The sequence below is a fragment of the Dromiciops gliroides genome, chromosome 2, assembly GCF_019393635.1.
Source record: "Dromiciops gliroides isolate mDroGli1 chromosome 2, mDroGli1.pri, whole genome shotgun sequence".
Lineage (NCBI taxonomy): Eukaryota > Metazoa > Chordata > Mammalia > Microbiotheria > Microbiotheriidae > Dromiciops > Dromiciops gliroides.
Window position 1 is genome coordinate 49,921,981 of NC_057862.1, and position 144,179 is coordinate 50,066,159.

At 44.4% G+C, this 144,179-nt stretch overlaps 3 protein-coding genes across 6 annotated transcripts; all 3 read right to left on the reverse strand.

Moving 5' to 3' along the window:
• Positions 1 to 3,041: 3,041 nt before the first annotated feature.
• On the reverse strand, positions 3,042 to 77,254 carry PTPN9 (protein tyrosine phosphatase non-receptor type 9). Of its 3 annotated transcripts, none has more exons than XM_043989325.1 (13): positions 77,018 to 77,254; positions 49,934 to 50,077; positions 48,702 to 48,791; positions 47,377 to 47,501; positions 40,695 to 40,800; positions 33,622 to 33,732; positions 31,670 to 31,998; positions 30,965 to 31,058; positions 26,580 to 26,646; positions 13,543 to 13,621; positions 6,747 to 6,897; positions 5,973 to 6,180; positions 3,042 to 4,993 (listed from the first exon to the last, which is right to left on the reverse strand). In XM_043989325.1, exons 2-13 carry the CDS (start codon positions 49,985 to 49,987, stop codon positions 4,782 to 4,784), a joined length of 1,626 nt encoding a protein of 541 aa, XP_043845260.1. In that variant the 5' UTR covers positions 49,988 to 50,077; positions 77,018 to 77,254; the 3' UTR covers positions 3,042 to 4,781. The 3 variants fall into 3 exon arrangements, with proteins under 3 accessions (XP_043845260.1, XP_043845259.1, XP_043845261.1); XM_043989324.1 differs by lacking the exon at positions 77,018 to 77,254 and adding an exon at positions 76,190 to 76,792; XM_043989326.1 differs by lacking the exon at positions 77,018 to 77,254 and adding an exon at positions 61,496 to 61,630.
• A 12,379-nt stretch (positions 77,255 to 89,633) lies between these two features.
• Positions 89,634 to 118,976, reverse strand: SNUPN (snurportin 1). Of its 2 annotated transcripts, none has more exons than XM_043989210.1 (9): positions 118,882 to 118,976; positions 114,471 to 114,633; positions 111,508 to 111,646; positions 100,056 to 100,160; positions 99,792 to 99,888; positions 95,398 to 95,495; positions 94,062 to 94,139; positions 93,134 to 93,214; positions 89,634 to 91,592 (listed from the first exon to the last, which is right to left on the reverse strand). In XM_043989210.1, the coding sequence occupies exons 2-9, from the start codon at positions 114,626 to 114,628 to the stop codon at positions 91,272 to 91,274; spliced, it is 1,077 nt and encodes a 358-aa protein (XP_043845145.1). In that variant the 5' UTR covers positions 114,629 to 114,633; positions 118,882 to 118,976; the 3' UTR covers positions 89,634 to 91,271. The 2 variants fall into 2 exon arrangements, with proteins under 2 accessions (XP_043845145.1, XP_043845144.1); XM_043989209.1 differs by lacking the exon at positions 118,882 to 118,976 and adding an exon at positions 118,668 to 118,855.
• Positions 118,977 to 141,391: 22,415 nt separating this feature from the next.
• IMP3 (IMP U3 small nucleolar ribonucleoprotein 3) lies at positions 141,392 to 142,277 on the reverse strand. The gene has a single exon (XM_043979972.1). It carries the CDS (start codon positions 142,143 to 142,145, stop codon positions 141,591 to 141,593), a length of 555 nt encoding a protein of 184 aa, XP_043835907.1. The 5' UTR covers positions 142,146 to 142,277; the 3' UTR covers positions 141,392 to 141,590.
• Positions 142,278 to 144,179: the final 1,902 nt, after the last annotated feature.

Sequence of the window (144,179 nt, forward strand, 5' to 3'; positions counted from 1 at the left end):
CAGACCTGAACTCAGGTTCTCCTGAATCCAGGGCTAGTGCTTTATCCACTGCGCCACCTAGCTGCCCCCCTGACAGACTCATTTTAAACTTCAAGTCACTATGTAAAAAGTTTAGCAAATTCAGATCTCCTTGTCTGGATTCATGTGGCTACGTTGGGGTATAGGGAAGGGCCACCCCAGCTCTTAGCACAAGTTGGGCTGGAAGGGGCTCAGGTTCATCAGCTGGTGGCTGCCTTTATTGGCCTTCATACTTGATGTCACAGGAATTTGTGACCTGGGATAGATAATTAGACCAAAAAACCAAACCCAAACCAAAACCAAAGCCTTCAGCTTGGCTCAGAAACTAAAGTCTGCAAGCATTTTCAAAATAATTTTTTTCTCCCTTGATTCTGCCATATTTGAATTTGGGCATAAAAGGGGTTTTAGCATATGTGCTTTCAACCCCAAATTCACATACACCAAATTCATTAAGTAACCAAACATTTGAATGTCTCCCAAGTCTTTCAAGTATCCCAGAGGAGCAATTGGGACCAAGTCTTCTAGAAAGACAAGATAAAATAGAGACTACTGAATAGAGACTTAGGTGAAATACGAACTGTGTTCGAAATCTGGGCTCTATTCCTTTCTCCCTATATGAACATAAATGTCTTTCCCTGCCTCAGTTTCCTCATCTATAAAAGGAGAGAGTTGGACTAAATTTAGACTACAGAGATCCCTGGGATCTCTGTAGTCTATGTTCCTATGAATTCTTCCAGATGCTTCAGACCTTAGGGCCCTTCCTCTGCTAAAACTAAGCTCTTTGAGGCTAGGGCTGTGCCTTTAAGTCATGTAACTTCTCCACAGTGGGTGTCCAAAGAAGCTCACTGATTGTCCTTCACAACTATAGGCTTTAAAAGATGCTCTCAGGAGTGTAAGGGTCTGATCTCTTGCTCTCAGGGCTCTTTTTTAAAAGTAGGCCAGTGGGGAGGATGCAGCTTTGTCCTGCAGTAAGAATTACAGCCTGTGGAAAGCCTGTATAAACAAAAGTTGAGAACTATCTTTACATGTAACGGGAAAAAAATAAAATACTTTATTAATTTTAAAAAAATTTTTTAAAAAGAGAGAAAAAAAAAGAATTACAGCCTGAACTTTGGAACCTCCCAAGGGCCCCTCGATGACCCTTTGACCATGAGGAGTTTGAAAACAGAAAAATACAGGGCAGGGAAGGAATGGCTTCTCCAAATACCTAGAAGATGGAGGCCACCTCCTCTGGGTAGCCATTCCTGATTGATTAGTCCCAAGTCCGACATTCTCTAACCAACCAACAAAACTCCCGTCTGCCCCATCGTGACAAATGGTCGTAGAGCTCATGTAGTTATGCAATAGATTCTGTGGCGAACGTGTTTATCCAAGATGTTGCTCCCCTTGGACCCTGTTTCATCAGGACAGTAGATATTAACTCATTTGCCCCTCACGGCAGTGAAGAAATGATTTTGGAGTAACAAGATGGTGGTGGCCTTGGAGTTAGAACTCTTATGCTGGAAAACCCAACTGAAGCTCGGAAGCCAGGGCCACCTTGTGTCCACCTACTGACCCCAAATGCTGAGAACACAAGGCATCAACATCCTGGAGCACTTGCGAGAGGCAGACACAGTAGGGCAGGCCCATGGCTAGGAGAGAATTTGGGGAGTGGCCTTACAAAATGCTTTGGGAATCCCACTCCTCTGAAGACCTAACTTGGTAGGACCACAGTCAGCTGGGAAAGCATGATGGTCAACTAACGGGGCCCAAGGCCACCGCACCTGTAGGACCTGGGGAGTGGGGCTCCGTGCAGAGCCAAAGCATCATGAGAAATTGGATTCCAGAGGATGCATCTGAGGCCGAAGACACTCTTGTCCTCGGGAATTTTTAAAGATGGAGTTAGCATACTTAGTTATGTTGGGTTGGGCCCTGTGGTTGCACTGGTTTGGGGGTCTCCCATTGGGTAAATCGTCTCCATTGTGGCGATTTCCCTGTACCACATCACCAGGCCCTTCAGTTAAGAGAGTGGAGAGCGGTCACATCCTCAGCACTCCTCTAGATGGGAGATGGTCTACTTTTTGGCCATGAAGCAGGGTAGAAACATTCTACGTGTTGCCCGAGAGGCCAGTGCCTCGCCTGTGGTCATGGCCAGCCTTGAATCCAGGTCTTCCCAACCCCAAGGCCTGCATTCCATCCACCAGGCCCCACTACCTCGTTAGCAGATTCTAACTTTGTAGACTGAGAGTCCACACGAGGGAGGTTTGGGGAGAGATACATCTAGCCCTAGAGATAACTCTGTGTATGACTGCCCGTCAGAATGCCTGCAGACACTCAGGGTCAACTGACTATGGATAGACGGGCTTTAAAGAGTGGCAAGGATCTCAGAAGCCCATGCATCCCGATTCCTCTGCTATAGTCAACAACCCACAGAAGACAAACCTGGGCCAGGACCCGAGGTGCCTGCCTTCTTCTGCACCCTCTAACTGGGCCATCAACTGTGCTGTAGCTCCCTGCTATCTTTGTGGGCAATACCAGACCTCCTGCTCTCTGAATCTGACTCCACCTTTATGAAATTTCCTTGATGCTCCCCCCAACCCACAGTGATCTCCTCTGATCCGTACCACCCTTGAACCCATCACAAGCTGGAGTTAGCATGCCACGAGTTAGTCCTGTTTCCCCAGTCAGACTATGAGCAGGGACTGTGTCTTCTCTTTTATGTCCAAGAGTGCCAAGCATGAAATACCACTAAACCTACTGATTGGCCTGCTTAATGATAGATATCCTGCTGGAAGGAACTGTCACCAGGGAGGGAGGAAGGGCGGGTGCCAAAGACCCTGGTTCTTGCCAGCAACCTTATCCCAGCTCCTTTCCAGAGGAGAGCACTGGACCCTCTATGGGAGGATTGGCCTTTGGAACAGGACATGGGGATTCTCTCCCTTCCCCTTGAAACCTCAGAAGAGGGGATTTGCTGCACCCCTTCCATCCTCCCCCCAGTCCATGATACTACATCAAAGAAGCTAAAAGGGTCTGATCATTTGTAGGTATATTTATATGTAAATACAAAATTGTATCACCATAAGGTATTGAATATGAACATTTACAATTATTCTCCAAATCTGACTCAATCCTTGAACGTTAAATACAAAATGAAAAGATTGTAAAAATAAGAATATACACATTCAAAGAGCTCGTTACAGTATAAAATGACTGAGGGGCCACTCAGCCACCGACCTTGTCTTCTGGGGGGAGGGAGGGAGCTTTCTCATTAATGATGGTCTCCACCTCAGCACAGGGTGAGCTGTTGGCGACGTTGAGCTGGGGCAGGACAGGGCATGGCAAGGGAAAGGGACAAACAGCAATTCCAGAGTGTGAGTGAGTGAGTGAGTGAGTGAGAGTGTGTGTGTGTGTGTGTGTGTGTGTGTGTGTGTGTGTGTGTGTGTGTGTGTGTGTGTGTGTGTGTGTGTGCGCGCGCGCGCGCGCGTGCCCAGCCAGGAGCTGCTTTCAGCTCTTTCTTGGCAAAGAACCAGGATGTGGCTGGCAGAGAATGAGCTTCCAGGTGCCAAGGTGGGGATGCTGGGGAGAGAAAGGGGTGAGAAGTGGCAGAGAAGGGAATGCTTCTTGTTTGGTTTTCTGAAAGTAAAGTTCTTTCCGTAGTGTTGAGTGATTCTCCCAGGTCACGTTCCCCCTCCCACACCGTGCCCTTTGAAGACTTCGTACCGATTGCCTTCGGCCTTGGCCCCTCAGAGTTTATCCCCATCATCCCCCGAGGAGGACGAGGGAAAGACAGAGTGTTCCAATGTCACAGTGGAGATCTGCAGCTCCGTATTCAAGGTGGAGGGTTTCCCCCAATTGATAAGGTAAACAGAGAAAAAAATGTTAAGTTGGGAGAATAATGCGCCAGGGTGACCACGTGTATACAGCAGCCCCAGGGCCAAAGGCAGGCCGTGACCAAGAGAGGGCAGGGCGGTGGTCCATGCCCAGGGAGGGGATGGTGATGAGTAGAGTGAAGGACACTGTCACGACGTCCTCCCCGACTAAGAGCATGATGCATAACTGCCCCCTTCCCACCCCCCCTTAGGCAGGAGGGGCCTCACCTCCAGCATGGTGCCCCATGAACTGCGGGAAAGAGGTGTGTACATATGGGTTTCTCTAGTATGGACATATCAACACATACAGTATATATTACACACACACCCACACCCACACACCCCCCCCCCATAATTCCAGACCCCCACATGTGTAACACACACAGGCACACAGAATGGCAGATGAGACTGGAGCACACGCCTTATTTCTTACACCTTCTTGGCACTAGGGTTGATCTCTAGGATATAGAGGTTGGTCAGATTCTCTTGGGATGAACTGGAGGCAGTCTCTCACCTCCTTCCCCATGGAACTGTGGCAGAGTCAAGGTGAGGAAGCTGGGGGCAAGGGGGTTTTGAGAGGGGAAGAGAAGATCCTGTCCTCCTTCCTTTGGGGACCCCTGTCCAAAAATGGTAGCCACAATTTGGTTTGAATAAGGCACAGTTCAATAGCAGGTGCTTGAAATTAAGAACACAAGCTGCTAGCCACTGGCTACTTGTGGAGATTTCGTCAGAGCTAGCTAGCCAAAGGAAAAGACTGCCATGTACCAGGAGACACAAGAAGAGGTGGATCTGTTTCAACATTACTCATGACCACCTAGGGGCTTGGCAGTATCCCAGGAAGAGTGAGGAAGGCTGCCGGAAGGTTACTGATGGGCAGCCAGTGCCTGCCACCAGGCGAGAGGCCCCAGGCGCCAGCTACTGCCTCTCTATGCCCAGATGGTAGCCAGGGGGCACCATGCCCTCCTTCAGGGCATATTCAATGATGGCCTTGTAACAGAAGAAGTACTGCTCTGGAGTCTGGATGCTGAATGCCCTCTGGGTCCTCATGCGGGACACGGTCTGAAACACATTCAGTGTGCCCAGCTCTTCCAGCTGTGCCAGGCAGATGTCCAGTGAGCAGAAGGTACCTGTGGATGGAAGCAGATGGTCAAGCTTGCCTTACAGCCAGTTCCCCCTGACCCAAAGGAACTCAATTTCTGCCTAAAGGAGTGTGAAACAGAGAACGAAGCATCTCCACCATGGAGCCAAGGTACATGGGAACAAGCAAGAGGAGATGGGGAGCTCCTTCCTTCTTCTTGTGGGTGGCACACCGCACATCTGTCAGATGGAACAGATGTGTTGGGAGTGATGTGTCTGCTTCAACAGTGCTCACTGGGGAGGGGAGGAGGGAAGGCTCTTTTTGGAAATGACTTTAAAACAAAGTATCAAGATAAGAAGGGCTGCTTGTCCCAGATGGTAAGGGAACAGTGAGGGAAAAGTGAAATAAGGATCCTCCGATGGGAATAAGAGGTGGGGCTCGATTCCTCTAAGGAGTCGCCTTGCTGGCTGGTGGGGTAAGACACAAGACAAGTACACAGGCCCATCACTCCACCATGCATTATGCAGAATAGGGGGTGGGAGAACTATGGGATGGCTGGTCTGGGACTGATAATGTCACTAAAGTCATAATTCTCTTGGGAAGAAACCTCTTATGGCTATAAAGGGGTTACTGCTCATCATGGGAAGAAGGGGAGGGATGGGGAGAGAAGAAGGGAAAAGGAAAAAGAAAGGGGGGGGAGGAGAGAAGGAAGGAAGGGGAGAAGGAAGAGATGGGAAAGGAAGGGAATCAAGGATGGGAAAACCCAAGGCAGCTTAGCATGCTCTTAGCTTTCCCTAGCCACAGGCCACTCTGCTGGAATGTTCTCGAGGATCTGTTCTGTGGATTTGTCACAGTCAGTGGCTAATGCTAGAGCTGCCAAATTCACACTGAACAGGGCTCCCCAAGGAAATCTGCCCACCACAGATCTAAGGAATCCTTTTCCTGAAAATGGATTCTTGGGCCGCCCCCTCCCCAACCGTTGTGCCTTTAGTCCCCTGGAAGACAGGATCTGGCATGGAAGTCATTACCTGTCCTGCCAATGCCTGCACTGCAGTGGACCACGATGGGCGGCCCTCTGGGATGGCCTTTGAAGCGTTGTCCCAAGTTCCTGACCGCCATCTTCTGCTGCTTTCTAACCACTCTGAGGAAGTCAATTAAGCTATCAGCTGACGAAGGGACCCCGTAATCTGGCCAGCTCAGGAACTGGAAGTGGATCACCTGTCTTTTTTGTCGTTCCTAAGAGCCAAGAGTCACCACCAGTCAGTGCCGGGTGTCCCTTTCTTCCCTCCCACCACTGGTTAAGACAATATTTCTGCCTTTCTAACTCAGCCCCTCATCCTTATTCTATGTAGCCCTCTCGGTCCCCTTCCCATCGGGCATCCACCTTCACCAGCTTTTTCTTCCTCACTAAGCTGGGGCTTTTCCTCCTCCCGGATACCCTTCCCTCCCAACAGTACCTCCCCAGGACGCCAGCTCCAGTCCCAACCACTGGCAAACAAACCACCTCTCTAGCAAGTCTTGGAGTTCCACTTCCCAAGGAGGCAGCCCAGAGCATAGCCCTGGAACCACCCGTGCTGTAGGGCCTGTGTGCGATGCCACCAAGGCATTAGGGCGGCAACAATGCTGGGATGGCAAGGAGGAGATGGGAACCCCCACCCCCCCATTGGATTCTCAGACAACAAGGTGAAGCATCTCCCAATTCTTCTCTTCCCTTAAGCTGAAATCACTGCTAGCTGGAGATGGGAGGACAGGAGTTCTTTCTTCCAAAAAGGAGGCGGAGAGAAGGAATGCAAGAGGCTTACTTCTATGTTGTGAATTTCCAGCGTAGTTTTCTTATAATGGTTCATGTTTTCCACTCCTTGATTGGTCACTGTGAGAAAGTCAAATCGGAGCCGACAGTCTTTTTCCAAAGGCCAGTACTGGCCACATTTTCTTCTGCCTCCTTCCTCAAATCTGGAGACACACAAATGCCCAGAGGCAAAAAGAGCTTTTCAGTTAGCCGTCCACCCTCGCCAGAGCAGCTGAGCCCCCAGCTACCTGTCGACCTGCCTTAGAATGCTTCTGTCATTGGTTTATGGCACAAAAGTAGAAGACCAGCTCCCTCCTAAAGCAGTAATGATGAGAGCCAAAGGGATCCTCACATTGCCACTGCCCCCCAGGGAAAGGCCTCATGGTACCTTGCGTGTCTAGTCCCACACATAGGATGCCCCAAACTAGGGGCAAAGGGACTTGCAGGACATCCTGGTGCTTAGATCAGAGGAAGGGGAACCATGAGCCCTGTCCCAGAACTGGCAAGTAGGCTCCAAACACCCCTTAGCCCGAGCTAAGTGGAAGAAGAGGAGATAAGGTAAAACCCCATCAGCATTTATCAGACATCCACTAGGTACAGAGCACTCTGCTCATCCCTGAGGATGGGACGCCCTTTTCTCAAGGAGACCGATTCTACTAGGCTTGAAGGCATGAAAGCAGAGAGAAAAAACAAAGTCATTTGGGATTATTAGATGAAGAAAGGCCTCCGGTAGGAGAGGGAGGGAGAGACTCCAAGAGACAAAAGGAAAGGAACAGGGAGGGCACACTAGGCAGGGGAAACTGTGGGCAAAGACCCAGAAGCAGGAAACAAGGTCAGGCGTGGGAAAAAGCCAGCAGCCAGCCTGGTTGAAGCAGAGAATGAGCCAGGCTGGAGCCTTGTCAGTTTTGCCCAATAGGAAATAAAAACACCCCGAGTTTCTGATCAGGAAAGTGAGGGGGGTCAAACCTATGTTTCAGGTGTGCTGTTTGGAGGGTAGACGGTTGAGACACTGTGAGGAGAGAGCCCTATTAGGAGGGCCCGAAGGAGGGTCCTGCGAGTGGAGGAGACAAGCGGTGGGGTGTGTGATGCAGGTCAATTCCATAAACCTTGGTAACAGACTGACTGTGGGTGAGGGGAGGGGAGAGGCAGGAGAGAAAAGAGCCAAGGACGACTGTGAGGTGGTGAATCTGGGTCCCAGACGGGGAACTTAGGAGGAGGGACACATCAAAAGGGAAGATAATGAGATCCAACAGGGGACACAGCGAGTTGGAGATAAATGACCACAGAACATTGCAGAAGAGAAAACCCATGGGCATTTGGCCACATGGGCCAGGGGCTCAGGAGAGGGATGTGGGTTGGATATATAGATTAAAGGGATGATAACTTAATCCCAAGATGCTCTGGGATCAAGAGAAAGTGCAGAGAGAGAGAAGAAAATGGCCCAGGGCAGCCCCCTGGAGGACACCTGTGCCTAGAGAACAGGACACCGATGATGAAGCAGGAAAGCAGAGTAAGCTGGAGCCATCACAGAGAGAAGAGGACCAGAATAGCCCAGTTATCACCCAAATCCAGAGAACAGAGCATATCCGTGAGAGTAGGGCACAGGCAAGGGTCAAGAGCCTCAATAAAACATCAAAACAAAAGAAGGGAAACAAGGAGATGGCAGTAGGAAAGCAAGGAGGGGTAGAATAACTGGAGATCACAATGAACGCAGACAGATGGTGGGAAGCATAAAAGGCTGGGGTCCAAGAAGAATGTTGGAGGACTGGACAATGGAGGTTAAAGAATTATGGGTAATGGGGAGATCAAGGAATGACCATCCCTCTGAGTGTATCTCATGTAGAGTGAACATACAGGTCTTGGGAGCTGAGGAAGGTGATGAACTGGGAGGCAAGAATGGGACAGCAGCATGTCTACTGAAATCCCTGCCATACCGCGCCTCCCCCCACCCCCACTGCCGCCAAGTATAAGGGCAAGATGAAGACTGTAAGCCAGGGGCTGAATGGACTCCCTGAGAAAGGAGGGAAGGCAGACAGGGAGCCAGAAGGTAACAGCAACCAGGCACTGGATGGACAGGTGGAGGATACCACACCTTCTCTGACCTCAGAACATTCCCATTTGACACTCCATTCACTGTCTTTTCCATTCTATATAGTTGCTGGGAGGTGCTGGGTATCACATAGGCTGCTGGGAGGGGAAGGGAAGGGAGGAGCAAGGATCAGAGGGAGAGGGGTTAGTGTAGGCATAACTTAGGAAAGAAGGAGACAACAAACCTTCCTCATTCCTCTTTCCTTTTCATCAAGTGCCTGGAATCAGAGAATTTTAGAAAATAGCCCTTAAATGCACCTCAGAAATTACCTAGCCCAGGAAAATGCATTGTAAGCCTTAAAGCATTACATAAAGCTATTACTACAGACAAAGAAACTGAAGTCAAAGTTGAAATCACTTGCTCATGTTTCCCCAGCTTAGAACATAGCAGGGATGGACAGTGTTCCTTTTGGTGATGCTGAAAAATAGGGAAAGTCTGAATCAAGGAAATTTTTTCAAAATCCAAATCCGTGTTTTCATGTACCTTCCCAAACCCTTGATTTCACCAGTGCGGCTAACAAGTTAGCATAACGGCCTTTTCTGAATATTAAGAAGCTTCTAAATGCTTTGTTTTGGCAGGGCAATGAGGGTTAAGTGACTTGCCCAGGGTCACACAGCTAGTAAGTGTTGAGTGTCTGAGGCCGAATGTGAATTCAGATCCTCCTGAATCCAGGAGCAGTGCTTTATCCACTGTGTCACCTAGCTGCCCCCTTTTGTTTTGTAATGGGGAGAGGAGAGGAGGAAGGGGAAGACTAAAGCCTAAAGGACATGGAAAGTTTTATTACTGGCTAATCAGTCTCTGAATTACGAGATTGACTAAGGAGAAAGAGAAGGGTAGAACAGAGTCTGATATACTTTCTAGATTTTAAGAATGCAGATTTCGGGGGCAGCTAGATGGCGCAGTGGATAAGGCACCGGTCCTGGATTCAGGAGTACCAGAGTTCAAATCCGGCCTCAGACACTTAACACTTACTAGCTGTGTGACCCAGGGCAAGTCACTTAACCCCAATTGCCCCACCAAAAAAAAAAAAAAAAGAATGCAGATTTCAAAGGATTCAAAGGAAGAATTGTTGGGATACCATTGACTAAAACTTATAGGGGAAAAATCAGTCCAGGAGGGATGGGAAACTCTCAATGATAAAATTCTGAAAACAATGGAAATAATTCCGACAAGAAAGGAAAATGGGACTTCTGTCAAAAAAACCAACGTAGACACACCCGGAACTCCCCAACCAACTTAGATTTTATTAGGATAATGTGTACAAAAGGCAGAAGTAATTAACCATGTTGAACACCAAAACTGAACCCAGAGCTGAAAAAGCAGTGTCAGGTCCAGCAAGACTTGGGCAGAGACTGGCCAAGAAAGCGAAGGGAAAATGGGTTTTTGTTGGTGTTTTAGGGGGGTTTTGGGGATGGTTTTGTTTTAGTTACATTTAAGAGAAAGAGACCCAAAAAAGGGGGGCAGGACTGACGTTTGCAGTGAATGAGATGGATGATAACTAAGGGAGGACTGATCAGTTTTTATTTTGCTTTTGTAATCTCCACCAAGGAGAACGAAAGAAGAGAAGACAAACTGAAGATAGGGAATAGTTAGGGGAGACAGGAAAAGATGGCTTAGCTGCCCTGGATGAATTCAAGCCCTTGGGGCTCAGGTGAGCTCCATCCTGGCGGCTAGTCAGCCAGTGACAGGGCAAAGATCACGGGGTGGGGAAGGGGGGGGGAAGAGGAGAGGAACACACATCAAAAAAGGGAAGAGGACATGTTTGCAAACTATGGGTCACCGAACCTGGCAAAAATATGGAGAGGATTATTAGAGAAAGGGTGACAATCCAAGAGGGGAAGCAGTGATCCCCAAGTCAGCAAGGCCTCATTAAGAACAGGCCACACCAGACTAACCTTCTTCCCTTTTATCACAGGGTCACTAACCTGGTGGGCCAGGGGAAGGTTCTGTGGGTAGTTCAGTAGGTTTTATCAAAACAATCCATGAAAGTACGTCCTACTGTTTCCATGGAACAGACAGGGAGATGTGGGGTAGACAGTGATACCATTAGACAGTCAGAACTGGTTGGATGGTCAGCTCTGAAGAGTTATATTAAATGCCTGACGTCAACCTGGAAGGAAGTTTTCAGGGGAGAGCCCCAGGGGTCTGTACATGCCCCGGGCTGTTGAACATTTTTGTCAATGAGCACAGATAAAGTGCTCATCAAATTTGTAGAAGACACAAAGCCTGAGGGATCGTTAACACAGTCAGGATTCAGAAAAGATCCTGACATGCTAGAACACAGGCTAATCTACCAAGCAGACACACCTTTTAGTAGATTAATAAAATTAAATTTAACAGGGATAGGGGGCAGCTAGGTGGCGCAGTGGATTGGAGTCAGGAGTACCTGAGTTCAAATCCAGCCTCAGACACTTAACACTTACTAGCTGTGTGACCCTGGGCAAGTCACTTAACCCCAAATGCCTCACTAAAAAACAAAAAAAAGAAAAGAAAAGAAATTTAACACGGATAAATGTGAATTTTCACACTCTGGTCCAAAAGACAGACTTAACAAATACAAGACAGGGGAGAAGACAGACAACAATTCATTCGAAAAAGGTCTGAAGGTCTAGTGGACTACGAACTCAGTAGAAGCCAACCTTGCACTATGGTGGCCAAAAAGCTCATGTGACCTGGGACTGCAGAAAGGCAAGAGGTCCAGCTTCTAGGAAGAAGGAGGTTATCATCGTGTGGTACCCTGTCTGGTTCAGACCATCTCTGCAGCCCTGGGTACCACATTTCAGAAGAGAATACTGGTAAGTCAGAGACATGCAGAGGAAGGAAGCTGGGACTGTGAAAGAGCTTGAGGTTCATGGCATTTAAGTTGAAGGGACTGAAGGTGTTTAGCTTGGGGGAGATTCAGGGGGCTCATCATAGTAGCTGTATCCAAACATGAGAAGATCTGTCAAGTGAAAGTGGGGTTTAGCCTTGCTTAGTTTTGTCCCAGAGGGCAAAGCAGGAGCAACGAGAGGAAGCTGCCAAGAGTCAGATTTAGACCTTGGTTGTTGTTTAGTCATTTTTCATTCGTGTCCAATTCTCTGTGACCCCATTTGGGGTTTTCTTGGGAAAGATACTGGAGTGATTTGCCATTTCCTTCTCTAGCTCATTTTGCAAATGAGGAAACTGAGGTAAACAGGGTGAAGTGCCCAGGGTCACACAGCCAGGAAGTGTCTGAGGCTGGATTTGAATTCAGGTCTTCCTGATTCCAAGCCCAGTGCTCTCTGTACTGCATCCCCTGCCAGACTTAGACCTAGTGTCAGGAAGAACTTCTGAAAAATTATGCCCATCTAAAAGTGGAATAGGTTCCCTTATTTGAGGACCTCAAGCAGAGGTTGGATGATCATTTGGGGGTTATAATATAGAGGGGACTCTTGGTGAGGGATGGGCTGGACCAGATGGATGTGTAGAGCCTTTCCAACTTTAAATTCTGTGATGCTGGCTAACCTCCCATTTTATAGGTAAGGAAACTGAGGCCCCAAGACTTTAGGTAACCTGCTCAAGCTAATGCAGAAAGCCTGTGACAGAACCAGCTAGAATCCAGGCATTCTGAGTCTTATCCAATTGTCTTTTCTCATACATGTATTGCTAAATGATCTCACTAGATTGATGGTGCCTGCCTAACTTTCTGACTGCTCTTAAACAGAGCTTGCAGATAAAGACACAAATTTATAGCCATGTCTGCTGGGCTTCACAAAATCAAAACCTCCTAGGGGGGAAAGAAACCATTTATTGGTATCCCTTCAGAATACATAGACTGGGCTGGGTCACCTCTGACTGAGGGGGGCCAATTAAAAAAGCTGCCAAACTGAATTTAGTTAAGAACTTATTAGGAAATGACAGTGGAGTCGCTTAGTCCTGGGGCATGGCTACCAAATCAGAGATAAAGCACAAGTTATACAGGGTGGGCCAATGTTTTAATAACTTTTTGAAAATGATTTTTCCTTCATTTTTGGCCATTTAAGAGATGTGATTTTTCACATTTAATGTAAATTCATTTCCTATATATGCTGTATATGATGCTATGGTATTGCAAATTAAAAACAAATAATAAAGGAGTTATTAAATACTGAAACATGACTTTTGGCCCACCCTGTATAGCTATGAGAAATCCACAAGATTAAATTCCATTATAATTTGGTTATACTAATTCCTTAGTACCTAAGTAGAGTGACAGATTTACTCTCCCTTCTACCAAGGTTTTCTTTTTCTTTTCCCCCAAGTGAAAAAAATTTTTTTAAAAATTTCTTTCCAATTACATGTAAAAATATTCTAACATTCTTTTAAAAAAATTTTTGAGTTCCAAATTCTTTCCCTCTGCTCTTCCCTCTCTGGGACAACATTGCTGTTACTGTGTATAGTCTTCGGATTCTACTCATGTCACTTTGCATCAGTTCTTGTAAGTCTTTCCAGGTTTTTCTGAAAGCCTTCCTGCCAGGATTTTTCTGACCTTCATTATCAGAAAATCAAAACAAACCCCCAACCTCCCTTCTTCAAACCTTGACATTCAACACCATGATCTTTGAAATTCTAGTCTCTGATCCCTCTTCTCCACCCCCAACCACTCGTAATAATATTTAATTTCCCATCTCAATCCATCTCCCCTCCTCTGGCAGTACTCACCTCTACTCATGATGGGAGGGGGCGGAGTGGGGGCAGTGGTGGTGAAGGAGTGGGTACTCACCGTGTGGTCATGACGATCACCAGAACTTTCTGCTCCCATACCATGAGCCAAAAGTCATGGTAGGTGTTCTCCAAGGGACCTAAAGTGACAGAACAGGAGATGGCATGTGACATAAGAAAATGTTTCTTTCCTTCTCTCCTCTTTTATCCTCCATGCCCTAACTAATTACAGGGTCCACATTCACCTCCTGCTCTGCCGTCCTCAGGTTCTTTCTCCTGAAGAATTCATCCACTGTTATAGTTCCAACAATCACTTCTATGATGAAGACCTTCCAATCTACTTGGCTGGTCCTTCCCTCTTGGCTAACACCCAGACCCACATAACCATCCTGAATGTCTTAGTATCATCTCAAACTCAAAACTGGAACTAATTCTTCTCCCTGCCTCTCTTCCTTCCCTGTCCCTATCACATAGAGATTCTTCTCTAGTTTTTTTTTTTTTTAATAGTAAGGCAATTGGGGTTAAGTGACTTGCCCAGGGTCACACAGCTAGTAAGTGTCAAGTGTCTGAGGCGGGATTTGAACTCAGGTACTCCTGACTCCAGGGCTGGTGCTCTATCCACTGCGCCACCTAGCTGCCCCTCCAGATCTTGTTTTTGTTAGATATACCAGCAATCTCCTCATCACCCTGGCAGAAACATCGATTCCTCCTCCTCCTCCTTTCCTTTTCTTTTCTTTTCACAGGCCAATGGGGGAATAAGTGACTTGCCAAGAGTCACACAGGTAGCCTCCTCCTCCTTTTCATCTTGCCTTCCTTCCAATAGCCACGTAGTTAACACATCCTGCCAACTTTTTCTTTGAAAAGACTAGCTTCTGGGGGCAGCTAGATGGCTCAGTAGATAAAGCACAGCCCTGGATTCAGGAGGACCAGAGTTCAAATCTGGACTCGGACACTTGATACTTACTAGCTGTGTGACCCTGGGCAAGTCACTTAACCCTCATTGCCCTGAAAAAAAAGAAAAGAAAAAAACCCAAGACAACTAGCTTCTCTTCTTCCCTTTGCATTTACTCTGCTGCCTGTCTAACCCAGGTCCTCTTTTCATTTGCCTCCTAGCTTGACCTCTCTTTCTCCAGCCCATCCCACACACCACCTAGAAGTCATAGCAGTGGAAAAGAGGAGGAGATTTAGAGTGAGGGAGCCTGGGCTCAAATCCCTTTCTCCCAAATAATCCTTGTGTGAACACCTTTCTGAGCCTCAGTTTCCACACCGCATAACGTTCCTAAGACAACGCTTCTATCTCGTTATTTCCCTGCTGAAAATCATGAGCGGCCCCTCCGTCCACTGTCAGAAAGGTACTCTTCTGCCCAGCTTCCAGGTCTTCCATCAAAGAATTCTGGCCCCCCAGTCTCAGGTCTTCCCTTCCTCCCTCTACCTGTACATCTCCAGGTCACATTTTCTTCTTGCCTATCAGCCAGTTCGAGAAGCCAGTCCATACGGGCTGATTTTTTGCATCTGAGAAAATGGGATGACGTCTTCTTTTGAAGGCCACAGCATGTTGTGGTCACCTAGTGACCCACAGATGGCCAGCTCAACTCTGTCGTTAGTACCCGATTTGTGGTCCTTATGGTTCTCTCTGTACCCTCTCTGTCAGCTTTAGGACCGGCCCCTCAATACTCCTGTTGATGCTCCTCTGACAGCCTGACTCCATAATCATTTATTCCTTGTTCAACTCCAGTGATGGTCATACCTTAGATTTTAATCTCTACTATTTATGTGCACCTCCAGAAACAAGTGGCCACTCCTAGGATAAGCCAACACTGCAAATCCCATCAACATCCTGCTAACTTAGCCTTGGATACTCACCACCTTCCCACTTCCCTCAGCCTCCTTCTCCTCTCTGACTGGAGGGCTGGATCTGGACTTTCCAGCTGACTCTCCTCTTTCTATCTGCAGCTCTGTTTGGCTTCAACTTTACAGAACAAGATGCCCTCTAACCCCTTTCCTCCTCTTTTCTGTGTTTTTCCACCCACCCCCATCAGATTGTAAGCTCCTGAGGGCAGGGATTCTTTTTCTTATTTGCACCCCAGTGTTTAGTATAGTCCCCCAGTAGGCACTTAATAAATGTTGATTGAACTGAATCCTGTCACAATTGTAAGACATCCAATATCTTGAACATTCTATTCTTTGAACCAAACTACCTGTCCTTCCTCTTCTCTTCCCTGCCTTTCACATTTTCACCCTTTATGTAATAATACATAAGCTACACTTCTCATAATCTCAGTCCATCTCTCCTATTCTGTTGTCACTTGCCTCCACGCCCACATTGGACCTGAAGGTCCGCCACTTTATTAATGCTTCACCAACTATTTCCCTGTAACTCCTTGCCTTCCCACCCCTGGCCCCTGCACTGGCCATTCACTGTTCCCAACCTGGAAGGCTTGTCCTCAGTCCTGGGAGAGCCTTGCTATACCAATTCGATGCCTACCGAGTATCACAAGCCCCAGCAAAGTAACAGGCTGATCTTGCCCAATTCCTTAACCTCAGAGCTGAACCCTACTGACAATCATTCTTTAATAGCTCCCTACCTTACTTCTTACAGCAACTGCCCTAAATCTAAACTGTTGACCTAATTGGAAGGGGAATAGTTAGAGGAAATAATTTAATTGAGGATTTGGTTCTGAAATGGATATTTTCATCCAGAGCACACCAGCATTGAAATTACTGTTTTTTTCTATTTGGTAAATAAACACTAAACTTGAACTATGTCTTTGTTTGACTTTGTTATGTAGTTTATGCATTAATCTGTACATTGTCCCTAACAGAAACTAAGAAAAACAGAGTTTATAGGTTGTTTTCTTCCACACTCTCTAACTGTGCCCCTTTTGTTTCCTTATCTCTTTCCCAGACCCCTTAACGTAGTAGGTGTCCCCAAGGCTCTGCCATTAGCCAGACCCTCGTCACATTTCTCCATAATTCCTCTGCTGGCAATCTCATTCACTCCCATGGCTTCAACTGTCACTTTTTAAAAATTAATTTAATTTAAAAAAAAATTCTGAACTAAACCCATCAAAAAACCCCCTAGCATTTCTACAATACAATAAAAAGAGTGTATAAAAACCCATGAATCTCTTTCTGTTCCATCGTTCTTTTTAAGTATAAGAAATTCTTCATGTTAGCTTTCAAATTCAACCATCAACATCATGCAAATGACTTTCATGTTAGTATGTTTAATCCTGACATCTCTAATTAGCTCCAGCACAGGCCTCTCAAACTCAATATATCCCAAACTGAATTTATTACCTATTTCTTATACCAGCTCCTCTTTGGATTCTCTTAAGTATATCTGTCTGTGACAAGCCCCTCCCCCTCAGTCTGTCTCCTATGTTGGAAGCCTTAGGATCATCTTCATCCCTTCTCTCCCCCTCTGACCTCTCCCAGGTGGTTCCCATTCCACCTCTAGAATGCATATTCAACCTTCACATTCATTCCAACACTTAGTCTTGGCTTCCATGACTACCCACCTAAGCTACTGCAATAGCCTTTACTTGGGTCATCCAAAGCTCGTGGCCCTTTTTGTCCACCTGCCCTCTCTGTAGTTTTTGACTGATGACCCCCTTACAACCATATATTTTATTGACCTTTGGCATCAGAGAATCCCATTTCCTCAGTTCTCCAGGAGTACACAGCACTGAGGCTTGCTGTGTTACAAGAAAGTAAAATATAACAGTATGTCAGTGTCTTATCTCACTTTAACTGAAGAGCTAGACAGTCTCTCTAGAATACAAGACTTAAGCTAGGTTGGAACCAGATCCTGGAGGGCCTTTGAATGTTAGGCTACGGAACTTTTAACCCTTTCCCTTATAGACAACAGAGAGCCATGGGAAGTATCCAAGGAGAGAAGTGATTTATCAGTCTAATGCATCAGGAAGATTTCCTGGGCAACTGCATGAAAGATGAGTTGAAGAAGAAAAGGAACTAGAGTCAAGAAAACCAGTCAGAACACAATTATATTAAACAATGGGCACCTTAATTAGGATGGTGTCACTGGCAGTAGAAAGAAAACCGTTTACATTCTTACATGGGAAGATAATACTTATAACTCATAAGAATTTTCTCAGTATTAGGATGGCTGAAAGGAATACATTTAGACAGAGGACATAGGTCTGAACTGAATATGAAGGGATGATATTTGTAAAGCATTTATTTTTTGTTTATCCTAGTTTTTTGTGGGGTGGCTTATATCTGGGGCCAGATTTGGGCTCAGGGACTCTTGGGTCCAGGACTGGTGCTTTGTCCACTGTGCCACCTAGCTGATCCATGATGACATCTTTAAAATAAAGTTAAGGAGTAAGAGTAGAAAGAAGGGAATGAATGCAACCAGAAAGACAAAATCAATGGAACATGGCAACTGATTAAATACGGGGATTGGAGGAAATAAAGGAAAAAGGTTAAAAGAGTTAAAGATGATACGCTACTCTTGGGGAGAAGATAGAGATGTGGGGCTAGACAAAGGCACAATTAGATAAACACAGAACAGGGTGAATGTCCATACTCAAAGATTAGTCACCAATGATTCTGTTTTAACTCAAAAGGAGCTCCCTAGGAAATGTCCCCCAGGCACTTGTGCTTGGTCCTGTGGTATTCAGTGTTTTTATCAATAACATTGTGGCTGGGGGAGAACATGATAGCTCTCTTCCAATAACTGAACAGCACAGATGGAGAAGGAGATTTGATTAGATCTGTTTTGTTTGACTCTAGGGGGCACAGCTAGGAGTAATGGATGGAAGGCAAAAGAGGCAAATCTAGCTTTGACATTCGGAAAACTTTCTAACAATAAGACCCCCCCACACACAACCATTAGGTAAGTTGCCTCAGGAGGTGGTGGGTTCCCCTCAAGTAAAAGCTAAATGATCATACAGTAGGGAAGTCTTTTTGGATAGGAATCTGTGATAAAATAATGGGATTTAGCAGATACTCAAAGGCCCACCTGGAGATTAATCTAAACTGATTGAATCAAGTGAGAGTGATTGACTGCTGATTAGCCTACTTCAAGTTAACTAGATTGTAATCACACCTGGCTAGGCCTTAAGAAGGTATTGTTCTCAGAAGCTAAAGACTTTGAACTTAACTTAAGACCACCTTCAAGTCCAGTGAACCAATGGATTTGGATGATGCTAACCAATCTGCTTGAAGCAGTGTGTAATGATTGCCTATGTTCTGGACCTATAAAAAGCTTCCACGCTCAGTTTGAGGAGAGTTCATGATTGAAGCAGGCTCATGGCAGAGGACTTGAAGAAGCAAACCAGGCTGGAACTCTAGGCTAGAAAGGCCTTTTCTAAACTTTCTGAACTTCACATGAATACCTGTTATACTTTAATAAATGCTTAATGCCCAAAGACTGGTGCTAAAGCTTCTAATTTAAGGTAACCACACATTAGATTTTTTTAGACATCACAAGTCAGAGGTCTCTTCCAACTCTGAAATTCTGTGATCGATATGACGCTAAGATGACAATGGTGTAATGTCATCAACAGGGGGGAAAAAAGCTGGGGGGGGGTGGCGGCAAATTTAGAGACGAGGAGTTCTGTTCTGGACAGAACATACACCAGCACAGAACTAAAACTCAGGCAAGAGGGGTTAGCAGTAAGGAGCAAAGTCTTCTACAAAGAGCTAACCCTAGAAGCCACAAGAGTAGATATGTCACCAAGGCAAAGATGAAATAAAAACCAAGGATAGAGCTCTGGGAATATCCACACTAAAGGTGGGGAAAGAAGAGCATGAGCCACCGAAGGAGACCAGGAAGGATTGGTAAGACAGACAAGAGTATGACTATGAAAGAACCAGGTCATGGAAGCTAGCAAGAAGCAAGGAGTCATTGCTGATGTCAAAGTGCAGCAGAAAATTCAGGAAGGAGCAAGCCTAAAAACAAGATGGGGGGGGGGGGAGCTAGGTGGTACAGTGGATAAAGCACTGGCCCTGGATTCAGGAGTACCTGAGTTCAAATCCAGCCTCAGACACTTGATACTTACTAGCTGTGTGACCCTGGGCAAGTCACTTAACCCCCATTGCCCCGCCAAAAAAACAAAAAAACCCAAAAAAACCCCACACCAAGATGGCGGCTTGGGAACTCAGAATCCTCTGGAATCATGAGGCTGGAAGGGATATTGGAAAAGATCTAGTCTAAATCCCTCAGTTTAGAGATGAAGAAACTGAGACCTAGAGAGGTAACGTAACACAGGGGCATGCAGATACCAAGGGGCAAAGCCAGGATTCACTGCCTGCAATCTCGATATCCAATGGATCCCATCAATGCCTTGTTTGTATGCGGTTGCTTGCATGTTGTCTCTTCCATCAGACCTCGAGGACAAGGATTCTTTCTTGCCTTTCTTTGTTTCCACAGCCCTTAGCTGGGTGTCTGGCATATGGTAGCTGCTTAGTAAACACTCGCTGACTTGACCCTGCACTGCCTTATTCAGTGATGTTGGGGAGAACAGTTTCAGTTAGGGCAGAAAACAGGTTTTAAGGGGATGAATGTAAGTGGTGAAAAAGTGGAGAGAGTAAATGAAGACTAGCTGGATGTTTGTTTTTAGAAGTATAGCAGTGAATAAGAGAAGAAAAATGGGGCAATGGCTTGAGGTGATAGGAGGGTTAGAAAAAGGTATGATTTGGAGTTATTTTGAATACCTGGATCTGAGTAGTGTGATGAAATAATGGGATTTAGCAGATACTCAAAGACCCACCTGGAGATTAATCAAGACTGATTAAATCAAGTGAGAGTGATTGACTGCTGATTAAGCCTGAATCCAGCTTCCTCCTGATGACATCTTACCACTCCAAGAAGACAAGAGAACTGAGAAAAGACTTCCAAAGACTTAATTATTTTTTACTGTTTCATCAAGGAACACCTGTTCCTAGAAGAAACAAAGGGGGGAATGTGATGAAATAATGGGATTTAGCAGATACTCAAAGACCCACCTGGAGATTAATCAAGACTGATTAAATCAAGTGAGAGTGATTGACTGCTGATTAAGCCTACTTCAAGTTAATTGGATTGTATCAAGTTAATTGGATTGTGATCATACCTGGCTATCCCTTAAGAAGGTATAATTCTCATAAACTAGACTATGAACTCAACTTGAGAACACCTTCAAAGACAATGGATTTGGATGATGCCAACCAATAACCTTGAAGCAGTGTGTAAGGACCGCCTCTGTTCCAGATCTATAAATAAGCTTCCAAAAACAGCTTGCGAAGGAGTAGCTTTTTTTTTACCGGCTTGACGGGACTCCTGGCAGCGCGGCACAGACGGTCTGACTCACTCCAAAGGTGGCCTAAATCGGTTTGGTGAGTTTTTATAAGGAATATAGACTAAGCCTAGATTTAAGACGATTTGTACTGTATTTCTATTTTCCTATCCTTCTAATCAACAACACCTTGTATACAATAAAGGCTCTATCTAGAAAACCAGAAGCTTCTTCCATTTACTAGTCTGGGAGATAAATTAAGGGAAGGGTTAAGTAGGGGAGATTTATGATCTAATATCCAATTTTAAATCTCACAGTAGATTTATAGACAGAGGAAAAAGGGGGGGGAAGAGAGAGAGAGAGAGAGAGAGAGAGAGAGAGAGAGAGAGAAATTGAAGATGAAAGAGGAGGAATGATTAATGCAGCCCCACCCCAGGGGATACCTGAAGGGTAGGACTGAGGTGAGAAGATTTGCCTTGGAAAGGAGGAAGAGGGTATATTCCTCTGGTGACAGAGGAAAGGAGAGACTAGATAAAAGGTTTAAAAGTAATTGAGGAGGGAGTTCCTGATATTGTCAATGGAATATACTTAACACCTGGACAGAAAGAGGAAATAGATGAGGAACTCCGAAATGGATAGCAAGCCTGGCATAGACCCAGGAGAGCCATGATGGGCACCTTCCATTACCTGGACATCTGCTGAAACTCTTTGCCAAAAAAAAAAAAAAAAAAAAAAAAAGAGGCAGCTAAAACTTTGCTGACTTGCCTCTGTGACAGTTCTATCTTTAAAAAGTCAGAAGATTCAACAAAGAGAAATTCTGTTCTGGGCTTGATTCTCACCAACAGGAAATACCACGGTCGGAGCTGTGGTGGAGGTATTAAGAACCTAGGCAGGAAAGTGAGCACGCCATCTTAGGATCTGTGATGGGGGGAAAGTGGTCAGACACAAACCTAAATTACGGGAGGGAAGACTTCAAAAGTTGCAGAGGGTGGCTGGCAAACTCCATTTTGAAAAGGAAGTGGCTTCCCGAAGGACAGCTCCTGCAGAAGTGTCTACATGATGACTCACGTCCCATAAACAAAAACATGAGAAGGCAGGTCAACACTGATGGGCCATAAGGACCAATCTTGGGCTCCAGAAAAGATGAAGCCAATTCCCCAATCATTTCTCCCCTCACCCCCAGGCCCATCCTGTGGCCACAGTGACCAAAGGAAGCTCCACTTTGTCTTCATAAGGGAGGATTCAGTGATGGGGAGCCCAGGAGGCAAAATTACAGTGGCATTAAAAACAAAAGGCAGCAAATAAAACTTTATAAAGTCAACCCTTACTGTCCTCTGTGATGGGCTGACTAGCCTGGTGGATAGGGGGATGCTGAAAGCAGCTCACCTCAATCAGGTGACAGAGCCTCCCATCCTACTCTTGTGAAAGAGACAGTGATGTGAGGCTGGAGGGTTCACCCACAAGGACCAGCACTACAGCATGGGCCTGATTTGGAAGGAGGTCTGTCTCCCTCAGCCCTTGGGATCTCAGAATCCTTCATCAATGATGCAGACTAAAGGCACTTGCTTGTTGGGATGAATAATTAACACCCCAGATGAAGAGTTAGCATCCAAAGAGATCTTGATGGGATTGGATAAATGGGGCAAATTTAACTAAGATAAATCGTAACTCTCATCTATATTTATATGCTTCTTGATACTTATACACTTGATGGTGTGCAAAGCACTGTATGCCCACAATTTCTATCTCACTTGTTACTCACAACCCTAGGAGGCAGTTGTTATCAAGAGTTTCCAAGAGGGTAAAACAAAGTAGTAGTAGGTGTCAGGGGCAGGATTTGAACCTAAGCTCTCCTGACTAAGTCACAAGCTCTGAGGTTACAAAATTTCTCAGGAGATTGAAGCTGAAAATGTAATGGATGAAAGTGTGGAGTTTCACACTCAGGTTGTAAAAAGTGATTTCTTTTTTGTTTGTTTGTTTTGTTTTGTTTTGCAGGGCAATGAGGGTTAAGTGACTTGCCCAGGGTCACACAGCTAGTAAATGCCAAGTGTCTGAGGTCGGATTTGAACTCAGGTCCTCCTGAATCCAGGGACAGTGCTTTATCCACTGCACCACCTAGCTGCCCCCAAGAGTGATTTCTAAAGTACAAGATGGGGGCAACGTGGTCTAGAGGCACCTCATCAGGAAAAGGTCTTTCATAAAATGCAGACTACACCAGAGTCCACAGAGAAGGTGGCCCAGTAGTCCCCAAAGCTCAAGCAGCTGTAGGCTGCATCAAGAGGAGCCATGTGCCCAGGTGAGGGCAAAGCTCACCATCCTGGTCGGGAAGACTGGGCTCAGGGCAGGGAGCTGCCCTTTGAGAAGGGCCCTGATAAAGGGGGTGACACTTAAAGTGGGGAGGGTCTCAAGTTTATCCCATTCACCTGAAGACACTGGGATGTTCTTGTCCCCCAGGATCCCCAAGGGAACTAGCCGTGGTGGGCCTGAGGCCAGAGAACACTTTCTAACAGTAAGAGCTGCCCCAAAATGGCCAGGACAGCTTGGGACAAGCTCCCTTCACATAAAGCCCCCAAGCAAAGTCTGCTGGAGTGTTACTGGGGAGGTTCTTACTGGCAAGGACAGACCTCAGTCTTCTCAGGAAGGCAGGTGGCATTAGGGTTAGAGTGAGCAAGTCAGAACTAGAGGGAGAGTCTTCTGGTGAGAAAGAGTGGGGAGGGGGAAGGAACTGGGGAGCAGAGGAGACAGCAGACACCCCTGTTAGTAGGGCTCTTGGCTCTACCTGGGGTGATGACCCCAAAACCTGTCCTCTCCATTCCCAGGACTTCAATCTCTCATCTACCTATACCACCCATCAGGGCAGTTCTACCTGGGAATTTACTGCCTTTCAAAACCATCCCATCTAAGACCCTAAACTCTGGAATTCCCCTGACCACAAATATCCGGTCTTTCCCACAGCCTTGCTCCTCCTACATCCTCATTATAGCCTCTGGTCCCTCCATCTTTCATGTTTCCTAGAATCGCTCCTCCCCTCACAATCTCAAGCCAGTCATTAGCTGTTTCCATATACAGTTCACTCTTGAATCTTCCAGGCCACTGTTCCACACCTTCCAAATAATCACCAGCCTTCTGTGTATGTGCGATACTGAACATGGCTGGACTAAAGCCCTGAGCTTGGTCACTGGCTCCACCACAAATCCATGGGCCCTCAGAGACACGTACAGCAATTCCTTCACTCATCTCTCATCACTCCCCCAATGTCACAGTGCTTGCAACAACCAAACTGTCCATGGAGAACCACAGATTTAGAGCTAAAAGGGGCTTAGAGGCCATTGAGTCTGACCTCTCATTTTACAAATAAGGAAACTGAGGCCCAGAGAGGGTAAAGTGATTTGTTCAGCATCACAAAGCTGGCAAAGTCAGAAGCAGGGTTCAAAACCAGGTCTTCCTGACCAAGCCTAGTGTGCCATACTATGTGGTTCTGAATGTCAGTTCAACTCAATCTAATAGACATTTAAGTTCCTGTATGTCAGGTGCTGTGCTCATTTCCTCAGTGTGGGGGAAGTCCCGGGGCAGAAACTCCCTTTCCCAAGGTGGATCAGGAGCTCTCTAGTTTGGGACTTAGAAAGGGAGAGAGAGTTTGGGGCCAGAGGCCCTGAGAAGTCACACAGAGCCTGTATATAGGAGGGGCAGTCCCAGAACGCCCATCTCCCTGCCTCCAAAGGCAGCCCTCCATCCGCTGTGCCAAGCCAAGGGGCCCAATGCAGCATGGGAGTAAGTCATACTCTTCTCCTCCAGATCTGCCAGAGGACTCTCAACACAGGCCCAATGCTTGAAGGGACATGTCGACAGAGCGGTACTTGGGCCTACATACAGTGGGTCACATAGATACCACTGAGCATCTGGGCAGGGTTCCTTGGCCTCTATAATGACATGGATTCCCCTGGCACCCTAGTGAAGTCAACAGCATCAAACATTCATTAAATGCTTGGGCAGTGAGAGTGTATGGATGTGTGTGTACACAAGTAACGATTGGAATGGTGCCACCTGCTGGAGACTTACTGTAGGAAAGCTCTGCCATGAGGTGAAGGTCTCTGAGGGCCAGAACATGCGAATGGTGTCAGGAAATGACGTTTGATTGTGGGAGGAAGAAGGGGGAGTCCTGTGGACTCTGGCGGAGAGTGGAGCTAGAAACGCGCTCTCCCTTTAATAGATAGATGAATGTAGGCCTCTCTCTCTTTACCAAATTCTTATTCTCCTTAATAAATGCTTAAAAGCCTAACTCTTGCTAAAGTTTATAATTTATTGGCGACCACTCATTAGATATTTTAGACAGACTAGCTAGAATTTTAGCCTTAACACACACATGTATATACATGCGTCTATAGGTATGCATGTATACATATATGGGTATGTGGACACATTGTGTACATATACATATGGATATATGCACATAGATACAAACATGTGTGTGTGTGTGCACACATAGGAGAGTGTAACTGGGTTTCTACACTGAAAAAACTTACAATGTGTTGGCTCAGAAGGATTTGAAGGCTAGGTGTCTAGCATGAGAAGTCATGTGCTTTTTACACAGAGCTTCTTCTAAGGGTTTGGGCCAGGCTTGGTGGGCCAGAAGCTTATAGACCCCTCCCTGGACTGAACAGGGTATGTTGGCCACTTCCTTTGGCGCTGCCATTAATCAGATAGAGAAATCAAATGCCAAAGTTGTTCATGAGAAAACCATGGATGAAGAATGATCTGAATTTGCCTTTTATAGATTAAAATAACCATTCCAAAATCTGGTCACTTAATTTCTGCTAATGAGGATTTCTCTCAGAATGTTTGTCAATGCAACAATTAAAACACATAGGATTGGGGGCAGCTAGATGGTGCAGTGCATAAAGCACCAGCCCTCGATTCGGGAGGACCTGAGTTCAAATCCGGCCTCAGACACTTGACACTAGCTGTGTGACCCTAAGCAAGTCACTTAACCCTCACTGCCCAGCAAAAAAAAAGAAAAATAAATAAAAATAAAACACATAGGATTACAAAGATAAGCAAGTGTATTTTGTCTGTTGTCTCCTCCCATTAGACTGTCTGGTACAGTAACTGGCATATAGCAGGAGTTAATAAATGTTTACTGACTGACAAATATGATTATCAAGAATATTTTTAAAACAAGTTCACAGACCTCAAGTTAAGAACCCCTGCTCTATGTAACTGGGGGAAAAATAAAATACTTTTTAGGAAAAAAAAAAAGGAAAAAAGAAACCCTGCTCTAGAGGAAGGTAGGATTTCATATCAAGACATGAGTGATATCAGCTGTCACTGCCAGAGACTTGCTGGTCCTATTCTTGGATGGGGACGGAGAGGGTGTCCAAGTTCCCCAGGGTCACTGTGCTCCTTTTGAATTTGTGCACAGGAGCAAGGCCAAGAGGAAGCCACCCCAATGGCTGGGCAGAAAAACTGGTCAGGATCCAGGCTTCAATTCTGCCCTTCCAAGACTGAGGATACTGAGCCTGTCCTGGCTAATTCTGATACCCTGCTGCTGCCGCCAACTTACAACGCAAACCCAAGACGTTCAGGTGGCAGGCTAAGCCAGCTTTAGCAAGTAGTAGCTTCCTAGTTGGATAAAGCACAGAAACCATGACTCTGTCCTTTCTGCCTCCCCCTTGTAGCATTCCCAACAGCACCAAGAAGACATAACATCTCCCACTCCCATCGTGTCATAGGCACAGCTGCCTCCTTCCTTGGAGTTGGTTGCTTTGGATGGTATAAAGCACGTGGCTGTCCAAGAAATCTCAAAGATCTCCCAAAGCTGACTAAGAGCCAGCACACATTACAGACTCCAGCTTACCTTGTGTGCCGATATAAGCGTTCTTCTGCTTATAGCCATCCATGAAACTGGCATTGATGTAGTCTGTCTGGAAAAAAGACAAAGAAAGCTCACTCATTCTTGCTGTTCATAGAAATATATGGGGGTGGGGAGAAGAGAAGAGATGACATTCTGAACAAACAGTGTAGGCTCAATTCATAAAAAGGTAGAAGCTCAGAGCTGGACCTCAGGTCATCTAGTCTGAGCTCAAATGGAATGGAGTCATCTCTCCTCCATGGAGCCACGTCACTTCCCCGAATCCTCTCCACTCAGTGAGTTAAGAGAAAGAGAGAAAAGGGTGACAAACGTAAAGGCATCCAACACTGATGATCTCCAGGATCCACTTCTTTTCTTTTCTTCCAGGGACCTAAGTTCTATTTGGGTCTGAGTAAGGGGAATAGCAGGCCACGGATTCAAGTGGGTGGTTAGCACAATTCTCCATTTTAATATTCATAAATACAGAATGGATGCATGGCAAAGAACACCTATCCACCAACAGACACATCCAACCATGCCAAATGTCCAAAATATCACAACCAGGGAAAGGAAGGGAAAGGAGAAGCAGGAAGAAATTGAAGCAGGGGCTTCAAGTATATTCAGCCACCCAAAAGAAAGCAATGAACAAAGCAAAGAATCCATGACTCTTAATCTGCCTATCACCAGGCAAAATTCTAAGCTGATTCTAACACCCAGATAAAAACACCAACATCCTTACTTCTACATAACTCCTGATTTAACTCCCTTCATGCCTTTCATCCCAAAAGGGAAGGGTCACTAAGGCCACAATGCTTAGGAACTTAGTATCCACCAGTCATATAGGGCAGAAAAAGGAAGAGGATGAAGGATAGCATCATTACATCATTTTGGTAATTCCATTCCAGGAAAAAGCATGACTTCTGCTGCACACTGTGGAGTTTAGGCTGCACCCTAAACTCCACAGGTATCACCACCCTCCAGGGATAGCAAAATGACCAGCCCCACTCGTCCATACCTTCCTTATCAAGCTAATGATAACTCAGAGCCTAAGCAGTTAGTCATCCCCTTGTCAGAACAGCTGCCAGTCTAGTCAAATGGTTCCTACTCATCCCACTCCCCTCAGGACACACCTTCCCTTGACCCATGGTAGTCATGAGCCATCCAAATTCTGCCTGGCCTCGGAGAAGAGAGACCATAAACCTCCCACTCTGCAGCCAGTACAATAAAAGAGGGCAGACATACGCATCACCTTTGCCTCAGCTACCCTCCCTGACACACAACCACATTCTCCTCCCCTGGCAGGCAGATGTTCATTACACCAGCACCAGCCTGCTATTCTTGAAGTAGACATGTCTTTGGGGCACAAGTAAATCATGTGGCACACAGCTGTCAGCTCTACTTTTGTTTTGTTTTTGCAAGGCAATGAAGGTTAAGGGACTTGCCCAGGGTCACACAGCTAGTGTCATGCATCTGAGGCTGGATTTGGACTCAGGTCCTCTTGAATTCAGGGCCGGTGCTTTATCCACTGCTCCACCTAGCTGCCCCTGTCAGCTCTACTTTGCACATGACATTTAAGAAGTGATCTAGAGGCTTTCACACTGTGAGATGAGACTACTTTCCAAGCCTGACTTTTATATTACACCTCTGATCTAAGCAGGCCATGTGTGGGATCTGGTGCCCTTGTGTTCTTTAATATCTCAGAGCCCCTGGGAATCAGAAATTCTAACTAAGGAAGGTTCTAGAATCAGTGTTCATGGAACGCAAAAGTGAGCCAAATACTCTACCCGATACTGGCCAGATTTGACAAATTCTAGGAGCAAAACTTGGGGGTTAGAGGACAATTTCCTGGCAATCGATCTCTTGAGACACAATTAAACTACACCCTCTCCTTGTATTCCTTGCAATCAGAGGGACCAAATCTAGGAAACAATCCTTAGGTTAACAGCTAGAGGATGATAGGAAGGCAAAGAGACAGGAGAGAGCCTTGGAGTGATCCCAAGAAAGCCCAGACGGGCTCCCCACTGACCTGGCTGGACAATAGGCAGGTGGCTGGCTCACAGGGCTTCCCAGCCCCGGTTGTCCCAAGTCACCTAATACCAGAGGAGCTGCTCATTTTAAATCACAGACAAGGGACCAGCGTGGCCCTCCTTTGGAGGAGAAGGCAATGTTGTCAGCTTATCATTTTTCTGAGAGAAGGGATGAATTTGGATGAAGCGAGCCCTGTGCTCACGCAGCCCCTCTGGTGAATAAAAGCATGGGCATGGACGAGTCACATGAACAGAGTCAGGCTGTGGCCTACAGCTCATCAGTCCACACTGGGCTCCAACCTACTGTCTCCTGTAATTACCATGGTGTTCTGGCTATTCTCCAAGCCTGCAGAGTTCTCCTTCCTTTCTGGGAATCTCTGGCTCCCTCCAAAGAAGCCAAGTGTCAGAAGGGGCAAGGGCACTGGACCGGGAGACCCAGACAGTTACCAGCTGTGGGATGGCAGGCTAATTCCTATACCCTCTTATTAGCCTTAGTGTCCTCGCTTATAAAACTGGGACAATAATAGCACCTGTCTCACAGGGTCAGTGTGAGGATCAAATGAGATTACATATGTACTTCTTGTTGTTTGGTCAAGTCCAATACTTCGTAACTCTGTGGACTGTGTCCATGGGGTTTTCTTGGCAGAGATACTGGACTGGTTTGCCATTTCCCTTTCCAGTATGTTCCCATTTTATAGATAAACTGAGATAAATAGGGGGGTTAAGTGACTTGGCCAGGGTCACATAGCTAGTAAGTGTCTGAGGCCTGGTTTTAACTCAGGTCTTCCTGACTGCAGGCCCTGCACTCTATCCACTGAGCCACCTAGTTCCCCCTAACATACGTACAGCACTTTGCAAACTCCACAATGCTTTAAAAACTATTCTTAAATTCGATGAGGCCTTTCCTAACTCCTATTGTCAATGCTCACTGCCCTTCCTTCTCCCATCTTGACTGGGCACCTCTAGATCCAGCTTAGGGGGAACAGTGAATCCCCTGAATGGTATTCAAAGTCACATGATCTGAAGTTATAATTACACAAAATACGGTAAGTGGTTCCAGACCCAATGGAAACAGGCAGCAGGAATCAAAAGACCGAGTCCTTCGGGAAGGCACCAGTAGAGATGTGGCTATCTTTATTTTGCAGACTACTTGTATTTGTTTCACCTCAGCAAACTATAAGCTCCTTGAGGGCAGGACATTTTATTTCCATCTTTGTATTCCTGACATAGAGCACAGCCCTGGCCCAAAGCAGGTGCTGTCTAAAAATGCTTGTTGAAAGAGCTCCCTGCTAACCCCATCAGTCACAAGCATTGCTCCTGCAGGGTAAAAGGAGAATTCAGAGAACCAGGCGTCGTCAATTAATAAGAACATTTATCCAGTACTTTACTGTGCTCTGGGCACTGTGCTGATATCCTCTTGTTTGATCCTCACAACAATCCTGAGAGGTGGGTGTTGCTATGATCTCCATTTTACATTTGGGGACACTGAGGCAGGCAGAGGTTAAATGACATGCCCTAGGTCACACGGCTAATAAGTAAGTGTCTGTAGTCAGACTTCCTGACTCCAGGCTCAGTGGTCTCTCCACTGTGTCCCCTCACTGCTGGCCAAGCTGCAAGGGTCATCTAAGATTTATGATTTGATCCACTTGTAGTTTGTCCGTCTCTGAAGAGGACCAATGACATCACCGCCTCATTTGTGAATTGGATCCGAGTCAAAGATGCACAAAGTTGTCAACTCCACTCTCTCGTCCAGAGTCACTGAGGTCCAGGGGGAGAACCAAAGTCAAGATGACTGGCAATGGCTTGGGATGCCATGGATGACTTCAGCACCTTCGCAGCCCCTGCTTCATCCTCTTTCGTGGCCTCTGGAACAAATTGTTCTCCTCCACCCATTCTGCTGGGCAAAGTCTTCACCTACTTGGGGCAGACATGCCCCTAACTCTCCAATAGGTTTGAGGTCCCTCAGTTACCCTCAACCTTGTTCAGCCTGTCTGCCAACATTACCGGGATGTGGCCACTTCAACACGCTACAGCTTCTTGGAGCCACAGGTGAGAGTTGGGTGAAGGTGGACACCAAAGGTAGATGAGCAGCCCTGAAAAAGGCCCAGAAGACCCTCACACCGGAGGTGCTAGTCTACCTCAACAGGCCAGACACTTTTTTCTGGGTTATGTGATAGATGAAGCAGCTGATGTCCAGAAAAGGAAAGACTTGCTAAAGGTCAAAGAGACAAGAACACAGTCCAGCCTAGCACCCAGGTCTCCTAATTAAGTGCTCCACAAGTGTGCTTTGCTTTGGAGTGACCTGGTCTTTCCCCCCACCGTTTCTCAAAGGGGAGACTTTCTATGTTATGTTATGTTATTTACCTGGGTCGTACTACTCCCTTTGGTCAACTTCACGCGGGTTTGGTCCAGGCACGGCACATCTCCGTATCGGTTTTTCTCCAAGTTACCTGGGGACCTGGAAGAGAGAGGAGACAAACAAAAACCAATGTAAGGGGACTCAGAGATTATAACAAACATTTCTTACTAACAAGACCTCAAGGAGAAATCAGGTTCTTGGTCATTTAGAATTCATCCTCTCACTTATTCCCAGAAGGAATTTTGGGGAGCTTACAAAATTAAACACACATGTGAGATGAGATAATTAAATGCAAAAACTGAAAACCAGTTGAAAGGACCAAATAAAAAGATGTTAGCAGGTACCTCTCACAACTGTACCCAGGCCCCAGGTGAGAATGAAGCCCGACTGCCCATCCCTGAGGCTCCAATGACTGAAAGGTTCTACCTCATAAGGAAACCCCAGGACACCTTCATGTGGGGCAGAGATTGAAGGCTGCAAAGAATCTATGTGGGGGGTCACATGAAAGCTTCACTAATAGAGGAGGCAGAAGGAACGTCCATCAAGTACTAGACAAGTTGTCAGAGCTCTTGGTGTTGGCAAAGGCCACGCGCCCACTTGGCCAGTAGCATCCTTCCCTATCAGCAGGGATGTGGGGGAGTCCCTGACCAAGAACCTGGAGGAGGCGCCCGTTTGGGGGAGGGGGGAGGGTCCGGCCATCTCCCACTCACATGGAGCAATGGAAGGTGCCAACGGGGTTCTCCTGGCGGATGTCCTCATACTCTTCGTAAATGCCCCTCTTCTGCCGGTGGCTAAAGTGCTCCAGCAGCTCCACGATGGTCATGGCATGGGGGCCCGGGACATGCACCGAGTCGCTGTCCCCAGAGGGACCAAGGGACAGTAAGATCATCTCATCCAGGGGGTCCACGTGGCCATTCACTTGAGGGAGAAACTGGAAGTTCCAGCTGGTGGGGTCCAACTTGAGGTACCCTCCCAGGCTCTCAGGAAGGCACTCCCGGGGCAAATGCTGGGTCAGCTCACTCGTCCTCATGATCTGAATCTGGGTGGGCAGAAGCAGGAGTACAGTGAGACGCACAAAACACATAAGGAAGAGCTGGCAAACAAACAGAATTGACTCGGGAACATAGGGAAGAATAGAAAAGGAAATGGGGTTGGGTTTCATGGGTCCTGGGCCAAGGGCCTGCGATGTCTCCAGCCAGGAGATCTGGCATGACACGAGAGGCTCTGTTGTGTAGAAGGGCAGCATTTTGCTTTTTTTTTTTTTTTTTTAGTGAGGCAATTGGGGTTAAGTGACTTGCCCTGGATCACACAGCTAGTGTTAAGTGTCTGAGACTGGATTTGAACTCAGGTCCTCCTGAATCCAGGGCCAGTGCTCTATCCACTGCGCCACCTAGCTGCCCTTAGCATTTTGCTTCTTAAGGACAGGCGAGAAGGGCCCCACGCCTCCCCAGTTTCCTAGGGGACCCTCAATAGCGCCCACCTATCAGCTCCACACAGTTTGCATTGACGTATTTGGCATCTTAAAGTTAAGAAGCACGTTGATCGACATCGTTCTATTTCATCCATCAGTTCTCTAAAGCTGAGTGTTATAGGCCCTATCATCTTCACCTACAGGCAAGTTGGCTCTCTAAGGTTATATGCAGTTAGGAAGTGGTGGGGTCACTTCTGATCCTCAGCCGCCTTTAAAACAAGATTCACCTCTGAGGGGCAAGATGATGCAGAAAGAACACTGGCCTGAGGAGCAGGAGGCTGCGGCTCTTGTCTAAGCTTGGCCAACAACCTATACAACTTGGGTCTTGACCTGTTTTTTCCCCTGTATCTCAGTATGATGGGCTATGAAATGGAAGTGAATGCTGCTGTCTCATGTCTAGTACACCACATCAAAAGTGGAGGAGGAGGGGGCACAGCTAGGTGGCGTAGTAGATAAAGCACCAGCCCTGGATTCAGGGGGACCCGAGTTGAAATCTGACCTCAGACACTTGACACATACTAGTTGTGTGACCCAGGGCAAGTCACTTAACCCTCATTGCTCCGGGGAAAATAAATAAATAAATAAAAGTGGAAGAGGCCAGGTTTCAAAAGCCCTCTGACTCTGGGGGCAGCTAGGTGGCGCAGTGGATAGAGCACCGGCCCTGGAGTCAGGAGTACCTGAGTTCAAATCTGGCCTCAGACACTTAACACTTACTAGCTGTGTGACCCTGGGCAAGTCACTTAACCCCAATTGCCTCACTAAAAAAAAAAAAAATTTAAAAAAATAAATAAAAAAAAAAGCCCTCTGACTCCCTCTCTGGGTTTCAAAGCAGTCTGAGGGAAACCTTTGCCCACTAATCCTGGTGCCCTTAGGGGGTTAAGGTCCAGGCAAAGATCATCTTGTAAGGCAAGTCCACCTCTGTGCAGTCCTGAAGCTTAAAAATAGGATCTTTAGGCCTCAAAAGAAATGAGGAAGAGAGGAAGTGGAGTGTCCGGTATCCATGATCATTTCTGTTCAGTTAAATAGTTTTCATTAGGTCTGACTCAAGCCCCGAGAAGGGCACAGCACTGAGTGATAAGCTGGGGCAGGTGACAAGTCAGCCTTTCTCATCCCCCCACAGCCTTTGCTTTCCTTGGGTCTCCGGCTGAAGGGGCTCCACCCTCCCTTGTTGGTGCAGGCAGTCCTCCTTACCCTTTCTCGGACTTTGTCCTTCAGCAGGATACTGATGATGGAATAGGGCACTCGGAACCACACGGGCGCCCCTACGATCAACACCTTCTTCAACCGAGCTGGGAAGGCTCCCTGCAGGTGGCACACACAGAAAGCACATGGAGATGCCAATCACTCCACCAAACTGGCAGAACAAGACGGAACTTCGAACAACCCAAGCCCAGGAGTCTGGAGTCTAGCTCTCCTCTGGGTTCTTACCAGTAGCAACCAAGAAAGCAAACAAACAAGCATTTATTAAGCGTCTACTGTGTGATGTACACTGTTAGGCACCAGGGGTACAAAGATAAAGGGAAGCAGGCCCTGACTTCAAGGGGCAGACAACACATACATGTACAGGTACACGCTAAACACACTTGTCAGTCCATATAAAGCACGTGTGAAACAGATGCAAAGTGACCTTGGAGAAGAAGGCACGACCAGCTGGGAGATCCCAAGAGGCTGGGGTGAGGAGGCATGAAGAGCAGCCAGATCAGTGGTGAACCACAAATGAAGGAGGCTCAAATGTATGGAAGATGGAAGGGCAGGAGGTGGCCAGGCTGTGAAGAGGAGCCAAACTGGGCATTTTCTATTTGATCCCAAAGGCAACAGGAAAGCAACTGGGGACTTGTGATTTAGAAACATGACGGGCAGTTGTGTGCAGGATGGACTGAAATGTGGAGAACCACGTGAGGCACGGAGAACAGTCGGGAGGCTGTGATCTAGGCCATGGCCATTTAAGGTACAAGAATCAGGTGGGAAAGATGCTGTAGAGGAAGAAAAGAAATAATACTAGAGAGAAAGCACCTGGAAGAGAATTCGAAATCAGAAATTGGCTTATTTTAAAGAAATAACTTGACATTCCTAGTGTCTGGTTTCCTAGTTTCTAGGAACAGAAAGAAAGAATTCAAGGATTCTTAAAGTTTCTAGGTAGTTGATCAAAGCTTGTTCTGATGATCTTCATCAGCAGTTTGCAAACCTACAAAATAAACAAGTTTTGCCTTAGAAGATTTCTCTGCTTGTCAACTGTCTTCTTTCTTCCTAGTATAGTAGGGAGAAAATTGGATTTAGAACCAATATGGCTGACACTGGACACTGAATCTCAAAACATTTTTCCCTTTAAAAACTGCAAGGAAGGGGCAGCTAGGTGGCGCAGTGGATAGAGCACTGACCCTGGAGTAAGGAGGACCAGAGTTCAAATCTGGCCTCAGACACTTAACACTTACTAGCTGTGTGACCCTGGGCAAGTCACTTAACCCTAATTGCCTCACTAAAAAAAAAACAAAACCTGCGAGGGGAAAAAAAACCCCTTTACAATGTTAGATTTTTAATATCTGTAATAATGAACATAACAATGAGCATCCATTTCAACAACTCAAAAAACATGTGCTAGGTTCTGAGGTCACAAAAATGAAAAAAAACAACATGCTCCCTGCCCGGGGAGACTTTAGAATCTACTTGGAGGGTGCTGGAAGGTACCAGAAGGCAGAAAGTGATGAGACATCCTTTAAACTCAACCCAAATACCATTTTCTACCCTAACCCCTGAATCATAAACAATCCTTCATCCTCGGCCTTCACATGCATTTTGTTTTGCAACTCTCTACCCCGTTGACCATGTCTGTTCCCTCTCCTCTCCACACCCTCCCCCATAATATATGCTTTAAAAGTATTTGGCGTTGTTATTGGAGCCAGCCAAGAAAGGGCTTTAAATACCAGACTGGATGCGTATGTGTGTTATAATTTATCCTAGGTCTCAAAAGTCCACAGGTGGCATGACATGACTCCAAGGATGTGTGATCTACCAACTAGAGGGAAGATGGATCCCATCCCATCCCATCCCATTCTCCTTGCAGGAGCCACTCCAGGGTCCAACACAACTGCAGCTGCTCTTCACCCATTCTCCAACACTCCTTCCTCTGCCTCCTCCCACAGCACGTAGCCTCCCCACCGCTCAGTAAATTCCCGATCTCTCCTCCTCTCCAGCCACTAGCCCTCCAAGGCAATTATAACCTAAGGACCTGAACAGGGGCCTATATGGTCCCTTCTCTGCACCCATAAGAGTTTAGACCCTCATGAGTTCTAGCCTAGGCTACCTTAATAGCCTCCGAAGAGGCTGGGAATGAGCAGGGGCGGGAACATCAGGGGAACAACACAGCAAAGGACTCAAGGGCAGAGTTTAAAGAAACTACTCGTTAGCGGGTCAAGAACCTGGATGGAGAGAAACACAGACACAACAAGAATGATGGCCTGGAAGAACCAGGGATTGTTTTAGACAGCAAAGAAGAGGAAGAAAGGCAGCTAGCTGGACAGGGGTCTGGAAGAGAGAGAAGCATTCCAGTGCCCAGGCACACTTCTGAGTTAGTGGACACAAGTATGGAAGAGGTTTGAAGAGAGGCCTCCTGACCTGGAGAACAAGTCACCTCGGTTCAGATCAGTAACAGCCACGCAAGAAGGAGGCTGCTGTGCCGGGACAGAAGTGGAGCCCAACCCCACGGTCACGCTAACACAGATCCAATCCCAAAGCAGGGCGAGCCAGGGAAAGAGACCCCATAGCCTCTGAATCACCTGCAGCACCAGTATCGTCTGGAACTAAGCTCATGGTATGGCGAGAGGGCTGAGCAGTTGGCCACGGGGAGACTACAGGAGTCTCTGCTGGTTCTGAGGGGGAACTTGGGTGTTTCACCCAGCAGGAAGTAGGCTTGAGGGGTGGTAGCACAGGTGGGGTAGGGGGTGCAGGCTCATCAGAGCTAACAATCACAGCACACAAAGTTTTACTGCCTGGTTACTTAGCAAGTTGGCCTGGGGTTATCTATGGACCAGGGAACAGGTCAGGCAAGTGAAGCAATCGCCCCCCCCCCCTTTTTTTTTTTATAGTGAGGCAATTGGGGTTAAGTGACTTGCCCAGGGTCACAGCTAGTAAGTGTTAAGTGTCTGAGGTCGGATTTGAACTCAGGTCCTCCTGAGTCCAAGGCCGGTGCTCTATCCACTGCGCCACCTAGCTGCACCGCAATCTCCCCTTCTTAAGTCGTACCACCTAGGACCCTCTGAAGCTTGGGACAGTACAGCCAGGAAACAGTGCCCCACTTTAATAAGGAGTTAAAAGTCAAGTAAGAACTCTGAGGTACCACCTGACACCTATCAGATTGGCTAAAATGACAAAAAAGGAAAATAATAAATGTTGGAGAAGCTGTGGGAAAATTGGAACACTAATCCATTGTTGGTGGAGCTGTGAACTGATCCAACCATTCTGGAGAGCAATTTGGAATTATGCCCAAAGGGCGATAAAGCTGTGCATACCCTTTGACCCAGCAATACCACTTTTGAGTCTTTTTCCCAAAGAGATCATGGAAGGGGGAAAGGGACCCACATGTACAAAAATATTTATAGCTGCTCTTTACATGGTGGCAAGGAATTGGAAGTTGAGGGGGTGCCCATCAATTGGGGAATGGCTGGACAAGTTGTGGTATATGAATACAATGGAATACTATTGTGCTATAAGAAATGATGAGCAGGAGGAGTTCAGAGAAACCTGGAGGGTCTTGCGTGGGCTGATGATGAGTGAGATGAGCAGAACTAGAAGAATATTGTACACAGTAACATCAACATTGAGTGTTGATCTACTGTGATGGACTATATTCTTCTCACCAATGCAATGGTACAGAAGAGTTCCAGGGAACACGTGATGGAAGAGGATCTCCAAATCCAGGAAAAAAGAAAAAAAAAAGAACTGCGGAGTATAGATGCTAAATGAACCATACTATTTCTTTTGTTTGATGCTGTTGTTTTTTTTCTATTTTGAGGTTTTCCATCATTGCTCTGATTTTTTTCTCTTATAACATGACTAATGCAGAAATAGGATTAATGTTAGTGTGTGTATATATATAACCTATATCAGATTACCTGCTGTCTAGGGGAGGGGGAAGGGAGGGAGAAAAATCTGAAATTGTAAAGCTTGTATAAACAAAGGTTGAGAACTATCTTTACATGTAACAGAAAGAAAATAAAATACTTTATTAATTAAAAAAGTCAAGTAGGACAGGCAACATGAACAGAGAAAGATGTGGACCACAGAAAGTTTCTTTAGTGACAAGGAAGATTGAGGTGCACCCTCAGAGGAGGATAGCAACATCAGGGCTTCTACATTCAAAGCTTCCAAGAAAAATATGAATTGATCTCAGGCCATAGAGGTGCTCAAAAAGGACTTTGAAGATAAAGTAAGAGACAGAGGAAAAAATGGAAAGAGAAATGAGTGATGCAGGAGAGTCATGAAAAAAAAAGTCAACAGCTCAAAAAGCCAAATTGGCCAAATGGAAAAGGAGGTACAAAAGCTCTCTGAAGAAAATCATTGCTTAAAAATTAGGACTGGGGGCGGCTAGGTGGCGCAGTGGATAAAGCACCAGCCTTGGATTCAGGAGTACCTGAGTCCAAATCCGGCCTCAGACACTTGACTTACTAGCTGTGTGACCCTGGGCAAGTCACTTAACCCCCATTGCCCAGAAAAAAAAAAAAATTAGGACTGAAGGGGCAGCTAGGTGGTGCAGTGGATAGAGCACCGGCCCTGGATTCAGGAGTACCTGAGTCCAAATCTGGCCTTAGACCCTTGACACTACCTGTGTGACCTTGGGCAAGTCACTTAACCCCGACTGTCTCACCAAAAAAAAATTAGGATTGAGCAAATAGAAGCTCAGAAACCAGATCAATTACAGCTACTGTCATTTTTGTAGCTGTTATTTTTAATAAAGCACAATGTTGGGGACAGCTAGATGGCACAGTAGATAAAGCACTGGCTCTGGATTCCGGAGGACCTGAGTTCAAATCCAGTCTCAGACACTTGACATTTACTAGCTGTGTGATCCTAGGCAAGTCACTTAACCCCCATTGCCCTGCAAAAAAATAAAAATAAAAATAAAAATAAAAAGCTCTGGGTCACCTCTATGATGATGGCACTGGAGCAGGACTCTAACAAATAAATAAATAAATAATCTGGCCTCAGACATTTGACACTTACTGGCTGAGTGACCCTGGGCAAGTCATTTAACCCCAATTGCCTCACCCCCCCCCAAATTTTTATATATATATATATATATATGTATATCTAGATATATATAGATATAGACTCAGCACTGTACCAATTGAACTAATAAGGAGGTGCTTTATAGAACTAGACAAAGTCATAAAATTTATTTGAAGAAAGAAAAGAATCTCAAGAGAAATTTTAAAAGAATGAAAGGGAGAATTACCAAATTTTAAATGACCCAATAAAACATTAACCATCAAAACAATTTGGTAGCAGTTAAAAAACAGATAAGCAGATTAATAGAACAGACTAAATAAACAAACCCCAGAAACAATCAAATATGGTAGCCCAGTGTTCAATAAAGCCAAGAATGTAAACTACTGGGAGAAGAACTCCCAAATCAACAAAAACCATCAGGAAAAATAGAAAGCAGTTTGAATTGCAAAAGAATATGTAACCTAAATATAAATGTCAGAGCATAAAAACAGAGAACAGAAGGAAGTTATACAAAGCTAGAGAAAACTTCTTAATCCTACAACGGGCAGAAGGAATCACAAAAGAGGTAATTTGGAATGCATAAAATACAATAGCTTTTCTATTAAAAAGGTCAAGAATAGAAACTGTTGGGGGGGGGGGGAGAAGACCTTTGCATCAAATATGTCTGATATTTAACATAAATATGTAAGAACAAGAGTCATCTCCCCAAAAGATAAATGATCAAAGGAGAGGAAGAGTTTTCAAAAGGATAATTAAAAACTATGTGCAACCTTATGGCACTTATGGGAACAAGGCAAATTTTTTTAAAACTCTGAGGTTTTGTCAGTCACCCAACAAATTGACAAAGATGATAAAATAACGGAACGTGTGGAAAAGGCATCAATATTTTCAAAGAAAATAACTTAGCACAGTGCCTGGCTCGTAGTAGGTGTTTAATAAATGCTTGTTTTCTACTTTTCCTTCTTTTCTTCCATCACACCCTATTCAATTTTCTCTTTGCATTTTCCAAAAATTTGTAAATAGTTTATCACGTTTTCCTGGTTGTTATTTAGTTTTCCTCTTCCCTCAAAAATCAACTTCTCTTGGCATTGTTAACTTTGTATTATCTTAAAACTCCCTTGAATCAGCTTCTGCTCTAGGTATAAAAATGCCTAAGAAGTTTTCCATTCTCAAGACCTCTTCAAGAGAGCCCTTCAGAGGAACCTCTAATCTATATATACCCAATTTCTTTATGGCTACCATAACCAAAGCCTTGCCTCAGAAAATACAATTACTTTCTCACTAAGGAGAAATTCAACTTTCTGCTAGGTGGAAAGCCCTGTGCTAGGAGTACGAAAGGAAAGTCGATTTGCCTGTTCTCTTAAAGCAAAGGGCTGCAAAATTATGCTTGGCTCTTTTAAAAGTTATCCATGTAAAAAAGGTCAGCCTATTGGGCCAATTCTAAACGGCTTACTCTTAATAATGCTTAAACTTTACTTCTGTGCAGTAACAATTTTAATAATGAAAGTTAAGCTATGTTTTAGGTAGAAATCTGAGATTCACTACTAAAACTTCAAAAGTTTACCTTTGTTCATTTAGAAATGTGACTTTTAGGATCTTATCCTAAAGTCAGAAACTCCACCTTTATCACATTATGTGTTCAAAGTCAAAATAGTTTAAATTAAACAAATCTGGAGCTAGAGTGTGTGAATGGCCTAGGCATGTAATCTTTTTGTTTCCCAAGAATAGAGGGGTTCCAGTGTTAACATGATGTAAAGTTGAAGGTGGGAAAAACATATTTCAAAACATATCATCTCAGGCTCATGTATTTCAAGTAAATCTAGGTCAAACACTCAACTCTCCTGTTAAATCTTGACTCGCAAATGGCATCTTTTTAGGGGAACAAAAGGGTGGTCACCTAGTTCATTTCTTTACCTTCATTAATCTACTTTGTCCTAAACCCTCTCTAGGAAAGGGAGAGCCACCCCACCCACTCACTCCTTGGTAATCCATAACAAAATGGGGGAGACAAGAGCCCACCTGAATTCCTAGGAGTTCCTTACCTTCAGGAGATTTAGCACTTTCTTGCCAAGGTCTAGCTCGAAGTTGTTATAATTGGAACCCCCCATGTCGTAGATAAACACTAGTCCATTCCTTTGAGTTTCAAAGCTGTAAGCCAACAAACAAAACACTGTTTATAAGTGAGAATATGGATGGGGCAAAAGAGACACACAGAAATGTATGTACAAAGATGGAAGGATAAGGAGCTGTCCCAAAGTGAAATGGGCTGCCCCCCTTCACTCAGGAGTTTTCCCAGGAGTGCTGGATAACCATTCATCAGGGCTATTGTACAAGGGATTCCGGTTCAGGTTCAGCTTGGACCAGACCATAGCATGGGATAGATTTTGAACCAAAACGATCGTTTTCTTATAGAGAGGATCGTCACCAAGATTTACCTTTGGAATGCACTGTAATTGTGAACTCACATCTGCCAAGCTGCCTCTGGACATCACAGAATCACAGCTCTACAATGAGAGGCTAGGGCAGAGGGCACTCAGTCCTCACTTTGCAAATGATAGTGAGAACTAGGGAGGAAGCATCAGAGAAGGGTTCCAGGCCCAGATGTTCCTGTTGAGTCAATGTCCTTGACACTGGACATCCATCACGAGGCATCTACAGAGTGTCACAAATGAAGAGCCCCCCATGCTGGCAGCTGGAGGGCCACCTGAGGGATTTTTCATTCGTATGATGCAGAGGAGGATCCTAATTCTAGTAATCCTGAAACAGAAGATTAGCCTTCCCCCTTATCTCATAGGTTTTTTGGTTTTGTTCTTGTTGTTGTTTTGGGGTTTTTTTGGTTGTTTTTGTTTTTGTTTGGGGCCATGAGGGTTAAGTGACTTGCCCAGGGTCATACAGCTAGTGTCAAGTGTCTGAGGCCAGATTTGAACTCGGGTCCTCCTGAATCCAGGTCCGTTGCTTTATCCATTGCACCACCTAGCTGCCCCATTTCATGGGTTTTTAATCCTCTAATATCTGAATGAAAAGGGGACAAATACCCCAGCTGCCTATAGATGACACACAAGTACACAAAGATACGTAAAGGGATATATATTGTCAGAAAGCAGAAATCTGTTGCTTTTAGCTCTGGGAGAAGGCTAAACAGTATGGTCCTGACTTCAGTCCCTCCCACACAAGCAGCATTGACAGTCCAATCCAAGCAGGTTGCTCACTGGGCTAAATCCACTCTCCTGAACATCTGAGCCAAATCCAGAATTCTACCTCAAAAGGAAGGCCAAAAGAACCCTTTATTGGGAACCAGGAGACTCAGGTTCAAGTCCCATCTTATGTACACTAGCTGTGTGACCTTAAGTCACTTATCCTCTGGGAACCTCAGTTTCCTCATGTACATAATGAGGAGCCAAGGCTAAAGTCTACAATTCTTAAATCTACAATACAAGTTTCTCCAAACCGTTTGGTTTCAAACTTCCCCTCTAGATATGTACTCCATTTAAAACACACACACACACACACACACACACACAGTCACACACACACACAGTCACACACACACACAGTCACACACACACACAGTCACACACACACACAGTCACACACACACACAGTCACACACACACACAGTCACACACACACACAGTCACACACACACACACAGTCCCATAGGCTAAACTGATTCAAGGGGACTTTAGCAGAGTTCTAGGAAGTCTGAGTCTAGGTACTTTCCATCCATCTATAAGCTCTTATATTCCCAAATTCAAAGTAACAGGAGAAACATCCTGGAATACAATATGGGAGGGGCAAAGGGGGTGGAAACACATACAGGACTGGGAGAAAGCAGAAAGTATAAAATCTAGGCAAGGATTTATACTGTTTCAGCTAAACTCCCTAGACCTACCCCAGCTGAGCTCTGCATAGAAACATTAAATAAATAACAATCCAAGAGAATGCTACCCTTTCCATTCCCAATAGCATAAACAATGAACTCCCGACTTCTGGTCCCTTGGTTACAAGGCATGGAATCACTAGTGGAAGGACGACCCTTCTCACTTATCATTCACTTAACCACCCAACACATTGAGCCAGCCCTTCCTATCCTCATGGCCCTAGGTTAGACACTGAGGCAAATACAAAGACCTATAAAACATGGGAGCTTACGACTTAGTTGGGGGAACCAGGGAGACAGAGAAAAGAGATTAAATAACATCACAAAGAAATGCATGGCCAATCAAATGGTATATGGTTGTAGGTATTGTAGGCTTCATGGATGTGGCTAAATTTGAACTAGACCTTGAACTTTAAGTGAAAGCCTGGAAGTAAAAATGTGTATGGCCTATTTTGGGGTGGCAGTGCACAAGCCCCTCAGGTTGGAAGGTGTTAAAGAAAAGTAGGGAGGGGACAGCTAGGTGGCACAGTGGATAAAGCACCAGCTCTGGATTCAGGAGTACCTGAGTTCAAATCTGGCCTCAGATACTTGATACTTACTAGCTGTGTGACCCTGGGCAAGTCACTTAACCCTCATTGCCCAGCAAAAAAAAAAAAAAAAAAAAAGTGGGGCAACTGAAGGCAAATTAACACAGAAGTCCCTGAATTCCAGGCAAAGGAGTAATAACTCAATCCTGTAGGTAATGGGCAGTCATTGAAGGTTTTAAAGCAGAAAAGTGACATAATGATAACAGCATTTTAGAACAATAAACAGGGTACAGGGGGGAAAGCATGGGACTTGAGGGGGTGGGCCTGATTAGCTGGGTGACTTTGGATAAGTCACTCTAACTTCTTTGGACCTCGGTTACCTAGCCAGCCTGTAATTTTCATGATTCCATTCAATCAATGAAATCATGAATACCCATCTGGAAAATGAAGCCCTATGTCATTATACAAAGTACCCAAATGCCCTGGGACAGATGCCAAAAACTCTCCAGTGTGCCTAGGGGAAGGACAAAATGCCACTTCTGTAAGAGAAGTGTGGAGTTGAAGCCCTTCAAAAGAAACACAGACATTTCAAGAGCGTGACTAGAAACAATTCAGGGAGGAAGAGCTGGGAAATTCCAAACCCCTGCTTTGAGAAAGAAAACGAGTCTAGAAGTACCATGCCATCCCACTAGCAACTTTCCAGGGGGAATACTGTACTTGTAGTCCAAACCCCTACCAATTAGACAGGAGCAACACCCTCCAAATGAGCCATGAAAATCACCAACAGGAAGGAAACAAGCCCTTACTAAGCACCTACTGTGTGCCAAGCATTTCACTAAGCACTTTACAAATATGATCTCATTGGCAGTGAAGGAACTCAAGTGTCCCCCTCATGTCGATAAGTAAATCACCCCCACCCCTCTAGTGAAACTGGCCTCTCCGAGGTCACCAGTGCCTTTCTGATGGCCAAAGACAATGGCCACACCCCATCTTCCTCCACTTCAGCAGCATGAGATGCCTTCCTCCCTTGACGTCAGTAACATTACTTTTTTTGGTTCCCTGTAGTTACTTCTCAGTCTCTTCCCATCCTTTCAATGTTTTCTACATGATCCCCCAGATAATTTTATCTACCCCCATGACTTTAACCAGCACCTCTAAGTAGATCTCTACGTGTAGGCCTTCGTTGTCTCTCCTAACTTTCAGATCCTCATTCCAGCTGCCCTTCAAACTCAGAGCATCCCAAACCAAAGTAACCACTTGATGATCCCCCAAACCTATCCCTCCTATGACTTCCCCATTTTTGGCACTGGCAACCATTCTCCAAGTGATCCAGACCCTAGCTCTCAGGATCCTATCCCCCTTCCTATCTCTCTTGCTGCCCTCCCTGTATCTGCTCTCACTAGTGTCCATCAGTCCTGGATACCCACCCTGTCGTTGGCACCCAGTCCCAGTGCCATCACCCCAGGTCAGCCTCTCAATAGTTCTCATCTAGAGCAATAGAACAGCCTCCTAAATGGTTCTTTCAGCTCCCTCCAGTTTTAATGTGTGCCAATCCATATGACCCAATACTACCAGAACTTTCCTAACAGCTCTGACTGTGCTATCCCCCCAAAACTTTCAATGCGGCTCACCATCTTCTAACTAACTTCCTAGACCCTTAGGCTGTCATTCAAGACCCTCCAAGATCTGAGCCTGATGGACTTATGGTCTCATTCCCAATACTTCCCTTCATGAACTTTATACTCCAACCAAAGAGGACCCAAACATGTTGTCCTCTGCTTTGCCACCTTTATCCTTGTTCCTCTCATCTGAAAGATCACACTCTTGTAACCATCAAAATCCAAACCATCCTTCAAGGTCTCACTCAAATAACTCTTCCATCAAACCTTCTTTTATGCCTCCTTCACCCTACTCTAGCATCTGATTTTTCCCTCCTCCGAATTCCCATAGAATTTTATTTGTACCTCTCTAATGGAATTGATTTCATTCTATGCCATGTACCTCTTCTTGACTATATCCCTGAAAGGTCCTTGAAGGCAGGGAACATCTCTTATTCACTTGTGTGCTCCCCCAAGGGCATCATATACAGTGAGAGATAAAGGAAGGAACAGAGAGACTAAACCATGTTCTAAGCCTACTCCATCCTCAGCATCTCTGAGCTTGACTGTGTCTCAGCCCACTTGGCCATTCTGAAGAGAAAGGGCCACCAGATGTTGTTAACAACAGCAATCACACAAATGCACATTGAAGTTTTTGCACGTGCAGGTGCAGACACCTAGCACTTCTGTCTCCTTTCCCCAGCTATGAGGAACTTTTTGGTGGCTTTCTTCATCTTCTACTCCTTGCCCAACACAGTACCCAGCCCCATATGGAGGTCTAATGCTGAAATGAATGGAATTTTTAGAAATAAAACTGTCCTGAGAGACTAGTACCAGAAATGAGAAGACCTGGAATTTGCATCATCATAATTTAATGAACAGGGTGTTGAACTCACTAACCAGGAAAACAGAAAACATGACCTATTTGAAAAAAGAGGCCTGTATCCTCACACCAGCTGAATCACTGATGCATGCTGAATCCTCTGCTAAGTTACCTCACCCCTCTCCGGGCCTCAAAATGTTATTCTGAAGGTCAAGTGAGATGGGAAAGCACTTTGGAAAAAAATGTTAAGTATTGTACAAATGCAAGGTAGTATCCATATTACTCAATCAACGAAGATATTTGACCTTCTGGCTAGTTCTCCAAAAGCAGAGTGTTAACCCAAGGTTAATGTTGCCAATGTGATGACCATCCATGGTAGAGAAAGGGTGACTTGTATGGAGGGCCACCCAAACAAGGTACAGAATCCTCTGTCTAAACACCTCTGAGTAAACAGAGGCAGGAGGATGAGAAACCAACACTTGTGTGTGTGTGTCTACTTCCCCATATTTAGAATCTAAAGAAACTAGGAAATTGTCCAGGGGAAGGGTTCTTAACCTAACGTTTGTGAACTTGGTTTTCTGGGTTTGGTTTTGGGTTTTTTTGTGTTTTTTTTTAAACACCATTCTGATAACTGGGTTTCAACATAATTAGTGTTCCCAGTATTCTTAAATATTTTACTTTGTGGTTTAAAGAACATAATTCTGAGAAGGGGCCCATAGGCTTCCTTCCCCAGGCTGCCACCAAAGGGGCTCATGACACAAGAAAGGTTTTTAAGAACTCCTGACCTAGGACAACTCTCAAATTAAGGAGATGAGGCCCAGGAGACCTAGGCTCAGGTGACCCTGATGGGCAGCAGCCGAGATGGACTAAAACCTAGACTCCTTCAATCTCCATCTAGTGCCCTCCCTACCAAAGACTGCTGTTACAGAACCAGGTGATAATTAGAACCTTTAATAGAACCTGGAGAATAAAGACATAGAATTCCACCCACATCAGTGGGGCTTAAGTTAAGACTTCAAGCAACTGTGAAGGCAGACTGTAGCACATGTCTTACACAGTTCCTAGTACATGACTGGGCAGATAGAATGAAATAATCTCAAGAGTTGGAGGGGACCTCAGGGGCCAACTAGCCCAACCCACATATGAACAGGTAACCCCTCTACAAGAACCTCAAAGACTCCGGTACTGGGAACTCACTACTTCAAACAGGTCTATTCACTTTTGGACAGCTCTAAGCATTGGTAATTTTTTCCTTAAGTTGAGCTAAAATCCACCTCTCTGTATCCTCCATCCATTGCTGAGAGTTCTAATTTGTGCCAACCAACAAATCAAGCCTAGCCTTTTGGATGTTTCACAACAGCTATCGTGGTCCCTTCAAGTTTTCTTTCCTTGGCTCCTCTGATAGCTCCTCACATACGGTGGTGGCGAATAGCCCTCATCATTAATAATGGCCGGCTGCCTAGGTTTTTCCCTAGAATCAAATTCAGGGATCCAAAAGTGCTGTGACAAAGACAGAGTATGGAGGGTCTAGAGCCTCTTTGGCTCTGGACACTACCCTTTTATTATGGTATCAAAGGCAGCTTTAGCTTTTGTAGATATCCCGCCACATTACTGACTCAGGTTTGGTTTTCAGTTCTCTGCCTCACCATGATCTCTTTCACAAGAATTATTGCTTAGTTAAGTCTCCATCTTGTACCTGTACAGGTGATTTTTCTTTAACCCAATTATAGGAGTTTACATTTACCCTTATTAAATAACATCTTAGATTCAAGCCCACTGTTTTATTCTGTTTTATTTACAGTTGCTAGTGATAACTGTTGAAGGGAATTAAATTAAGGACTTGCCAGCAATTAGCAGTAGTCAGTAGATATGGACAGATTTCCCCCAAGGGCTCACCTATCCATTGCTCTATCCAGCAAGTAAAACAGAGCCTGGAGCACCACATGTTGGGAGGACTTGTGGGGATGATGTAACTTGGCCGTGAAAAGAGCGATGGAGGCTCCAGAGGGATCCCGTGTGTTCTGGAAGGAAAAGGGAAGAAATGCTAAGGAGTTCAATTAGGGCACCACAAAAGTCATTATGAGGGTGTGAGAAATAATGATTAATAATCAATACCTTGGGGGATTTTGTGCTCCCCCCTTCTTTCTAAGTCCTTCAGGTTTTTTTCTGAAGGACTTTGCTGATGAGATTTAACCTGCACCAAACCACCCACAGGTGGAAACTATTGTGCTCTGATCAGCTTGGTGTAGTCTGCATTCTCTCTCAGATGTCTCTGAGCAAGATTTGAGTAACCTAAGTCATGTATCCCCAGATTTCATTTTAATCTAACATACCTTCAATCATGCCAACCAATTGGATTTGATTACTCCATGATAGACCTCTTACAGTTAGAAGGGTATATATGCTGTGACCTCACCACCATTAGGGGTCTTTGGCCCAAGAGAGATGGCCACTGACCATCTTTTTATTAATAACCTGACAGCTTATTAACACAAATTATTAAATTACTTAGAAGCTTGTCTCCCATATTTTTAATTGTCACAAGGGCTCATTCTGGAGAGATTCTGGCCAAATGTCCCACCTTGACCTATAGCGACTTCTTCAAAAAGAAGTTAAACTGTTTCCTATAACATCTCTTCAGTGTGGGGCAGGTCTGTCTGTCCTATGCTGCTCACCTGACGGACGCTACACCACCACATTTTTTTTTTGCCAGTTTGCTTCTGCCCTTGACAGGGGTCACAGATCTGCCCTCAATATGTCTCTTCACCGCCCCCCCCAAAGTAGAACAGGAAGGAAAGGGACACTACAGCACAATCACAGAGCAGGACCCCACAGGTTTGTAACAAGTCTGAGACCCCATCTCCCTGAGCCGGAAGATATCTCTGCCCAAAGGGGCAGGGCATAGCTAGCACAATCTGCCTTAGAAATAAGCACCATCTGGCTTCATGGGGAACTAGCGGCCTTAACAAGTGACCACAGCTGGAGGTGGGGTAAGAGAACTGGCACACTTTGCTGGCCACTCCCCCAGCAGGCTGAATGGCTCTACTGTCTTCTCCAGGTCAGGGCACCCTCAATGAATCACCTGTGTCGGACTGTGTGGCAGCTTCTAACTCCACTGCTAACACTAGACTCAGGATAAAAACCCTGGATGCCAAACCAGGAGGGCAGAAGCAGAACCCTGGGGAGCAAGTGAGCCAGACACCAGTGACCCCAACACTCACCAGGATAGTGAACTTCCCACTGAGGATTTCTGAACGGAGAGGATCCTCATGAGGCCTCAGCTTGACGATTCCTTCTTTCCGTCGCATTTCCTAAAGAGGAAGCACAACACACTGAGCACATCTGATAGTTAAATATATTCATAATGATTTCTCTAGTTAGCTGCTTATTAAATTGCCTTCCTGCTAGGCAAGATTGATGAGTGGCCCAATGCCATCTCAGGAAATGAAGTGGCCTTGGCCAAATTAGCAAGAATCCTAGCACTCCATATTCTAAGGGACGTCCAAGGCCACTGGAAGGTTGGCAGAACCTCTTTTGCACTGAGTTTTCCAATGGGCAATGAGGTGCTGTGGCCCTTCCTCACCCTAACCACCATGCCCAGAAAGCCTTGGGGTATCCTACTAGGGCAACAGGCTGACCTATAAGTCTGTATAGGTGTTTCTAAGCCTTGAGCCAATTCTGACAAAGGCAAAAATCCCCCTGAATTCAGCAAACATTTTGGGCACCTTGCCAGAATACTTTTCTAACCCCAGAGTGACAGTCTGTTTCCCTGAAGGGGATTTCCTTTGGAAATTATATTTGGGGGGGGGAAGGGGGAGGGGGAACCAGACCTGGGAAAGGGAGACTCTGAAAGAATGAAGTAAAATTCCTTTTTCTGGGGGTGAGGGATGTGGGGGGATGGGGTAGCTCTACCAGCACCCCAGGGGCAAGGTCAGCATCTTCTAAAAACAGATTCTAGTTACCTAAGACGCTGTTGAAGCAGCAGTCATTTCCAAGGCATGCCCTGGCAGTGCCAAGGCAATGATTTGGACTAGAGCAAGTGTCCTCACCACCTTCTGATTCCCTATTAAGACAGGCATTCACCTGACGGAAGGCAGATTTCCAAAAGGCCCCACTGCTAGAAGAACTCCTAATAAGTCATACAAGCAGAGGGTAGGTGAACCCACCCAAAGATCAGCAGGAAAGGTCAGAGGGTTAGCCATCTACCAGAAGACTGGAGATGGTACCAGTTAACCTCCTTGGTCCAAAAGAGGCTCCATTTTCCTATAGCCTCACTTTCCAAACCAGCCGATCATTTAGGCAAAAAACCAAATAGCACAACCCCCTCCCCATAAAAGATACTCAGCACTGCCCAGGAGGACATGGGGCCAACTTGGCTAAGCTGTATCCACCCCACACCCAGTTCTGCAACAGCTCAGTCCACTAGGTTCAAGTTAAATCCACAAGCACATACCCTGTAGGCATGGAACAATTCAATAGCCCGGAGGACATCAAACTTTCTGGCCATGAGGAACCTGACAGCAAGATTCCAAGAGAGTGGAGACACATTGTACTGAACTGTCCACTTGTTAATCTCCTCCAGAAACTGCTTGGTGGCCTGTTTGACAGAGAAAGAGAACAAGAGACAAGGAGTTTAAAAAAAAAGGGGGGGGGGTATTTGTGTTAAAAAAAAAAAGGAAAAAAAACACCAAACTCTTGTCCTCCTCTGTCCCAATCAGATAAGAAAGTGAGAAAGTCAAGCCCCAAGACCTCCATTAGGAGATGGAGAAATCACATGGATGGGAACTGTCAGCTGCCCGCAAGAAGGCAAAATTCAGGGCTGCTCAGGAGGTCAGAAGCCAGGACCAGGTTCATAGACCAAGGTGGGGCTGATGATGGATGGGGAAAGAACCAAGTGGGAGACCCAGGCTCCCAAAGGAGATGCAAATTAATGGCTCAAAGAAGAACAGAAGAAGAGGGAAAATGAGGGCAGCTGGACCCCGAGGAGCCAGGACAGGGGCACAGTCCAACAGTCTCAGCTTCCCCTTTGGCCCCAGTAGCCAATGAACCAATACGTCAATGAGAGTCATGGAGAACAGTGGGGCCTTTGGGAAGGCCAGAGCAGCGTCAAAGGCCAGTACCTTCCCTTCCCTTTCTAACTGACCCAATGAGACCTTGCTGCTGGGAAATCCACCAGCAGCGTGTCTGTCACTCATTGTCTGTTCGTGCATCTGTATCTCTCACACACTCTCACACACTGAGGTGGGGAGCAAACCACCACCAGCACACTGGCTTGATTTGGGGGGTGGGGGTACAGTCCATCTTGGGGGAGGGTTATAAGGTTGCACATCCAGGGCCCCATTCCAATTCAGCAGTAAATCTCTGAAGTGTCAGTGTATGAGACACTCCGCTTACAGGCATTTAGAACTTTTCCTACAACTCAGTTACAGAGCACTTTCTTCACAGTATCTGGAAGAGGCAGAAAGTACGAGTACCATCCCCACCCCTACCTACTCCCACACACTCGTGTGTGGGTAGGGTGGATGAGTAGGGATGAGGCTGTTTCTCATCTGGAATATTCGGAGGGAAGGGGATCTTGAGGGCAAAACCTGTATTTTCCTGTTAGGATCACAGATTTCCCATTAGGATCACAGATTTAGAGCTCAAAGGAACCTATTCTTTTTAGTCAGAGGAAGAAGCTGAGACAGGCAGAGGGTAAGTGACTTTTCCAGGGTCACATAGCCAGTAGGTCTCTGAGGCAGGATTTGAACTCGGATCTTCGGGACTCTAGGTCCAGCTCTCCAAGCACTGTGGTGCCCACTAATGGCTAGATGTGTGCTTGAGTAGATTCTTGCTTAGGTAAGAGCTGAGTAGATAGCCCCCAAGGGTCTTTCCATTCTGGGATAGTTAATATTTTACAATACTTTCCCCCCATTTTCTGCGTACCATCAATGCCCATTCCCGCTTGGTGATGCCCACCCCACCTCTTCTATCCCACTGTTAGGTTCTGTGCCATTCTCTGTGTTTGCACATCCAGTTCCTAGCACAAGGCCTCACCCATAGGAGAACCTTCCTACACATTTCTTAAACCACATTCCCGATGCTGCCCCTTCTCATCAGAAGGCAGCCTGTTCCCTGTGGGGGCCAGCCAGCAAGCATGTGGGCCCACCAGTGAGTCCAGCCCCCAAGCTCTGGGCACCTCCATGGTTTCATTCCCATCTGGTGGGGATGAGGAAGGCTTCACAAGAAACCTCTTCAGGAATGGGAGCTGAAGCATCATCAGTGAAGGTATCACCACCTATTCCCATCAGACCCCCAGATGAGCTGAGGTTCAGAGACAGCCACAGAGCTGCCAAGTGTTTGCCTGTCTCTCCAAATGATGGAGATAGGGAAGGGAAAGAGGAAAAATGGCAGTGACCTCGAGTGCCGGGAAAACTTCACCCCCAGGGCACCTGAAGGGGTTCCATGATATTAAACGAGAGTAATGAACTTCCGCTGATACCAAGCCTTACAAGATGATTTTGTCCTCACAACCCTGCAGGAGAGGTAGGCTAAGGACTCTTACCCCCACTTGACCGAGGAGAACATTGAGGCAGAGGTGACCCAGGCTTCCACCACACTCTAGCCTACACTCAAAGCCAACCAGAGTCATAGGAGAGCCGGATGTAAAACACTGAGTGTTCCCCACTGCTCTGGGCAAGTGAGAGGTGAGATGGGGGAAGAGGACCTGGCTCCCAGGGTATCCCAAATGAGGCAAACTGCATCCCAGCAGACTTCAGAATGCAAGAGACCAGCACAAAGAACTGGGTCGTAAAGCACTGAGAGAGCTGAGAAAGAGAGGTGCCCAGGAAGAGCTTGTCATTGGCCCGAGGACCAGCTAAGACGAACGAAGAGAAATGGGCCTCGGAAAAGACAGCAGGGCTAAACCTTGGACAGTCCCCAAGAAGATCGTGCCCACATCAGAGTGAGGGCACGTGGTAAGGGGGGGGAAAGCCATGGGTGCAGCAGCTGGGCCAGAAGCCCCGTCCTCGATGGTCTTCACTCATCTAACAGAAACCCCATCCGGGTGGGACCTCTTATTAGAGCCAAGGCAAACCCTTTCAGCAAACCCCAGCAAAAATAATAAATAAATCTACTGATGATATGCAGGAGAGGGTCCTGCCCTTCACTCCTCCTCCAAAGCGAGCTGGGACTTCCATCTTTTCCAATTCAATTTCTCCTAGGGTCACCATGTCCTGCAGCTCCACAGAGCAAGGGCCTCAAGCTGACCTCTGGCCCCTGCTGGCCAGGATGTTATTCTTGGCTTGGAGCACGGGAACAATTCCTTCTGGTTTGGCCTGCCTGCCCAAGCCCCAAGAGTCTGTTCTGTACTGTAAACAGCAGTGGGATATTTACAGACACAACAAGTACACAGACACCACCTGGCCTGATCCAGCCCTGACAGAAGGAACCTCAGGTTCTCCCCCTTCTATATTTTCTTTCCCTTGTGGGGCTTGGGCTCTGGGGAAGAACCAAGGGCCAATTACATCATTATTAGTAGGCCAGGCTTAATGGCATGGTAGAAAGTGTTGGACCCAGAGCCAGAAAGACTTGAGTTCAAATCCACACTTAGCTGTGAGACCCTGGGCAAATCACTTAACGCTCTCAGTCTGTTTCCTCATCTGTAAGACAGAAATAATGATAGCACCTACCTCCCAAGTTTGATGTAAGAATGAAATGAGAAAATATTGGTAAAGTGCTTAGTAAACAGACCTTAAAGTTCTCTAAGAAAGTGCTAGCTACCAACAACCCAGTAAGTTAGGTGCTATTATCCTCATTTTGCAGGTGAGGAAACTGAGGCAAGCAGTTGAAGGGACCTGCCTGGGGTCACACAGCTAGTAAGTGTCTGAAGTGGAATTTGAACTCAGGTTCTTTCTGATTGCCAGTCTAACACTCTATCCACTATACCACCTACCTGTTGTGAGGATCAGATGAGATCATACATATAAACTTTATAAGCCTTAAAGCAATATGCAAATGTGCACTATTAATCCCTGTGCCCTCTCAGCAATGCACCAATCCAATTGAGTACAACTGATTGCCAGCCCTATGGTTTCACTGAGCTACCGGAATGACCCATCCTAGCACTCAGCCACTGACCTCTGAGGACTGCCCAGTTCTCTGGAATGGATCACTGGGATTTTGAAGCTAACGGCTACTGTTTCCCTTAGCAAAAGGCTTTCTCCCCACCCCAAGGACAATGACTTCCATCCAGTCTGGGCTTCTCAGTGATTCATCACCAAATGCTGTCTGGGATACAGTCCTTGTCAGCCACTCTTATAAGTGCAGCAACTATCCAGCCTGAAACACAGATAATCGAGGTGGACTCGGAACGGAAAGGAGGCTTCAGGACATCGAGCCCAACTCCCAAACTTTATAAATAAGGAAACCGAGGCCCCCAAGACAGAAGAGACTTGCCCAAGTTACACCAGCAGTGAGCAGCAGAGCCAAGATTTGAACCTGGCCATTGGACTCTCGAGTGGGCACCATTCTTTACCACATGACTCCATCTGAATGAAATAGAATGACACATCCAAGCTACTTAGAGTAGAAAGAATCTGGGCCCTTACTGTAAGTGGTCTAACTACTACGAGAATTTGATTACTATCCCATGCAAAGGGATCTCATTACTGGAAGTACCAGAGAGGTTTCATAATAGTGTAGTCCCACATCTATGGGCATTCAGTGACTTGCTGGTGGGTCCAGGGGAACTTGGGCTGGTCCTCACTTAGAGGGGCTTCCATTAATTTAGGTCTCCTATCAGTCTTTCCCTGTCAAACACCTAAGTTTTCAACTGCAATCGATTCACACTAAACTCTTCTCTTAAATTGGCACCTTTTTGACTACCTCACAGTTGTCGGTAAAATCTGGCCTTGTTTTACCTGCAGACACTCTGGCCTATTCAGCAACATAGACTTAAATTCTCTAGGTCCCAATCTGCACGTCCTTATTTGTGCAATAAAACGACAAATATCCTTTTCCGCTATTAGTTTGAGAATGGACCAGCAGCTCCAGAAAAGTAACTCTCTCTTCCTGATACCAAGTATTCCCCCAGTAGCATGAAACTAACTAGAGACCACACAGCAGTAAGACTGTATACAACCTCAATTAAAACTCAATATCCTGAATTTATAAAATCAAGGAAGTGACTTGATACATCGGAGCTAAAATTAGCATCTGCAGAATTACCAGGTGGTCTAAGCAGGCTCTGTATTTTGGCAATTATACACTTCCCCACACATTTACTTGTGTGTCTACCCCTTTGTTTCTTAATTTTCAATTTGGTCGAGCTTCTTTTGTCTCTTCATCCCTTTAGTACAGACCAACTTGCTGATTTCTTTCTTTCTTTTTTGTTTTTGTTTTTTTTTTTGGTGAGGCAATTGGGGTTAAGTGACTTGCCCAGGGTCACACAGCTAGTTAAGTGTTAAGTGTCTGAGGCCAGATTTGAACTCAGGTCCTTCTGACTCCAGGGCTGGTGTTCTATCCATTGTGCCACCTGGCTGCCCCTACCTGCTGATTTCTAAAGCCAGCACCAGCCACAGATACTAGGAAGGAGAACCCGAGCAAAGAGAAGTAAAGGAGCCAGCTATAAAGACTGGGAAAGGAGGAGAAGGAAGAGGAAGACTACAAAAGTATAAGAAAGAAGGAAGGAGGTCAAGATTACTTTCTCTTTTTTTTAACCCTCAATTTTTTTTGGTTTTTTTTTTCCAATTACATGTAAAAAAATGTTTTAACACATAAAAAAATTAAAGTTTCGAATTCTCCTTCCCCCTCTTCTTCCTCTTCTCTCTTCCTGAGAAGGCAAAAATTTGATATAGATTATACATGTGGTGTCATGTAAAACATTTCCATATTGGTCGTGTTGCAAAAGAAAAGTCAAAAAAAGCAAAATAAAGCAAGTAAAAAAAAATAAACCATATGCTTTGATAGGCAGACTCCATCAGTTCTTTCTCTGGAGGTGCATAGCATTTTTCAGCATAGGCCCTTCAGAATTGTGTTGGATCATTGTATTGCTAAGAATAGCTAAGTCATTCATAGTTGATCACTGTTACGATATTGTTGTTATTGTGTACAATGTTCTCCTGGCTCTGTTTACTTCACTTTGCATCAGTTCATGTCAGTCTTTTCCAGGTTTTTCTGAAACTGTCCTGCTCATCATTTCTTTTTTTTTTTTTTTTTTGGGGGGGGGTGAGGCAATTGAGGTTAAGTGACTTGCCCAAGGTCACACAGCTAGTATGTGTCAAGTGTCTGAGGCCGTATTTGAACTCAGGTCTTCCTGACTCCAAGGCCGGTGCTCTATCCACTGCGTCACCTGGCTGCCCCCTGATCATCATTTCTTACAGCACAACAGTACTCCATCACAATCCTAAACCACAACTTATTCTGCCATTCCCCAACTGATGGGCATCCCCACAATTTCCAATTCTTTGCTATCACAAAAATCTGCTATAGCTATATAACCTATTATATCTGATTGTTTCCTCCCTCTTCTCCTCCCTCCCTGATGAGTAAAGGAAGGATAGAATTTGGACCTCAAAACTTTAAATGAAAATGTTTATACAAAAAATTTGAATAGTAGGTACATGCCTACTGAAAACACAGTACCTTGAGTTATGACTAAGATGTATCAGAGGAAAAGACTGTTGTGGGCTTAAAATGGAAGTGTGCTTTGTATGAGATTTTGTCAAGTATGTGAATAGGCTATTCCTGGGGTATGGAGATATTGTAAATCTCTAAAGTGAGGAAAGCTAAATAAAAAAATCAGGGTGGGGGGGAAGAACGAGAGCGAGAGCGAGAGCACTGCTATAAATATTTTTGCCATGTGGGTTCTTGTCCTTTTTCTTTGATCTCTTTGTGATACAGAGTATCGGTATTGCTGGGTCAAGGGGTATGCACAGTTTGGTTGTCCTTTGGGCCTAGTTCCAAACTGCTCTCCAGAATGGTTGGATCAGTTCACAACTCCACCAACAGTCAAGCTTGCTTTCTCACAAGTGGGGTGCCAGCATTAGCAAATATAGAAATGTGGAGGAAAGAGTGGGAAGAGTTATCATCAGATGACCCCCTCCCTCTCCTCTGAAAGGGGAAAAGGAGGGTGGAGCACACAAAGGTACATAGAGTCTGGTGTAGAAATGTGCCCATCTAACTAAACAAGGGGGTTATTGGGCTGGGAGGGAGAATACAAGCAAAACAAACGTCCTTATCACAAAGGGTGGGGGGGATAGAAGGAGGAAGAAAAATAGGATCTTGGCCAACAGGCTAAACAAACCATAGTGCATCAATGTGACAAATCTGACAAAAGAAATGATGTCAGAGGTTCCTGGGTAGTAGGAACTGACGCAAAGGAGGGCAGAACCATGAGAACAATTTACACAAGGACAACAATGCTGTAAAGAAAAAACAGCTTTGAGGGGCTTACAGCCTATGATGAAAGCAATCACCAACCACATCCTGCCCTCTCGGAAGGGCCTTTGGTGAAGGATATCACCCATCTCCTAAGAAGCAAGGGATGGAGGCAGCTAGGTGGAGCAATGGACAGAGCACTGGCCCTGGATTTAGGAGGACCTGAGTTCAAATCCAGCCTCGGACACTAAACACTTATTAGCTGTGTGACCCTGGGTCAGTCACTTAACTCCAATTGCCCCACCAAAAAAAAAAAAAAAAAAAAAAGGCAAAGGATGGGCAGAAGGTCCACAAAGAAACACATTCCTTGCTGTGGCTGCTCCATGACTGGTTTTGCTTCGACCATGCTGATCTGCTACAAGGGTTTTGTCTTTCTGTCTTGAAATGAATTGGAGTAAGGGTAGGGGTTAGCAAAAGTGATGCTCCCCTAAAAGGGGACCAATTTTAAGTATGCACAGAACTGTTCAGAAGAAAACAAAGACAAGCAATAGCTTTGGAAGTAAAGCATAGAACAGATTTCTTGCCATCTTGGGAAGGGGATAGGGGAGAAAAATTTGGAACTCAAGATCTTATAAAAAGTCAATATTGGGGCAGCTAGGTGACACAGTGGATAGAGCACCGGCCCTGGAGTCAGGAGGACTGGAGTTCAAATCTGGCCTCAGACATTTGATACTTACTAGCTGTGTGACCCTGGGCAAGTCACTTAACCCTCATTGCCCCACAAACCAACAAAACAAAAGAGTTAATATTGAGACTATCTTTACATGGAATTGGCAAAATAAAATATTACTTATGATTTTGAAAAGCAAAGTGTAGAATCTATTATATATATATATATATATTTAAAGTTTGGAATGAAGACTCAGTTTCACATAGAATCTTCCTTTTGTGTGTTGCCATGTGTATGGAATTGCTTCCTTTTTTCATGTTCAGAATTGTTTAAAATTAAAAAGGGAAACCAAGAGGCTGAATAGTCTTTTCATTTGACTATATGAAGATGTGACATCTTTCTACTGGACCTTTGAACCATTATGGAAAAGATAAAAATAAGCCTCGTTCCTTTGCATTCATATTTGACATTTATTTTTAGTAAGAGTTTATTTAAAAACTTTTTTTTCAGTTATGTGAGATTTTTTTATTTCAAAATTTGCTGGGCCTGTATGTGCTTTCATCATGCCTACAAGCCAAGTTGCTCTCACACACAGACAATGGAAGAAGAGGGGGAAAAATGGGAAAGAACATTCAGTTATACTCTGGAAATAATTTGCTCTCTGGCAATTTGCCATAGTTATTAGCAGTATAAATCCCTTTCAAAGCAACTAAAGAGATGTGTGAGCAGTGTTTAACTCTTCCACTTATTTCCAACATACAGGATTTCATTAAATAGCTCCACTTCTTCAATTGCTCTTACCAAACCTTCAGTGAGAAGGGTTCAAAGACCACTACTGCTGACATTTATAAGCCAACAGGGGAGAAATTGTGGAAGACATTGATATTCCTTTCTAAAGGAGAGAAAAAGAGGTATGTATGGTCCTAGGCTGCAAAGTGTTAAACACGTACAGGGCGCACAACACTCCCGAGTGCTGCCTAGACAACAGAGATGCTTCCCAAATGCAGTTCCTAATGTATCGATGTGCTAATAAGGAAATAAATACAGAAACATGCGTGGTTTTCTAAGTCAATGTATGGCCTCTACAGGAATCCTTCAATACTGTTTGGTGGCACCTGTTTCTCTTTTGAGTTTTGCACCACTGGTCTGATAAGAGAGGACCAGAGTTTGAATCCTCAGACACTTAACAGCTGTGCCACCTTGGGCAAGTCATTTAAATGCTCTATGCCACACTTTCCTCATCTGTAAAATGGGGATGAAAATGATCGCATCTACCTTATGGAGTTGTTGAATCACATGCATTACCACACTGAGTAAACGTTGTACAGATTTCAGCTGGGACAATTTTTTGAGAACTGCTCCCTTTAAAGGGATACACACATACTAATGTTTTTCAGAAATCACAGGGTCCCTCATTACTATTCTATTCACTATCCTCATGCCCCCAAATATTCATTTACTTCTCTGCCTTGAAACTTTATCAGGAACTAGAGAAGTAGAGGAATTAGAAGAAATCCTAATTCTAATTCATTCTGGAAAAAAAAAAAAGCCAAGTCATCCCTGCACCTTACTTTTAAATAAGTCACAGAACACTACCAACCTCTCCATCGCAACATTACCATGGACAGCTATGAATGAGAATGAATTCAGAATCACCAAAACAGTATTAAATCCAGATTCTAAGATTAAAAAGCTAGCCTTTGCCTGATATCACATGCCTGGACACAAAGGATACTTTGGAGCTTCCACAGGAAGAGGAGGAGGAGGAGTTCCCATTTAGCCAGGCTTTACTTAAGGTTTACAAAATATCCCACAGACCTTTTCACCTTTGGTCCCTGCCAACTACCCTAAGAGGAAGGTTCTTCCAGCATTGTTAAGTGACTTGCAATTCAGGTAGTACAAATCCATGTCAAGATTCTCATTCTACAATTTGTGACTCATCTTTGTCACTCTGGCTGCAATGTTAAGTGGAAAACTTTCCAAATCGGAGTTGAAGATTCTGTGATCCAGGGCAGGGCATCGACATCTCTTATCCTGTTTCCACATCTATAAAATGAGGTTATTAATAGCACCGACCTCAGAGTTGTGAGAATCACATATACATTGTTTTGCAAACTGTAATGTGCATAAATTTTAGTTATTGTTTTGTTTGTTTTTTTCTGGGGCAATGAGGGTTAGTGCCCAAGGTCACACAGCTAGTAAGTATCAAAGTGTCTGAGGCGGGATTTGAAATCAGGTCCTCCTGAATCCAGGGCCTTTATCCACTGCCCCCATAAATGTTAGTTATTAACAAACAACAAAAAACATCTGCATTAGTCTCACCCTAAGTGATACTACTATCATAAAACAGAATTTTAAGCAATCTTTTCCCGTCTCTTCCTATTATTTTTCCTACAGAAAGAAAAAACTAGAAAAAGACATACATGTATTTTAAATAAAATAAGAAATTTTTAGTTCTAGCTATACTTTGCATTTATAGAAACTATTATAACTATCATTTTCAGCTACTGTAGCCTTTCAAAAAGCTTTTTAAAAAAAAGAATACTGAGGGTAGCTAGGTGGCACAGTGGATAAAGCACCGGCCCTGGATTCAGGAGGACCTGAATTCAAATCCGACCTCAGACACAACACTAGCTGTGTCACCCTGGGCAAGTCACTTAACCCTCATTGCCCCCAAATAAACCAAAACAAACCAAAAAAAATAGAATACTGAGACTAAGCAAGGACTTTTTCATACTAAAAGGCTAATTTCTGGAAAATGTTGGCCAACTCTATCTGGCCATTTCAAAAGCTAAACCAGATTAGAAAAGTAATCACAGATCCTGACCACCACCACAAAAAAATATATCCGATTTACATTTGGAAAGGTGATAATTCAAACAAAAGTTAGAGAAAGATTTTCTACATTTTCCATAGAACTGCAATAATTCCATAGCTCACCTAAACCATATGGAATAACCTAGATTATCCAAACGATAACTGTTAAAAACCTCAGTGATCTTGTTGTCTATATTCCTAGTTCAACTCCCACTGTGGTCTCTGCATGTCATAACCAAACCCTCTAACTCAAACAAATTTAGAAAGGCTGTGAATATACTTGCAATCAACTTCCTTCTCATCATAAATAAAAGCAAGTATTATACTATCCTACTGAATTAATTTCACTTGGGTCCAGCTGATTCCTATCAAATTTTCCTGTTAGGGGGTATTTCTGTGGGTATGATTTATCTGCCCTATTTATTAAAACAAAGGACAAGCTAGTTTTACTTGACTTGTTTCAGAATTCTATTCCCTTCATTTTTGGTTGTTTCATAAAAAACAAAGGCAATGAAAATATTTTGATTTCTCCTTGGTTCATTTCGGGGACCTCTGGAGCTGTGACAAATATAAATGCAGGGCATTTATTCAACTCATAAATTCACATGGCCAAATCATCAAACATACCCACTTTCTAGTGACCCAGGCATTCAGGATCTTTCTTCCCCTATATGCTAAATGTCTAGGTCAGCCCTTTTCTGGACAATAAACCAACTGAAATTTGTTTTCCAAGTGCCCTATATTAGCCTAAAAATTATGGCAAAGCACTACCAATAGCTGAAAGCTCACCTAGCATAGACCTTTTATGAAATCAGAATTCTATAAATAATTGTTGATTTGAAGAATGATGGCAGGTACACAGTACTAACTACACCTCCATATTTTAGCAAACAAGTGGGGAATGAGGAAGGACAGTGAGAGGAAAACACCCTCTACTCCTCAAACTCTGAGCCTACAGTCCAATTCTTATGAAACCCAATCAGAAGGCAAGAAAACTTTATACCAGGTGCCTTTAAAAATCCCCATCAGGAACCTCCCAGCCAGATAACTTCTAAGAAAAGGTGAATGAATACCCTATAAAACAAAACAGCAACAGTTTTGAAATTAAGGAATTTTTCATCTATTGTATCAAGCATTGGGAAAGCGTTAAAGACAAAAAAAAATGCTAACCTCTAGTAAGGGATTAAAATCCCACTGGGAACCGGAAGAATTGGGAGCACAAAGCAATGGCTACCCAAGCGGCCAGCTCAGCAGAGTCCAAAAGCCTGCGGCGCTAGAGAGGAACCAGAGTTAATTGAGCTATTCAGCCTGGAAAGCTCCTCGGTGTTAATGACTTCCTACAGGAGGAAGTAAAGGACTGGGGTTTATCAGCACTCCACCAGCCATGTGGGACTGGCCCAGCCAGAGAAGAGCATGTCTGCACAACCTGACGTCACTCCTCCATGAGTGACCACCACTGACAAGGGGAAGATGAGGGCAGAAGCTGTTCTCTTCCTGGGACACTCCCTTCCCGAGGGCCAGCCCCACAAACCCAAGTACAGCACAGCAGAGCCACAGACATTTCCACAATGGCTTCGTGCCTAAGGAACGCCTTGCTCTTCAGGATCCCCAGGTACCTCAAAGCACACTGAAGATACAAATGTTTCCCATTTCTATGCTTTTGTAACAGAAGCAATTTAGGGAGATTTCTGAACAATGTCCTACAAATTATCCGAAAGTCAAAAGCTTCTCCCTAATTTTAGCCCTCCTCAATCTCCACCCCCCACTCCCGCCACCAAATTCTGTGACTAGATTCTGTGACTAGAAAGCGGAAAAACGCAGCCCCAGGCTTTTGTCTACGACAGACCAAATGGAAAAGTCTCTACCCCACCTCCGTCACCTCCACCGGAATGGAAAGGACTGGATCTAACCATGCACATTCCTGGTTAACAAGTTCTTCAACTATTTAAAATCCACAAAAGGCCATTTACAAACCTATGAAGAGTTTTAGAATGTGGGCTCCTTCACGGCTTCAAAGTGACCCTTTTTTTTTTTCATTCATTGCATGCCCCATTTTTCAGTTCCAGTTAAGCAGCACCAAGTGCTTCCTGGCAGGAGCAAGACAATAAATTCTAGCAGCTCCTAGGCCCACCCTGGGGCAGCATAAGCATTCTTTAAGCAAAGCTCTGTCAACTAATACTGCAGAAACAGGAGCTTCCCAGGAGACATGCCTTGTCAAACCAAGGACATATCCTGTCGGTATCAGCACAGCCTGCATCTCATTCCACTCAATATTCCCTTTGACCATTGGGGAATGATGTCTCCAGAGGACATCTTGAAAAATGGGAATCATTTCTTAAAAGCCAAATCAAATGGTCTTTTTACAACTTTCATCCTTCTTGACCTCTCCTCCGTGTGCACACTGTTGAGCTCCTTTTCCTCCCTGGATAATCCTGTCTTGATTTTTTGTGAAGCCACTGTCTAGTGGCTCCTTTTCTGCCTCCTTTGCTGGCTCATCATCATTCATATCACACCCTCTAAATGGATATACCCAGGGCTCTGTCCAGGGCCCTCTTTTCTCTCCCTTCACTTTTTCTCTTTGTGCCCTCATCAGCTCTCAAGGACTTAATCATCATCACTGTGTAAGTAATTCACAAATCCAGCCCTAGTCTCTCCTTTCAGTTTAGATCTTGCATTCCCAACTAATCGTCTGCTGAACATTTTTTTTTTTGGTGAGGCAACTGGGGTTAAGTGACTTGCCCAGGGTCACACAGCTAATAAGTGTTAAGTGTCTGAGGCTGGATTTGAACTCAGGTCCTCCTGACTCCAGGGCCAGTGCTCTATCCACTATGCCACGTAACTGCCCCAACTACTGAACATTTTAAATTAGATGTCCTGGAGACATTTCAAAGGCAACATGTACAAAACAGAACTCAAGATCCCCATCCCAAAACTCACCTCTCATCCAAACTTCCCTACTTTATTATAAGCACAAGTTGTTTCCTTCTCCCTCCCTCTCCAGGTAGGGATAGTAACTGGGGGCACCACCATTCTTCCAGTCTTTACAGTTGACATCCTGGGCATCATCCTTGGCCCTTCACCACCCATATCCAATCAGTATTTCATCTTGCCCTTTCTCCCTTCACAACACCTCTCACTTCTGACCCCTTCTGTCCACTCACACATCTACCACAGCTCAGGTCCTCCTCATCACTTACCTAGTTTACTGCATCAGCCTCCTAACAGGTCTTGTTTCAGGTGTCTCCCAGGTCTCTCCCTACTCCAGTGTGTCCTTCCCAGAGCTGTCTCTGTCACTACCAAATTCAATAAACTCTTAGTTTCCTCCGGGATCAAATATAAACTCCTCCACTTAGTTTTTTTGTTATTTTTGTTTTTTAGTGAGGCAATTGGGGTTAAGTGACTTGCCCAGGGTCACACAGCTAGTAAGTGTCAAGTGTCTGAGGCCACATTTGAACTCAGCTCCTCCTGACTCCAGGGCTGGTGCTCTACCCACTGTGCCACTCAGCTGCTCCTTCTCCACTTAGTTTTTAAAGCCCTTCAAAACAAGGCCCTAACCTATCTTTCCAGCCTCACTGTATAGGACTTCCCCTTCCCACACACAGGCTTCCACCTCCAAGCCTTTGCCCTCGAGGTATACTCCTCAGGCCTTCCTTTTCACCTGCACTGCACAGAATCCCTTTCTTCCTTCCAGAGAAGCCCAATTACCACCTTCTATATACAGTCTTTCCGGATAATTTCCCTACCCCCAACTGCCCACCCTCCCTCTCTATTTTATAGTCATTTATATTTATTTATATGTACTTACATATGTAATTGGTATAAGTTCCTCAAGAGTAGAGATTGCTTAATTATTTGAATCCCCAGCTCCAAGCACAGTGCTGACTTAACACATAGTAGGCATTTTAAAATGGCTTTTGATTGACTGAAGGCCAAAGACAGCAGCCCAGCTAAGGGAAAGAGCTGATATTTTGAAAAAGTCCAAGAAAATATGATGGGGCAGCTAGGTGACACAGTGGATAGAGCATTGGCCCTGGAGTTAGGAGGACCTGAGTGCAAATACAGCCTCAGACACAATACTAGCTGTGTGACCCTGCGCAAGTCACTTAACCCCAATTGCCTCACAAAAGAAAGAAACTCAGAAGCCGAGAAAATATGACATTTCAAAATTTCTCTAGGTGTTTATGGAATACACACATCCCTACAGAAACGTTGACTTATCCAGGTAGCAAAAGACAGCAATGGTAAGAAAGACAGCTCCTTGAAAACTTTCAGACTCAGAATGCAGAAAAAGAGGTTTGCTTTAGAAACAGAGCAAAGGCTGTTGGACATTCCCATGCATTTCAATAATGTATATTAATTTCTGTAACCACCTGAGCAAACTCAAAAGTTATATCTCCTCATTGGGCACAAGTTTGTGTGGATCCAGTCTATTGTAGATTCTGAGCCTTCTGGGAAAGGTGAATGGAAGTTCCCAGAGATATTTCCGAAAGATCATATAACATGTACAAGACCTCGGGCCTTTCTCTGGGTGAAATCTATTCAACACTATTTTCCTTAAACAAGTTCCCCTCTGACTCAATTTTCAAGACTTGGCAGAAGTTAGAAAGGGCTTCCAAGCACAGACAAAAGCATGCTTAAAGTAAAGTTTGTCTTGGAGAGACTGAACTGTAAGAAAATTGTGGTCTCACCACCTTCACTAGGAGGCAGGTGCATCATCCAACCAGTCCCCACTTTTTGTCAGAAATCTGCAATATTAAGATTAAAGAGTAGCTGCTTGGAAGGGACTAGACTAAAGGATTATCAAAATTCCTTTTAGCTCTAGGATTCTCCTAAGGTAGAGAACATTTTCTTTATTATAAGCACAAGTTCTCTCTAGTTTGTGCACTCTCTCACTCTCTTATTCTATCATGACATACCTCACCCACAGATAAGTATAGGCATGTCTAATGTAATTTCATGTATTAACCAATTGGAATGAGAAAGCAAAGATAGTAAAAATAATAATTCGTGCTAATAGAGAATGGAGAAGAGGGTCTGAGGAAGAAAATTCTAGGGTAGCTGTTATGGGAGGATTATGGGCCCCGGTTACCCCAAAAGTTGCCTGGGGAGGTCAAGGAACTTTTTCCTTGAACCCTCAGGAGTTTTCCCTTGAAATCAAGTAGGCCTCTCCTTGAGCTCAATCAAGGACATACACACCCAAAAGAGATAAGCAGCACCAGATCGAACTGAGCATGCTCCAGGACCACCACCCCGCATTCCAGACCTCCCAAGCACCTGGATGATGTAATCCTGTTGAGAGCGACTACACCAGGAGAAGACCACCGGAACCACCCACCAGCAGACTGCTTGGACCCACCAGGATGGAGTTAACACCCATCACCAGATTACTCACAACCCATCATCACCTACCCCAGCCCACCACCATAGGACCCCCAGCCCATCACCCAATAAGAGACATTCTTACCTATGCCATCTGATCTCTATAAAAAGGTGCTCCCCAAGCTAGTCGGGGAGAAAAGCATTTTGTTTCTCCAAAACCTTCCTCCCGGCTAGTTTCTCTTGTACCCCAATAAACCTGTTATTTTATTCCTAAATAGGACTTGCATGAGAGTGTAATTCTTTACAGAGAAATCCTAAGGACCCACATGCTTTCTCCCCATACCAGTAGCTAAGTAGCACAGTGGATAAAGCACCGGCCCTGGATTAAAAAGGACCCGAGTTCAAATCCAGCCTCAGACACTTGACTGACACTTACTAGCTGTGTGACCCTAGGTGAGTCACTTAACCCTCACTGCCCCAAGCAAAACAAAACAAAGACAAAAAAACAAACAAAAAAAACCCACCTTCTAGACCAAGGGAAATTTAAAACCATGATAGGCTTACTTTTTTCTTTTCTGAAATCTATTTCTTCTAGTAGCACAGAATTCTATATCATTATGACTTTCATTATTTACTGTAATAAAAAGAAAGAGGAAAGCCTCCAAAGTGTTGGGTGGCTGGTTTTTCTATGGATAATTTATGGCAAGACAGGATGGGAAGGCATTACCATGTACACTGGCAAAAATCTCTAACTGGGGTGATCACTGATCCATGAGAAGTCCTGAATTAAGTATTGTAATTACTAGGGGTTTTAGTGATTTGGCTTAAATTATTCCTTCTAACAGCTCTATTAGGAAACAAATGAGCCCAGAGGCTTAGAGAAGTCGAGACAGAAATGCCCACAGCCCTAGGGGAAGTCAGCAATTCCTATGATGTACCCACTGACTCATCACTAACATTTCCCACAAGACCCTTGGAAATGGTCCTTTTAAGAGTAAACACACAGGATTTCCATTGGCTTTGGCGCCTCAACAGAGATCATGGCACAAGGCGATCGATTTCTAGTTAAAATGATAATAGATAGTCTGAAGCACTCTTTTCAATCTGTCTCATCATCATAGCTCACACTTAGATAGTACTTTCCTCACGACCCAGTCAAGTCAGTACTATAAGAACTGTTGTTTTCAACTGCTTACTTTAAGTCCAGGGTCCATGAACTTTGTTGTTTTTTTAAAAAAAAATTTGATACATCTGTTATAAAGCTTGTTTTCCTTAGATATGTTTATGCATTCAGGGCTAATTTCATAACCATTCACTTTCATAACTGTTCACTGTAATGTTCTTTTTAAAAAAAAAGAGGAAGTAGTGATTAATTTGTGGTTTTGACTATCAAATTATAACAAAATTTTAAAGTATTTCCTGTTTAATGAAAGGAAACCTATATAGAAATTCATGAAATTATCTTCCAATTTACCAAGTATTCTATCATTCCATGCTTATTTCATATTATCTTTGTCCAAACATTCAATTTTTGAGACAAATTGGTTTGCTTGCTGTTTCCCACATCCCATTTCTGTGCCTTTGAAAAGTGTCTCCCAAGCCTGGGACACACTGCATCCTCATTTCTCCCTTTTACAATGGCTAGTTTCCTTCAAAACTCAGTTTAGGACCACTCTCTATGGAGTTGTTATTGTCCTCCTAAAAAATACCTTTAAATTTATTTTCCATATAATTGTATATACAGGGGGCAGCTAGGTAGCACAGTGGATAAAGCACCAGGCTGTGGATTCAGGAAGACCTGAGTTCAAAGCCAGCCTCAGACACTTGGCACTTTCTAGCTGTGTGACCCTGAGCAAGTCACTTAACCCTCATTGCCATGAAAAAAAACAACAAAAACCAACAAAAAATATTTTATATACATGTTGTTAACTCCCCAAAGAATGAAAACTCTGTGAGGGCAAGGAATATTTTGCTTTTGTTTTTGTATCCCCTGTGCTTACCATAGTGTCTAACACGTGGTAGGTGCTTAATGCTTTCAAAATAGAAGAAAAATTAAAGTAAAATCAAAATAAAAAACATTTTGATAACCATATTTCAACATAATTATCCTTAGCAACCTATGTATTTTATGCATTTAAAAACATTAATAAGGTTCCAGCCATCTTTAATCAAAATATTATTTTGAGAAAGGCTTCACTGAACTGCCAAAAAGGTCCATGATACTGAAAAAAGTTAAGACACACTAGTATTAGCTAAAAGTTCAAGAAAAACTATACTCTCAGATAAATGCAAACAAGACTGGCTTCAGGATATTACTGTAAGATAGATTTAGTCTATGACAATTCACTGGAGAAAGTTTTTTTTTTTGTTGTTTGTAAGTGTCTGAGAGTTTAATAAGAGAGGGGGTTCTGATTTGTATCATCAGCACTGACAACAAGGACTTTCCTAGAAAGGAGCTAAAACAGCAACTGTAACTAGTTCATTTAGGCTCACTTATCTTGAGCCTTGGACCTAAGAAATCTCCAGTCCCTAATGAATAAAGTATCCTTACCATGAACAATGCTTCCCTACTCCCCAGGACCCCTGGATATCTCCCAAAATCTACTAGGAGTCCTTTTCTCAGTGAAATGTGAAAGTGCTGCCATCTCATGCCGATTATAGTTTAAGACTAAGTATGGGCCTTGGAAGCTAGGTGGAATAACAGAGCTTACAGACCACACTAACCTATGAATGAACAGCTCAGTTTATCGCTGATTAGAAAGGCCAGAAAAATTGGTGGACTCTGCAATGAACAGGACAGCAATAGAGAGAATTTTCAATATAAAAATAAAAAAGCATGGGGGAGGTGGTGGTGCCACTCAAAGTGCTTACTAAGCACAGGGCACTGTTAGGCACCGAGGATTAAAATGGAAAAAAAAAAAGATACAGCACCCGCCCCCCCAGGATTTTAAAATTAAACTTGGGGGGGGAGGGGAGGGAAGAAGGGTAAACCAGGTACTAGCTAGAATCAAGGAAGATAATAAGAATAGGAGGGCACACACTGTAGGAACACACAGCCAAAATTCAAGTCTCTGAGTTCAGATTTTGACGACAGACTGATTTCCATTTCCTTTGTAAAAAGGGGTCTACTACAAGGTCCCCATTGCTTTAAAAATCTGAATGGCCCATTCCTAAACAATACAGCCACATTTCCCATTTTCTTTTTAGAAGGAAAAATTAAACTATGGGCTAGGTGACACAGTGGACAGCATACCAGGCCTGGAGTCTGGAAGATTCATCTTCCCAAGTTCAAATCTGGCCTCAGATATTTCCTAGCTGTGTGACCCTGGGCAAGTCACTTAACCCTGTTTGCCTCAGTTTCCTCATCTGTCAAATGAGCTAGAGAAGGAAAGGGCAAACCACTCAAATATCTTTGCCCCCCCCTCAAAAAAAAACCCACATGGGGTGACAGAGTCAGACATGACTTAACAGCAGCAAATACAATCTTTACCTTTCCCACTTTCAAAATGATCAGTGTATTTCTGACCTTCAGCCTCATATCAATGTTAATATATCTATTATACATACCAGCATCCTGGTGTGTATAATATTTGCAAACATTTGCAAACAGAATTCTAGCTTCCAAAAGGGATTTTATCTTCAGCTCTAACTACTTACTAACAGTGACATTAATGAGAATTCTTAACATTTCTTCCTCTTCCCTCCCTGGATGATCTCAGTAAGAATCATTTTGTGCCTGCAACATAGCCCCTTCTGGGATGATGGGGTGACAGGCAGCACAAGACATGTGAGGCTGTGGGAAAAGGGATGTTTTGGGCTAAGAGAGCTAGAACAAAACCCATGCCCTTGGGAAAAATGCCACAAAGTTCATGTCCATGCAAGGCAAGTTAAGCCTTTAGAAGTTTCAACTGGAAGAACGTAAACCACAATATGGAGTTATAATAGCATCCCGGAAGCAAACCCTATAAAGTTGCAAGACAAATTTCATCATAACTCCATTTTCACTTAGTCATAACATTTCATGCTGAGCATCTATCCAAAGGTAATTTTTTAAAGGGGAGATGAGGGAGATTTGAGCTAAATTGGCTCAGGAATTTTATATTATGCAAGGAAAAGAATTATGAGCTTTCAAATAAAAATTTTCTTTGGAGCCTTTAAACAAATTAACATTGATTTTGTCAGAGATAACTTAAAAATTAATAACAATTAAAACATTAATTTTTTTTACAGAATTGTTTTCCCTGAGGCATAAAATATGTATTGGTTGTAAAAAGTAGTCTAAATCTTTGGTTTCAAATATTAGTTTTGCATATGAATAGTAATAAGAATGCAATTATGTACTGGCATTCTACTAATCATAGTAGGATCTTGGCATGTTTACAAGGTTTGAGGCAGCTATAATTATCAGAGGTCCCTAGAGATTCAAGTCTCTACAGAATACTAGTTAAACTTCACTGGTTTCATGATTTATTTCACTAAGGTAATTCTCTTGAAGTATAAAGAGGGTGATATTTTAGAGTAAAGGAGCTCAGTTCAAATCCAGGTTCTGCCATTTATTATCTGTATGACCTTGGATACTTAATGTCTCCTAGCCCCATTTTGCTCATTCTAGAGGACCTCACTCAGGTACCTTCCAACTGTAACACTGGACCAGCTCTAAGGCCTCTGCACAGCCCAATGATGTAACCTACAGAAGGAGGCCCAAACAGTATTGATTTGGGCTCCTTGTGGATTAAACATTGAAAACTAGACCAAACCTGTACAGTCGGGTTAACATTTAATACTTATAAATTTAATACTTTAAATTTTGAGTAAATAAGCCATGATGAAGTCATAGATTTTAGTCTATTCCGCAGAAAAGTAAAACTTAAGACTTAAATGTCCTCATGAGAATAGAGGTTAGTGTTGAATGGGGCTATTTTTGTGGAATTTATATATAAATACAGAAGCTTGTAACTGCATGACACAGTTAGAAATTTTTAAAAATCTGGAAGTTTGCACACCAACATTAACCTCCATTCATTCTCATGAGGACATTTAAGTCCTAAGTTTTACTTTTCCGCGGAATAAACTAAAATCTATGACTTCATCATGGCTTATTTACTCAAAATTTAAAGTATTAAATGTATAAGTATTAAATGTTAACCCGACTGTACAGGTTTGGTCTAGTTTTCTTCCAAGCTCAATCCAAACAACCACTTCCATGAGGCCTTTTCTGATCTTCCCCAGCTGCTGGTGCCTCCACCTCAAATTAACTTGTATTTATTTTGTACACTAAAATGTATAAACTCCTTGAGTCCAAGGGTTAATTCACTTATGGTTTTGTACATCCAGTTCCTAACATTGCCTGGTATATACTCAGTAGGTGCTTAATAAATGCTTAATTGAGTGATTACTATGGAGTTTTCAGATTCTTGCTTTCAACATTAAAAAAAAAAAAAGGGTAGAACAAAACCAGCCCAAAACAACACACAGAGTCTCTGCCTCCTGATAATTCCACACCAAAGCAACAGTTACAAACCCCATCCCTATTTGGGAATGTGAGTATATACAGTCTTATATTGTTTACTATTTTGCAGATATTCCTTATTTTTGCCCATTCACTGGGAAATGGCTGAATAATTGACGGTATATCAACGTAATGGAATATTATTCCACCGCTGAGAAATGACGAAAGACAGATTCAGAGAAACTTGGGAAGACTTATGTGGACGGATGCCAAAGGAAGTGAGCAGAGCCAGGGCAATGATAACAGAAAGGAAGGCAACCTGAAAGACTTAAGAACTCTCAACCATTCAATGAATGGCCAATGACTACTCTAGAAAACCAATGCAGCCTGCTTTCCACCTCTTGGCAGAAGCTGAAGGTGCAGAATGAGAAACATTTTCAGACACAATCAACATATAAATTAATTTTGCTTGATTACTCTTATTTATTGTGGGGGTGGGGGAGAGGACTTTTATCTATTGTTCCAAAAGTCTTCCCCTTTCATAGCTTGAAACTACACCAAGACTTTTTGAATAAACCGTATTTTGAGAAAAGTTGGGGATGTTGAAGGATAGTAATTCTTCAGCTAAACATTTAAAAACACACAGAAGAGAACAGAAGGAAGTTCCGAAGGAGACATTAGAGAAGCCAGGTAATGTTAATACTGTTAAGTTTACTGCATTTTTTAAAAGCTGTAAATAATGGAAAATTCACTATATCATAAATAAGTCTTGGGGGAAGCTAGGTGGTACAGTGGATAGAGCACTGGCCCTAGATTCAGAAGGACCTGAGTTCAAATCCAGCCTCAGGCACTTGACACTTACTAGCTGTGTGACCCTGGGCAAGTCACTTAACCCTCATTGCCCTGGAAAAAAAATTTTTTTAAATAAATAAGTATCTTTTTCTGTTGTGTTTCTGTGGGAATTTTGACATTTGGGGTTATTTCTCAAGTTTATAATTTTAAAAGGGAAAAAAAATTGAATAAACTGATTTATTTCTATAAGATTATGGGTTCCTAACACACACTTTTGTATTCACCATCATAAATCCTCAAAACTTTGTTAAATTGAACTGAAAACGGCCCCCAAATGTCGACATTACACATAAGATTGGTTATTATGACTTGCAAACAACGTGTTCAGTACCAAAATGTAATGGCTGATTACAAATTGAGACTATGTTGCATACTTAAAAAAAAAAATACAAGTTTTAAAATAATCATACCAGAACAGATACATATAAATGACTGTAGCTGCTTATGCTAAAGATCCATTTTCTTCTTCTGGAATTTTGCCTTAGGAGGTGTCAGCTAACAAACTAAAAGGTTTAGTCTTCTGTGACCTCCAAAAAAGGAAACCCTGGTCTTGGATGGTCATGGCTGGTGGGGTTTACATTGCCCTTGCTGAAGATGTTCAAAAATACTGTCCCATAGATTTTCAAGGCAATTCCAAATATGATTTAAGCAACTTAACCGCTCCTGGTATTAAGTTCTTCCCAAGGTGCTTCCTTTGAAAGGGAGAACACCTTATGGAGAGTTAAGTGCCAGCTGCTAAGAAACCAGGCATCTTACAGTTCTAGTAACACCTTTCAGAGAAGCAGGGACGGCAAACTAAGGTTATTACAAAGCCTTACACATACAAAAACGGAACAGGTAAATTCACAAATGCTGATATTAGGGGCAACTAGGTGTCACAGTGGATAAAGCTCCGGCCCTGGATTCAGGGGGACCCGAGTACAAATCTGGCCTCAGATACTTGGCACTTACTAGTTGTGTGACCCTGGGGCAAGTCACTTAACACCAACTGCCTCACAGCCTAAAATTTTTTTTTTTAATTTAAAAATGTTGATACTACTTCCCAAGTATGTTTCTATTTCCTAGCTTTTAAATCCTAAGAGTAAAACACACACTTCAAATCTAAGAAAGATAAGAAGAAAAAGAGCAGATCTGTCCTCTTTAGAATCAAACTAGGGGCAGCTAGGTGGCACAGTGAAGAGAGCACCAGCCCTGGAGTCAGGAGTACCTGAGTTCAAATCCGGCCTCAGACACTTAACACTTACTAGTTGTGTGACTCTGGGCAAGTCACTTAACCCCAATTGCCTCACCCCCCCCCAAAAAAAAGAATCAAACTAACATCTACTAACTACAGGAGACTCCCTATGATATCCTGGCATCCCTGGAGGCCTGGCCGGAGCCCTGGCTATCATCAGGCTAAAACATAAGAGAACTGGGCAGCACACTACCACAGATTTTGCAGGGCAGAATTGTCTTTTTCAAGGTATTGAGAGAAGTGACCACATTCTAAGACCAGATAGGAAACCAGTCATCTCAATAAATGGGAGGAAATTGAGGTGTTTGTTTATCATGACAAAAACAAGGCTATACACCAATATTAGTTTGTAAGAAAAATGAGTTTCATTTGTGGTTCATCTCTTCCATTTGGATTTTTAAACATGGGATCAGACTTATGGCTGTATCTGAGCAGGGTTGTGACGAGAGCCACTCAGAGATCAGGGCCAAACGTTCTCCAAGTTTCCAGGACATAGTCAGTCAACTATAAGCATTTATCAAGTTCCTACTATGTGCCAGGCATGGAGCTGAGCACTGGTTTCATATCCTTCTCAGAGGCAGTGGGAAAGGGCAAAAAGTTCCCCAAAATGGGAACAAGGAGTAGACAGGGCTCTTAAGGCAGGCAGAGCTCACAGTATTCTGATGCCCCCCAAAACACACAGCAAGTCACTTCCTTCTCTGGATTGAAGGTCACAAGCTTTTAAGGGACAATGGAGCTCAGTGTGGGCAGAAAGATGAGGACAGTCAGATGAGAATGGGAGGGGCAGTAAGAGAGGGAGAGCCTGCTGGGGGGTTGGGAAGAACCATCATCAAAGCAGATGAATAGGACACAGGGAGGGCATGTCCTGGCACAGGATAATAGGAGGGTCTAGCTTTGAGAACACAGGCCTACTCCCTTCACCTAAAGTCATTAACTAGTTAGTGAAAACAAGCTGTCCAGTGAAAGGCACACTATGACAGACTTTTCATTAAGGATGATGGGTTTGCCTGCTCAGGGTGAGATCTGGCTATAATGAATGCATGTGTTCACAATGCCATTCAAACCAAATTGGGCAGGGTAACCTTAGTGGGGCAGGCCTGTCTCTGGTTCTGGCAGGGTCTCCTTCTGGTCTGGTCTGCCTAACAACTTCAATGGCTAGCCTGAATCAGAGGAAAAACTGAGGGGGTAGAGATAGAGGTGGAAGGAAGAGGCTAAGAGAGCCTGGCACCCCCACCAAGGAAACTAAGCCAGGACCTAACTAAGTCTAGGACCCCAGTCCCATCCTTAAAAACCAAAAATTTTCAGTGAAAAAAATAAAAGGATACACAAGAGGATTTTTTTAGTAGGAGCAGGGAAGATCCTGGGAGACGTGAAATGAGGTGACAGGGATATTGGGAACCAACCACTAGGTCTTTTCTCCCCAGAGCAAGAAAAGAAACCCTCTGCTGGGGTGAGGGACTTGGGATGGTGATACCTTAAGGAGGAAAATGAGAGAGAACTGAGCCAATGCCAGGTGAGTTAGGGGAACTGGAAGGGAGTGCTTCTCTACTGTGAGGAGAGAGGAGGCAAGCACTGTGTCCAAGGAGCAGAGACCAACCCATTGCTCCAGAGGGGAAGAATGTGAGGTCCAGGCCCTATAGTGTAGGGACAAGGGACCTACAAGAAGGATGGCATCAGTGGGGTGACCTGGGGCAACAAAGGAGGAGAGGGAGAGAGAGAGAGAGAGAGAGAGAGAGAGAGAGAGAGAGAGAGAGAGAGAGAGTGTAAAACTAGTGGGGATGATGGACTAGGGTACCTGCAAATAGAAGGGCTCTGTAAGCAGCAGGTGTGAGAGGGCAGAGAACAGGTTGGTGGTAAACAGATATGGGATGAAAGCCCGAGGTGCAGTAGCTGGAAGTGGGTCAGAGGCCGGGGGAATGGCAACAGGAGCTGTACAGATATGGGGGGGGGGGTGTCAGGGTCTGGGGGGGGGTGTGGAGCATTGTGGGGAAGAGGGGAAGAAGTTGATCTACAAGGGAGCGGTGATTGGGGGTGGAGGGAGGGAAGGGCGGGAAGGGCAGGTGTCACTGGGATAATTTGATGCAGGAGTAGTCCAGGAGCAGGAGAGCAGTGATGAGGGAGATGAGGGGCAGGGGAGTGGTAATAGACGTCTAAGAGCAGGGGTGCTGGAACGGAAGGGTTTTTTGATGGGGTTGGGTCCTAGAGCTGGGACGATGTAATGGGGGAGGGGTTCAGGCGCAAAGGCACTGTGATAAAGGGTTGTATTACTGTGATAGCAGGGGGTTCCAGATACAGGGGCTGTTGTGATGAAGGAGGGGGTCAGGGGTGCTGTGATGGTCCAGGGGCAGGGTCTCAGTGATGGTGTGGGGAGAGCACAGGGTTTGCTCCGACGAAGGAGGGGTTTAAGGGCAGGAACTCTATGATAAGGGGCAAGGGTGGAGGCTGGGGGGATTGCAGGAGCTGCTATGAGAGAAGGGTCCAAGGGCAGGGGGCTCCATGATTGTCGGGGGAGGGAGAAGAAGGGAACAGGGGTTGCTGTAAGGAGGGAGGGGTCCAGGGATAGGGGCTCCAGATGGGGGGAGAGGAACAGGGGCGCTGTGACAGTCCAAGACCAGGGGCTCTGTGAGCGAGTAGGAGAAAAGAGGCTGTTGTAAGGAGGGAGGGGCAGGGGCTCCTGATGGGGGGGGGGGGGCGCGCGTAGGGGCGCTATGACGGTCCGGGGGCAGGAGCTCCTGATGGGGGGGAGGGCGCGTAGGGGCGCTATGACGGTCCGGGGGCAGGGGCTCCCGATGGGGGAACGCGTAGAGACACTATGACGGCCTGAGGGCAAGGGCTTCTAATGGGGGCGGGGGGCGCAGGGCCGCCCGGACTGGGCGCGGTCCCCGCTCTTGCGCCGCGCGCCGCTGGGCGCTGCGGGCCTAGGCCTCGGACGGGCGGGAGGCCGGCCCCGTACCCCCCCTCCCCCCGCCCGGACGGACACACCCACCTCCCCGCAGGCCCGGCCTCTTACCAGCTCCTCGTCGTGGGTCAGCTCCGGCGCCATGTCGAGCGAGGGCCCCGGCCCCGGGTCCGGCCCCGCCTCGGGCCCGGGTTCCATCGCAGAGAGCAGCGGCGGCAGCGGCGGCGGCTCGGGCCGCCAGCCCAACCCCAACCCCAACTCCAACTCCAACCCCCGCCCGGCCTGGCCTGGCCTGGCCCGGCCCGGCGCGGCCCGGCCCTAATAGTCCTCCGCCTCCTGCGCCCTCCCGCCCCCGCCTCCGCCGCAGTTAGATGAGGCTGCGCGCCCTCGGCCCAGGTGTGCCCGGCCCGGCGCTCCCCGCACGGGCACAGCCGGCTGGACAATTAAAGCCAAAAAAAAAAAATTCAGAACCAGAGGGGGAAAACAATCGGATTTAAAAAGGTAAAGGGGGGCGGGGAAGATCTCCCTCTTCTCCCCCCCTTTTTCCAAAACCCCTCGAGCCCCCCTCGCCCTTCTCCCTCTTCCTCCCTATTTACTACTCCTGCTCGGCCCCTCGACTCCCCCCACGGCCCCAGCCTGAAGTGGGCAGCCACGCATGGTCCTGCCTTTCTCCCGGGCTTACTTAGAGGGGATGATGAGGATTCTCTAACTCTCCTCTTGCCTCATCCCTCCACCCCTCCCCCAACCCCCCCCCCAAAAAAAAACCACAGGAGGCAAGTATTCTATTAGGGGGAAAAAAAAGGAAAAGAAAAACGTTCAATTAAAAAAAACCAAAAACTTTTTCAAGCTGTGACCTAGACGTTAGCGCTTGAAATCCCCCTGAAACAGACTAAAATACCCTCTGCTTGCCACCCCACCCCCTGCTCGTCCAGTCCTGACCTTCAAGAATACTCCTACTCTGAGTCCATAAATCCCCTCCGTGTTTGAACTGCCCTGAGAGAATCCAAACCCTTCCCTTCGACCTCCGTCTCTGCCTCCCCAAGTCCTTATTCCTCAAAAGCAGCCACGGAGAAAGAGAGAAAAGAGGAAGGAAGGATAAGACATCCCCCTCCCCTTCTCACGGCCAATGCTGCTGCCCCTGATCATCAGCCTGAACCCCCAGCAGCTCCATTCAGAAACTACCTCATTCACAAACAGCGGGAGAGGAGGAAGCAGGCAGAGAAGAGGGTCTCTCCAAGAGAGGGAGACAGAGAGGAATCCGGGAAGGGAGGGAGAGAGGAAGAGAGGAACTGGGTGGGGGATGGGGATGGCAGAAAAGGGCTTTGGGGGAGGGAGAAATCTCCCTGGGGGTTGAAGGAGCAAAGCGGAAAAAGAGACTGTCTGTGGGAGGAAGATAAAGGGAGAAAGGAGTGTGTGTTTTCAAGAGAGACTTGATGCTCCATAGTGGAGGAAGGGAATATATTACAAGTCTGAGAAGTCTCCACTGAGATGAATTTTAACTCGGATTAACTTTCAGCTACCACCCAAATGTTTGAAACCCACAAGCCTCTTTCACTGCCGATGCCAATTCCAGGCTGAATGAGACCCTTAAAAAGGTTGCCAAACAGGGCAAGTACGCTTGGGTCCAAGCAACCAGCCTGTTTGATCACTGTACCATCTCTCTATTTTGTCGCTGGCTGTATCCTGTAATCCATCATCGACTTGACTATTTTTAGTTCTCCCAAAAGAAAACATCCTTCTCCAAACCTTTGCCTCATTCAGGAATCTCTTTGCTTCCAAAACCCTTTGAGTGTCATTCAGATTCACATAACCAAAAGAGCTAAGTTACTGGGTTGCCAGTTTAGGGTAACAGAGGAGGCTAATACTATACCCCCACCCCAGTGGTTGTAGATCGTGGTACAATCAAGCAATCTGCAATAGAGCATTTTAAAAAAAGACCTAGTGTGTGCCAGGCATACAAAGACAGAAGGGAAAAGTCCCAGCCCTTTAAGTGGGGAGTTGGGGGAGACAACACATGTATAAATATATGCAAAATCAATACAGGGTCATTTTTTCAAGAAACAGCACTGGTGTTTGGAGGGCTTGGGAGGTGTGGGAGGGGAGGTGGTGCTTTGGAAACTGGGGGATTCTGAGAAATGGATGTAGGGAGGGAAGTCCATCACAGGCACTTGGGAGGGACATGGTGGGTCATGTCTGAGGAAGAAAACAGTAAGCCAGTTTGGCTGGCCTCAAGTTCAGTGAAGGGACTGGAGCTCACTAGGACTGGGATTCCCTTTTTTGCATCAGATTTTAGAGGTATGACCTTCGATGAGGGATCCATGATTGAGTTAATACTTGTGGCTAAGCCTGTCGCTAAGACCACTGGAAAATCAGGACTGGATCCAGTCACCCACTGTAATTGCAGATACTAGAAACCCTCTGGGTCACAGAGCAGGCTGATACTGTAGTAAGACCTTTGATTGAAAGACAAAGAAGGGCTAATGGATTATGGAGAAACTCTGTGTTCTAATCCCATTTAGATGACTATTTTGAGAAAGTTACTTGGCCTGGCCTCAGTTTCCTCATCTGGATTTTGGGTATACTGTCTAACCTATGTGATGACAACTTCAATAATTTTTTTTTTTGGTGAGGCAATTGGGGTTAAGTGACTTGCCCAGGGTCACACAGCTAGTAAGTGTCAAGTGTCTGAGTTCGGATTTGAACCCAGATCCTCCTGACTCCAGGGCTGGTGCTCTATCCACTGTGCCACCTAGCTGCCCCAACTTCAATAATTCTATTTGGCTCTATCCCTCTCCCTCATCTGGAATCTCCATCTAATCAGTTACCCAGTTCTGCCTATTCTCCTTCAATATCTCTTGAACTCATCACTTTTCTACTGCCACCGTCATAACCTGCTACAGGGTCTTCTTATCACCGGCCTGCATTCCTGATGCCCCTTCTAATTCCTCTTCCTAGTCAAATCCATAACATCTTTGCTAATTTTCCATATGCAGATCTGATGTCATCCTTTTGTTCAGCATCCTCCCATAGCTCCCTCTGGCCTTTTGAGTACTCATGATTTCAAGGCTCTTTACAATCAATGACCCTGTCCCTGCTTCTTCACTGAGGCAGTCAGTCAGGACCACACTTGCTACAGTCAAGCGTTTTACCCTTTCTCACCTTTGCTGATTCTCCCTGTGGTTCTCCCACTGTCTCACACTATCAACCCAGACTTCAGGTCTCAGCTTAAAGGCCTCCTCTTCTGGGATAACATTTTGCCCCTCCTTTATGCTCTCATGACATTCTGTTTTTTAGCTCTATTTATCGTAGAGCGTTGCACATTTGTACATGTCTCCTTGTGCCTAGGACAGTGCTTGACCCATTGTAAGCATTTAATAAGTGGTTGCTAAATGAATCAATGAATGAAGTGATTTGGGGACATCTGGTGCTTGGTAATGAATGGTTAAGCCCATGGTCATTTTGTGGGTTCTGTATTTTATTCTCAGTAGCATTAAAAAACTTAAGAGTTCCAAAATCAGTTTAAAATTAACTCTTCCTGAGGGCAGGCTCTGTTGTTATTTAATTTGTTTGTGGGTTCTTGGAGCAATTAGATGTGGCCTGTGGCCTCTAGGCTCAAAAATCCAAACAACACCATTCATACCAAGCCTGAGGTAGGGTAGATGGTTAAATTTCTGTCGGTGGGACTTTCTTTTCTGAAGCACTGGGAACTTGGGCTTCACAGAGGCAGCCAATGTTCTAGAGGGATTTGGAGGAGGCCAGCAAGGAAGACAAGAGGGAGGCTGTTTTGGGGATGGGGGCAGGGTGAGCTGCAGACAAAGAGCCAAGTGGGAAAAGGCGATAAAAGGGCACAGTCATAATTAATAATAACATGGACAATTTCTTTCAAAGAGCTCAGGGGATGAGATGGAACCCAGTGAGACAATATGACAAACCACTAAATGTGATGATAAGCTGGAGTGGCTATGGAGAGTGAAAGGCAACTTGATGAAAGGAAGAACAACCTAATCAAGGGATGGGTTTGAGAGAGGATGAGAGGGAGACAGCTCAGCCTGATCATAGGACTCTTAGAGCATCAGTGACATCTAGTCCCCTTCATTTAAAAAACAGATATATAGAATTGATTAAACATAACCAGATTGGGGCAGCTAGGTGGTGCAGTGGATAGAGCACCGGCCCTGGATTCAGGAGTACCTGAGTTTAAATCTGACCTCAGGCACTTAACACTTACTACCTGTGTGATTCTGGGCAAGTCGTTTAACCCCAATTGCCTCACTAAAAAAAAAAAAGAACACAATAACAACAACAACAAAAAAAAACCATAACCAGATCAACACCATGCGGTAACTAGTGCACACAGTTAGACAGGTCCTAGGGAGTTAACAAGAGTCAGCAGTCACAGCTTCCTGAAACAGCCGAGAATTGGAGCCAGTCTATGAGATCTGGTCTGTGAGCATACTCTGTCCTGACATCATCACAGCAATGGCAACTGTCTACACACCAGTCTGGAAGTATCATAGACTCTGAGTAGGAAGGAACCTTAGAGGTCACCTAGTCTCACCCTGTCTTTTTAGAAGCAAGCATTTCTAAGTCAGGGACTATCTAGTTCAAGCCAAGTACTTACTAAACACCTACTGAGTGTGATGAGTGCAGGGGAAACAAGGACAAAATGAGCAAGTCCCCACCAGCCCCATTTTACAGATGAAGGAGGAAAAACCCTAAAAGGTGGAGCCACCTGCTTAGGGCAGCAGGTGTTGGGAGCTGAGATTTGAATCCAACTGTGATTTCAAGGGCTGGTTGTGGGTGTGTGGGGAAATGGGGTGGCAATCGGCGAGAAGGAACAAGGAGGATGGATTGGAAAAGGGATGGATTGCTTCCTGCTTCTGGTAATGACAGAGGCATTACCAGCTCCCACCTTTGTCGTAAAAAAAAAAAATGCCAGCAAGCCCCTGATGGAAGAATCTAACAAGGATGGGTTGTATTTAAGTCATAATCACTAAATCAGCTCAGTGGGAAAGGCCATTGGAATGGAAAGTCAAAAATCACAGCAAACTTTAGTCATTGACACTCCAGGGCTTAACCCAGAATGCTGTTTTGTTGTTGTCATCATTGAGTCATACCCAACTCTTTATGACCCCATTAGGAATTTTCTTCACAAAGATACTGGAGCAGTTTGACATTTCCTTCTCCGGCTCATTTTACAGGTGAGGAAATAGAGGCAATCAGGGTTAAGTGACTTGTTCAGCATCACAGTTAATAAATGTCTGAGGCCAGATTTGAATTCAGCAAGATGAGTTTTCCTGACTTCAGGCCTAGCATTCTATCTACAGTGACACCTAGCTGCTCCCAGAATGCTCTTTTTTTCCTTAAATAGTGTAGCTACAATTCTAGAAGTGATGTCTTTGAGCATCAATGGCCTGATTTAAGATGAAAGGTGGATGGTGGCCAAACCACTATGGCAAATCAATAGACCCATGATGGGCTCCAGCTGGAACAAGTTGGTCAATACATAGATCATGTCAAAAACCTGGTGGGTCTCTGGTATGCTTAATGGAACACAACTGGGTTACCACCTTCTTTCCACTGGGTCTTCCTTACTTACCTGCTTCTTCTCAGAGCTTATGAGGAGTGAAGATTGTTCTTTCCTGGGAGTTGCCATTTAAGCTTTTCTCTAGAAATTCAGTCCTGCAGTCATTTTTTGTTTGTTTGTTTTTCAATCCTAAAAGTATTTTATTATTTTCCAGTCACATGTAAAGATAATTTTGACATTTTTTATAAGATTTTGAGTTCCAAATTTTTTCTCTCTCCCCTCCCTTCCCTCCCTATCTCCCCAAGACAGAAAGCAATCTGATATAGATTATATATGTATAATCACATTAAACATATTTCTGCAGTAGTCATGTTGTGAAAGAAGAATCAGAACAAAAGGGGAAAACATCAAAAAACAAATGCAAAAAAAAGTAGAAACTATGGTTCAATCTGCATTCAGATTCCACAGTTCTTTTTTCTGGATGTGGAGAGCATTTTCCATCATGAGGCTTTTGGAATTGTCTTGGATCACTGTATTTTTTTTCTTTGTGGGGCAATGAGGGTTAAGTGACTTGCCCAGGGTCACACAGCTAGTACATGTCAAGTGTCTGAGGCTGGATTTGAACTCAGGTCTTCCTGAATCCAGGGCTGGTACTTTATCCACCGTGCCACCTAGCTGCCCCCTGGATCACTGTATTGCTGAGAAGAGGTAAGTCTTTCATAGTTGATCATTGCACAATGTTGCTGTTACTGTGTAAAATGTTCTCCTGATTCTGCTCACTTCACTCAGCATCAGTCTACCTAAGTCTTTCCAGGTTTTTCTGAAATCTTGCTGTTCATCATTTCTTATAGAACAATAGTATTGGGGGCAGCTAGGTGGCGCAGCGGATAGAGCACTGGCCCTGGATTCAAGAGGACCTGAGTTCAAATCAGACCTCAGGCACTTGACACTTACTAGCTGTGTGATCTTGGGCAAGTCACTTAACCCTCACTGCCCCACCAAAAAAAACCCAACACACAATAGCATTCCATTACATTCATATGCCACAACTTGTTCAGCCATTCCCCAATTAATGGGCATCCCCTTGATTTCCAATTCTTTGCCACCACAAAGAGAGCTGCTATAAATATTTTTGTACATGTGGGTCCTTTTCCCTTTTTTATAATCTCTTTAAGAAAAAGACCTAATAGTGGTATTTCTGGGTCAAAGGGTATGCACAGCTTTATAACCCTTTGGGCATAGTTCCAAATTGCTCTCCAGAATGGTTGGATCAGTTCACAATTCTACTGACAATGCATTAGCATTCCAATTTTTCCACATCTTCTCCAACATTTCTTATTTTCCCTTTTTTGTCACATTAGCCAATCTTATAGGTGCTACACAGTCATTTTTGAAGACAGTCCACTGGACTGATCTCATCTTTTTATATTAATCTATATAAACCAAAGTTATGAACAATGACATTTTCAGGACAGTTATTTTGGCTCAGTGTCTTCTCAAACCTCCCCTCCCTCCTGAAATCCAGAGACTCTTTTAAACATCTGAGCTGTTTGTATAATCATATAATTAGTCATCAGGCTGTAAAGTACTCTTGCCATATTCTAGGTTTTTAAATCAATTTTTATTACATGTTGAATCTACATACACCAACAAATATTTTATTCCATTTTACATACAGCATAATGAATCATCTAAAGGACAGTCCTTCTGACTTTGGCAGATAGTAGAGCTTCACTGTCAGGAATGTGCCTTCGGTAGATGAAGCTCATTCACTTTCACACCTTGGCCATACTCTCTGAGAACTGCATCTATGAAACAATCTCAGCTGGTCACCCAAAGAGAGGCCAGGGTTGGAGCCCACCAGAACTTGCAAAACCTTTGGGTCACTCCCATATTTATCAGAGGACTTTAGTGGAGAAAGGCACCCAATCACTTTTATATATCCTACAATATAAAATACATATATATACATACACACATATACACATATATACCATGCTGCATGGCTATAAATACTTTGGGCAGGGGTAGCTAGGTGGCACAATGGATAGAGCACTGGCCCTGGATTCAGGAGGACCTGAGTTCAAAGCCGACCTCAGACACTTAACACTTACTAAATGTGTGACCCTGGTGTTAAGGCTAAAATTCTAGCTAGTCTGTCTGAAATATTTAATGAGTGGTCGCCAATAAATTATAAGCTTTAGCAAGAGTTAGGCTTTTAAGCATTTATTAAGGAGAATAAGAATTTGGTAAAGAGAGAGAGAAAGGCCTACATTCATCTATCTATTAAAGGGAGAGCACATTTCTAGCTCCCTTCTCCACCAGAGTCCTCAGGAAAGAGCCTGAGTCAGAGCGCCAGCCTCCCCCTTCTTCCTCCCACAAGCAAATGTCACTTCCTGATGCCAAAGAAAAGATGCATGGTCTTGCCCTCAGAGACCTTCACCTCATGGCAGAGCTTTTCTACAGTAAGTCTCCAGCAGGTGGTGTCATTCCAATCATTACACTGGGCAAGTCACTTAACCCCAATTGCCTCACCAAAAATAAACAAACAACAACAAAAATATATATATATAAAAGGGGCAGCTAGGTGGTGCAGTAAATAGAGCACCAGCCCTGGATTCAGGAGGACCTGAGTTCAAATCTGTCCTTAGACACTTGACACTTACTAGCTGTGTGACTCTGGCCAAGTCAACCCCAATTGCCTCACCAAAAAATAAATAAATTATATATATATACACACACACATATATATAAACATATACATATATATAAACAAACAAATAAATAAATACTTTGGGCTAAAATATATTTGTCTCCAGAATTCTTAACCAAACAAGGCATTGAAGCAATAACAAATGAAATAATGGAAAACTTCAATTATGTGACATTGGAAATGTTTTTGCATGGATAAAATCAATGCTAGGGAAGCTATAAATCTGGGAAGGGGGAACTTGCATCAAAAATCTGAGAAGGGGCTGATATTGGGAACTAATATGAATATACGAATGAGCCATTAAGTGGTCAAAAGATGTTCTCAAAAGAACTGCAAACTATTTTCATAAGATTCTCCCAATCATCAGTGACAAAACTAATGACAAAAACAACTCTTAGGGTTTACCTTACAGCAAACACATCCACAAAGACTCTTTTAAAAGATGGAAATAGCCAATGTTGGAGGGGCTGTGGGGAGACAGGACCATTAATACATTGCTGTAAATTGGTCCAATTATTCCAGAAAGCAATTTTGAAATTGTGCTAAGGGGGGGGGGGGATGAGGGGAGGGGACAGGATAAGGGTAGAAATGAACCAAACTGTCCATATACTTTGATCTGAGATCCTGCTGCTCGGTCTTGACTACTTCCCACACGCATCCCAAATGGAGGCTAAAGGAAACACCCCATCATTTGTAACAAAGAATCAAGAAGGAAAAAGCAATTCAGTAAAACCAGCTAATGCATCAACTAAGCTTGACAGTATACCCCATACTCCAGACACCTTGCCCCCCGACCCAAATCCTACTGCTGCAAAGGAGAGGTGTATTTTGTTGAACTCCTCAAACTTCTGGAACATTATGCTTATAATATTCAATTTTGGTTCTTTGCATCATTTTAGTGTTTACTTCACGTCATTTCCTATGTTCTCCACTCCCTGCCCCAGTACTTCTCTGAACTCTTCATATTCACCATTTCTTACAGTCCATTAATATTCTAGAACATTTATGTATTACAGTTTGTTTACCCATTCCCTAAATCAGTGAACATCTACTTTATTTTTAGTCTTCTTTTCCCATGAAAAGTGTTGCTAGAAATATTTTGGAAATATTTTGGTATAGATGATGGGAGAAGATTCTCTTCAGAAATGAAGGTGGTGTAAAAACCTGTGAGATCAACAAGACAATCCTAAGCATATTTGTTCTCATGTCACAGAGGGCCTAAGTGCTCTGCCCCATGTCACCTATCAGACTACTGATGGACAGAGCCAGGGAAGGAATGTTGATTGTTTTTTCTTATTTTATGCCAAATCTATAGGAAATCAAGAGTGCACTATGTGATTCCAGAGATACAATTTCCTATTAGTTCTGCACAAGCTCCTTCCTGTCTAGTGGAGACATCGACCCTGGCCAGCTATCCCATTTCATGGGACTTACCACCAGCATTTATGGCTTGGGAGTACTCTCCATTCATACTGTTCCCAGGCACTCACTATCATTTTTTAACCAGGCGAAAATAAAGTAAAAATGAAACTAAGGCACAGGTGAAGAATATTGTATTTATGTCAGATTGCTTCTCCTCCCCCCTCCCAACAAACATGTTGATTGGGTTTGATTTTCTTCTTCTTTTTTAAATCTGTTACAAAGGATTGCTCTCTAGGTGAGTTTTGTAGAGCAGTGTTTCTTACTTTGTCTACACGTGACCCCTTTCCACCTGAGAAATTTTTATGTGACCCTAAGTATATAGGTATATAAAATACATATACAATAGTCTTTTACCGTTGCCAAATTTTTCACTACCCCCACATTTAGTTACACGACCCCATATGGGGTCACAACCTACAGTTAAGAAGCTTTGTTGTAGAGTCAGCAGCATGGAATACTGGACTTGAAAGCACAAGACCTAGGTTTACATCTCAGCTGCCAACTTGGACAAGTCACTGGTCATATCTGGGCCCAGTTCATCATCTGTAGAATTGTTAATACCTCTGGTACCCGAAGCTCACAGGACTGTTCTGAAGTTCCAAGGAGATGTTGTACTGTCTGGGCTTTGCCAATTTTAAAGCCCCCTATAAATGCCAATGGTTGTTATTTCTAATCAGTCACTTGTCAGACCAGGCTTGTTCTGGGGCCAAGGATGTTCATCTGGCCTAAATGCCACCCCCCTTTTTTTCTTGCTTGTGAGGATGTCCACTGTATTCAAGATGTGAGAAACTTTATGTAACACAGCCAAATTTTATTTGTCTGAATTACTGGGGGACAAGAGCAGGATTGGATACATGAAGTAGACAGACATGACACATCCTTACTTTGGCCACAGTTTCAACTTTCTCTTTTAAGAAATCTTTTATCAAAGCTGCTAACAAGTAGCAGAATTGATGCTTGTGTTTCATTTAAAAAAATTTCCTCAGCCAACTTGCTGGTAGCCAGCGGTAATATTTAGGTGATGAGAGGAATTACTTGAAGGGAGAAGGAAGTGGTCAGAGAAAGTCACCACCAGCCTTAGAGGTCTTGGATTTGCTAAATGCAAATGACTGTGTTAAGTAAGCCCTGGTTTCCCTATCTGTTTCCAATGTGTTTGTCTAGGCTTTAAAAAGCTAGGAGGGAATCATAGGCTAGTGCTCATTCATACAACCCAAACCTCCAGTTTTACAGATAAAGAAACTGAGGTTGGGAGGAAACTGGTCCAAGGCCATATAGGAACAGAGTTGGGATTTTAACCTTCAAATGGAATGCCCTTTTCATAACACAACTATTCCTGCTCAGGATCTTCTCTCAAAAGGAAGAAAGCCTATTAGCTAGAGCTGTCGTGTGGCAAAAATGAAGTGCTTTTGCCTCTCATCCTTGGAAGATCCTTCTTCCTCATCCTGATGCCCTCTTTTCCTTCTTCAAGAGTCAAACCCAAATGAACTGCCACTGAAAAAAGGATCTGAAATATGTCCACAATAAAGTACTAAGACAACTGTTTTGTTTCCAATCTACACTTTAATCAGAAACAATCATGGACCAATCTAGGTCACCGGTTGTCAGGCCTATGTGGGAACTTCTTTCAGGAAGGATGCTTTGCCAACATCATTCCTAGTGTTAACCCGAGTCCTGTTTCTGTGCTTCTTCAGAGGGAACAAGGCTATCCCTGAGTCACCATTAAAGGCCCGAGTCACAATGAGAGATGCCAGCTTCCTTTTCAAATCATTGGGACATCCCCAGTGGATTGCTCACTCTGCCACCCCACTCTACCCCCAAACCAGATTGTAACATGTGATCCCCTTCTAAGTGTTTTCTCATTCTGGTTTTTTTCCCCTTGGTCATTTGATGGTAGGACCACTGGGCCAATGAGTCTAAAAGTGATCTAATATCCTCATTTATTGTTAGAATTTGGAGGTAAAGGGAATGATTAACCAAACCTTGGTCTTCACTGACACCAGGAAAAGAGTGCCAAAGAAAGCTGTCAGTCTTGCTTGTCTGGGAAAAAATCTCAATGTTTTTGTCTATTTTGCCAATTTCCCCCCTCTCTTGTACATAAAAGATGAAGCAAAATAACATATTTGTTTGAAAAAAAATTGTAGAGCTTTTTAAAGGATTTCTCTTTTTTAGTGACTCTGTGTCCTCATACACCTGAGAATTCTTTCTTCCCCTCCCCACAATGTCCACTATATATGGAGAAAAGTGTTTTTAGGCTATTCCTCTTGATTGATTTCACACTACTAAAAATCATAGCTGTTCCTAGAAGGCTGTGGCTTACACCAGACAAAATCAACAGCCAGACAGCTTCAGTCACTCTTGTACAGGGCCACCTCTCTAGCCATGAAAGATGACCAGGACCCTACAAGCTGAGTTTCTAGTCCAGCTGATGAGTCTGTCCCCCACTTTAGATCAGACTTAAGAGATAGACAACACCTAAGAAATCACCTCCAGCATGTTTTACAGTTGAGGAAACTGAGGCTCAAGGAGAAGTGACTTATCTAATGTCACACCAAGGTGAGATTCTGAACCCATGCCCAGAGTAAGCAGGCTTCTTTTTTTTCCTTTTTCTTTTATCGGGGCAATGAGGGTTAAGTGACTTGCCCAGGGTCACACAGTTAGAAAGTGTCAAGTGTCTGAAACTGGCCTTGAACTCAGGTCTTTCTGAATCCAGGGCTGGTGCTTTATCCACTACACCACCTAGCTGCTCCAAGCAGGCTTCTTTTTGTGCTTTTAAAAATGCTGCCTGGCAGTTTTGGGAAGAAATCTAAACTTTGCGTGGTCACATGAAAAAAAAAATGTTCTAAATCACTATTGATTAGATATATGCAAATTATAATGACTCAGAGATACCGCTTCACACCTATCAGATTGACAGAAAAGGAAAAGGGCAAATGTTGAAGGGGATGTGGGAAAATTGAGACACTCATGAACTATTGGTGGGGTTGCGAACTGATCCAACCATTGCTGGAGGACAATTTAGAACTATGCCCAAAGGGCTATAAAACTGTGCATACCCTTTGACCCAGCAATACCCCTACTAGGTCTGTATCCCAAAGAGATTTAAAAAAAAAAAAGGAAAAGGTCAAAAATGTACAAAAATATAGCAGCTCTCTTTGTGGTGGCAAAGAATTAGAAATTGAGGGGATGCCCATCAACTGGGGAATGGCTGAACAAGTTGTATATGATTGTGATGGAAGCACTACTGTGCTATAAGAAACGACAAACAGATGATTTCATAAAACTCTGATAAGACTTACATGAACCAATCCAAAGTGAAGTGAACAGAACCAGAAGAACACTATACAAAGTAACAGCAATATTGTATGATGATCAGCTTGGCTGTTTTCAGCAATACAATGATCTAAGACTATTCTGAAGGACTTATGATGAAAAATGGTCTCCACCTCCAGAGAAAGAACCAATGGAGTCTGAATGCATATTAGAGCACATTTTATTTTCTTTATTAAACTTGGGTTTTTTGGGTCTATTTTTTTTTTCTTTTGTAGGGCAATGATGGTTAAGTGACTTGCCTAAGGTCACACAGCTAGTAAGTGCCAAGGGTCTGAGGCCGGATTTGAACTCAGGTCCTCCTGAATCCAGGGTTGGTGATTTATCCACTGCACCACCTAGCTGCCCCCTCTATTTTCTTTTGTAACATCAAAATTTTTAAAAAATGTTAAATTTTTTTTGTTTACATGTAATTGAGAAAAAAAAAGCGATAAAATGTATTTTTTAAAATGCTGCCCAGGGGGCAGCTAGGTGGCACAGTGGATAAAGCACCAGCCCTGGATTCAGGAGCACCTGAGTTCAAATCTGGCCTCAGACCCTTGACACTTACTAGCTGTGTGGCCTTGGGCAAGTCACTTAACCCTCATTACCGTGCAAAAAAAAAAAAAAATGCTGCCCAGGCCTTAGTCTTTGCAAGGAGAGCAGGTACTCAGCCATTTCCATATAGTTGTTACTCATCCCCATGACTTGTATTTTGAAATTTTTAATTAAATTTCCATTGCTTTTCCAGGTCAAATATGAAATGCCGTCAAGAAGAAAGCATTCGTGTCCGTTGGAGCAGTTCTAATGCTCAAAAAGATGAATAACTTCTTTTTTTTTTTGTGAGGCAATTGGGGTTAAGTGACTTGCCCAGGGTCACACAGCTAGTAAGTGTTAAGTGTCTGAGGCCAGATTTGAACTCAGGTACTCCTGACTCCAGGGCCGGTGCTCTATCCACTGTGCCATCCAGCTGCCCCTAATAACTTCTTTTTAACTCAAGGGATGTTTGAAATTCAGTAGATTAACATACTAACTTTATTTCTGGGAGCTCTGTTTTTGCAGAGCTTGAACAGAAATTTGTCATTCTCATCTGGTCTTAAACAAGACAAATAGCTGTAGACTCATTCAAACCTTGTTCTACAGTCAGTTAAGAGAACTGAAATTTAGGATGGGTTCACAGATCAGAAAGCTAAAGCACTTAAAAAAACCCACAAAAACAAAACTATTGTCATAGAATGATTTATAATTAAAAAAAAATCAAACTCAAACTCTTGAATCTGCAGTTACCAGCACGATTGCAAGTTTCCTTCTCAGGTTTTACAGAGTCAGCTTTGGCATACAGTTACGCAGCAGCCACGGAGATGGCTACTTTCATCGGATATGCTGAATGGGTGTAATCGTGTTCCATTTAGCTCCCACTTCTGCCCCACTCCCATTCCCAGTTTAGAAAATGAACTTAGTGGCAGCTCCAGATCTCACAAGAGACAAGCTCTGCCCCATGTCCCCTGCTCTCAGCCACACTATGGGAAATGGAAGCATGCACCCTCCTGAAGATAGTAGGCAGAAGTTTCACTGCATGCACTACAGTGGGGAAGATTTGGGAGGGGGGGAGCTTTAGAAGACAGGAACAAGGGGGCAGGAACTGGGGCACATTATCACCAACTCAAATAAGCGGCTATCATAAGCTTCCATCGATTAAAAGGAAATTTTATCTTAGGGCAATGTCAGAAGGGAAGAAAACCACATTCTTGCCTTCTCAGAAGGTAGAGCTGATGCAGAGACCAACAAGCTGGGCCTCATAAAACTTTTCTACATCACTTAGCTGCAGAAATACAAGAGGAAACAAGGCACAGCCCTTCAGGGCAAATGACCAACCCAAGCTCTCAAGGTTGGGGCGGGACAGTTCACAGCTACACAGAGGCATAAAGATCACAAACAACTTAGTTCTTGGAAATTCCATACTGTTTACATAGGATGTCTGAGATACACTTTCAGCAGTTAGAACTGCTCAATTCCCCCTGAGCACCATCCACCTGGGGAAGCTGCTGTGCGGTCTTGCCAGGCGGCACACTCTCCGGAGCTCAGGTGTGCCTTGATTGAATGAGGTGGACTCGAGTCTCATCTCCAGGCCTCCCTTCATGTAAGCTACAAGTGATGGCGGTGGGTGAGCCGTTCACAGAGGGACATGGGTGTGGCTCTCCTTGGTCCTTGGAGAATGGAGCTCCTCAGTTCTCCATGAGGCTCGTGGCTTCAGTCTGGCTGCTGGCAGCATCAGCCAGCTTGGGGGTGGACAGGTACTCCAGTTCATAGCGTCCATTCTCAGAAGCCTCGTCAAGATGCGTCTCTTTGGCTTCCTTCTTACTCCTCTTGTGTTCAATGATCTGCTGGAGCTGATGCCCAGCATAGTCAGGCTTGGTGGTCAGGGGGCCAGCTGGCACCGTCATGCCGAGGACATCAGACACCATGTACGGGCGCAGCCAGCCAACCAGTGGAGTGCTGCCTGGGCTATAATGGGTCTGCTTGTGATAGAAAAGCAGCCCATCAACCTATAAAGTGGGAAATCAGTAAGAGGGCAATTACAGACTCCGCAGCACGGTCAGTTCTGAGACCTGAGGTTTCAGAAATAGTTTGTAAATGTGGGGACAGCTAATTACAAGGCTGATGACCAAAGCCTACATGTGAGAAAGGATTTGGAGAACTGAGTTCCAGCAAATGGGATTTCTCTAAATTAAACTAGAAAGGGAAAGTTTAGGACTAAATGCCAGTGTTACAGAAAAGAAATAAAGGCATGGAATGAATACTGCTGAGATGCCAGCTTGCAAGATGAACACTGTAAGTCTGTGCCCAGGTTGGAAAGAAGTTATAGAGACCCCAACCCACAAGTCATCTTGGGCTGCTTGGCCTCCCAATGCTTTTAGAGTAATGTGTTATGGGAATGCTAACTCAGATTACTGACTGAGCCATGGCCAACAGGTGGCATTTCAGCTACATCTACATTTCCCTCACCTGAAGGATTTCCTATCACCCTATATTGTTTTTCATACTTTAATGACTCATCTTTGAAATTCATTCATGGTCATGTAGGACACAAGCGCTATAAATAAGAGTGGTGTTCTTACCACCTCTCTTAATTGACTTCCTGGGGTGAGCAAACACTTGGCATTTCCTCATTCTGCAGACTATGATCCTTTTAATAAAATCATCTTCCATTCCAACTGATATTGGCCGATGAGTGGGCATAATTTTAAAAGGTGGGGAGGATGGGCAAAGTAAGGTTTGTTTTATGAGCCTTTGGTGAGATCACTTACAGACCACTGAGGATGATAACTTTAGACTGGAATGCATTGTAAAGGTCACCCTGTCTATGTCCTCATCTTACAAAAGGGGAAATTAAAGCTCAAAGAGAAGTCTCACTTCCAACTAGTGGCAGAGCACGGATTAGAAGCCAGTCCTCCTGACTCTCAAATCCAGGGTTCTTTCCAATACACCACCAAGAATAAGGTGATGACTGTGAACCAGGGCTTTCTACCCCATCAGCACCATCCCTATCCCTCTCTGGACTAGTTGGTGGGGGATACTTTTGGTAAGATACCCTCCCAAGAAACCTCTGAGTTCAAGCCCAGGAGTCCAGAGCACTGGGCAGCAGCCAATGCTGGGTTCCTCTTCTCCTCTCTGCACCCCCCCCCCAACCCCACCCCGGCCCAATCCTATTATGTAAAACAGGAGGCTGGACAACATGTCCTCAAAGGTCTATTCCCAGTTTGAGATTCCATCAAGGCTTCATGCTGGGGCTTCGCTACTGGAGCCTTGAAGAACACCATACCCTAGTGGTCTGATGGTGGTAGTGCACCTCCAAAGCTCCTGTCTCCATCTCCTTCCCAAACCAAAGATGTGAGTCACTCAAGGAAAAGCGGCGCATTCTTTTTCAGACACATGGACTGCCAATCCATCAGTGCAAGGATGTAGCTCCTCAAAGCTCTTTTAAGGACCTTTCCAAGAAAAGTGGAAAATGGTCCTGGGGCTCCAGCACAAGTGAACATTTCCCATCCCTGGCTGCTTCAGGAGGGGAAGCAGTGGAATTTCTTACCTCAAAAGGGAAGTCCGTGGATAAGACCTTGCATAGGCTCTCTGGGGTACATGGGAAATTCTTGAGTCCCACGAATTTAAACTTAAAGAAAAAACACACAGAGAGTCACAAGGGTGAGACTTGTAGCATTCGCTCTTCCTTTCTGCCATTTGTTGAGTAACCCCAAAGCCAACAATCTTAGCATGAGGTCAGGTGTTCTTGGTCAAGTTCAGTGTTATTTCTCCTAAATCTACCTCCGAGTAACTGTGCCCCATCCCAGTTCTTTCTAACTTTGAAAATCCTATCAAGTTCAGTGATTTGGGGCATTCTTTGAGTCCTAACATCTTCTTCACATCAGGAACAATATTTGTGCCCAAGAATCCCAAGGTGGGAGGACAACTCCTGATACCCCAGCCTCCATGGCCAGATTCTTGGCCAATCCCAGCAACAAGAGGACTGAAAGGATTGTAAAGTGTGTGTGTGTGTGTGTGTGTGTGTGTGTGTGTGTGTTGGCCTAAATGACCTCAAATGTTCGTGCCAGTCCAAATGGCTAATTCTAAAAAGGAGTATCAGGACCATGAAAGTCAGAAAAATCCAGGGCACTAATTACACTCAAATTAAGATGATTTTTTTGGGGGGGGCGGGGCAATGAAGGTTAAGTGACTTGCCCAGGGTCACACAGCTAGTAAGTGTCAAGTGTCTGAGGCTGGATTTGAACTCAGGTCCTCCTGAATCCACGATCAGTGCTTTATTCACTGTGCCACCTAGCTGCCCCTGATGATTTGATTTTTTGACATATTGAAGTGTCTACATGCAAGAAATAGTATTGAGCATTGGGAATGCAATGCTGAAAAAAAACCTCCAGTGTCTGACCTTGACTTTATAATTTAATATACAACCAGCTCCAGGTAAGAAATCTTTTAAATCTCAATATATATGAACAACTTACTGGATTGATCTTGGTTTTCTCTCCAAGTCCCTGCTCTTCTGGTAACTTTGAATGCATCCAGTAGAATCTAAAATCAGTCTAGAAGAGGCAGGGAGGTCATAGAAGAATGGAAGAAGAGAAAGAGGGAGAGATGAACATCCTCATTCACAAGCATCCCCTTAGGGTCAGACTATAGGGCCCTCTCTTTGCATACTTCCACTTTCTTCCCAACATTGGGGGTCACATCAAGGAAGCAAAAGTTTATTAAGCACTCAGCCAAGCGCTGGAGACATAGAGACAACAATGAAGTGGTCCCTGATTCCAAGAAGCTTCCATTCTACTGAGGACACGACATGTATATGCGCGTGCACACGTGGGTGCGCACACACACACAAAGTAAATATGAGTCATTTGAGAGGGACGGTTTAGGGAGGGGGGTGGGCCTGCACCAAAGCTGAGCCTTCTAGAGCAAGCTGGGGATTCTAGAGGCAGATGGAAGGAGGGGTACATATCAGACGTGGTGGGGGACAGCCTGTGCAAATGTATAAAAAGCCGTGTGTCCGGCACAACAGCAAGAAAGCCAATTTTGGGTCAGACCAGAGGGAACAAATAGGAGTAATATGGAATAAGTCATAGAAAGGGGGGTTTCAATGGCAAGCCCAGGAGTTTGGCTTTGATCCTACAGGCCAGAGGGCCTTAACATGGTATCTATGAATTCCAGAGGAGTACGTAGATAGATTTCAGGAGTTCTGTGAACTTAGGTGGGAAAAGAACAATCATCTTCACTAACATCTAACTGAAATGTAACACTTTCTTCCATGATGAACATAGGCAACAAAGCACAGTAGGATCCACCAACAGGGTCCGTGACGTGATGCAGGTTAAGACCCAGGCCCTGAATAAAGGTGCGGGAAGCAAGGGTGCCTTTTGAACAGGGGGCTTCCGTGGTCAGGCCTGGGCTCTAGGAAGACCCCTCTGGCAGCTGTGGGGAGGAAGGAGTGGTGAGGGTGGGTGGGACTGGAGGACGAAGGAGTCTGAGCAGGTGCTTTCTTGGCCTTGCTTTGGTCCGACTTTCAGACATGCACAAGTTGACCAAGGCCACCCCTAACTCCATTCTCTCCCCTGGGTGGAAGGGAGAATGACTATTTGTGAAAGAGTGACTTCAAGGGCCAGCCTATTCATTCGTTCTTTTTCTCCCCTCCCCGGACATCTCCCTAAACATTGTTTTCTCCATTTAGCACCATTAAAAACATGACTTCAAGTAAGCTGCAAATATACCAGCTACCCCAGAGCCCCTCTACACCGAGGGCCAAGAGCCAAAGAGGAGGAGGAGAAGCCCCAAGCACTAGACGCATACCTGGCAGTCATAGACAGGGTGTCCCCTCCAGCACATCACGTCTAGAACATAGTAGGTCTGGTTCAGTTCACTATAGATGCAATCCAGGATTGTGTAGTCTGGGGACCAAATGCAGAAAGTCAGAAAGGCTACCTTAAAACCTTGGGGTTCACCTCTATAGCAATGTGTCCCACTGCCCCTGCCCAGCATCAGTGACAAGTGGGGGGGTGTTCACCCAGCATCCCAACCTCTGCTACAGTGATGCCCACCAGCCTGGCTCTCCTCTGAAGGGAGGAAAGGGAGCAGGGGGAGGGGAGAACAGGAACAGCAAGGAGTGTGCCTTTCCTTGGGGCAAAGTCAGAAAGAGAAGACCCATCTTCAGAGGAGAACAGGGAAAGGTTAGTTCAGGTAGCCCTAATTCTAGTAAATGTGATGGAAGTAAATTTTTAACATAAATTGATATACGGAAGTTAGTTTTCTAATTTATCTTTAACCTATAAGACCCAATTATTTTGTACTACTAAAACTCCAAATTAAAATAATATTCCATTTTTATCAATCAATCTATCAATAAGCCCTAGTAGGGGATTTAAAAAGCATCATATGTGGATCCTATCTTCGGTGAGCTTATATTCTATGACCGGAGAGATGAAATTAGGTCACATGAAACAGTTAAGAAATAATGAAGTATTACTTACTACTGAGGGGCAGTATGGGGTAGTGGAAAGGGCACTGGGCTCGGGTCAGGAAAGACCTGAGCTTTAATCCTGTCTCTGACACTTGCCAGGCAAATCACATAACTTAGCTTCCATTTTTTCATCTATAAAATGGGAATGTTACCCATAGTATCTAGCTCATAGGATGTATTTGCTAAGACTTAAAATGCTGTATCCATAGAAACTATTATTGTTACTGAGTACAAGATGGCTCAGCGATGGAGAGCTCACTACGGGCTCCAGCAGGATGATTTGGATGAGCGGAGGGGAGAAAGGGCACTTCAAGAAGAAGGAACAGCGTGAGCAAAGACACAGAGGCAGGAGTAAGCCTCCCTCATGGGTTATGGGGACAAGGAAGAGAGCAACTTAATAAAGCAGAGGCTGCATATTGGAAAGGAAGGAAGGTCTGGGCAGGAAAGATAAAGCCCCGTTATGGTGCACTTCTTGGAAAGGGAAAACTCTGGAAATGGTTTAAGTAGGCAATGGGGAATGACAAAGCAAGACAAATCCAATCAATAACACTGGTTTAAAAAAAAAAGGAACGGAAGGCTTATGAGCGTGATTTTTGGGTCAAAACAATATCTATCTATCTATCTATCTATCTATCTATCTATCTATCTATCTATCTATCTATCTATCTATCTATCTATCTATTTTTTTTTTGGCGGGGCAATGGGGGTTAAGTGACTTGCCCAGGGTCACACAGCTAGTAAGTGTCAAGTGTCTGAGGTCGGATTTGAACTCAGGTACTCCTGAATCCAGGGCCAGTGCTTTAACCACTGTGCCACCTAGCTGCCCCCAATATATTTTTTAAAAGAAAACTGTTGGGGCAGGCTAGGTGGCACAGTGGAGAGAGCACCAGCCCTGGAGTCAGGAGTACCTGAGTTCAAATCCAGCCTCAGACACTTAACACTTACTAGCTGTGTGACCCTGGGCAAGTCACTTAACCCCCAATTGCCTCACTTAAAAAAAAAAAAAACTGTTTTGGGGGTCAGCTAGATGGCACAGTGGATAAAGCACTGTCCCTGGATTCAGGAGTACCTGAGTTCGAATCCGGTCTCAGACACTTGACACTTACTAGCTGTGTGACCCTGGGCAAGTCACTTAACCCTCACTGCCCCACAAAAAACAAAAAAAACCCCAACAACAACAACAACAAAAAAGAAAACTGTTTTTAAGAAGGCAGTTTTATCAGACTGAGTTAAAAGAGATGGAGAAGACAAGGTGATTTTAAGATGCTTTTGTAGAAACCAGCTAAGACTTCCTCTTTTGGAAATCTTGAGAAAGCATTTTTCTCAATATCCTACTCCGAAGCCTTTGGACCAATCTGAAAGAGAAAAATTTCTATTACTATCAATTCTGAAACAAAGCCCAGCACTGAGTCCCATTTACCCTTTGCAAAAAGCCTGATAACTTTTTTGAGGAAAGTAGGTGAAAGTTCGGGAAAGAACTCTGTTCCCTTGGCGGATGGATTTGGGGCCATGCCAGGACTGGGGCACAGTGGCACCAGTATCCTCTTTCCTCATGCCTTGACCAGAATAGGGCAATGACTCAACTCAGAGAAGGAAGTTAGTCAATGGAAGTATCTCTTGAGTCCATCTTTGGACAGATAGAAAGAGGAATCCTTGATTCGAGTGACTGAGGAATCATTTTGGAAAATGATTCTCCCAAGATTGTACCTAAGTGACTCCTGGTCTGCTTGATGGAGCGAACTGTTAACTGAACTGTCTGTCAGCTACACTCTGAACCTTTGCTCAGTCTTGACTGTGGAATTTTGACAACTGTCTGGAAAGCTACAGATCTTAACTCCAAAATGGCTTGTGTTAGAGCTTCAGAGGCCTTGGGTGACTCTGCCCATCTTTGGGCCTAAGAAGAAATGTTTAGAATTAGAATCAATCTCAAATTAATAAAATTATTTCTCATCTGCTTGTGCCTAAAATGCAGAGGATGAGGATAGAATGTTTTTTGACACTCTGAAGGGAGAAATAATGAAGTTTAAAGGAAACCTGTCGATAGACTGAATACAGAAGATTCTTTAAAAGGATGAATCAAAGATAACAAAATTTCTAGCCTACAAGTCTAGTAAAATGATGGTAGCGCTTTGTGGGAGAAGATTTTTGTTTCTGACATGCTGAGCTTGGTTCAGACAGCCAAGTAGAAATGTCTACTAGTCCATCAGACATGGGAGACTTAAATAAGCTGAGAAAGCCAGGGCCAGAGGTGATCACGCCTGAAGAGTGAATTAGAGGAACTCAGATTTAGAACGGAAAGGGACATTGTCGTTTTTCTGGTCCAACTCCCCCTCTTACAGGTAAGACAACTGGGTCTCAGGAAGATTACGGACTATGTAGGAAATGGGAAGCAGAACTGTGACTTGAACCCAGGAAATCAGGCAGCAAACCCAGCACCGCTTTTGATTCACAATCAGTGTGAGTATACTCATCAAGGCTCAGAAGTCAAAGGGTCACGGAGAGGAGCTGGAGAAAGAGAATGAGACAGAGAAGGAATGGCCAAAGAAGCCCTAAGAGCATCAGCAAACTGGTGTTTGGGAAGCCAGGAAAGGAAAGTTCTTCAAGGAGGAGGGAGTGGTCAATAGCAGCAAAGACTGAGGGATGTTGGGAAGAATAAAGATGGAAAACTGTGGCCACTGAACTTGGCAGGAACAAAGTTATTTTATATAAAGCCGATCGAGAGGACGACCACCCAGGATTCCAGAGCGCTGCCCACCTCCTGAGACGCAGGACTGGTGGTTGTTGCTTGTCCTTAATTCTGGAAGAGGACCGTGCCATTGGTGTGGGGTCACAACGTGCACTGAATTGGACTGAAGTGAGGCAGGGCTGTGCAAGGTCACTAGCCCCACTCTCTCCTCCAGAGCCATTTGGGTCCAATGGCAAGATACCCATCAGGACAACTGGAGATGGACCTGGATGTTTGAGGCAATTGAGGTTAAGTGACTTGCTCAGGATCACACAGCTAGCAAGAGTCTGAGGTCAGATCTGAACTCAGGTCCTCCCAACTTTAGGGCCAGTGCTCTATCCACTGCACCACCTAGCAAAAGACATGCATCTTTGGCCTTGGCCAATGTGAGAACTTATTTTCCTTGACCATGTGCATTTCTTTGCTTTGTTAAGCTTTCCTTTTTCTTTGGTTGGGGGAGGAGGTAGGAAGAAAAGAAAATGCTTGTTAAGTGAAATAGCTAATAACCAGGATCCTTTGAGAAAACAGTCTGAGTGAAGTGGTAGAAGGAGGAATCCAGATTGCAGAGTGATGGATGCTTCCTGACTTCATGAAGGGGATAGGCGGAGAGGAACAGAGGCAGCTCAGTACCCTAGAATACAAACATTCCCCACCTAACATCTTTAACTGGTTTTGTGAAAATATGACTTCTAGAGAAGTCCAGTGTGCCTGTGGTCCCTAAAGTAACCGACAAGGAAAAGCTGGAAAAAAAAGGAAGGAGAAGCTCAGCAGAGAACCAATAAACGTGTATTAAGTGGCCCCTACATTCCAGGCCCTGTGCTCATAAGCTCTTTGAGGAACAGGACTTGTGTCATTTTTGTCTCTGGGTCTCTAGGACAGAGTGCAATCCTGCACACAATAGGGGATTAATAAATGTTTGTTGGATTAGAATGACTTGGGAAAAGGCGAGGAAGAAAGAGTGCTGTTTGGAAAGCATTTCAAATGCAAGATTTCACAGGCTACCTTTCCCTGTGGATGAGGTGCGCTTATTGCCTCCGGGAAGAAGGGAAGGAAACCTGTTGACACAGTAGCCGCTCTTGGTGTAAGCTGTAGTGGAACCCTAGGAAAGGAAGTTAAGATCCTCATTGGATGAACTTGCTTGTTTCTCCTCGTCCTCCCATCCTCCCTTTGCAGTCATATTAGTGAACCAGGGGCTCCCAAAATGGGCACCACGAGCCAGAGAGACCAAAGCCCCCTCTCCCGGAGAACCCCTTCCCAGCCACTCACCTTGGAGGCCACGACAAGGGCTCTTTTCCCCACGGGACACACTACCACAATCCACTCCTGCCCCAGATCTGAAGGGACATCAATCAGCCACTCAGACAGCATCAACTGGGAGACAAAGACAGTGAGTGACCTCCTCAGACACCTGGATCCCGAGTGCCAAAAGCATGAATTCACCTCACCCAAAGCGCCCAGAGTCTGGGGCGGCCCAAGGTCACCCAGGCAGCACAAGGGCTCCAGGCCATGTCTCATTTCACACCCTGCCTTCTTTCTACTGGGCCAGACTCTCTCCCTTCAATCATGGCAGGCCATACTGGGTTACAGAAAACCCCAATTCGAGGAATTAATAAGAACAAAGGCATGACCTTAGAGACCCTCTCCTCCAACCATGCCCCAAGCAAGAAACCCCCTCGACAGCATCCTGAACTACCCAGCTTCCACGTGAGGTCCGATGATGGAGAATTCACGCCCTCCCAAGACAGCCTATATCACTGTTGGATAGCTCTCATTTTCAGGAAGGTTTTTCTTAAGTTTAAATTTGCCTCTCTAACTTTACCCTCCCCCCCAAAAGTATTCCTATATTTTGGTTTTATGTCACCTTCATTTCTGGATATATCTCTCACCTCCAACTAACAAGTCACTTCTTATAACAAACTATTTTTTAAAGAGAGGATAAAAAAGCAGCCCAATAAAACCAACCAACACCTCAACCGAGTCTGACAACATATGCAATGTTCTAGACCACAGTTAAATTGCCTCTCTCTGCAAAGAAAGGAATGAGGTACATTTTCTCCTCTCTTTTCCCAGGCCAAGCAGGGACACTGTAATTGCAGAGTGCTCAGGGTTTTGTTTTTAGTTGTCCTTTCCACTGAAATGGTTGCAGTTCTTGTGTATTGCCCCCGTGGTTCTGCTTACTGCAGTATTCTGAATCAGTCTGTATAACTCTTCCCTTGCTGCTCTGAAATCTTGTTTTTTCATATCCCATCACATTCCTGTACTGCCATCTGTTTAACTATTTCCCAATCAATAGGCATGGACTTTGTTTCTCATTCTTTGCTACCACAAAAAGTCCTGCTATGATTATTATTTTTTCTTTTTTTTATTAGCAACAAACATTTATTTTTTCCAGTTACATATAAGGGTAGTTTTCAACATTCATTTTCATAAGATTTAGAGTTTCAAATTTTTTCCCTCCCTCCCTTTCCTCCCCCCTCCACAAGACCAAAACCAGGTTATATATGTACAATCCACAAGTGTTCTTTCTATAGGGGTGGATAGTAAGCTTCATCATTAGTCCCTTGGGATTGTCTTGGATCATTGCATTGCTGAGAGTAGTTAAGTCATTCACATTTGCTCACTGAACAATACTGCTGTCACTATGTACAATGTCCTCCCAGCTCTGCTCACTTCACTATACATCAGTTCATGAGTCTTTCCAGGTTTTTCTGGGATCATCCTGTTTGTCATTTCCTATAGCACAAGACCATTACAGCATAGCTTTTTCTGTCATTCCTCAGTTGATGGACATTCTCTTGATTCTCAATTCTTAGCCCCCACAAAGAGTTGCTATAAATATTTTTTGTATAATTTTTCCCCCTTTCTCTTTTTCATGATTACTATTGTTAACTGTTTCCCTTCCATCCTATTATCTCCCCCACGATATTTACTCTATTAACTCTTATTTTATTTATTTATTTATTTATTTTTGGGTGAGGCATTCAGGGTTAAGTGACTTACCCAGGGTCACATAGCTAGTAAGTGTCAAGGGTTTGAGTCCGGATTTGAACTCAGGTCCTCCTGAATCCAGAGCCGGTGCTCTATCCACTGCACCACCTAGCTGCCCCTATTATTTCTCTTTTTTCACCCTATCCCTCTTTAAAAGAGATTTACTTCTGTCTGTCCTCTCCCCCAATCTGCCCTTCCTTCTTTTGCCCCTCTCTTTTTATCCCTTTCCCCTCCTATTTTCCTGCAGGGTTAGAGAGATTACTCCACCCAATTGAATGTGTATGTTATTCCCTCCTTGAGCCAATTCTAATGAGATTGAGGTCTTTGGGCCAATTCTGATGAGTGTTAGGCTCATTTACTGCCCAGATTAAATAGATTACTCCACCCAGTTGGGTGTGTGTGTGTTAGTCCCTCCTTGAGGCAACTCTGATGAGTTTAAGATCTTTGAACCTTTTCTGATGAGCGTAAAATTCATTTACTGCCCTGCTCCTCCCCCATCTCTTCCCCCACTCCATAAGTCTTTTCCTGTTTCTTTCATGTAGGATTTCACCTCTGCCCTTCCCCCTCCCCCAGTGCATTTCCCTCACCCCTCAATTTAACCCTAAAGATGTCATCATGGGGCAGCTAGGTGACACAGTGGACAAATCATCACCCCTGGACCTAGGGGGATCCCAGCTTCAGACACAAGATAGTCACCCACTGTACGACCCCAGGTGTGTCCCCCAACTCCAATTTTTTATGGTTCTCTAGGGTCTTGTATTTGAAAGTCAAATTTGCCATTCAGTTCAGGTCTTTTCATCATGAGTACCTGAAAAATCCTCTTTTTTCATTAAAGTCCCATTTTTTCCTCTGAAAGATTATGCTCAGTTTTGCTGGTTAGGTGATTCTTCGTTGTAATCCCAATTCCTTTGCCCTCTGGAATATCATATTCCATGCCCTCCGGTCCTTTAATGTAGAAGCTGCTATATCTTGTGCTATCCTGACTGGGGCTCCACAGTACTTGAATTCTTTCTTTTGGGCAACTTGCAATATTTTCTCCTTGACCTGGGCTGCTATAATTATTCTATTGTATATGGGCCCTTTCATTTCTAAATGTTTTTTAAAAAACATATATACCTATGACTACATATGTACAGCCTATATCAAATTGCTTGCCTTCTCAATGAGGGGGTGGGGAGGGAGGAGGGAGATAATTTGGAACTTAAAGTTTTAAAAACAATTGTTTAAAAACTGTTTTTACATGTAATTGGGGAGAAAAAAATAAAATACTGTAAAAAATCCCTAAGATCATGTGGGTCTTTTGATCTGGCAACAACTTCTCTCTCCAGGTCTCCTCAGGAGCCAGAGCTACTGAAGACCTGGAAAATAAAGAATTCTATTTAGTATATTTGTTTTGTATTACACAGAGTGTAGGAAAAAACCCACCAAACAAAATACATTCATGCTTGTTTAATTAAAATAAAGCTGTACTTTATCATCAGAACAAAAATAAAAATATAGATGTGGAGCAATGCAATCTCTGGGTCAAAGGTATTGACTATTTTAGCCTTTTTAGCATAATCCCAAACTTTTCCAGAATGGCCAATTCCCATTTACAATGTATTATGTGTTAATGCTACTATCTCTCCACAACATCTCTGACATTAACTAGGCTCCATCTTTGTCAATTTATCAGAAGTGAAACCTCAGAGTTGTTTTGATTGATTATCTTCTATTATTAATGCTCTGGAACCATTTATGATGTTTGTTTATAGTTTGCAATTCCTCTTTTAAGAACCATTTCTTCATATCCTCTGACCACTCACTGTATTCCCTAGGGAATGTCTCTTAGTCTTGTAAAATCCCATTAATTTCCTTTATATCTGGCCTATTACACCATTATCAGACATTCCATAGAAAAATTCTGTCCCTGCACCACTTGAAGGTCTCCTTCAGGTCCAGGTTACATTGATTTTGTTTGTGTGAAAGCTTTCAATATCAGACTGAAATGGTCCAGCCTGTTCCACTCACCTACTTTTTGATGATTGCTGCTTTATAAGATATTCTGAATCATGGAAGAACTATGATTCCTTCATCCTGACCTCATTCCCCAATGTACTCATTCCCAGTATACAGGGAGCTAGTTCTGGAGCCAGGAAGATCTGAGTTCAAATTCAGGCACAGACCCTTATTAGCTTTGTGACACTGATCAAGTCACTGAACCTGTTTTGCCTCAGCTTCCTCAAACTCCCAGAGGTCTTGTGAGGATCAAATGAGGTGATATTAGTAAAGCACTTAGCACAGAGCCTGGCATGGGGCAGGTGCTTAATAAACACTTATTTCCTTCCTTGTCCCCTCATCATCTTGCTTGAGATTCTAGCCCTTTTCTTTAAGTAAATTTTATAATTGTTTGCTTAACTCTTTCATAACAATTCACATCCTCACCAACACTAACAATACCTTTCTCATGTTTGCCAATTTGATGGATATAAAGTTGTTTTAATTTGTACTTCCCCCATTAGACTATGAGCTCCTTGAGAGCAAGGAGTCCCTTGTCTCTTTTTGTATCCTCAACACTAAGCATGGTGCCTGACACATGGCAAGTGCTTACTAAATGTTAACTGACTGGCTGATTACTATACAATCTGACAATGTTTTCAAGTTGTTCTTAAAAGCACTTTCCCCTTTAAAAAGTATCTGTTCACTTGCATAGACTGTCTAGACTTGGTTGATGTGGTGATTAATTTTAAGTAACTGCTTTTTTCCCTTCTTTTTAAAAATTTTGGTTACAAGGAATAGTTCATTACTGTTGATCATTTCTCTACTGGGAAACAGGTATTATTTTCAGAGATCTGCAAAAGTACCTTATAAATTGAAGATATTCGATACAGTTACCACAAAAGTTTTTCCCCAGCCTATTTCTTTAAAAAGTTTTTTTGAAACATTGCTTATTTTCTGTGTAATCAAATCTATCAATTGTGTCTCTAAAATTTCTTCCATTTGTTTTTTAAAATTTCCCTCTTCCCTACAAATGAGATCAATATATTACTTTACTCTTCCAACTTAGACTATATGTAAATGTGTGCACGTATTTAGACAAGAGATCCAGTTGAAGTTTATTGTAACATAAAGTTTGAGATGTGGATCTGAATTTACTTTTTACCCTACTGGCATCCAATGTTGTGAACAATTTTATTTTTATTTATTCCTTTAACTTTAAAATCTTTAGTTATAAAGCATTAATCTTTTTTATAAACTATTTCTGAATTCTCTATTCTATTCCAACCATATATGTTTCTGGTGATTTTTTTAAAAGCAGTTTTGAAATCTGGCAGGTAATTTCATCAACTTTTTCATAGTTCTTTATATCCTCTATCATCTGTATTTCTTTTAACAATTTTATCATATTTTGGTATATATGGGGAGTTTCTTATAAATAACCTTCTTAGGTTGTCAGCTTAGTAGTGGGTAAAAGGGCAGGTACATTTTAGTCACTTTATTTGCATAATTCCAAATTGCTTTTCAGAATGCTTCCACTGATTCACAGCTCTACCAACAATGTACTAGTGCGCCCAAATTCCCACAAGTCCTCCAACAGTGGCTATTTAGATCTTTGATCATCTTTGACAATGTGCAGAATATGAAGTAAAACTCAAGACTGTTTTGATTTGTTATTGTGCTTGATTCCCAATTTTCCCAGCGCTTTTCATCAAATGAGGATTCTTTCCTAAGAAATTTGTTTTCTGGCTTATTGAGCATTCCACTATCTGATTCTCACTTCTCTAGTTTGTTCCATTGAGCTGCTTCTCCATTTCTTAACCAAAACCAGAAGGCTTTGATGCCACTCTTACAAAAGAATTTGAGGTATGGAAGTACTAGTCAACCTTCACCTTTCTTAAAAAAAAAAAAAATCTCACTTAGTGTTCTAGATCTTTCATTTTTCCAAATGAATTTTGTTATTACTTAGTCAAGCTCTGTAAAAACAATCTTTCTTCCATAGGATAGCCCATAAAATATTTTAAAACAGCAATCATGTCCCTCTTAAATCCTAGTTTGATTGGTATAGCATTAAAGCTGTATGTTAACTTTGGAAGAGTTGTGATTTTTATTATATTGGCCTGGCCCAGCTGTGGGCCCTGAATATTCTTCAAACTAGTTTTTGTCTCTGTAAGGAGTGCTTTGTAGGTGGATCTACAGCCCATTTTGTATTTATTTTGAATGTCATAGCCCTTTCTACTATGCCTTCCATTCTATAGCTTACAATTTTGCTAAAGCTATTAATTCTCTAAATTAGTATCTTTGCTGATTCCTTAGGGTTTCCTAAGTAAACCATCATGTCATCAGCAAATAGTGATAGTTTATCTTCTTTTTTTAACCTACCTTTACAACTTTAATTTCTTTCTCTTGTCTTACTGCTACTGACAGCATTCTATAACTATATCAAATAAAAGTTAAGGAGAATGACCATCCTTGATTTATCTCTGTATTTATTTCTTTTCTTAATAGTATTTTATTTTTTCCAATTACACATAAAGATAGTTTTCAACATTCATTTTTGTAAGATTTCATAAGTCTTTTAGAATTGTCTCAGATCATTGTATTGCTGAGAAGAGCTAAGTCTACCATAATTGATCATCATTACTGTGCATAATGTTCTCTTGGTTCTGCTCACTTCATTCAGCATTAGTCTACTAAGTCTTTCCAGGTTTTTCTGAAATCTGCCTGCTCATCATTTCTTACAGCCCAATAGTATTCCATTATACGCATGTACCACAACTTGTTCAGCCATTCCCCAACTGATGAGCATCCCCTCAATTTCCAATTCTTTGCCACCACAAAAAGAGCACCTACAAATATTCTTGTACATGTGGGTCCTTTTCCGTTTTTTTATGATTTCTTTGGGATACAGACCTAGTAGTTGCATTGCTTATTCCTGTATTTATTATGAAAGTTTCTAGTGCATTCCCTCTGAATCTGATACCTGCTTTTGGTCTTAGGTTGATACTTTTTGTGATTTTAAAGAAAGGTCCCTCTATATCTATACTTTGTAGAATTTTTAGCATATATGAGCACTGTACAATATACCAATTTACCAAAAGGTAAATGTATTACAAAAAAAATCCAAAGTAAATGTTGGGTTTACAGCATAATAGCAATATTTGTAACAGTGATTGACAATGAAAGACTTAGCTACTCTGATCAAGACAATAATCCATGACAATTCCAAAGGACTCATGATAAAAAATGCTGTCCACCTCCAGAGAGAGAATTGATGAACTCTTAGTGCAAATTGAAACATATTGTTTTTCACTTTATTTTTCTTGCTTTTTTTCCCTGCAATATAGCTACTGTGGAAATATGTTTTGCATGACTTCATATGTATAAAGAATATCATATTTTTTGCTTTCTCAATTGGTGGAGAGAAGTGGAGGAAGAGAGAGAATTTGGAACTGAAAATAAGTTAAAAAAAATTTTAAGTAATTGTTGCAAAATTATAAAGATTAATCATGTCTCCAAAAAAGAGAAGTAAGAAGACATTCCTACCTCACTCTTTTGCAAAGGTGGAAGGTAGTACTTTTCAGACTTTTTCTATCATTTCTTTTCTAGTTGTTTTTCTTTTTTTTGCGGGGCAATGGGGGTTAAGTGACTTGCCCAGGGTCACACAGCTAGTAAGTGTCAAGTGTCTGAGGCCGGATTTGAACTCAGGTACTCCTGAATCCAGGGCCAGTGCTTTATCCACTGCTCCACCTAGCCGCCCCCTTCTATTTGTTTTTCAATATTCCATTTCATATGTGATGGCTCTTTGAAAGGCTGAAGTGTAAGGGATGTTGGGAGAAATTGTAGGGATATAAAAAAACCAAAAGATATCAATAAAAATTTCTTTTTTAAAAAGGATTTTTGGAGCAGCTAGGTGGCACAGTGGATAAAGCACTGGCTGTGCATTCAGGAGGACCTGAGTTCAAATCTGGCCTCAGACACTTGGCACTTACTAGCTGTGTGACCCTGGGCAAGTCACTTAACCCTCACTGCCCCCTTTAAAAAAACAATAATAAAAAGGATTTTTGTCACAGGCCTTTCTAAACCCATGGGTCTTAGCTTTTATTCTATAGGACAAATAAAACAATCTTTCTTTTATCTGATAACCCATCAAATATTTTAAAACAGCAATCATGTTCCTTCTAAATCCCCTCCTTTCTAAGCTAAACACTCCTGGTTTCTGCAACAAGTTCTTACAAAGGCCCCTCCCCACCCTTCTATAGATGTGTTCAGGCTTGTGAATTTCCCTTCCTATGACATCCAGAGAGAACTCAACATTCCCGCTGTGATCTGATAGGGGAGAATACAAGACTGTCACCTCTATCATTCTGGACACTGCTTTTACAGAATGATTCTACGGTCAAGACCGGAAGCACTGAGATGTAACAACGTTACATATAATTCAGGTATTAATAATGAACTATGAGTTAAATTGGTGTTTAAGATTATTTAGAGTGATCTGGAGCCCCAAACTGTAAAGAAAGGCTCTCTCCACAGGACCACGTGCTCCCAAACTTTAAATGCATGTGCAAAGCTCTGAGGCTCACAGAAGCATGTCCCAACTGGTACAGCCATCCCTGTATTACTGTGAAGGGGCTCAGCTGGGCTCCGCAGGCAACTAGCTGCCAACCCATCACCTGGAGAATGGCCCAAGGAATGATGGGATGGAATGCTTTGTCCCATAAGAAATGAAAACAGGAGGCTTGAGAGAAAGCTGGCATGACTGAGAATGAAGTGAGAAGAGTCAGGAGAAGGCTTTATATTATCACAACCTTGTAAAAATGAACAATTCTGAAAGAATTCAAAATGATACTCAATGACTGGCCATGACCCGAGGGCTCTGGAGGGAGCCACCAAGGGGCTAAGGATTGAGAGTGAGACCAGTTATGGGGGCTTAACCAACATGGGAATTATCTGACTGAGCATTTGTTACAAGTGTTCTGGTTTTCTTTTTTTAATTTGTTTTGTTTTGCGGGGCCATGAGGGTTAAGTGACTTGCCCAGGATCACAAAGCAAATAAGTGTTAAGTGTCTGAGGATGGATTTGAACTCAGGTCCTCCTGACTCCAGGGTCGGTGCTCTATCCACTGTGCCACCTAGCTGCCCCCCTGGTTTTCTTTTGATTTTTTCCCATGGAAGGGATGGGGACAAAGCAAAGGAAGAGAAAGGGAAAGGAAGAAGTATTTATATGGCACTTGCCATGTGCCAGACACTGCTAAGAAATGTACAATACCGGGGCAGCTAGATGGTGCAGTGGATGGAGCACCGGCGCTGGAGTCAGGAGGACCTGAGTTCGAATCCAGCCTCAGACACTTAATACTTAGCTAGCTGTGTGACCCTGGGCAAGTCACTTAACCCCAATTGCCTCACTAAAAAAAAAAAGAAGAAAAAAAAAGAAAGAAAGAAAGAAAGAAGAAATGTACAATACCAACTCCTTAGATCCTTCCCATAACCCTGGGAGGTAGGTGCTGCCATTATCACATTTTATAGCTGAGGAAATTAGAGCAATGAGGAACTAAGTGACCTGCCCAGGGTCACACAGCTGGCAAGTATCTGAGGCCAGAGGTAAAGGCAGCTCTTACTGGCTCCACTCACTGCACCATCAGTTACCTCCAAATGTCTGATAAATGGGAAAGGCAGGGGGGGAGGTTGCCAATCCTCACTGTAATTTTTCTAGGTTGGGCTAATTCAATGCCAAGTAGTTGGAAAACTCATATCCAATCAATGGCAAGCAAGCAGGTCAGGATCACCCGAGTCAGCTGCGTGGGGACTTTCTTGGACAGGGCTGAAGCCTTCAGGAAATAACGATCCTGAATTGTGGTGCCTGAATCTTCCTAACCATGAACCTCGGCTACAATCCAAGCTCTGCACTTCCTTCCCGTGCGCCCCAAGCCAAGCACTCAGCCCACTAAGGCTCCTCCACTTCCCCTTTGGTTGGCCTACCAGTCGGGCTGTCCATCCCGCTTCCTGCTCCTCAGCCCTTTTCTCAAGACCAGGGATCCCTTTCCTGGAAGGGGAATCAATTTCTTCCAACTTTTCTTTTCTGAATCCCGCACTCAGGGCCCGCTTTGGGAGAGTAGCTTTCAGGGGCCTCTGGAGCTATGACTTTCTAAAGGCGGCTGCATTCGGCATCAACAGGCTCTCTTCATGATCACCTTCTGGACAGCTTTTCCGAGAGGTCAGCAATCTTCCTCTTCAAGGTGAGGAATCAGGAGTAGAGGGAATGTAAGGATTCACTCAGGTTACTATGCTCTAATGTAGACATAGCCAGGACAAGATTCAAGCTGGTGTCTGATTCCATCCCTGGGATTTAGACACCAATTCACACTTGCCTTGCAAATGGATCTTTTCAGAGATGCAGAGAAGAATAACCAATAACTACAATGGATTTTTAAAATGTGCAGCAGCTCTCTATAAATGCTCACAAGTGTTTTTTTTTTGTTTTTTTGTGAGGCAATTGGGGTTAAGTGACTTGTCCTGGGTCACACAGCTAGTAAGTGTCAAGTGTCTGAGGCCAGATTTGAACTCAGGTCCTCCTGAATCCAGGGCCAGTGCTCTATCCACTGTACCACCCAGCTGCCCCTCACAAGTGATTCTTAATCTGTGAGCATCATTCCTTTGTCATTCTATCTGAGGTCTCCAAGTATCATCAAAACCTTCCGTGGGGGCCACTGACCTGAAAACCACCCCATGAAACACTGACAAAGTAACTCCTAGCCCAGCTAGCAGAAACATATGAACACAGAGCAATCTGCATTCCTGTGCCCTGAAGGCTAAAGTCTCCTGCAACACCTCCAAGTGCTTATCACCCTGCAGAAAGGAATCTGGATTTCATTCCCAAATATGAGTACAGCACAATAATACTCCACTTACCCAAACAGCACAAGTACAGCACCTGGGCCCAAATGGTCTAGGAGGGGCAAAAGCAACTGTCACACAGACAAACACATTCTTTCTAAGAAAAGCCAAGGCCCCTCTATATTGTCACCTGAGAAACTCTATGTAAAACAAGGCAGCAGACATACTAGATCACCAGATGTGACTGCTAGGAAGAGGGAAAAGACAGCAGACAAAAGTTCTATAGATGTGTGTGGCAGCTTAGCCAGGTCCATTTACCGCTGGGCCAAATCTCGCCCTCCCCCCCAGCCCCAGCCATCACTGTACTTCAGTCCAGACTAGGGGGGATGCCTACAATGATGACATCAAAGAAAGGTTAAACAGCATGGGATTGAGACGGTTAAGGAAGAAGGGAAAGATGTAAAACATGAGAGGTGGAAATGAGTCTGCTTGCTCAGGAAGGCCTGTCTAGGACACGTTCAAAAGGACATAAGGCGGGATGACCCGGCAGGAAGGAATGGGCTGGAGAATCAAGATCCTGGTCCTGGCTTCACCATGAAAAAGCGATAAGACCTTAGGCAAGTCCTTGGCTGTTTCCAATCTCGCAAACTGAGAAGGCCGACTGTGATGGCTTCTGGGGCCTTTCTATCTCTGAAATCCTACCCTATCCCACAAAGAGAAGTAAAAATGGCTCAGCTCCTTTGGCTGGCTCCCCAGTCGACACAGTTCTATGTAGCAGCCTGCTCTCCACTACCCCCTGCCCTTCTTGAGAGTCAACCCCTGTGCCAATGCCTAAGGGACACCATCACCTGTATTTATTTCTTGGAACTGTGTCACCAACCTCAGCAGGGCCTGAGAGACCGCAGCAGGCGGCTCACCTGGTTAGCATAGCGCCTCGGCAGCTTCTTGCCAGTGTCAATGTCCATCCCTTCCTCTTCTTTATCTTCCTCATTATCCATCCCTGTCCAGTCATCCTCAGCCAATCTCCTGGCATGATTCACGTAGTCCAGTCGCTTGCTTAAAATGAAAAAAAGAGGTACAAGGTGCTTTCTTAAAAGAATGTAACCTCATGCTGGGAAGAAAGAGGCTCCAAATGCTAGCATAGCATAGGGGCTGGTCTGGAAGCAGGAAAGGGTTTCAGGCAGAAAGCAGCGCTAGCGATCCCTTTCTCAGTAACTCAACAAAGGGATGAGTTTTTAAAGTAAGCGCAGATGAGTGAAAATGAATTTTTCCAAGCAGGATTCAGGAATGCCCTTTGCTCAGCTTGTCTGTAGAGTGGAAGGGCTGGGCTCTTCCATCTGGAGCCAGGGCTGTGAATCTGCACAAGCTCCATTTCAGATTGACTCGGACCAGGAGGAACAAAAACCTTGGGGAGAAGGAACATGTCAGACAAGCCAAGGACATGTGAGACCGGGGTTTCCCACAGGCTTCCTGGAGAGAAGGCAGGCCCTTTCCCAGTCACTTTAAGGCTTTCGAAAAGACAACTTTCAGATCATCCTTTTTAAAGATGGATTTTTAAAAATGGCCTTAAAAAACTTTACAGAAATAAACTATAAGTGATTTTATTTTTGTTTGTTTGGTTTTTTTTGGCGGGGGTTGTTTTGGGTTTTTTTGTTTTTGTTTTTTTTTTTTGTGGGACAATGGGGGTTAAGTGACTTGCCCAGGGTCACACAGCTAGTAAGTGTCAAGTGTCTGAGGCTGGATTTGAACTCAGGTACTCCTGAATCCAGGGCTGGTGCTTTATCCACTGGGCCCCTAAAAGTGATTTTAAAAAAGAAATAAACTATAAGCAATTAAAGATAAATCACATGCCTCCAAATTCCCTTTCAGATTTTTTTTTTTTTAGTGAGGCAATTGGGGTTAAGTGACTTGCCTCAGATTTTTCTTTTAAAATCTGAAAGGGGGGCAGCTAGGTGGCACAGTGGATAGAGCACCGGCCCTGGATTTCAGGAGGACCTGAGTTCAAATCTGGCCTCAGACACTTGACACTTACTAGCCATGTGGCCCTGAGCAAGTCACTTAATCCTCACTGCCCCACCAAAAAAAAAAGACATTCTAGGGGAGAACCTCCAAGCACTGTTAGGATTCACTCTTGCAAGTACACATAATGAATTTAAATACCTGTGTCCATGCTAATATGGATTTATGTGGTTTTTTAACTCTTGACTTGTGATTGTAGCAGTTCAGTGTGAGAAAATAATTATTAATAATGGATTTCTTGAGGGACTTTCTCACTCTTTTCCCTTCCCCCCTCCCCCACTCCAGGAAGTCCCATTCTTGAGAAACTTCATCAAATCTTATCTGGGACACACCCAAGTGAACAAAAAGAATGGAGACAGATGCTTTTTGTCTAGATCAGTGAAGGACTGATGGGATCAAACCACACCTGGATAATGGGATTTGCCTGAAGCAACTTGAATGAGGGTCTTTTTCACTCTTTTCCCAGATGATCTCTAGAGTTCATTTTGATGTGGACTACCTTAGAGTCATGTCAACTAATGGGATTGAATGATGCTAACCAATTAGCTTTGATCAATGCCTAAGGACCTGCGCCTCTACCAAAAGAGAATAAAAACCCTTGGAAGACACCTTTAAAGTCCCTTTTAGGACAGCAGGGGTCTCTTGCTCATGCTAGCTGGCAAGCTGAAGCTCTCTGCTTTCTCTACCGTGCAGTCTGAGACTATGAGAAGTTAGGGAGACACGTGGTCAATCCTTTGCTGGTATAATATTAACAAATTAATGAGGTGCTTACCCCAAACTGGTGTAAATACCAATAGCAAGTATTTCAAAGACACATCAGGGAACTCCCAGTGTGGAAAGTCCCTCCTCCAACATAGACCAGCCACATATAAAGGGGCCACCTTCAAGAAGTGCAGGGACACTGACTGGGTAAACACCTTGTCCTGGATCGCCTGTTTGGCATGTTTGAGGCCTTTCTGATTCTGGTGCTTACCCTTCTATCCACTGAGACACTAGCGTCCCTCTACATTTTGTCAACATATCAACCCTCTCTGCCAACCCCTGAGTGTTTTGCTGGCATTTGCATCACTTCCAGACTTTCCCTGTCAGTTACCCAGCTGGATCTTCAAATGCCTTAAGGGACTTTGATCTGAAATCCTGTAGGGGTCCCCCCAAAAGCCTGTCTTAGGATCATCTCAAACAAATGAAACATCCCAAGCTGGCCAACAAGTAGCTGATGAGACACCACATGCTCCCTCTTTCCCACACAAAACAATCTCTTATTCCAAGAATAAGAATCATCTGCAAGTAGGGTCTGAAAGCTCAATCCACATAGCTGTGAGGAAACGGGCCTACCAGGGGAGCGCCCCTGCACAGGCCATCAGCTTGCTTGCTCACTGTGGCATTTTGGATAAAGCGTATGGAAGACATTTCTTCGGGCTCATTGTGGGATTATTTTTCTTTAATTCCCCTGTGCTTAGCAGAAACATTCAAATGGAAGAAGAATAGGAACTATGCACCAATGCCAAGCTTCCCAGGGCAATAGAATCCACATGTCAGCCACACTGAGGGGGCGGGAACCCAGAGGGAGCAAGTAATGAAGTTTCAATGATCTAATCAAGCTCTGTAGCTTCCTCCAAGATAAAGCAGAACCAAACAAATAATTAAGCTGGGACTTTTCAAACAGATGGCGCTAGTTTATGGAAGGGCTGGGACAGCACATCGCTCATCTTTTCCTAAGCCCTGGCCTGAAAAGCCTCCCACCATGCCAGAGAGGAAACAAAAAGGGTCTGTGGCCTAGGGAGCCAGGCTAATGGCAAAAGGAGCAGTGAGCCCCCGGAGCTCAAAGTGCCCAAGAGATGAGTGAGAGAGGTTCACTTACGACTTCTGAAGCTCTAGGAGTTTCCGGCGCCTTTCGCTCTGTTCCAAGGAGCTGTACTTGGACTTGTACTGGGACAGGCGAGGGTGAGGTGCCGAGGGGCTGTTCAGGTCTTGGGAGACTGAAAAACTGCCTGCCAGGGCTTGACTCAGCTCCTCCATGTTTCCTGCAAGAAACAAAGGATGAGTATCAACAAGGGCAGGCCCAGGAGAGAATTCCTTGAGTGGGCAGGCCCGAGACTAGCCTGGGGAGAGGCAGCTTGGCAAAGGAGAGATGAGGGAGGTCACCCCACAGGTGGGACGGGGAGAACCCAGAGAGCTTATCTGGGGGGTGAGGAGCAGGAAGGCTCATGGTGGGAGGAAGCATGTGGCAGAGCTACACGGCGGTGGGCCTTGAATCCCAAGGCAAGGGATGGAGGGAAGGAGACAACAGCATGATAAAATGAAGAGGGTAAGGAAACACCAGAGCCCAAGCGCTTATACATCTCTGCGAGTTCATGGGGCTCGACCTCAGAGATGCCAGCCAGCTCCTCCCCATCTCCAACCACCACTGAGCACGCGGGCCACAGCTGCTAGCTCACCCACCTCTGCCTCCAGGCCCACCTCCTGACCTTTTCTGCTGTTTCTCAGTAGGTTGTCACTGGAAATGCATCACATGCTGCTCCTACCCACAACAGCTAACACTGATCCAGTTACAAGTAGGTTTGCAAAGGTAATGAGTACACTATCTGATTTGAGCTGCCTGAGAAGACCTATTATCATTCCCCCATTTTACAGATGAGAGCACTAAGGCTTAGCAAAGTTAACTAACTTTCTGTGGTCACACTGCTCAAGCATCGGGGCAGGCTTCCAACCTAGGCCATCCTAACTTGACGAGCCATTACTCCAACGGCCTCCATCCCACGCATAGCTCATCCCTCTGATACCCCTTGGAGAGCCCTATGACTTGCTTGGATGGCCACAGACTGGCCTCCAAAGCTACAACTGTATACACGTGGCTCCTAGCCATACGGCATCAAAATCAGGCAGACATTTGTGGACACAACCAGTGTGGGAATCTGTTTTGCTTGATTACATGTATCTTTCAGAGGCAGCAAGGTAATGCAGTAAACAGTCCTGGGCCTGCAGGCAAGAAGGCCTGAGTTTGAATCTGGCCTCTGACACTTACTCTCTGTGACTCTGGGAAAGTCATCTAACTTGCCTGCTTCACTTTCCTCATCTATAAAAAGAGGGTGAGAACAGCACCAACCTCGCACCTCACAAATGTTAAAAGTGCTCCATAAATGCTAGCATTCTTTGACACAAAGGTCTTGTTTTTCTTTTTTCTTTTCCTAATGGGAGAAAAGAAAAAAATGCTTATTTATTGGGGAAAAAAAAACCCCAAACCCCAAGACACTTGGTGCAGAAAAAAATTATTAAAAAATAACTATCATCATTGGAAGACGATTGGTTTTAAAAAAGTAAGCCTTAGTTTCGAGGAGAAGCTTGGGGTCATTAACAGCACAGCACAGTTCCCAAGGGCAAACCAGCCTGTTCTTCTCTTTGGGTTTGCCTTCCAACTGTGCATCAGATCCAAATTGATCCACAACTATTCATCGAGCAACTACCACATGCTAGGCTCTGGGCTAAGAACTGGGGATGCAAGTAGCACGAATGAGACACTCTTCCCTCACACTGAGCTTCTGTTCCAGTGGGGGAGTACACATACTAGCCGCTAACACTTATGTAGTGCCTTCTGTGTGCCAGGCAATGCTCAGTGCCCTGTCCGGGTGCCACCGAGATGTCTCTTACACTTAAGCTCTACCTAGAAAAAGATGTACAGAACAAACGTAAAGTTAGTACAATAGAGAGTAGCAGTTAAATATAACAAAGTAGTTGGGGAGAAGGGATACTACCAGTTGGGAGATCTGGGAAAGACTTCATATAGAAGATCACAGAGTAGGGGATGGAAGTAACACTGTGAGTCTGGGAAGAGCCACTGGGGTCAGCGAGGCAGGGCCGGGGGTGAGCAGAAAAATGTGGTCAGACCTGCTCTTAAGGGAAAAGACTTTGGCAGGAGAGAGGACGGCCTGTAATGGTCAGACTCTTTTTTTTTTTTTTTTTGGTGAGGCAATTGGGGTTAAGTGACTTGTCCAGGGTCACACAGCCAGTAAGTGTCAAGAGTCTGAGGCCGGAGCTCTAATCTACTGTGTCACCTAGCTGCCTCGGTCAGACTCTTAAGGAAGGGAGCCCCATTAGGAAGCAAAGTGCTGAACCAAGGTGGTAGTCGTGTGAGAGAAGGGGGCAGAAAACGCCCAGCCACAGCAGGTGAGGGAAAGGGAAGAATCCAGGATAATGCAAAGAATATGAACTTGGACCCCAAGAAGGAGGGGAGAGTTTGGAGGGCAAATTTTTCTGTCAATATTAGCAACACATTGAAATAGTTGAGAGAATTATCTCAGTGGTGAGCCATCTCTCCTTATTTGTCTCCTCTAAATTTACTATTGACTTTTTTATTTTAGTGAGGCAATTGGGGTTAAGTGACTTGCCTAAGGTCATACTATTGACTTTGATCTTTGTCCTAAGGTGATTCGGACAGCTAGGTGGCACAGTGGATAGAAGGTTAGACCTGGAGTGAGGAAGACCTGAGTTCAAAAATCCAACCTCAGACACTTACTAGCTATGTGACCCTGGGCAAGTCACTCCACCCTGTTTGCCTCAGTTTCCTCATCTGTAAAATGAGCTAGAGAAGGAAATGGTAAACCTCTCTAGTATCTCTGTCGAGAAAACCCCAAATGGAGTCACCAAGAGTCAGCCCCAGCAAGTGAACACAAGGTGTTGATGGGATGACTGTCTCCAGAGAAACCTCACCCTCCTCCTTTGCATTAGAGCCGCTGAATATCTGAGTCTGTGTTGGTTTGCTTGGGATGAGTCCCTCATTTCTTCCAAGAATTTGTTACAGACCTTGGGGCATAAGCCACAGGTCTCTCTCTGACACCTGGTCTACAAGTGGAGCTGACCCAAGTATCCCACTAGAAGATGCTTTTCCTTTTACCTGGGTCAGTCTTCTCCCCACCACTGACCACCTGTGGCTAGCAGAGTCTGCCAAGCCTCTCCTGCTGCAGAAGCTGCGGCCTGGCCTTCAGGAACCCAGGGTCACCTCCAGGCCACAGTAAGGGCTCAGGCCCATGATTGAGATGTGACTTCACACAAGTGTCAGGATCCCCACTGTACAGACCAGCAAAGGGTTTATCCTCTGTCACCCAGCTCCCCAGGAGGGGTCAGAACTGGAATTCCAACCCAGGCCTCCTGACCCCCCACCCCGAAGTCTAGAGGACCCACCACCCCAGGCTTGACCGGCTGCTCCAGAAGATCCGGTCCAACCCCGAAACTCTTAAAATGAGAAAAACAGAGGCTCAGAGAGGGGAGTCTGGCAGAGAGCAGAAGCTGGGGGGCCAGAGAGAGAGGAAGGCCAAGGCAGGTGAGGACCACAAGGGAAGAGGCTGCAGAGGCTATGATGGAGAAAAGGCGGTGGGTGACTAACACACTTATTAAGTGCCTGCTGTGTGCGGGCCCTGGAGGAGGGGCACAGGGAAGGGGATGAGAGGGTGAGGAGAGGATGACAAGGGGCTGGGGGGTCACACAGTCACAGACCCGTTGGGCACAGGGAGGGATGGGGGACAAAGGGGTGGGGGGTTAGGAAGGAGGGGGAGATAGTGGGGTCATTGGACGCGATGGGTCGGAGACCACAGGAATGGGCAATGAGGAGGCGCGGGGCCGAGTCCCGGGACCCCCAGGAGAGAGAGGAGGCAATCGGGGGCAACAGCGGCCGCGGGGAGGGGTAAAATGGGGCTGTGATCGTAGGGGCGGGAGGTCACAGAGGGGAGATACGGGGCGGGGGTCGCCTGATGGGGGAACCACAGGAGGGGAGATGGGGGGCATTTAAAGGGGAAGAGGATAGGGAGGGGTCTCAGAGCGGAAGAGGATGGGGAGGGGTACTGGGAGGGATCACCGGGAGGGACCTGGGGGGAGTTATGGGGAGGGGTCTCAGAGAGAAGGGTCACCGAGGGGAATTCACAGGGATGGGTCTGGGAGGGAATATGGGGAGGGGTCTCAGAGAGGAAAATCACGGAGGGGAAATCACGGGGAGGGGTCTCGGGGGGGGGAGAGGAGGGGATCACGAGGGGGGAATCCCGGCGGGGGTCCCGGCGTGCAGACGTACGTGGTGGCGGGGCCGGGCCGGGCCGGGCCGGGGCGCGCTCCGGGGCAGTGGCCTGGCGACCAGGGCGCCCAGGACTAGGCTCCCGCGCAGCCGCTTCCGTAGCGCGGACCAGCCCCCGTGGGGGGAGGGGGGGGGTCGCCCGGCCGCGCGCGCGCGGAGCTCCGCCCCCGCCCGGCCGCCATTGCTGCGCGTGGTCCGGCCGAACAGCTCTCACCTGCGCATGCGCTGCGGCCGGCGGGCGTGGTTCCCCAACAGTCCGGCGGCTCCGACAGTCGGCGTCTCTCCGAGGCTTTAGGCCTAGTCCCCGGGCCTGGGACTAAGGGCCGGAAGTTCCTTTGTGGGTGGGGCCAGAGGAGGTTGGGCTTAACGTCCCTGGATGGTGCGGCGCTGCCCCCTAGGGGCCGTAAGCTCTCAGGTCTCTGTCTTCACGGCTAGTAGCTAGGTGGCGCGGGAGACAGAGCACTGTCCTGAAGTTACAGGACCTGAGTTCAAATTCCACCTCAGACGCTAGCTGGGTGATCCTGGGCAAGTCACTTAACCCCAATTGCCTTAAACATAGGGGCCATCTCCAGCCGTACTGATGTATAATTTGCCAATGGACCCAGATGGCTCTGGGGGAGAGAGTGAGGCTGGTGACCTTGCCCAGTTCTCCCTCACTTAAATCCTAGTCACCCTGATGTCATGGTGCACTTAGCTAGGTGACCTGGAGTCCAGGAGACCCTAGTTCAAATGTGGCCTCAGACACACACTTACTATCTATGTGACCCTGGGCAAGTCTTCTGACTTATTTACCTGCCTCAGTTTCCTCATCTATAAAACGGGTATAATAACAGCACCTACCTCCCAGGGTTTTTGTGAGGATCAAATGAGATAATGAAAAGTCCTTGGCACATAGTAGGTTTTTATTCTCTTCTCCACCTTTCCCTTTTACAGAAGAAAAAAAGGGCCCAGAGAGGCAAAGCAGGACTTGAACCCAGATCTGACACCTATTCCTCTGTACCAGTTCTGGTCTGGTGTAGCTTCCCCCAGAGAGGTTAACTGAGAGACTCTTAGGAGTCCTTCCATTCAGTAATAAGCATTTAGTAAGCACCTCCTGTATACTAGCTGCTGGTTATTCAAAGCCCTCCCCTGCAAATGACTAAAGAAAGAAGAGGCTTTCCCTCCCATTGCTTCTGTTTTCCTGGGGGACCCAAGAGAGTGCTCCCTCTGGGCAGGGAGCAAGAAAGCCTTTGGGAAGGAAGATGCAGCCTAGCTAATGCTGGACATGTCAAGATTCCAAGATCTCTGCCCAGGTTTAGAGGAAGAGGAGGCTCCAGGCCTGGAGAATATTTGTGGACAAAGGCCCCAGACACTCAGCAAATGTCTTGGGGCAAAGTTAGTAGTACGGTCTGCAAATCAAAAACAACGTTCACAAGTGTAGGAGATAGTATATTAACATTCCTTGACAAGTCAGGCAAATGGGGGCAGCTAGGTGGCACAGTGGATAGAGCACCAGCCCTGGATTCAGGAGGACCTGAGTTCAAATCTGACCTCAGACACTTAACACTTACTAGCTGTGTGACCCTGGGCAAGTCCCTTAATCCCAATTGCCTCACACAAAAAACAAACAAAAAACAAAACAAAAGACAAGTCAGGCAAATGGAAGGCAGAAGGCCTTGAGCCAGATTGTTGTTTGTTGTCCTGGAATCTTTTAAGCCTCATCCAGCAATTCCTGAACCCTTTTGTTGTTGTTTTTTTTTCTGGCAAAGATACTGGAGTGGTTTGTCCTTTCCTTCTCCGGCTCATTTACAGAGGAGGAAACTAAGGCAAACACGGTTAGGTGACTTGCCCAGGGTCACACAGCTAGTAAATGTCTGAGGTCGGATTTGAACTCAAATCCTCCTGACTACAGCCCCAGCACTGCATTTACTGTATCACCTGGCTGCCCCCTATTGTAGAGGGATTCAAATGCCAGGCTGAGGAGTTGGTGTTCTTATCCCCCCAAAGGTAGAAAGGGAACCTCTGAAGACTTTTTAGGTAGTGACTGACATGGATAGACTTTGTGTCTTAGGAATACCAATTTAAAAATAATTTTTCTTGCGAACCCTAAAAAGCATAGGCATAGGAAGCTTTTAAAAATAAAAAGTATATATATATATATATATATATACACACACACATATATATATGTGTGTGTGTATGTATATATACCTATATAGGTATACGTACCTATATGTGTGTCTACATACTTTATGTGTGTGTGTGTGTGTGTGTGTGTGTATATACCCATATAGGTATACGTACCTATATGTGTGTCTACATACTTTATGTGTGTGTGTGTGTGTATACTTTATGTATGAGTGTATATATATATATATATATATATATGTGTATGTGTGTGCATATAAATAAGTGTCTGAGGCCACATTTGAACTCAGGTCTTCTGGACTCCAGGCCACCTAGCTGCTGTTGTTTGTACTTTGTTCTCTAAGACGACAATCACATCAGGGTGAATTGGATTTAAGTGAGGGGGCGCTGTACAAGGTCACCAACCTCACTCTCTCCTCCAGAGCCATCTGAGTTCAGTGGCAAGATATATATATCAGGGTGACTGGAGATGGTCCTAGAGGTTTGAGGAAATTGGGGTTAAATGACTTGCTCAGGGTCACAAGATAGTGTCTGAGGTGGGATTTGAACTCAGGTCACACACACACACACACACACACACACATATATATATATATATAATTTTTTGTTAGGTCATCATATATATATACATATACATATATATACACACATCTACCCCAAATCAAAAACATGCATCATATACAATATTCCAATAAATACAAAAGTAAAACAAGGATGTTCACTCCCCCACTATCATTTTTCTGTAATTCTGGAAATGCAAGCAAGAGCAATAAGAGAAAGAAATGAAAAGCACAAAGATGGGTAGAGAGAAGATAAAGCTATCCCTATTTACTGATGATATAATAGTGGGCTTGGAAAACCCTGGAGAATCATCAAAGATACTCATTGAGATAACAGGCAGTTGCAGGCTACAAAATGTACCTTCAAAAATCAATAACATTTCTATATAAAAATAAAACCCAACAAGCAATAATAGAAAGGGAAACCCCATTCTAAATATCTATAAAATACATAAAATATCTGAGGATCAACTCCACTAAAGCACACAAAATTCCTATAGAGACCACATCACAAAGTATGCCTTAAATAAAGAACAACTTAAATCGCTAGAGGAAAATTCAAGTGTTCATAGCCAAGCTACATCAGTATAATAAAAAGGACAAGACTGACAAATTTAATTTACACTTTTAATGTTCTTTCAATCAAATTACCAAGAGGATGCTTTGTAGAACTTCATAAAATAATAACAAAATTTATTTGGAAAAACAAAAGATCTGGAGTATTGAGGGGAATTAGAAAAAGGACAAAGAAAGAACCAGTACTTCCAGACCTCAGACTACATTATAAAGCAGCAGTCATTAAAACCATCTGGTATTGGATAAAAACTAGAGAAGCATATCAGTGGAACAGACTAGAAAAGGGAGAATCAGAAAAGAATAGAACTCAGTAACCCCATTCACATCTGAGTAAAGCACGGAGTAAGGAGAGGAGTGCAGGACTTGGAACCAAAGGACTTGGGTTCTGTTTCTGCTTCTTCTTGAGTCAGCTTGGGCAAAACCTCAGTTTTCTCATCTGTAAAATGAGGGTGTTAAACTAGAGAACTCTAAATTCCCTCCCATTTCCAAATCCTTAATTCTGTGACCTAGGATTGCATCTAATCTGAATTCAACTGCTTCCCCCTCCCACCCCAGGGCAATGAGGATTAAGTGATTTGCCCAGGGTCACACAGCAAGTAAGTGTCAAGTGTCTGAGGTTGGATTTGAACTCAGGTCCTCCTGAATCCAAGGCCAGTGCTTTATCCACTGTGCCACCTAGCTGCCCCTCAGCTGCCTTTTAATGCTCTCAATTACCTTACTCTAGTCAATGTGTACATTCTCTTGGTTCTGCTTTCTTCACTGTGCATCAGTTCATATATCTTCCCATGCTTTTCTGAATTCTTTGGCACATTGGCACCTTTTTGAACTATGGCACCGTAATATTTTATTACATTCATATACCACAGTTTGTTTCCTGATTAAAGAGGATCGTTTTTGTTTCTCTCTCCCCCCTTTCTTAACAGGAATATCTTTTCAATTTGTTAAGATTAGGAGGAGTTAATCTAAACAGTTCTTACCTTGGAGCCCGACATAGGTAAAACCTTTTGAGAGCCACTGAGGAGAGAGGTAGCTGGGTCCTCCTGGTCCTGACCTCTGCTGCTGTGGGCTCTCAACTGCTTTTGTCTATTTTGATAGGAAGGCATTTGATCCTTCATCTCTAAAAAGCCTAGGTTGACTAAAACTGCTTAACCTTCCAGTGGACAATAGTCTGTTGTGTGAGCATTCTGATGGGACGTGTGACCTCATTGGAAGTTTTTATGATACCACATCGCTATGGTGATTTTCAAGTTGGAATATTCACCCTAACTTTTTTTTTTAATTTTTTAGTGAGGCAATTGGGGTTAAGTGACTTGCCCAGGGTCACACAGCTAGTGTCAAGTGTCTGAGGCTGGATTTGAACTCAGGTACTCCTGAATCCAGGGCCAGTGCTTTATCCACTGTACCACCTAGCTGCCCCCTCACCCTAACTCTTAAGAGGCCCCAAACAGCTGCCTGTTTGTTCCTGTAAAGGACTTCCCCCAAATTCTTCTGTGATCTCATAAGATTGGAGATTACCCCCATTCCTGCAGACCCCACCCTTTCCCACTTTATGCAATCCTTACCTACCTCTAAGTAAATTCTCGATGGAAGATCTACCCCTGCACCCTTCATGCACTTAAATCTTTTCTCTGGTTCATTTCTTATCTTAGGGGCACCAGTGGAGTCCTTGGATTATTCTTGGGTTCTCTTTTGTTCTTGAGAATTGTATTAAGAGCTAGCTTGGGGGCAGCTAGATGGCACAGTGGATAGAGCACCGGCCCTGGAATCAGGAGTACCTGAGTCTAAATCCGGCCTCAGACACTTAACACTTACTACCTGTGTGACCCTGGGCAAGTCACTTAACCCCAATTGCCTCACTAAAATTTAAAAAAGAAAAAAAAAAGAAAAAGAAGAGCTGGCTCACCTCTCCTTATGGTCATATTCATTGAATGCTGGCATCCAGAGCTGGAAAGGACAGTAGGAATCCCCTAATCTATGTCCTCCATTTTGCATATAAAATGTTGATGGGAAAACTTCTCTCCATAGAAACACTTTCTTGACATGGGTATTGAGGTGGAAAAGCAGGGGTGTAAAGGGTAAGCAAAGTCCTGCAGCCTTTTCTGTTGGTGCCTTAGCCTGGATTCATTCTAGACCCTTCTAAAGGCTTGAATTTTCCTAACAATTTTGTATGATTTATTGGGCTTGTGTTTCTGCCATTGAAATTCTAATCTTCTCCCTATTTTCCCATGACCCAAAAGGATAATAGGTTTATATGGGAAGTCAATGGGTTCTTTACTATAGGGAAAGTGATGGTGGCTTTGATTCACTGTAGCCTTTGAGCCTGTCTGTCACCTATGAGATGCTTTCTCCTCCATAAGTTTTCTGACGTTGCTCCTATCTGGGTGCTCCTTTCCAATCTCCTTTAGCTGGACCTTCAGCCAAAGCTCTGTCCTTGACCCTCTTTCTCTCTTCCCTCTATTCTATCTCATTTGGGGACCTCATCATCAAAAGCTCTGAGGGTTCCACTGTCATCTTCATGCAGATGATTTCTAGGTATATATGTGGTGATATCTAGGTGAATGTGTGGATATACATGTATATATACACACACATATGTGTGTGCGTGTGTGTGTGTGTGTGTGTGTATTTATATCGATACCCTATTCCTCTGTCTGTCTGTCTGTCCATCTGTCTAGACCTAATCTCTCTCCTGAGATCCAGGCAGTTACAGTGCTAGGCCTGGCATCAGGACTAGAAGTCAAGTATAGCCTTAGATAACTCAGTAGCTATATGACCCTGAGCCTCAGTATGCCTCAGTTTCCTCAATTATAAAATAGAGATAATACCACCTACCCCACAGGGTTATTGGGAGGATCCAATGAGATAATAATTGTAGAATTGCTGAGCATAGTGCTTGGCATTTAAAAGGTACTATAAATACTTATTCCCTCCCCCAACCTCTCCCCCCCACCAGTCTTGCATCACCTTTTGCCCATCTGTTGAATAGCTTTTTTTTGGGGGGGGGGCAATGAGGGTTAAGTGACTTGCCCAGGATCACACAGCTAGTAAGTGTCAAGTATCTGAGGCCAGATTTGAACTCAGGTCTTCCTGAATCCAGGGCCGGTGCTTTAACCACTGGACCACTTAGCTTCTCACCTTTTGCATATCTGGAACTTAATTTCCCATAGATATTTCAGACTGAGTGTCCAAAACAGAACCCATTATCTTTTCCCCAAACCCTCTCTTCTTCCCAACTTTACTATTACTGCCAAGGATACCACCATCTTCAGTCACCCAAGCAGCATCCTCCACTCCTTCCTTGCATTTACCACTCATATCCAATCTGTGGTCAAATAGTATTTCTCTCTTTACAACAGTCTTTATATCTGACCCCTTTTCTCCACTCACGGTACCTTAGTACCCTTGTCACTTATCACCTGAACTATTGCAATAGCCTCCTGATTGGTCTCCCTGCCACAAGTCTCTCCCCACTCCAATTTATCCTCCACCTAGCTGCCGAAGAGATTTTACTTGCTCCAACCATGTCATTTCCTCACCCCCTCCCCAACCCCAACGCCCCCCTCACAGGTTCAAATATAGAATTTTCTGTTAGGTATTTGAAAGCCTTTTACAACCCATATTCCCATCTTTCTAGTCTTAAAACTTGGCTCCTCAACACAGACTTACACTCCCCAAGGCTTACACTGGCTTACTTCCTGTTCCTCACACATGAAGCTCTATCTCCTGGCTTTTCATTAGTTTTCCCCTATGCCTTTTCCTTCTCATTTTTTTCCTTTTAGCTTCTCTGCCTTCCATACTAGCTCAGCTGGAACCCCTGAAAAAGGATTCTCTCTTTCTCTGTTTCTGTCTCTCTCCTTCTCTCTCTCTGACTCTCTCTCCTTTCTCTCTCTCCTTTCTCTCTTTCTCTCTCTCTCCCTCTGCCTCTCTCTCTCTCTCTCTCTCTCTCTCTCTCTCTCTCTCTCTCTCTCTCTCTCTCTCACACACACACACACACACACACACACACACAGAGCCCTTTCCTCTAAGATTACCTTCCATTTCACACTGCACATATTTTGCATGTACACAATTATTTGTATTTTGCTTCTTCGTTAGAATACAAGCTCTTTGAGGGCAGGGATCTTACTTTTCCCTTTCTGGTATAACCAGTGCTTGGCAGCACCTGGCACACAATAAGGGCAGAACAAATCTTTATTGACTGGTTGACAAAAACCCCTCTCATTCTGCTTTGAGTAAGGTCTGAAATCTCCCCATCCTCACACACACACACACAGTCATCTTTCATTATGTGTGGGCACCCCAACTTTCAGGGCCACAAAGAGGATGGAAGAAATCATGCCTCTGCCTGAGAAAGTCCAAACTTTCCCCTCACATTTGAAGGCCCTGTGCACTCTGATACCAACCTACCTGTCCAGTCTGGGCTCCCTCTACTCACTTCCCCTGAACTAAAAAGCCACAGGCTTTCCTGTCCTCTTTCCAGTGTGTCTCTTAAATGGAAGAATACTCAGTCCTGGCTCTGCCTCTTCTGGCTATGGGCACGTGCTCCCCTCTCTCTAAAATGATGGGGCAAGACTGGACACTGTCTAAGGACACCCCCAGCTCCCATATGTTGTGAGGGTTTGTCAGTGATTGAATCTACCCATACAAACCATACAAACTGTTTTCCCAGTATACATCAAGAGAGAGAAGATGAAAGAATTGGACTGAAGGAGGCAGCACAACCCAGTGGAAAGAGCCCTGGGCACAGTGACCTGGCAAGCCCACAGCCTCCCCGGGCATCAAGTCCCTCGCGTCTTGCTTTGCTTTAAAAATGAGGGGTATTGTACTAGGCACTTAACTGCTTCCAGTCCTGTGACTTTATGAGAGCATGCAGAGTTACGAGACCTGATGGAAGAAATGATACAAAATGCAGGGTTTGGATCCCGGCTCTGGGGGTTTTCCTCTGTCACAGGGGAAAGTTTAACTGGTGGGGGAGTGTAGGCGGTGTCCAGAAATGACCATGATATAAAAATGATTCTCCTCCTCTAAAACCCCCCAAAACAAAACAATATAAACAAAAAAACAAAGCCTAGACTGCAGGGACCTCACAGACTCTGCTTATACCACATCCCAAGTCACCAGGGACTTCCTTCCCACTGTTTTCAGGACCCAATTTAATTGGTTAATTCATCCTTAGATTACTTTCTTGGAGTCACCTTGCTCCTTGGCCCAGAAGGATCTCCACCACACAGATCTCCTTTAGAAAAAGACCTTGACTTAATGTACATATGAGTAGTTTGCCATGAGATGACACAGTGTAAACAGAGTAGAAACCCAGAAATTGTGACTTCTGTGTTCTCTCCATTTGAATATTTTGTAATTTTTTAGAAATATTTGTGGATAAATAAAACCAAGCTACACTACAGAATCCAGGCCTCCCCCCACCCACCCACCAAAAAAGAAAAAGACCTTGAGGGCAGCTAGGTGGCTCAGTGGATAGAGCACCAGCCCAGAGTCAAGAGGACCTGAGTTCAAATCCAGCCTCAGACATTTATTAGCCGTGTGATCCTGGGCTAGTCACTTGTCCCCATTGCCTCAAAACAAAAACAACCCCCCCAAAAATCCCCAAAACAAAACAGAAAAAATACCTTGGCTGTGAATTAAACTATGCCCCTGGTTGTCCCACCCACTGAATGCTGCCAACACCTAGCATTGTAAGAAGGAAAAAGTCCTGCATTTGAAGTTAAAAGATCCACTTTTCTTTCTTTTTTTTTGTGGGGCACTGAGGGTTAAGTGACTTGCCCAGGGTCATACAGCTAGTGTCAAGTGTCTGAGACTGGATTCGAACTCAGGTCCTCCTGAATTCAGGGCCAATGCTTTATCCACTGCGCCACCTAGCTGCCCCCAAAAGATCCACTTTTGAATCTTGCCTCTGTTTTTCAACCTTCCCTGTGTCTTGAGGCAAGTCATGACCCCTCAGTGGGCCTCCACTTTCTTATGTATAAAATGGGGTTAGGTGATTGCTAGGTTCCATTCTGTTTTTAAAACCTGTGACACCCTGGTGCCAGATCCCATCCTAGCCCCTAAGAAAAGAGAACCTGATTGATGGGAGCTGGTTGGCAACACATAAAAGAAAGTTCAGCAGCAAGGCAGCCTGGAACAACCCAGAAATCCTAGGGGTACAGACATGGGTTGGGTGGCAAGGCCCAAGAGTTGTCAGGCTATATAAATAGGTGAGGTAACAGTGCTGAAGGCTACAGACAGATGAAGAGCAGATGGTTAGGCCTGGGGGGGTCTTTCATTTCATCAGAGGGAAGAGAGCTATTTGACTCCCATCTCACCCAAGCCGTTTGAGGGGTTTAGCAGACAAATGGAAGAGGGGTTGGGGGAAGGCAAGATGGGAGTATGTGTCCCCAGTAGGGGTGCTGGCATAGCCGAGGATCCAGGAGAGGGGACCAGAGGGGGAGACAAGAGGCTAGAACAATGAAATAGAACAAGGGTAAATGTAATATATAATATTAAAGTTTTAAGTAAATAAACTGTTATAAGTGGGGGGGCAGGGAATAGCTAGAAGACAGTCAGTGTGAAAAAGCTCTAGGGGTTTTTTGTGAACTGTGAGCTCAAGATAAGTCAACTGTGTGATGTGATGGCCCCAAAATGCTAATGTGCTCTTCAGTCCTTCAAAGTATCTGTGATCTGAACAATGGTTATCTCTCCAGTGGCGCAGAATACAATGCACCTATGTAAAACCACTGGGATGGACTCGGCATGAATTAGACACAGAGCCCACAGCCCTGGAAGGCAGGCCCCACGTGGTGGGCTGCTTTCAGCTCTGGGCACCGCATTTCAGAAAGGACACTGAGAAGAAGCTGGGGCACGTTCAAGAGAAAGGAGACCCCATGGCCAGGGTTCTGTGAGCATCCCTGGAAAAATGTTCAGCCTAGAAAGGAGAAGGCGGGCATAAAGATTGACATCACCCTTTTGAAGGGCTATTGTGTGGGAGGGTTACTGAACCTGCTTAGCTTGGCCCCGGGGGAGCAGAACTAGGACTCATGAATACAAGTTACAGGAAAACAGGTTTTGACTAAGAAGAATTTTCTATTGTACCCAACAAACCCACCTGATCCTTTATCTGCATAGCCAAGAGGAAAGCTCTACTTCACTCCTCCTGTCTCGGTATTGTTCTTTCTGTACATATTGCTTAATGCTTTTTATCACAGTTATTTATCCATCAATCAACAAGCATTTATTAAGCACTTATATTGCAGGGGAAACCACCCCTGCCCAGAAGGAGCTAACATTCTCAGGAGGAGGCATGCATACACACTGAAATAAATAAGATCTTCAGAGCCAGACAGAGGGTCATCTTGGGTGGGAAGGCCATAGCAGGAAAGGCCTCCCACAGAAGGGGACATTTCAGCTCATTCCCCCTCCCCACTTAATAGTCTTTCATTTTCCCCCAATTACATGTAAAGGTAGTTTTCAATGTTCATTTTTGTTTTGTTTCGTTTTTGGTTTTTTGCGGGGCAATGAGGGTTAAGTGACTTGCCCAGGGTCACACAGCTAGTAAGTCAATGTTCATTTTTACAAGATTTTGAGTTCCAAATTTTTCTCCCTTCCCTCCCCCCTCCCCAAAACAGCTAGCAATCTGATATAGGTTATACAGTATAATCATGTTGAACATATTTCCACATTAGTTGTGTTGTAAGAGAAGAATCAGAACCAAAGGGAAAACCACGAGGAAGAAAAAAATTTAAAAAGTGAAAACAGTATGATAAAGCACTGACCTTGGATTCAGGGGGACCTGAGTTCAAATCCGGCCTCAGAAACTTGCCACTTACTAGCTGTGTGACCCTGGGCAAGTCACTTAACCCCTATTGCCCTGCAAAAAAAAAAAAAAAGTGAAAACAGTATGGTTCAATCTGCATTCAGACCCCACAGTTCTTTTTCTGGATGTAGAGAGCATTTTCCATCACAAGATTTTTTGAATTGTCTTGGATCATTGTACTGCTGAGAGGAGCTCAATCTATCACAGTTGATCATTGCCCAGTGTTGCTGTTACTGTGTACAAAGTTCTCCTGGTTCTGCTCACTTCACTCAGCATTAGTTCATCTAAGTCTTTCCAGGTTTTTCTAAAAGCATCCTACTCATCATTTCTTATAGCACAATAGTATCCTGTCACAGTCATACACGACAACTTATTCAGCCATTCCCCAATTGACGGACATCCCCATAATTTCCAATTCTTCATCACCACTAAAAGAGCTACTATAAATATTTTTGTACATGTGGCTCCTTTTCCCTTTTTTATGATCTCTTTGGAAAACAGACCTAGTAGTGGTATTGCTGGGTCAAAGGGTATGCACAGTTTATAGCCCTTTCATATATAATTTATATTTTATAATTTATAGCTCTGTTCATATCTGAGCTCGTTCTTTTTTTTCCCTTTCTTGATCTTTTTTTTTTTTTTTTTTGCAGGGGGGGGGGTTTAAGAGACTTGCCCAGGGTCACACAGCTAGTAAGTGTCAAGTGTCTGAGGCCGGATTTGAACTCAGGTACTCCTGACTCCAGGGCCGGTGCTTTATCCACTGCGCCACCTAGCTGCCCCCTTTCTTGATCTTTTTTTAAATTTTAGAGATTAAAAGTGATACAGTATGAATACAATGGAATACTATTGTGCTGTAAGAAATGATGAGCAGGAAGAGTTCAGAGAAACCTGGAGGGTCTTACGTGAGCTGATGATGAGTGAGATGAGCAGAACCAGAAGAACATTGTGCACAGTATCATCAACATTGAGTGTTGACCTACTGTGATGGACTATATTCTTCTCACCAATGCAATGGTACAGAAGAGTTCCAGGGAACTCATGATAGAAGAGGATCTCCAAATCCAAGAAAAAAAAGAAAGAAAGAACTGTGGAGTATAGATGCTGATTGAACCATATTATTTCTTTTGTTTTGGGTGATGTTGTTTTTTTTTCTATTTTGAGGTTTTGCATCACTGCTCTGATTCTTTCTCTTGTAACAGGATTAATTCAGAAGTAGGATTAATGTTATTATGAGTATATATATGTGTGTGTATATATATATCTATATGTATATGTATAGAGATATATAGATATAACCTATATCAGATTACCTGCTGTCTAGGGGAGGGGGGAGGGAGGGGAGGGAGGGAGAAAAATCTGAAATTGTAAAGCATGTATAAACAAAAGTTGAGAACTATCTTTACATGTAACAGAAAAAATAAAATACCTCATACATTAAAAAAAATAAAAAAAGTGATACAATTCTTTATGTGGTAAGACATTACATGTAATCATTCAAAGCATCACATTATTCCAACTGCTATCTGAGCTCATTCTTGAAAGACATCAGAGGGCAGCTAGGTGGTACAGTGGATAAAGCACCGGTCCTGGATTCAGGAGGACCTGAGTTCAAATCTAGTCTCAGACACTTGACACTTACTAGCTGTGTGACCCTGGGCAAGTCACTTAACCCTCATTGCCCTAAAAAAAAAAGAAATCAAGAGGCAGAGGTGTGCAGGGAGAGCATCCCAAGCATGGGGGATAACTGGTACAAAGACATGGAGACCAGAAGATGGAGCTTCGAGTGTGCAAAACAAGGAGACCAGTAGAGTTCAACCCCAGAGTGTGCAGAGAGGGGCAATGTGTAAGAAGACTGGAGAGGCAGAAAGGAGAGGGGTTCTGGAAGAATTTAAATGTCAAACATGAGTTTATTAATTTGATTCTAGCAATAATAGGGAGCCACTGGAGTTTACTGATTACAGGCATTCCTTGGAGATGTTGCAGGTTCAGTTCCAGACCCCTGCAATAAAGCTAATATCACAATAAAATGAATCACATTAATTTTTTGGTTTCCCAGTGCATATGAAAGTTATGTTTACATTATCCTGTGGTCTATTCAGTGTGCAATGAATGGTATTTTGTCTAAAAATGGGCATGTCTTAATTAAAAATAATTTACTGAGCATTTAAATTTAATCGTCTGAGCCTCCAGCAAATCATAACCTTTTTGCTGGTGGAGGGTCTTGCCCCGACATTGACGGCTGCTGACCGATCAGGGTGGTGGTTACCAAAGGTTGATTTGGCTGTAACAATTTCTTTCTTTCCTTCTTTTTTGTGGGGCAAGGAGGGTTAAGTGACTTGCCCAGGGTCACACAGCTAGTAAGTATCAAGTGTGTGAGGCCAGATTTGAACTCAGGACCTCCTGAATCCAGGGCCAGTGCTCTATCCATTGCACCACCTACCTGCCCCCTGTGGCAATTTCTTAAGACAAAAGTTTGCTTTATCAATTAACTGTCTTTCACTTGAACACTTAGGGTTATTAACTGGTCTAATTTCAATATTGTTGCATCTTAGGGAATAGGGGACCTGAAAACAGGTTGAGAGATGGGGAAACTGGCAGCTGGGGAAGCAGTCAGAACACACGCATTTATTTATTTTTATTTTTATTTTTAGTGAGGCAATTGGGGTTAAGTGACTTGCCCAGGGTCACACAGCTAGTAAGAGTTAAGTGTCTGAGGCTGGATCTGAACTCAGGTCCTCCTGAATCCAGGGCCGGTGCTCTATCCACTGTGCCACCTAGCTGCCCCAACACACGCATTTATTAAGTTTGCCTTCCTATATGGCCGTGGTTTGTGGTGTCCCAGGTCACCATGACAGATATAATGACAATGAAAAAGCTTGAGATACTGCAAGAATTACCAAAATATGACACAGAGATATGATGCAAGCACATGGTGTTGGAAAAATGGCACTGATAGATTTGCATGATGCAGGGTTGCCACAAATCTTCAATCTGTAAGAAGTGCAATAAAACAAGGTAGGCCTTTAGAAAGGAGGGTAACAGGATGAGACCTGTGCTTGCAGAAAACCACTGTGGCAGCTGTGTGGACCAGAGCAGAGAGACCAAATGGGATCAGATAACAGTCCAGGCAAAAGGTGATGAACTAGGGAGGCCTGGAGAGAAGGGAATGAGGTGAGCGATATTGTGGAGACAGAAACAAGGTCAGGGACTGCTTAGATATATGGAATTAGTGAGAATGAGACATATATGTAGTCAAGGAGAATGAGAGTTATGTACATGCCTTATCTGCCTCCCTAAGCTGACTATGAGGGGCTGGAGACTACGCAATAGTGACTTGCAATCCGGGGTTTAGTGACTTGCCCAGGGTCACTCAGCTAGTAAGTATCTGAGACTGGATTTGAACTCAGGTCCTTCTGACTCCAGGGCTGGTGTTCTAGCCACTGTACCACCGAGCTGCCCCTCCTATTAAGCTTCAATAAAGGCATAGATGACATAGCCAATTCATGTTGAATCTACCTCAGCAATATCTCTAGAAATCACCTCCTCTTCTCCATTCATGTTGCTATCTTTCCAAGTTGAGGTTTGTGTCACCTCTTGGTGACTGTACTTTAATATCTTCCTAATTGTTCTTCCTAACTCTAATTTCATTAATTCCCTCCCCCAATCACTAACCTTCCTCTTGCACAAGTCTGACCTGTGCCACTCCTAGGCTGAAAATCTTCATCATCTGCTCAGACTAAAATAAAAAGCTCCTAATTCTGGCATTCAAGGCCTCCACAATCTCTCTAGTTTTATGGTGCACCCCCCCCCCTTTATGCATCCTGTTTTCATTAGACCAGGCCATTCATTGTTCCACAATCCCCAGTCTGGTCCTTTCCAGCAAAAACAACAACAAAAACAATAACAACACAAACTTCAAAAGTCCTCGAGATATTCCACCCCCAGATCCTGAGGCAGGAGAATGATGCTAGTAGGGACCATTCCTTTCCCTGTTGATCATTTAAAGTTGATTCCTCATGCCTGAACCTTAAGCACCTTCAAATCCCCCAAGGTCTCTTTAAAGTCAGATGCTTCACATCCCAGGAGCGGGGAGACATCCTGATCTCACTGCCTATTTGTTCAGATTTGGTGAAAAAATACTGGAGTCTTCAAGTTGCAATAGGAACTGGTTCACTATGCACAGTGAAGACTGAGAAAAGCAGGCACTTATACTGCACACATGGAAGTAAGAGCAAACAGAAATGAGTTTCAGCTCACTGGACCTTTTGTTCCAGACCTCCCTCTGAGGGTTGCAGAAAATAAAAGGGGAAGAAGAATGTGTGTGTGTGTGTGTGTGTGTGTGTGTGTGTGTGTGTGTGTGAGAGAGAGAGAGAGAGAGAGAGAGAGAGAGAGAGAGAGAGAGAGAGAGAGAGAGAGAGAGAGAGAGAGAGAGAGAAGGAAAGGGATAGAGAGAGAACCAGTTTAGCTATAATTGTATCTTCATTAAGGAGACCATTTAAATGGCTCTTTCTTTTGCCTTTCTATTTACTGACATTTTGCTTTTTTCCAAACAAATTAACCTTTTCCTAACTTGGTTCTTGATTCTGCTACCTGCAGCAGATGGATTTAGATCACATGATTTTGCATGATGCCTTGAGATTTTTTTAAAGTAGATTTTTCTTTTATCAGTGTTCAGATTGATTCTTCATCCTTAAGAAAACTCTCCCTTTCTCACCCCAAAAGTTCACAGATCTAAGTGAATGGTCTTCAGTTAATCAAAAAAAAGTAAATGAAATTTGTTTACGGGGGCAGCTAGGTGGCACAGTAGATAAAGCACTGGCCTTGGATTCAGGAGGACCTGAGTTCAAATCCAGCCTCAGACACTTAACACACTAGCTGTGTGACCCTGGGCAAATCACTTAACCCTCATTGCCCTGCAAAAATAAAAAAATAAAAACCAAAACAAAACAAAAAAAGGAATGTCAAAAATTAGTTTTCTTTTTTGCTTTGATTCTTCTCTTATAACATGACTAATGCAGAAATATGTTTAATGTTATTGTACATATATAACCTATATCAGATTACCTGCTGTCTTGGGAAGCAGGGGAGGGAGGGAGAAAAATTTGAAATTGGAAATCTTATAAAAGCAAATGTTGAAAACTATCTCTATGTGTAACTGGAAAATAATAAAATACTTTTATTTTTAACAATTTGTTTACCTTTTCTTCCACATTTAGCCAAAGAGTGAGATTCAAAACTAGGAAATATGGGGAACAACTTGGAGCTATCAGAGGCTAAATTTAAAGAGATTTAATGATTATTATAAATTTAAAGACTTATAAATACCCAAATTAACTACAGAGGACATATTAAGAAAGATGATATCTGAATTCAGAAAAAGAACCAATAAATAGAAGTATGTATAGAATACATACATATATATATATATATAATGATAACTATCTCTAGGGTGTGGGTAGGGATGAGGCGAGAAAAAAAGAAATTTACACAATAATTTTGTTGTATATTTGACAGGAATAGCAAGTTGTGCATACATAGTACACTTGCAGTTTCATGTCCAATCATCTTTTTAAGTATACTATGTTATGGAGATACTTGTTTTATTCCATAAATTAAAAAAAAAGATTTTTGAGGAATAATAACCCCAAATAAGGTCACATTTCTTTTAATTTCTTTTGGCGAGGCAAATGACTTGCCCAAGGTCACATAGCTAGTGTCAAGTGTCTGACGCTGAATTTGAACTCGGGTCCTCCTGACTCCAGGGCTGGTGCTGTATCCACTGCACCACCTAGCTGCCCCATGATCATATTTCTGTAGTACCTTAAAGATTTACAAAGCTCTTTTCTCACAATGAGAAGTAGTGCCTATTATTATGGGTATTAACAGTCTTATTTTACAGATGAGGGAACTGAGGCTGGGCAATGTGGTGATTTATAGATTCCTCCTGACTCCAAATCTAATCATGTGGAGCTAGAAGCAACTTCAGAGATGGTCTAGTCATTTTTGTTGTTGTTGTTGTTGTTGTTGCTGCAGGGCAATGAGGGGTAAGTGACTTGCCCAGGGTCACACAGCTAGTAAGTGTCAAGTGTCTGAAGCTGGATTTGAACCCAGGTACTCCTGAGTCCAGGGCCGGCGCTTTACCACTTTGCCATCTAGCTTCCCCTGGTCTAGTCATTTTACTCATAAGGAAACTAAGTCCCAGAAAGTAGCAGCGTCTGACCCATAGTAACAGGGGTATTTAGGCAGCAGAATAGTGATTCAAACCCAGATTCCCCTATGCCAGAGCCAACAATCTTTCCACTGAATGGCCCAAGCCAGATTCTAGTCTCATTCATGATATATCTTTAAACTTGTCAGAACCTTCTCCTGCCTATCATGTCTTGTCCTTTTCAGTATCCTCCATGAATGTACATCTAGGAGGAGCTCAGAACTCATCTAGTTCAACCCAGTTTACAGACAAGGAAACTGAGGCCCCAAGAGGTCAGGCGCCTTGCCCAAGATGACGGGGTAGGGGTGGAGGTGGGGCGAGGGGGGAGGTGTCGTCAAGGCCAAGATTTAAACTCGGGCCCTCTGTCTTCAGAGCACTCAATGTTCTTTTTCACTGTATCTGGTTATCTTCTTTTAATCTTCTTTCAAGGCTCGCTGAAGTTGCCTGCTCCTCAGAGAAATCTTCCCCAATGTTTCCAGTTAGTGTCATCCCCCTCTTTAATTCCCTTACGTCTGTATACTTTGTCTTCCCAAAGGAGAATATAAGTTGCTTAAAAACAGGGACTGTGTTTGTCTTTGGATTCCCAGCACCCTACACAAGGCCTTGCAGATAGCAGACACTAAAAAACTTTTATTGTTGAATTGGCATGAGAAAAAGAGAGATAATAAAATCTTGGAGCCAGAAGCATTTTCAGAGGTGGCCTAATCTACCCCTTCTCTGTCCCTCATTGCATACCAGAGAGATGAAGCCATCTGCCCAAGGTCACACGTTGGAGTCAGTCAGTGGCAAAGGCAGGGCTAGAGAAGTAGTGAAGTGAAGTAATTGTCCCATCAAATCCCTCCTTCAAAAACCAAACAGAGCCCACCCAAAGCTGTGTTCTGGATTACTACCTGCTAAAGTTAAACAATTTCATAAAGGTCTGATGCCAAAGATAGGAAAGGCAGTGAGATGCTTCTCCTCCTGGAGTTAAATTTTGGTTCTTTATAAATTAAAAAGGTGGGGGCAGCTAGGTGGCACAGTGGATAAAGCACCAGCCCTGGATTCAGGAGTACCTGAGTTCAAATCCAGCCTCAGACACTTGACACTTACTAGCTGTGTGACCCTGGGCAAGTCACTTAACCCCCATTGCCTTGCAAAAACAAGCAAACAAACCCCAAATAAATAAAAAGGTTGCTTTGATATATAGCCTTTATCAGATTGCTTTATGTCTTGGGGAGGGGTGAGGGAAGGGAGGGTGGGAGAAAAATTTGGAACTAAAAATCTTATGGAAATAAATATTGAAAACTATTTTTACATGTAACTGGAAAATAATAAAATACTTTTATGATTAATTTTTTTTAAAAAAAGGTTGTCTTGGACGAGTGAAAGCCCTATTGTGATGACAATTCTGTCCTTTCCTGAAACTTGATTGTAGAAAAATCTGCTTATTTTGCCCATGAAAATCAGATCAAATAGTTCAATGGCACAAAGTTTTGGAATCTGGGGCTAAATAGACAACCACCCCTCAATATTAAACATTAGGGTGCAGCTAGATGGTGCAGTTGATAAAGCACCAGTCCTGGATTCAGGAGGACCTGAGTTCAAATCCAGCCTCAGACACTTGACACTTACTAAGCTGTGTGACCTGGGCAAGTCACTTAACCCTCATTGCCCTGCAAAAAAAAAAAATAAATAAACATTAGAAGGTACAAGGGCTTGAATGTGCTTTTCCTGCCATGCTATCCCCTACATGACTGAATTTAGCCTGATTGGATATGGTCTGTGACAGTAACGTGGAAAGAATCAAAGACGACTACAGGGTTTTGAACCTGGATGAATAGAAGAGCTGTAGATCCTTAATAAAAAAGAGGAAGTTATGAAAAGATTTGGGGGGGGGGGCAGATGAGTGCTTTAGTTATTGTTGATTTGGGTATACCCACCAGGCATCCAAGCAATGGCAGCCACACAGGACTGCAGGTTCATCAGAGAGGTCTGAGCAGGATCCATAGATTCTCTCTCTCTCTCTCTCTCTCTCTCTCTCTCACACACACACACACACACACACACACACACACACACACACACACACGCTAGCTGCGTTTCTGTCTCAGGCCCTTCAGTTCTAGGGACCTCAGCGTCTCTGAAGCATTCATTCCTTTTTTTTTTTTTTTTTGTGAGGCAATTGGGGTTAAGTGACTTGCCCAGGGTCACACAGCTAGTAAGTGTTAAGTGTCTGAGGCTGGATTTGAATTGAGGTCCTCCTGAATCCAGGGCCGGTGCTCTATCCACTGCGCCACCTAGCTGCTCCTACACTCATTCCATTTTAAGGGCAGGGTTCAACTATTAGGAAATTCCATTATTCCCATCTTGAAATAAAAAGAGCACACTAGATTGAAAGCTTTGGCAGGCCCTTCCAGGCTGGAAAGGTGAACTGTCAACACTGATCCATCAACAAGCATTTTTTTTTTTTTTTTAGTGAGGCAATTGGGGTTAAGTGACTTGCCCAGGGTCACACAGCTAGTAAGTGTTAAGTGTCTGAGGCTAGATTTGAACTCAGGTACTCCTGACTCCAGGGCCAGTGCTCTATCCACTGCGACACCTAGCCGCCCCAACAAGCATTTCTTAAACACCTTTTTTGGGCCAAGCCCTTTGCTAAGTCCAGGAGCTAGAGATAAAGTGAGAGTGCCTGCTTTCAAGGAGCTTACATTCTCCAGAGGAGAAAACACATCCACATGTAAGTATGTACAGAATATCTAAGCATAGACAAAGCGACTATAAAAAGGAATGCAAGGAAGCATGGGACAAGGGCACTAACAACGGGGGCAGGGGGCAGTCTGGAAGGAAACCAGGGATTCCCAAAGGTGGAGGTGAGAGTGCATTTCAGGGATGAGGAAAAGATGGAGACAGGAGATGGGGTGAGGATTGTAGAGTGGGGTAAGTATAAAACTAGGATAAACAAAGATAACATGGGCCTGGATTGTGCAGAGCTTCAGACTCTAGTGTTGATATTTGATCCCAGAGGTCACAGGAAGCCCCTTGGAATTATAGAAGTGAAGGGGGTGGGAAGAGGTGATGTGTACTTTGGGAGAATCTCTCTGGCTGGTGTTTTTTTTGGCAGATGGATTGGAGGGGGGAGGAATTTGAGGCAGGGAGATCAAATAAAAGGCAATTATTGGGCAGCTAGGAGGCTCAGTGGATGGAAGGTTAGCCCTGGAGTCAGGAGGACCTGAGTTCAAATTTAGTCTACTTACTAGCAGTGTGACCCTGGGCAAGTCACTTATCCTTGATTACCTTTAAAAAAAAAAAAAGGCCATTATTGCAATGGTCCAGGTGAGAGCTAAGTAGAGTCTGCCACCTGGGGAGTTTGGAGAGGGTTGTCACCAGATTTGGGCTGGTAATTTATTTTTTTATTTTTAGCCAATTGGGGTTAAGTGACTTGCCCAGGGTCACACAACTAGCAAGTGTTAAGTGTCTGAGGCCAGACTTGAACTCAGATCCTCCTGACTCCAGGGCCGGTGCTCTATTCACTTTGCCACCTAGCTGCCCCTTGGGCTGGCAATTATTTACTAAGCCATAAGGGAGCTGTGACTATGGAGGGAACACCCACACTCAGGAAATTTTAGGCCTTTGGAAGGACTGACGCATGACACTATTATATCATAGACACTGTCATGCACTATCATAGAAGGGCTCAACTGCTAACTTTGTGCATATAAATGCTGACTGGATCTAGGAAGGCCTGGGTTCAAATGCTGCCTCTGAAATTTACTTGCTGTGTGTGTAACTTTTCCACCTGTTTAACGGGGATAACAACGGCACTACCCACCTCAGTAGTCTGGCATGAGGCTCCAATGAATGCAATTAGTTAAATCATTACTCCCTGCAGACTGTGACCTTGCTTCTCCCCTCCTTTCCTCACAGGTCCCTTGTCTGCCCATCCCAAATCTCGACATCATCTTAAAGTCTACTTTCTTACAGAATTGTTTGGTCCCTGAGCTCCCTCGTAGGACTCCTCCTGTGCACCATGATATCCCCCTGACACTGGCTCAGCACTCAATCACAAAGCACTTTGTAGTCACTGAACTCTTATAAAATGGACCTCCTGAGCTGCCAACCTGTCTCCCCAGCGGCACCTGTGAGATGCAATCAGTGCCAGAGATCAGTGAAGGAAAAGTGCCCCATCTTCCCTACTTTGGGGCTTTGCTGATTAGCAAACAAATGCAGGTGTTGGGAGAATTTCCCATTGAAAAGGCAAATCTAAAAGATTCACATTTTCACAGAATCAGACTGTTATGGCCTCAAGAGATTATCTGGAATGTCATCACAGGGATCAAGAAGACCTTATTCCTTCTGGCAGAGGCACTTCTGCCTCTGATGTGTGGTCACTTAACCATAGCGTTCCAGCACTAAGAGCACAAACAGCAAAACGGATGCTGAACAGCACTGGCACTGGGAGTTTCCTTACATAAACCTAGCCCTCAGCCCTCCCAAGAGAATAAAACTCATTTTTCTATCTAGGAAAAAGTTCAGTTTAGTTCAGAAGCTCTAAGATCACAGCTCATAAATGTTCAAACCCAGGTGTTCCAGAGCCCTTTCCTCCGGTTAGTATGCTTTTGGCTTGTATTTTGTTTTGCTGACTGCATCTCAAGCTAATAATCTAAAATTTTAGGTGCAAGTCACCAAAGTGGCTAAGAGCCTGAGGCAAATATTATAGGGTAACTGTGACAAAGTCTAAGCCTGCTTCTAATTATTTATTATAGGATGGCATGTGATTTAAGGAGATCAAGTGTTTCTGGTTCCCTTCCTGTCCACAGAAGTCATACAGAGAACCCCATTGACAAAATTTGTCACCCTGCAGAAGAGATTTGAAAATGGATGGATGGAGGAAGGGTGGGATGGTATTTTGAGACCAAAGCAAACAGGTTCATAGAGGGATCCTGACAAAATCCCTCACAGCTGTTTAGTGAATCCACCCCATCTCTCCCTAAGTTTAAACAAGACCACAGCTGAAACCCATTTATGAAAAAAAAAAAAGAGATTCCAAGGGGGGGAAAACCCTCAAAGAAATTTGGCCTCTTTCTTCTCATCATTTTAGAGATGAAGCAGAAGACCAAGTTAAATATTAACATAATTAGGTATGTTTAAAATATTATAAAAGACCCTAGCAATCCCCCTTCTTTAAAAACCTTCCCCCCCAACCTAGCTGTACGAACAAGCTACACCTGGCCACTGATAGAATAAAGACTTGGTAGCCACTAGGGTCGGGGCAGCTAGAGTGCCGAGGCTGTAATCAGGAGGACCTGAATTCGAATGCAGCCTCAGACACTTTACTGAATGACCCTCAGTTTCCTTATCTGTAAAATGAACTGGGGAAGGAAATGGCCAATCACCCTAGAACTTTGCTAAGAGAACCCGGTGGGGTCTGGGGGAGTGGGCGCGACTGAAATGACTCAAGGACAAAAGATACTCGGGTCACGCATGAATTGGGGCACGCAGCCCGTGTTTATTCAATAAACGAAGAGGAGACGGCGGCGGCGGCTGCTGCTGCTGCTGCTGCTTCGGGGGCGGGCGGCCTTCTTCTGAAATGAAAGGGACTTCGAACACAGTCTCTCTCGGAGCCGCTCCTGCACCTGCTCCCGACGACCCCCGCCCGGCGCCCGCGGCGTCTACGCGTCCAGGTCGAAGTCGTCGCGCTCGTTGCTGTAGTCGAGCACGTGGCGCTTGATCTTGGACGAGTCCACCCAGGTGATGAAGTCCTCCATGGCGCGAGTGACGAGGCAGGCGGGGTCGGTGACCACGTGCGGGCCCACGCGGATGTGGCCCTGCTCCACGAAGGCGACGGCGGCGCGCAGGTGCTGGGCCATGCGCAGCTTGACCAGCACGACGGGCAGGCGGCGGCGGCAGAAGCTGGAGGCCGTGACGGTGTCGCAGAGCTGCAGTGACGACTGCGTGGGCACCAGCCCCATGGCGTACAGCTTGCCCAGCAGCGCGGCCGAGGCGCGCACGCGGAAGGGGTCGCGCTCGGGCAGGTCGCGCAGGCGGCGCGCCAGGTCCCGCACGGCGCGGCTCAGCCGGTTGTAGCGAGTGTAGTCCTCGCGCCGCTGCACGCGGTAGCGCCGCAGCACGCGCAGCTCGTGCAGGTTGTGGTCGGTGGCCTCCCAGTTCAGGAAGTCCACCTTCTTCAGGAGCTTCTGCTCGTGGAACTTGAGTTTGCGCACCATGGCGGCGGCGGCTGCTGCTGCTACGGCTACGGCTGCGGCTGCGGTAACGGCAACGACGACGGCTGGAGCGAGAGCAAGAGCGAGAGTCGGAGCGAGTGATGCTGAGCTGCAGAGACGCAGACCCGCCTACTCTCTGCCCAAGCGAAAGCACTTCCGAGTCAGGCCGGGGGGGCGGGCCCGCGGCCGGCCGCCTCCTGGCCATTGGCCAACGGACGGCGCGGGCCACGCCCCCGACTCTTATTGGCCCACGGACGGCCGTGCTCGCCAGTCTTTGGGGTAACAACGAAACTGCCTGTTTCCTGTCCTGCGCCTTGGGCTCTTTTGCAGACGTGTAAACAGACGTTCTCTTCAGCTCAGGCTGACTGACTCCTGGCCTTGGCCTTGATTCACTTGCCTGCCCCCGGCCTTTCTATTTTAACTTTAAGCAAGCCAAGTTAAAACAGCCCTGATTTACACTGATAACCCATAGCCGATTGCCTACCGCCTCAGGGAGGGGGGAGGGCTAAAAATTGGAACCCGAAACTATAAACAAAAATGTTTATTACGTTAAAAAAAATAAAGATTTTTATGAGAGTAAAAGAAGGGGGGGCTGATTAAACGCCTGCCGTGCGCCAGACGTTGTGTCAAGCCCTGGGCGTGCAAAGAGTCCAAAGACAGGCCCTGTATGATGTATATTTTTCGCAGTCGTGCTTAAAGCATGTATATGTGGGTCTATACATGGCCCCTAGGTGGCGCCATAGTGCACAACCCGCTGAGCCTGGAGTCGGGAACACCTGAGCGCAAATGTGTTTTTAGACACTAGCTGGGTGACTCTGGGCAAGTCGCTTCACCCTGCTGGCCACAGTTTCCTCATGTTTAAATGAGCTGGAGGAGGAAATGGCCAACCACTGTAGTATCTCTGCTAAGAAAACCCCCAATTGATATTAGCAAGGAGATTACAGCAAGTGATCACAAGGATAATACATTATGACCAGGTGGGATTTATACCAGCAATGCAGGGCTGGTTCAACATTAGGAAAACTATTAACATAATCAACCACATCAATAAGAAAACCAACCAAAATCATATGATTATCTCAATAGATGCAGAGAAAGCTTTTGACAAAATCCAACACCCATTCCTAATAAAAACACTGGAGAGTTTAGGAATAGGGGGAGCTTTTCTTAAAATAATAAACAGTATCTACCTAAAGCCATCAGCAAGTATTATATGCATTGGAGATAAATTAGAGGCCTTCCCAATAAGATCAGGGGTGAAACAGGGATGTCCATTATCACCCCTATTATTTAATATTGTCCTAGAAATGTTAGCTTTAGCAATCAGAGAAGAGAAAGGAATTAAAGGAATTAGAATAGGCAAGGAGGAAACAAAACTATCACTCTTTGCAGATGATATGATAGTATACTTAAAGAATCCTAGAGAATCAACTCAAAAATTACTTGAAACAATTAGCAACTTTAGCAAAGTAGCAGGATATAAAATAAATCCACATAAATCATCAGCATTTCTATACATGACCAACAAAGTCCAGCAGCAAGAGATAGAAAGAGAAATTCCATTTAAAGTAACAGTAGATAATATAAAATACTTGGGAGTTTACTTGCCAAGACAAACCCAGGAACTCTATGTACACAACTACCAAACATTCTTCACACAAATCAAATCAGATCTAAATAATTGGAAAGATATCAATTGCTCATGGATAGGCAGAGCTAATATAGTAAAAATGACAATACTGCCTAAATTAATTTACATATTCAGTGCCATACCAATCAGACTACCTAAAAATTATTTTATAGAGCTAGAAAAAATAATAAAAAAATTCATCTGGAAAAACAAAAAATCAAGAATATCCAGGGAAATAATGAAAAAAAATTCACAGGAAGGTGGGTTAGCGGTACCAAACCTGGAGCTTTACTATAAAGCGGCAGTCATCAAAACTATCTGGTACTGGCTAAAAAATAGAGTGGTAGATCAATGGAATAGGCTAGGCTCAGGAAATGCAGTAGTAAATGACACTAGTAATGTAGTGT

Coding starts and splice junctions, on each gene's coding strand:
- PTPN9 (XM_043989324.1), bottom strand. CDS start 76,276: ATGGAACCCGGGCCCGAGGCGGGGCCGGACCCGGGGCCGGGGCCCTCG. Junction 13,622..26,579: donor CGCTTATATCGGCACACAAG/GTAAGCTGGAGT, acceptor CTGTCACTTTAG/GTCCCTTGGAGAACACCTAC. Junction 6,181..6,746: donor TGGAAATTCACAACATAGAA/GTAAGCCTCTTG, acceptor CTTGGCTCTTAG/GAACGACAAAAAAGACAGGT.
- SNUPN (XM_043989210.1), bottom strand. CDS start 114,628: ATGGAGGAGCTGAGTCAAGCCCTGGCAGGCAGTTTTTCAGTCTCCCAA. Junction 111,647..114,470: donor CTCCTAGAGCTTCAGAAGTC/GTAAGTGAACCT, acceptor TTTCATTTTAAG/CAAGCGACTGGACTACGTGA. Junction 91,593..93,133: donor CCACGGACTTCCCTTTTGAG/GTAAGAAATTCC, acceptor CCCACTTTATAG/GTTGATGGGCTGCTTTTCTA.
- IMP3 (XM_043979972.1), bottom strand. CDS start 142,145: ATGGTGCGCAAACTCAAGTTCCACGAGCAGAAGCTCCTGAAGAAGGTG.